The following is a 132,309-nucleotide window of genomic DNA, read 5'->3' on the forward strand; positions in this document are numbered from 1 at the left end:
AAATCACTGATAGCACCAACTCTTTCACTTTATGCTTCTTCTATATCATGTTGACTTAAGTAAGATGTGTCTGAAACTAGGGTCTTAGTATGTAGCTCTGGCTGGCCTGGAACTTGGTTTGTAGACTAGGCTGGACTTAAACTCACAGAGACCTGACTGCCTCTGCCTCCTGAGTGCTTTGATTAAAGGTGTGGGCCACCATATTCAGCTATATTTTTGTTTTGGTTTTTGTTTTTTTTTGGGGACAGGGTTTCTCTGTGTAGCCTTGTCTGTCCTGGACCAACTTTGTAGAGCAGGCTGGCCTTGAACTTACAGAGACCCGCCTGCCTCAACCTCCCAAGCGCTGGGATCACATGTGTGCGCCACTGTACCAGGCTCACATCCAGCTATATCTAAGTTTTAATTGTTGCACATGTAATGGATGAGCGTGAGTCAGCAGAATGTCACATGGGCCATTCCATCTGGCTGACAGTTGCTCTTCATATCCTTGTTCTTGCTAGTCCTTGAGAAGGATTCAGTCCAAGATAGATTAAACTGACAGAGAGGGACATCTATGCAGACCTGTTGGAAACAAACTAATAGATGAAATGATAAAGTTAATTTGGGGGTCCTTTTCTAATCACCCATTCTAACTCCCAAATAAATGGCACAGAGACCTCTAGATTTATTTGACAAGATTTAAGGCACTAGAGCTGGGTAGATACGATCTATCTATTCTAATCCTCTATGCTCTTCTGGCTGCTTCCCAGCCACATGCCCTACGGGTCCTGCTTGAGTTGCATCTGCTCTGTCAGGGAAGTCCTCATTGACACATCCTTTCTCTAGCTTTTTTTTTTGTTATTCTCTTTCTTCTCTCTCTTTCACCTCATGGTTCCTTCCTGAGAGCCCAAGACTGAGAATGGAAATCCCACCTCCTGTCCTCTCTTGCCCAGCTATAGGATCTCAGGAAGTTTATTAACCAAGCAGAGCAGCAATGTTTACACAACACTCATCAGTGAGCATGACAATGCTCATTTTTCCATGAGAAAAAAAAAAAAAAAACCATTCACAATGTCCGGTCCATTTGTTTTGGCAACTTGAGGGAAAGCACTCTACTATCTATCCTATTTTGGTTCTGTACTTAAATCATTTTCTATCTTCTTCAAGCATTTTTTTTTTCAAGACAGGGTTTCTCTGTGTGGCCGTGGATGTCTTGGAACTCACTCTATAGCCCTGGCTGGCCTTGAACTCACAGAGATTCCTGTGCCTCTGCCTCCCTGAGTGCTGGCATTACAGGCATGCACCACTGTGTCTGGCTTAAAACGTTTTCTTAAATCCTAAACATCTTAAGCTTGATTATGAGACTATAACTACGTAGTATTCAACCCCATCAGAGATTTGAGAAGGAATAACTATTACCTGAGTTTGCAGGAAGTGCAGAGCAAGCAGCTTCCAGAATATAGAAGTGACAGAGACAGCAGGCTGCCTGGATGGTCACCTCAGTTTTATCTGCAACAACTGGGGCATCATCTTTAGCCTTTTGGCCAAGTATATGACAGACTTTTTGTGAAGCAGGAATTATGAAGGACTGCCTACCTTGTCTTGGCAAAGTTGAGCAGTTGACTTCCCTGGGTAGTCTGTCCAAGTTTGGACAGCATGCTGTCTGCAATTGAAGCAAGGGCAGTTTCCTGCCCAATGGCTAACTCGTCACTTTTGAAGCAACTCCTTATGGAGGTTCTTTGATGCCCGTCATCTTCTTTGAGGTAGGCTGGGGATGCTGCCAGGAGCTGACGTGTCTCACCATCAAAAGATCCTTTTATTAATAAAACAGTCTTAATGCCATAGTCTGTGGATCTCTGAGGTTTTTAAGACCATCTGTTTATCTATAGTATATCTGAAAAGGCAAATATTGCTCATTTCCAGTTATTTGCTAGCTGATTAAACTATGAAACCTATTTCTGAAATTAACTAAGCTAGTTTCTAATATGACCATAAGTTTGATTGACTACCTACTAGCTTGCATCTCTTAATTATCCTTAACAGTTTGCAATAGCAGCTTTCAAAAGGACTAGAACTTCACGTTGCATTTTTTAATGAGTTTCATAGGCAGAATGCTTCATATAGAAGTTATATGTCTTTCAAAAATAACTTTATATTAGCCGGACATGGTGGCACACATCTTTAATCCCAGCAGGGGCAGGTGGATCTCTGTGAGTTCAAGGCCAGCCTGGTGTACAAAGTCAGTCCAGAACAACCAAGGCTACACAGAGAAACCCTGTCTCAAAAAAACAATAAAAAGCAAGAAAGCAAACAAAATCCACAAAAACCTTTAACTCGTATCAATATACAATGATCTATAACAATGTAAAAATATTTGAGGTTAGTAATCGCTCTTTAAGAGTAGATTCAGTAATCTACCCTTTTATCATATTATTCCTATTCTATTCCTGTATCTCCCTTGTTTCTTTTCCTCCCTTCTCCTCACTATTCCCTTTAACATTAGATAAAAGATAAAGAAGGATACAGGAAAGAAAATGAAAGAAAGAAATCCCAGAGTCTAAGCTCCCATACCTTGTTTTCTCCCTGAGCCAAACCATTTAACAACTCACAGCCAGCCCCTTTTTATGATGACAAGCATCCATCACTCATAGAACTACCAAAACCCACACACCCCACCTCATAAGGGCATTGTGTTCTTTAAAATTGCTTTCTGCTCTTTTTGGGGCAACATTCTCACTATTTTTTTGGGCAGGGGGAGAAAATTGGAATAATAGCCAAGTCCTAGGAGAGACAGCTGTGGCATGTGTTGTCCAGGCTCTGTGTGCTGGGAAAGTGCAGGAATTAACTGAAGTGCTGCCCAGGACAGTCTGTAGTCTGTAGTGCTCTGGATGCAAAAGGAGGAAGGTAGGAGGGGAGAGAATATGAGAGAGAGAGAGAGAGAAAGCGAGCCATAAAGAAGCTGTACTTCATTGCCTAGGGCATCAAAGGAAAAGAGAAATAAAAAAAAAAGGATGATCATGCTTGAGACTTTTTAATTTTGTGAACTGATTTCAGTAGCATCCCCAATACACTCCTCAAGGCTTAAAATATATAGTTTTTATATTTAGCATTACAAGGTGGGGGTGAAGCCACATTAAAAATCCTGAAAGACCTAAGTTTTTATTTTAAAAAGACAATTTCTACATATGGATCACCTACACATGTATACCTAATGATAGCTCCTAACTTTTCATTGTAAAAGTAACTTTTATTCACCTGATTTAATTGTTGTCTCAGAGGCCTACTGTCTCATCTGCTAACCTAGGCCTAGTCCTGGAAGCTTCTAACCGCCTTATAATCTAATCCAGGCCTAGACTGCTTTCAGCCTCTGAGCCTTACTGATGAATAAGCTCACCTTTCTTATTCTCTCTGAACTCTGGCTGGCTGGTTCAACTCAGCTGTTCTGGCTCAAACTCCTCTCCAAGCTGAATGATGCAAGGTGGCTTCTCAGCTTCTGACCTTTTGCTCTGCTTGGCCTACTAACTTTGGCAATATGTTCTAATCTTCTGTCTCATTCTCATTTTCTCATTAATTCTGTCTTCAGCTGTGTCTAGCTTGTTCTCTCTGCCACCTGTCTTTGTCTCCTCTCTCCCTCTCCCTGGTGAGAGTTGGGCATATCCTATCCTGACTCACTCTATCAAATCTGTCTCTGATTCATCATTGTCTGCCTCTCTATTAGACATCACTTTCAAACGTGGGGCTTTCTTCTACAAACTAACTTTTATCTTCATTGTTTGGGGTTAAAGGTGTGTACTAAGGGTATGTCTGTATTGCAGAGTAGCCAAGTGGCTGGATTAAAATTCCTCTGTATCTTCCCCCTTTCTGTTTAAACTAAAATTTGTACACAGTTTAACTTTTACAACAGAAACGAGTATCAATCCCATAAATTTAATAGTCCAAATGTTCTTATGAAAATCCATTGAAGTGATGATCCTTCGTAATTGCCGTCCTGGTCATCTGTCTTCAACAGCAGTTCATTTCAGCATCAAGGCTTTCCAATCTGCCAATCTAATGAATGATCTGTCCTGCTTTAGCTGGCTTGTTGAGTCGTCCTCAAGCCTGGAGGATCTGCTTTCTGTGTCATTTGCATTGCTGTCTTTCTGCATCTCTTCCTTGAGCCATGATTTTCATATGAAAGCTTCTCTTATTCAGATTGGATCATTATGAAGTTTGATGGAACTCATAGTCTTTCATCACCCGTGGAAATATAGGCAAAACCTCTTCCCCAATGTACCACATTTCCTAACTTCCATTCTGATATTAAAACATCTTTAAAGCATACATTTTGATCTAATAAGTATTATTTGCTACAGTTTAATGTCCTTCTACTAAAAGAAACTGATAAAAATTAGATTTTATCAGGGGAGGTCTCCTGAAGATCATGGCTGCAGAGAGGGAAAAAGAAATCAAGAAGACCAACAAAACAGGTAACATTAGAGATGATCCTTCTCTAAGAGAACAGCTTTGAGACTGGCTAAGACATGAGAAAATGTCTCTGCATAGCCAACAAAATGGCTACAGAGTCCTCAGGACTCGTGCCATCCTTTCATATGGGATAGATAAAAATTTGTATTACAGGTTGGTTATATAGTCCAGATTGGCTTATAAAGAAAGACAGATGTCTTCATCAGCTCAAGCAAAAAGCAGAAAATAATTTTCAACTAAATTGTGCACACTTCACATTCCATACATGTGCTAATGCAAAAGTCTACATTACCTGTGAAAGTTTATATGTTTACAGAACAAAAGGACCAGATATCAATGAAGTTAAAGTGGCCCTGACAAGATTCACCATTAAAGATGCCGAAGACATTGTTGAAAAGGACGCTGAGACACTGAGGCATGTTTATTCCAGCATCCTGCTTGATCCAATTAGATTCCCTCAGTAGCTGTTTCCTCCAAAATCCTATCCTTCCTTCCTTCCTCTGTCTTTCTTTTTCCTTCCTTCCTTCCTTCCTTCCTTCCTTCCTTCCTTCCTTCCTTCCTTCTTCTTTCTTTCTTTCTTTCTTTTTTCCTTTTTTTGTTTTCTCTCTTTCTTTTTTTTCTTTCTTGTCCCGGAACTCACTATGCCAGTGAACTCACAGACATTCACCTGCCTCCGCCTCCTAAGTGCTGGAATTAAAAACTTGCACCACCACACAACATTCTTTTTCCTTACGGTAGGACACTGTGTGGGCACTATGCCACAGTGAACTTTTCTGCTTTCTGGAGAACATTATAGATTGTTGCCACTTCCCTGAGGCAAGGTTGCTAGCCCTTTGTGGTTTGATTTAATGTGTTGAGAAGCCACAGGATAACAAAAATGGTAGATAATACTAAAAAAAGTTCTTCTCTCTTTGCATGTACTAAAGGGCCAAACTTTTAAAACATATCCTGTTGTCATAGGGGTGATACATGGGCAACAGGCTTTCTCAAGTGAACTTCTGTATCCTCTGGAGAGTTCAAATCCTAAGTATTTACCATATGTTTGACATATTCATGCTTTTTCTTGCAGAGATTATGTCCCCTATCATCCAAAAAATTTAAGGTCTGAATCTTATTTCACTTGAAGCCTCTTGGCTTTTACTATCAACTCCTACATATTATCAGAGCCTTTCAGTTAACAGTTGCTGAGGTATCTGGCTAGAGTCTCCCAAAGGTTGTAGTTGGATGCTTAAACTCTTATGAATGTATAGCCCAATACAACTGTTTGGCTTGAGGTTGGGGGGGCCTGTTACTCAAAAGCAGTAATTCCCCTGTCCAGGAGATGGGGGAAAAGGCACCCTTTAAGTCAAGAAAATGTGCCAACATAAGTCTTCTGAAATGGTGATTATAAGAATGTAAGTCATAGAGAGAATAGGCATGAATCCCACGCTATTTGACCCATGGTCCTGACCCAAACCATTTTTATAATCTAGCGTTTGCACTAGAAATATGAGGATGTTATATGAAAATGGATTGATCTTATGACTTTTTTTTTTTAAATTAAGAGACCACTGGGAGAGATTACATTCCTTTAAAGGCATTGTGAGTTTAGATATTTCATGGCCTTTCCTTAGGATTACCCAAGCAGTCATGTTACATCATTTGTGTACATCTTGGCTTTCATCTGCTTTATGGCCTCTCTTACCTGTCTCAAGTTTTCTCATAATTCTTTGAAGACTCAAGAGTTTTTTGTTTTGTTTTGTTTTGTTTTTTGTTTCTTATAGCAGGAGCATCTACAGGGGACACAGTCAAATCAAATTCAGGTCAAACTCCTGTTCCTAGTCAGTGTGGTGAAAAATTACCTAATATTGTTTTGTGAGCAAGTCATGAGAGGAACTGGGCATTCAGGCTGTAGAGAAGGTTGTTGTGCTTGAAGCTCTTATCATCAAGGTGGTGTTGAACATATTTGTGAACTCTGATATTTTTGTTCTTCACTGGAAAAACTTGCTTCTATCTGAGGTGCGGCTCAGCCCTAGCACACACCTTTAATCAGGAGGCAGGGCAAGTAACCAGTTGTCAGGGAGGAAAACAAAACAAAACAAAAGAAAAACAAAAACAATCCCTCCCAGAGAGTTAGAGAAAGCCAGGAGGATGGATAGAGAGACGCACAGGCTTTTTTGGGACTTGAGCTGAGGAAAAAGGTGAGATGGGGACTTTTTCTGCCTCTGTGAGCTAGCAGGTTTTCATCCCAGTATCTGGATCCCAAGTTTTTATTGGTAAAATTGAATGACTGAGATTTTATCTGAAGACAACATGTTAGAGTTAAAAATCTTTCCTTTTTATTTAGACAAAAAGGGGGAAATGTGGCATCTCAAACACTACAGGAAGGCTAGGCCTGGTTTATTTTATTTTTTTTAAGATTTATTTATTTCATCTATATGAGTGTTCTATTTGCATTTACACCTGCCAGAAGAGGGAATCAGTTCACATTATAGATGGTTGTGAGCCACCATGTGGTTGCTGGGAATTGAACTCATGATCTTTGGAAGAGTAGACAGTGCTCTTAACCACTGAGCCATCTCTCCAGCCCCTTCCCTGGTTTATTATTACTAACATGCATGAGTGCATATATGTGCATGTCACAGCACACATGTGGAGGTCAGAGGACAAACTTTCAGAAGTCTGTCACTTCTATTACACTTCCTGGGGACTGATCTTAGGTTGTCAGGCTTCCATGCTTTCCCCCCACTGAAACATCTCTTACTTCTTTAAAATTAGGAGATGGATGTTCACGACAGAATGTTCACATATTCATGAGAAAAGTAATTTGTTCCTTACTGTCATTTGTACCATAAGCTCCCATGGGGGATATGGGAAATCATTAAAAAAATAAAAATAAAAAAATGTATATATATACTTTTAAAAAAATTCACAGGCTGGAGAGATGGCTCAGAAGTTAAGAGCACTGGCTGCTCTTACAAAGATCGCAAGTTCAATTCCCAGCAACCCACATGGTGGCTTATAACCATCTATAGTGAGATCTGGTGTTCTCTTCTGGGGCACAGGCTGAATGATGTATAAGTAACAAGTAAATCTTTTAAAAAAATTTTCACTATATAGCCCTAACTGGTCTGAAACTCTAGAGAGTCTGCCTCTGCCTTCTGAGTGCTAGAATTAAAAATGTGTGCACTACCACCCATAATTATTTCATGTGTGTGTGTGTGTGTGTGTGTGTGCACATGCTTATGTAAGAGGGTGGTAAGTAACTTGGGGCTGGAGTGGTGGGTGACTTTGAGTTGTTTGACACTGGTGCTAGGAACCACGTCCCAGTCCTCTTGCAAAAGCAACACTCTTAACAAGTCAGTCATCCTTCCAGCCCCAAGAGAGACCCTATGAGATCTAAGGGAATGGTTGGGTTTCTTCCTCTTCACCAGAATTTCCTCCTTCTAATTCTGTGATTTGAATAGTTTAACCTTGTTTTAACCTCGTTTTTCCAATTCTTTTAGCTTCTTCAGCTTGACTTTTTCTTTTTGTGTTGGTTTAGTGTGTGTTGTGTACACATGGGTGTGTTGGCCCAAGTGAATCATGAGAGTGCAGAGCACGCAACAGATTTATCAGCCAGTTTGACACTGGGCCTCTTACTGAAAGGAATGCTTTTGGCTAGGCTGGCTAACCAGTGAGCTCTTAGGATGTGCCCATCTGTCCCCAAGCGCTAGAATTACAAACATGTACAGCAGTATGAGGCTTTATTATTATTTTTTATGTTGGGTGCTGGGGATCTGAACTTATGGCCTCATGTCTGCAGAGCAAGTGCTCTTACCCATTGAGCTGTCTCTCTTGCCTTTGGCAATCTTTGAGCATCCTTTTCCCTTACAGACTTGCACTGATTACCTCTTAGAGGAGCCTGATCACTGCTTCCGTCCTCTGGATTCTTAAAATCCTGTTTCCACTCTAGGTTTCTATGACTGAGCCTGCAAGCTGGGCCTGTCATTTAATTTTCCATTGCTCTTTCAAATCCTGTGCTTGATCTGTCATTGTAAACTTTAAAAGTCATTTCTATTAGGATACGTGATCAGACTGTAAAACCCAAGATTGTGAACTGTAAAACTTGTTTCTAATTGTGTGGCTCAGCCCTAGCACACACCTTTAATCCAAAACCTTTCTGTAAACAGGAATAAAGTTGACCATAGGTCAAGAGGTGGAGCAAGCAACCAGTTGACAGGGATTAAACAGATAGGAGGGACACTGAGGAGGAAGGTATTTAGGACATCCTGAAAGAGTACAAAGACTTTTCTGTTATGGGATGTCTGCTGAGTAGAAAGGTCAGCCGGGTGATTTCTCAGCCTTTTTGAGCTAGCAAGCTTTCACCCCAGCAGCTAGCTCCTGAGTCTTCATTGGTAAAATCAAATGTTTGGGATTTTTTTTTTTAACTTTAAAAACAATTAGCCAATACAAAAAAAAAAATTACAAGTTTATGTGTATGACTGTTTGCTTGCATTAATGTGTATGATGTATGTCTAGTTCCTTGTAGGTCCGAAAACCCCCTGGACTGGAGTTACAGATGAGTGTGTCCTGCCACAGGGATGAAGAGTAGCGAGAGTTCTTTTACTAAGAGCCATCTCTCTTGCCCTACGAACATTCTTAAAATACCACCCGCCATTTTTAGTTTTCTGTTTATGATCAGGAACTCATTGACTATAAACTTGTTTTATCTTTTTGTGTCAGGGAAGATCTTCAGGATTGGCATCTGACAGTACCAGTAGGGCTGATAGTCCTCCAAAATCTTCAAAGGGTCAAGAGGTTTGTGATTAGCTCCAATAGTTTGTCAAGACTGTATTTTAGTAACTCCCCACCTCCTTCTTATGAATATGTATCTTCCACTTTTCAACCCACAGCCAGTTGTTACATCTCATACAGGATGTACCCTACGGACAGAGCCCTTTGACTCTAATCTAGTCACTGTATACACTAGATGGAGCCCTTGGGCTTCAGCTGTTAGCATAGTTCAGGAGTACAAGCGAATGCTAGGTAGCTGAAATGCAGGCAAACACACTTTTTTCTCTTTCATGTGTAGCCTTAGCTGTCCCGGACTCCCTTTGTAGACCAGGCTGGCCTTGAATTCACAGGGATCTGCCTGCCTCTGCTTCCTGAATGCTAGGATTAAAGGCGTGTGCGGGCAGGATAATTTTATCTCGACAAGGCTATTTCGACTAAATTGAGCAGAAGCAGAAAAGAGAGGCAAAGGAGGAGGGAGGGAGGGAGGGAGAGAGTAAGTAGAAAAGAGAGGGAAAGGAAGAGGGAGGGAGGGAAGGATGAAGAGAGAATAAGTAGAAAAGAGAGAAAGAGAGGGAGGGAGGAGAGAGAGAATGAACATATCCAAACAACTCTGGGGTTCTTCCGTTTGGGCATTGGTGGCACCTTGCCACCCTGACATTCTTGGCAAACAGTTTTTCTGTCATGTTCTCCCTGCAGTCCAGCTTCTGGTGAGGGAGCCACTAGTGGACTTTGGGCACTTGCGGTTATTTCCCAGTTTGTACCGAGCAGGGCAACTTTAGGCTTTTTGCTTCTAGGAGCACAACTTTTGCGCAGCAGGCTATTTTGGCAAAATAGCACATGGCTTCTTGGAAGTCTTCTTTCCACTTGCCTCGTCTCTTCCAAAGATGGGCTTCTCTTTCTCCTTGCTTTGATTCTTGCAGAATTACTCGTGATTTTTTTTTTTTAAACTTTGTCTGTGTGTGTACAACACATGCAGCTACAACATATATGTGGAAGTCAGAGGACAATAGGCAGGAGGCAGCTCTCTCCTCGTGCCCTGTGTGTTCAGCTCAGGTTGTCAGAATTGGCAACAAGTGCCTTTATCCTCCGTGCTGTCTCGCCAGCCCCTCTTATAATTATTTTTAAACTGAATGATAATTTAAGGTCTCGTTTACGGGACAGTTTTCTCCTGAACTTAAAGTCATATCGAGGCCGAGAGACATTAAAAAAAAAAAAAAAGACTTTCTTCTTATTATTGTTCTAGTCTTTAAACAGTTCAGCTCCATTGGATATGACTGGACCAAGTTGTAGTTTTTCAAGGCACAGTACAGACGAAACAAACAATATTATAAACCTATTTTTGCAGAAAACCAAAGGGCGGAGTCCAACAATTCCTCATACGCCTCGGAAGCGCGTGTCTTATCAAACACAGATGGGAAGAGAGCTGGGCATGGTGGCACACGCTTTAACCTCGGCACTTGAGAGGCCGAGGCAGGAGACTTTCCCAGGGAGAAACTCTCTCCAGATAAACCAAAGTAACAACGAAATAAAAACAACTCCTCCCTTCCCCCCGCCAAAAAAAATAAAAAAAAAATCTGCGGCCGCCTATATGGAGGCGACTCACCCCACTAGGGAAAAGGAAAGTGCATGGAAGGTTCAAGTGCCTTGCGCCAAGGGTGGACACCGCCGTGAGGAGGACGTCCACCGGACGTCCCCAAGGCGAACAAGGCTTTGGCATCTACCCCTCCCGGCCCAACCCGGTTTCAGGGTCGGCCCACACCTAGATCAAACTTCCACAGGGAACGCCAGGTAGCCCCTCCCACCGGCCGCCGGCAAGAACAAAATTATTCCCAGGATCTTGGGCGGTTTCCATTGACGTTACTTCCGGAAAAGGTAACCTTTCTTCGGCGGTTGCAGGGCCGCTGAGCTCTCGCGACATTTGCTCCCGCGAGATCTGCTTGCTCACTCCAGCGATGACATCCTCCTCCTCCCCGTCGCCTTTCGGCAATCTTCGCCAGTCCCAGCCCCGACCAATCTGCACTCAGATAGTATAGATGAGGGTCTCCCCCAGAACCCCGGTCCGCGCGGGGCGTCAGGCGGCAGCGGCGGGGTACAAGCTGCACGAGGCCGACCGTAGCGGCACTGTGGGTGGACACGGGCTGGCGACTAGCAGTGAACGTGGGCGGGGCGGGGGTAAGCCAGCCGAGTAGCTGCTCGATTGTTTTGGCCTGGCTATGGCGCCTCTCCTCCCCCCCGCCATGGCTCCCCGTGTCCCTGCTCCGCTCCTCTCAGTGAGTGAAAGTGGCCGCCGCCGCCGCCGGCCCAGCGCCCGCAGCCGCCTCAGCGCCGCCGCCATCTTGGGGTCCCAGGAGCCGCCGAGGGAGCGAGCTAGGAGCGTTCCCGTCCAACGCAGTCACCGTCCCTCGGCCTCGGAGAGCGAACCGCGGCTCCACCGTCGGCGGGGCGACCCCCCCCCTCCGGACCCCGCCCGCACCCCGCCCCCCCTCCGCCGCCGCCGCGGCGGCGGGGCCCCTCGGCCCGAGGTGAGGTTGAGTAGACGTGGGCGGGTGAACGGAGGGGGTATCGTGGAGGCCCCTGGGTGCCCCTCTCTGCGGGCTACGGCTGGGCCGCTTCTTAAAGGGGCCGTCGCCCCCGGCCCTGGGGTTTGTTGGGGTTAGGAGAGAGGATGGGTGTGGACGCTCCCCGTAGGGTCGGGACCTCGGAGCCCTGGGCCCCGGCTTCTCTCTCGTACCTCGGGAGCCCGGGGGGCTTGAGTGACCTCAGTTACCCGAGGCAGCCCGTGGAGCACCCACACGTGGGGAGTGTTAGACCAGGTGCACGTGGGACCCGGTGGGGCGGTGTCGGTCTAACACGTGTGTGTGGGTTTGGAGACGGGGAGGGGCAGGGCGGAGGCTTGTGGGGCTGGGCTGGGCTGGGAACTGGGTGAGGGTTCTACCTGTCAATTTAAACGAGTGAGATCGGCGGACTTGATAGCATGAGTATCAGTTCGTGGGGAGCGAGCCGCGATCCGGGGAATGTTGCAAGTTGGTGGTTGCTGTTGGCTGGGGACAGGTTAACACGTGCACGGACTTGGAAATGTGTCGGTGACACCCCTTCTGGGCTTTGGAGGGCTTTGGCAGTGCATCTGAGCAAGTGTCATCTTCTTCTGACAATTCCTTCCTGAGCTTGCTGATGAAAAGTACTACTTCCGTAATCACGGAGGATGGAAGCCCCCTACAGTTTAGAAGTTGGATACAGCCGAGGAAGGCGTTGAACTATTCTAGCTAAGAACCGACTCTGCTCCGGATTCTTTGATTTACGTTCTTGTGCTTGTTTAGGAATCGGGGAAGGAATTTGGAGGTTGAACTCTTGAAAGCACCGCTGGTGATCAGCTTAGTTAGTTAGTTAGTGCTTCATGATTTACGTTCCCAATTTTCATTGTGGCTCACTGTTGCTGGTACCCCGCCTTCCCTTCCTTCCGCTCTTGCCTTTCTTTTTTTCTTCTTCTTCTTCTTTTTTTTTTTTTTTTTTTGGCCAGGATGGTGGGAACTTGAGATCCTCCTGCCTCAGCCTCCACCGTACTGAGCTTTTTAAGTGTGCACTTCCCATGCCCGCTTCCCGCTCCCAGGAGTAACACCTTTTTCAGCTATGGTTGCAGCTCTGGTGAATTAGGCAGAATTGAGAATTTTTTTTAGTATATGCAGAGTTGTACCACTACTGTGTAATCAGTCACTTCAATAGAAGGTCTAGGAGCCTCTTAAGTATCGCTCTTTTTCTTCATTCCACAGTACTTAGTACTTAGTAGCAATCTGTTTTCCGTTTTCTTAGTTGTCCTGCAGCTCAACAGAGCTGCTCCTGCCCAAGCCTCCTGAGCGCTGGGATTAAAGGTGTGCACCACTGTGCCCAGCAGATGTGCCTAGCAGATGTGCCTAGCAGATGTGCCTAGCAGATGTGCCTGTGCTTAAATTTCTGTTTTCTATACAGGGAAGCTAACATATGTAGCCACTGCTTCCGTGGAACATTTTCCAGGTTCCAGTACGGGAGAGCACTTTTAAAGTTATTTATTGTATGTGTGTGTATGTATGTATGTGTGTGTATGTGTATGTTGCACCCACGTGTGCAGGAGCCCACGGAGGCCGGTTAGAAGGAAGCATCAGGTTCTTTGGAACTGGAGTTATGAGCCGTCACGGGGGTGCTGAGAACCAAACCTTGGCCCTGTGAAAGAGCAATAAGCATTTTTTTTTAAATGTACATTTGGTGTTTGGCCTATATGTATGGCAGTGTGAGGGTGTCACATCCTCTGGAACTGGAGTTACAGAGAGATGTGATCTGCCACGTGGGTGCTGGGAATTGAACCAGGTCCTCTGGAAGAGCAGCCAGTGCGCTTTTACCCGCTGAACCATCCCTCCAGCCCAGCAGTAAGCACTCTTAACTGCTGAAATATCTTAGCTCCCTGTTCTGTTTTATTTGTAAGTCAGGGTCTCACTTTATAGCCAAGGGTAAACTTGAACTCTCAGTCCTCTTGCCTCTGTCTCCTGATAAAAGTGTGGGCTATCTGGTCTTCTTTTATCCTGGAAATTCACAAACTCCCTCTTCCTATAAAACAACAATTTGAAATTGTTAAGTTGGTTTTTCTTGGCATTGGCTTTTGCATCTTTTTATTTAACCAACTGTGGCCTCAAACCTTCAAAAATTTTTCGAAAAGCAGAACTTGAATATGCTTTGGACCCAGCATGTGGATGAACGAAGCTAATGAGGTGGTGTGTAGGCTTACTTTGCCTCACTCTTTCACAGATCCTGTCCTCCCTCGCACTCTTCTGAGCACTGTTCACTTTGGATCTGTCTCCTCTGTGCTGTGTTGTTAGCAGAAACAGAGCTTTTTCTGTGTTACTATTCCCTAAGCCACTATTCACATCACGGTTATCTGGCGTTCTCTACGTGCGTATGTGTGTTACCTAATGGTGGCTTCAAGTACATGAAGATGTGTGTGGTTTATGTCCAGCGGTACTTCGTTTTGGGCATCATTGAGTTTTGGGGTGAGAGCAGCACTGGAAACAGCCCCCAGGAGACTGCATAAGCATTGCGCAGTCATGCTTGCCATTTTGGAATTACATATGGGACCATGCCTTTGCCACACAGCCTAGGAGTTTAGTAGTTTATACCTTAAGTTTTCATGTCTGTCTACCGTATGATGTTTACATGACAACAGAAATAGCTCAAGGTCACATTTCCCAGAATGTTATCTTTGTCATTAAATGATGCATGTGTGTGCCTAGTGTATTCTGCTTAGTGGTTGGTTGTTTTTTTTTTTTGGGGGGGTGGCTCAGTGAAACAAGCTCTCATACTATTATTATTGTAGCCCGAGGTGGCCCAGACCTTAACTGTGTGAACCGTGGCACCCTCAGATTTTCAGCAGTCCTAGGTGTGAACCACTCTGACTAGTTTCTGTCTAAATTCTAAAAGGAAGTTTGTTTTTGAGGGATTAAAGTTCATTGTTTTAGTTTACTGTGTTCTTTTCTCTGTATCTGGTGGTTCGAAACCTTCCTGATGTGGCCCTTTAATACAGTTCCTTATGTTGTGGTAACCTCCAACCATAAATTTATTTTCGTTGCTATTTCATAACTGTAATTTTACCACTGTTATAAATAGTAATGTAAATATTTGTGTTTTCTAATGGTTTTAGGCAACCCCTGTGAAAGGGTCCTTTGACCCAAAAGGGTCACTACCCACAGATTGAGGACCACTGCTCTACATCTTGAGAATTAAAAAATATATATATATCTGTTTACTTTTATTTAGTGTGTGTTTGTGTGCACATGCCACATCACACATATTGAAGTCAAAGGACAGTTTGCACAACTTCTGGGAGTCATCCTTTTCCACCATGTGCGTTTCAGAGGTCAAGCTCTGGTCATCCAGTTTGGAGGCAACCAGTTAACCATTTTGCCAGTTCTCAAACCAGTTTTGAACATGTTTTTTGTTTTTGTTTTGTTTTTGTTTTTGTTTTAATAGGGAATGTGATTAGAAAAAGTTCTCTGACTGGGCTGGGGTAGACCTCTGTGGTAGATTTGCATGCTTGGGCCTTGGATTTGATCCTAAGCACCAGCCCTTGCCAAAATAATAAAAATAAGAATAGTAATAATAATAATAATAATGCCCCGAAACACTGGTGGTGCATATTTACAATTCTAATGTGTAGGAGCCTGAAGCCAAGAGATTAAAAGTTCTTTGAGACAGGATTTCTCTGCTTAGCCCTGACCGTCTTGGAACGCCCTCTGTTGACCAGGCTGGCCTCAAACTCAGAAATCTTCCTACTGAGATTAAAGGCATGTGCCACCACTACCCGGGATTTTAAATTTTTATTAATTTATTTTTGATTTTTCACGACAGAGTTTTCTCTGTGCAGACCTGGCCATCCTGGAACTTTTTATGTAGACCAGACTGGCCTCAGACTCTGCCTTTGCCTCTCAGGTGTTGATCTGCTGGCTTTGGCATTTTTTTTTTTTAAATTGGTATTCTTACGCTTTTATCTTACGTGTATTAATGTTTTGCCTCATATATGAGGGTGTCAGATCTGCTGGAGCTGGAGTTAGAGTTGTTTGGTGCCATGTGGGTGCTGGGACTTGAACTCAGTGTGCTCTGGAAGTGCTCCTAACCTCTGAGCCATCTCTCTAGTCCCAGAATCAAGTTCTAAGCTGGAAGTCTGCTTGTGCTACACAGTGAGTTCAGTAAGCACTTCTACCCAACTGAGCCATTGGTATCACGAAGATAACATTTATTTATTTAGTTCTTTTGGGACAAGGTTTCACTGTGTAGCCCTGACTGTCCTGGAACTCACTTTGTGTAGATTAGGCGAATTTACAGAGGTTTCGTGCCTCTGCCTCCTGAGTGCAGGGATTAAAGGCGTGTGCCACTAAGGCTGAAGACAATTTTTAAAAATACATTTTTTTATTTATCTATTTATTTACTTATTTTACATGTATGTCTGCTGTATCTGTAGGTCACTTGCATGCCAGAAGAGGGCATCAGATTCAAGTATAGATGATTATGAGCCACCATGTGGTTGCTAGGAAATGAACTCAGAACCTCTGGAAGAGCAGACAGTGCTCTTAACCACTGAGCCATCTCTCCAGCCCTGAAAGACAATTTTTACAGTTGACGATTAGCCCTTAGAATTTTGGTATGCTGGGTGCTAGCATTGAGAGGATGAGAAGAGATGAAAGGCTGCTTTTAAAAACCTGGTAAGAGCCAGTTAGTACTGGGTAGTTTGGAAGGATACTTGCCAGTCATGCACAAAGCCTGGAGTTTGGTCCCCAGTAACACATATACTAGACATTGTACCATTTCCGGTGAGGATCCAAAGTTCAAAGAAAGCCAGCTTGGATTACTTTAGACTATGTTTCTAAGTAAGTTAGGTAAATGAGCTAGGTGGTCATGGTGTATGCCTGTAACACTACATTCAGATCTCTGAGTTCAAGGCCACCCTGTTCTACAGAGTTCTAGGATAGCCACAGCTACACAGAGAAACCCTGTCTTAAAAAAAAAAAAAGTCATATTTTATGTTCAGTTGTATATTTGTCCGTCATGTACAAGGAGCTGAATTTGATCTCTAGTACTTAGAAGTAACATACATTATCCTGAGAAGTAGCTAACACAACAGGCCTTATTAGGTTGTAAAGGGTGTCAGGGCACATTAAACACATAAATGTAAGAACCATGCTCTAGAACCCATCCCCAGATTCCCAGTCTTGTTAGTTCTGATGTGTATAAAAGCATGCTACACAGTTCATTCTTTTTTTCTCTAGTCCATTAAAATTACGATCACATTCAGTGTTTTTCATATCAGACTTCTCAACTTGTTTTTTATTACTTCTGCAGCTGACCTCATACACAAGGCAATCCTTTTATGTAGCAACCTAAAGACCCAGGCATCAAGGTTCTTTGTGACTGTTTTTTTTTTTTTTTTTTTGTCCTAAGAAAATCTGAATCATGATGAGCAGCTGACTTGAGTTTATGCAGCAGAATTTTTAACCTGATGGGCAGTGCGTACAGCATCACATTGAATGGCTCCTCCTTAACATGTTGATTAGCATACCTGCAGGAAGTGCTGGACACTAGTATTCAGGTCCCCAACAGGGTGTTAGGGTTTATACCAATAACTTAACTTGGAGGTAGGAGGAGGATCACTGCAGTTTTGAAGCCAGCTTAATCTAACAAGTTCTATGTCAGTCAGCGGTTAGACTGTCTTCAGAAGCAGCCACTGCGATCAAAGCAAACAAAAAAGCTATAAGAATCTTACTGAAAACTTGAGGTTTCTTCATGAAATACGTTTCTATAAGCTGCCTGTGCTGGCACATAGCTGTGATCACAGATCTTGGCAGGTGGAGGCAGGAGAACAGGAATTCCAGGGTCATCCTCTACTGAGAGGTAGTAATAGTTTGGAGAGAGGCTGGTGGTGGAGTATCTGTAGGATCTGGTGATGTAGCTCACTTGGGTAGAGTGCTTATCTAGCATACATAAAGTCTTGGATTTGAGCCATAGGAACATAAAAAGTGTGGTGACACACCTATAATCCCAGCACTTGGGAGATAGCAGCAGGTGGGCCTACAGTTCAAGGGCAGGGTGAGATCAAGGCCAGCTTGCCCAAAATAAATCCATAAATCATTGAATGAATGAAAGTTTTTGCACTTAAAAGTTTGATAGCTGGGTGTGGCAGTAAAGGAATGTAATTCCAGCTTCTCGGAAGTTGAGGCAGGGGCTTTGTTTGGAGTTGGAGGCCAGCTTAGACTAGAAAATGAGTTCAAGGCCAGCCAGGGATGTATAGTGAAACCATGTTTTAAGAACCATGATATGGAGCTGGAGAGATGGGTCAGTGGTTAAGAGCACTAGCTGCTCTCCCAAAGGTCCTGGGTTCAATTCTCAGTAGACACATGGTGGCTCACAACCATCTATAATGAGATCTGTTGCCCTCTCCTGGCCTATAGGCAGAACTCTCTCTCTAATCTGAAAGCAACAACAACAAAAAAGCATGGTGCGGTGCTGCTGAGTAGTTGCTGTGCTTGTAGAGGGCCCATGTTCAGGCCCCTGCATCTAACTCTCAACTGTCTGTAACTACCTAGTTCCAGGGGATCTGGTGACCTCTTCTGGCCTCCACAGGCACTAGCGACTCACATACACAAGAGATAAAAATAGAGTGCCCACAATACTAATCCCAGTACTCTGGAGGTGGAGTTTAAGATCATCATTTTTGCTGTTAGCCACATGTGTTCATCTCGATGGCTTGCTTGAATTCAGACTGTGGAAACCTTTTAAATGAAGGTATTAAGAGTCAGCTTTGCTACATTCACACTGCAAGTTCTACACAAGGGTTATCCTGAACATATCCTAGACATGCACCTTACTGTTCAAAAGGCAGCTGGATGGGAGCTCCATGATGGAAGGTTACATATGGGATTTATATTTTACCATCATAAAACTAAGACAGGAGCTGGAGAGATGGCTCAGGGGCTTAAGAGCACACTACCTGCCCTTCCAGAATCACCATGTTCAATTTCCAGCACCCACATGGACGCTCACAACTGTAACTCAATTCCAGGGGATCCCATTCCCTCACACAGACAAATGCAGGCCAAACACCAGTGCACATAAAATAAAAATAAATAAATTACAAAAAAACTAAATTTCTACTCTACCCAAAAGAAAAAAATAGCAAAATAAAACTCCAAACTCAAAAAACCTGTTGAATGATGGACATGGTGGTCCATGCCAGTAATCCTAGCACTTCATGGGGCAGAGGCAGGAGGATCTCTGAGTTCAAGGCCAGCCTGGTCTACAAAGTGAGTCCAGGACAGCCAGGCTACACAGAGAGAAACCCTGCCTCAAAACAAAGCAACACAAAACCCACCAAAACAAAACCAAAAAACCAACCCAAACAAAATGAAATAGAAAAGACTTCCGTTTGAATCCATTTACTAGGCAAGTTACTGAACTATTTGTGTGTGTGTGTGTGTGTGTGTGTGTGTCAGAGAAAGAGAGAGTGTTTGAGACCAAGCCTCACTTTGTTGCCTGAGCTGACTTGGAGTTTGAGCTTCCCATGTCTGCCTCGTAAGTGCTGCTTGGGATTATAAACTATGATTATAAGTGTGTGTCACCAAGTCCAGCCATCATTAAAATCTGAGTTTAGATCTAATCTGTGAAATTATGATTTCTCCTACTGAAACTAAATCATGTGTTAAGTACTGAGCATGTCAGTGCTCATGCCTGCATGTAGGCATGGGTGTCTTTCTATAGGAAATAAGTACTATAAGTTACAATGGCTGTCACGCTCAGTTTTGCTGTAGATGAGAGGGAGCTATTGTTTATGTAATAAGAGGGAACAGTGATACAGTATGGGGCTTTCTAAGCTACTCAGGTCTAGAATGTATCTAGAGTTAATGCTGCGAAAGTCAGGTGTGGTGGTACACACTTTTTATCCCAGCACCCTATGATGGGGCAGCCTTATCTCAGGACAGGTGAAGCAGAAGCAGGTAGAGCTCTCTGAGTTCCAGGGTCAGCCTGGTCTACATCATGAGACCCTGTCTCAAAGAAAAAACAAACAAAAACAGAAATTCAGCTACAAATATTCTTTTATCCTATAAAAGAAGAATGATGAGGATCTGGGTTCAATTCCCCGCTCCCACGTGGCAGCTCACAACTGTCTAATTCCTGATGTAGGGGATCCTACACACTCATACAGACATATGTGCAGTCAAGACACAACCATGTACATAAAATTCTAAAAACAACAAAAACCCCAGTTACTCCCAGTTTTGCATTTGATGCCTTTTCTGCTCCAGAGTTAGTTGCTGAGTAGAATAAAATGTGGAAACAGAAAAACAGATAATAAACATCTGTAGGATTAAAAAACTTATAGGCACAGTGATCAGTTTATCCCTAAGAATGTTGTTCAGGCATATGGCCTGAAAGGCCAATAAAAATAATTCCCACGGATATAAAAAGTGTGGTTTAGCCCTGTGAGATGGTCCAGCAGGTTGAAGTGCTTGCTGGGAGTCTTATCAGCTTGACTTCTATCCCTGAATCTGCAGTGGAAGCAGAGAATGGAGAGAGTACTACCACGCCCTGCTAAGCTGTGTGTCTTTGACCAGGCACCTTTCCCCTCTGGGCATCTCAAATAAAAGCCGGAAAGCTGGGTCAAAACTAGTCACACAACCTCCCGCCTCCAGTCATTTTTTTAGACAAGGACCTTTGTGCTTTCACCCCTACATGCAGGCATGTGCATACACAGTAAATCTAAGAAAAAAAATATTGTGAAATGAATTGTTTAGGTCTGGAAATGCAGCTCAGTTGGTCTTGGTTCAGTCTTTAGCACTTCTGACATATGCACACACATACACCCCCCCAAACGAAAACCATTTTCTACATTCAGGAACAGCATTGTTTGTATTCTCAGGCTGTGTATTTTTTTTTAATTTTTTTTTAAGATTTAGTTATGTATATAGTGTTCTGTCTGTATGTACATCTGCTTGCCAGAAGAGGGCACTAGATCTCATTATACATGGTTGTGAGCCACCAAGTGGTTGCTGGGAATTGAACTCAGGATCTTGGGAAGAGCAGCCAGTGCTCTTAACTTCAGAACCCCATCTCTCTAGTCCCCCCACCCTTTTTCTCTTCTGTTTTTGAAACAGAGTTTCTCACTGTAGCCCTACCTGGAACTTGCTCTGTAGATCAGGCTGGCCTTGAACGTGGAGATCTGTCTGCCCCTGCCTCCTGAGTGCTGGAATTACAGCAGTGTACCACCATGTCCTGCCAAACACCTTTCCTCTCTGAGCATCTCACATATAAACCAGAAAGCTAGGTCAAAACTAGTCTCACCACCTCCTTCCTCCAGTCATCTTTTTTTAGACAAGGACCTTTGTAGTTTAGGCTGGCCTTGAACTTTTTATGTAGCAGAGGACAACCTTGAATTTTTTATCCTCCTACCTTTCCAGTGCATGGATTACAGGTAGGACCACCATTCCTGGTTTTACTCTTGGGCTTTTACATGATTTCCAATGATTGGTTATACTTATTTCAGAAATGAACAGATTAAGAAAATGGTGAAGGCAGTGGTGGGAATCTCATATAAAGATAATTTGGCTGAGTAATAGAACATTCTACGACTTTGTTTGAGGCTTTGGGTTCTGTCTTCAGGCCAAAATGGTAAATTTGGTAAAAAACAAAACAAGACAAAACAGTAAAACCTTGGAAAATTAAAACTGCTTGAAAAATGAATAATGCTTGACGAGCTTCAGTAATAGCCTATGGCTAGACAGTTGGCTTAGTGGGTGAAGTCTGTTGAATCCAAGAGAATGATTTGAGTTTAGGACCCACATGGTAGAAGGGAACCAAGACTGAAAGTTGTCCCCTGGCTTTCCTCCCCTTGCCATGAGCATATGAACATGTTTACACACACACACTCTAAAGGAACGCATGGCATATAAAATAAAGCGCAGATCTTGAAATTCAATAGAGTAGAAAGTAGGTTAGGCTTAAGAATAGGCCTGATAGAATTTAAGGATTATAAAGTCAAAAGATGTGTGATCGACCCTTGTTCAGAATTTGCGGATAAACGATGACATTTTATATCTAATGGTTTACAGACACGTATTCCATTTACCCAGTAATTACTGTCTGCTTGTGAGTAACTTTTTCTCTTCCCAGCCACAGTTTGTTGAATACTGCCATACTCAAGGGACACTAATCGTCTGTGTCTAATGCAACTGAGTTAGTTTAGTTGTATATCTATGCCTCCAGAGTACTGGGTGACAATCATGAGCCACTGTGAATGTGTGCAAATTAAAGTAAAAAACCATTTTATGAAGCCTAAGACTCCAGGAGGGAATGTAGACTGATGAGACTCTAATTATATTATAAATGTATGAAATTATCTTACTAAAAGAGGAAGAGAGAGATGGGAAAGATGACTCAGTGGTCAACTGCTTGCCATGTAGTTCTGAGGACCCAAGTGTGGACCTCCAGGAATAAAAAAAAAAAAAAAAGGGTCCAGAGGTGTGCACTTCCAGTCTCAGTGCTGGAGGTGGAGGCAGGACGGTTCCAGAGTCTTGCTGGCCCACCTGGCTACTGAATGGGCAAGTTCTAGGTTCAGTGAGAACCCTGTCTCATAAAATAAGATGGAGGGGACATTGCGATGGCTCAGTGGATAGAAGAAACACTTGCCAAGCGAACTGTAAGTCCAGCTTTAATCCCTAAACCTATGAAACACTGATGCCCACATGCCGCACACATGCCCACATTCACATACACAAACTTAGATGTCCAAAAGGAAGAAGTCATTGGAAGATAGATAAAGGAAGGCATTCGCCTCTGGCCTCTGCATCAGTGCACGTGTACGCAAATCTTAAAAGGAAGGGAGAAACATTGTCTAAATAACTTGAAAAGGAATGAAATCTGAGACAAGTAAGTGGACATAAACCCGGTACATAAACAGTTGTGGTTTTTGTGTTTGTGCACATATGTATGAAACAGTGTGGATGTTTGGGGGCAGTAGAGGACAACTTCAGGAGTTAGTTCTCTTCTCCACTATCTAGGTCCTTGGGATTGACTAAGGCTGTCAGGTTCGACAGCAAATGCCTTTCCCCACTGAGCCACCTTGCTGGCATCCGGGGCACCGGGGCACTCATAATTGATAAGGTTGTATTCCATAAGGCTGCAGGTTACCTGCATACTACAGGTGGACAGATCTCTAAGTGGGGGAATGGACACAGTCTTTTCACTTTGAAATGGGAATTGTTTTTGCCCCAAGACAGGGTTTCTCTGTGTAGCCCTGGCTGTCCTGGAACTTAGTCTTTAGGTTAGGCTGGCCTTGAACCACTTACCCCTGCTTCCCAGTTCCTGAGATAAAGGTGTGTGCCATCTCACCCAGCCTTGAAGTGGGAGTATAGAGTCAAGCAAGAAAAAGATTTCAGTGTGAACTCATTGCTGTACTTAAAAACACTGAGATACATGCCCTGGCTTGATAAAGACACACATAACGCAGTCATGCTGTTAAGCAAGTTCTATAACAACACCATGTGGCGCACCTAGTGCCTAGGTTTTTGGTTTTCTAAGATAGGGTCTCTCTGTGTAGCCCTGGCGGTCCTAGAACTCTGTAGACCAGGCTGGTCTCGAATTCAAGAGGTCTGCCTGCCTCAGCCTCAGTGCTGAAATTAAAGTTGTGCGCTATTACTGCCCAGCTCGTGCCTCAATCTTTCATCTTCAATGAAAGGAAAAAGGGCTGTGCCGTAGTTTGAATGAGAAGGACCCTCGTAGTCTCATGGATTTGGATGTTTGGTTCCCAGTTGGTGAGCTGTGTAGGGAGGACTAGAAGGTGTGACCTTGTTCTTGGAAGATGTGTGTCACTGAGTTGGGGTTTGAGGTCTCAGGCTCATGTTAGGCCCAGTGTTGGTCTCTTTCTGCTTCTGCCTGGGCATCAGGATATAGGCTTTCAGCTACTGCCCCAGCATTATGCTTGCCTGCTTGCCTCTGTGTTCCATGACATGATCATGGGCTAACCTTCTGCAACGTAAGCAAACCCCCAATTAAACACTTTAAAATAAGCTGCCTTGGTCATCATGTTTCTTTGTAGCAACAGAACAGTAACTAAGGCTACTTGGAGAAGTGACCAATTATAGAATTGATTTGGGACTTGTATGTGATAAAGATAAGAGATCTGTAGATAAGGAGGGGTGACAAAACAGGGTTAACAGAAACAAGTTGTTCCAGCTTTGTCTATTGGGAAAATTTCCCATTGGCTGCTGTGCTCCTTAGATGTACCCTGTCCATTTGGGCTTGTTTCTACCCTTTCTTGTTTGTTTGTTTGTTTTGGTTTTTCTAGACAGAGTTTCCCTGACTGTCCTGGAGCTCACTCTGTAGACCATGCTGGCCTTGAAGTCTCAGAGGTCTGCCTGCCTCTGCCTTCCAAAAATTAACATTTATTTGCGTCTGTGTGCAAGTTCACGATTGAACGCATGCACGCACTCACTCCCTCACTCCTGCGTGCATGCACTTGCACTGCGCTCAGCTCCAGAGTGCAGCTGTAGAAGACAGGTAACAGCTTGTGGGGATCAGTTCTCCTCTTCCACCATGTGGATCCTGGGGACTGAATTCAGGACGTCAATCTTGGGGACAAGGGCTTTTACTTGCTGAGCTCTCTGGCTGCTGAGCCCTGGTTTTTGGTTGGTTTTTGTTTTTGAGATAGGTTCCTATATACCCTAGGCTGGCCTTGAACTCACTGAGTAGCTGAGTTAACCCTGCCCTTTTGATCCTCCTTCCTCTACTTTTCTGGTTCTGGGATTACAGGTGTATGGATGGCATCATGCTGGGAATTGGACAGCATTTGTGCACACAAGGCAAGCACTGTTCCAGCCGAGCTACATCTCCAGCTAAGATGCTGCTGTTTTTAGTGTTTTTCCTTTTAGATATGCCTGATGCTCAAGGTTTGTTTTGAAGGTTCATCCAAATTCAAAAATATTTGAAAAAGTCAGACCGTGTGGAGACTTTTTTTTTTGTCTTAAAGAATAAAATGTTTTTTTCTTAAACAATACAGTACAGATATCTGCATAGTGTTTGCAGTGTATCAGATAAGTAACTGAGAGGTTTGTAGTAAATAAGATGCCTGAAGGTCATAAACAGATTATATGCCATTTTAATGTGAGATCATCCATGGCTATGGGTTTTGCAGGGATTCTAAAATCAATATCCTGTGTACACTTAGGAATAATTTTCAGAAATAGCATACAGGTTTCATTAAGGAAGAAAAAATAAGAAAATACATAATCACAATATACTTGTGGGTGGCAGTATTTTTTTTTTTTTTTCCCTTTGCCACTTTAGGAATTTGTGGCGGGAACGAAGTTTTTTAGCCAGGAGTTCTTCACTTTCAAAGTGCAGGTATTTTTATTTCAAGAATACTGTGTGTTGAGTACACTGAGGGTTGTTAAATTGCTAAACTGTTTCCATTTATAGCAATCCCTTATGGCAGGGTTCTCAGTTCTTAGGGGTGCTTAGAAAGACCCTTTCCCAGGGCTTGCCTAAGACTATCAGAAAACACATTATTACATTATAATTCATAACAGTAGTAGTTTACAGCTATAAAAAAAGAAAGAAAAAAGTGGCAGTGTGGGTCAATATAAACTTTGAAGAGCTCTTCACTTTAAGATTGGAGAGGGTCTAACAGTATTTTAGAAGAAGGTATTTCTCCTCGGAGTCTTTCCAGGGCTGGGAAGTTTATACTTTCCTTTAGTCTGCTTAAAAAGAAGAGGGGGAAAAAAAAGTCTGGGCATGGTGGCACACATTTATAATTCCAGCACTCAGGAGATAGAAACGGTCCCTCTGAGTTCAAGGAGCGATTTTGTAGACAGCTCTGATAATATATACTTCTGGCAGATAGATACCTCATACATATGAATGAATGTAAATACAAAATGAAGGTGATGTTGAGAACAAGGTGCACACAGTCAGCGCCTCACTTGCGTAGTTGTAATTCATTCTTACAATTATTAATGGGGGGGGGGAAACAGTGAGTATAAGAGCTAAGGATTGTTTGAGAAAGTGTTTCTTAAATTGTTGCAGTTGATGATAGTGTTTCTATGCTTTGCCCTGCACTAGAATGTGGTGTCTAATGCACTTTCTGTAGTCTGTTATTGTCTCTGTCTTGTGTTCTAGAGAGTCTGATTCCTGTTTATACTGAATGCAAGCAGGCAAGAGAAGGGGAAGAGGAATATATTTCATTTTTTTCTTTTCTTTGCTTTTAAACTTATCTCCTTTCCGCAGCTGTGCAGTCGGAGGTCCTCGTGCATGAAGACAGATTTGTTCTATGGCCTCGGAGTTGGGTGCCGGGGACGATGGCAGCTGCACTGAGCTGGCAAAGCCCCTCTATCTTCAGTACCTGGAGAGGGCCTTGCGGTTGGACCATTTTCTGCGACAAACATCAGCCATCTTCAACAGGAATATTTCTAGGTGTGTTTTTTATCTCTAACAATGCTTTATTACGTTAATGATTGCTGCCTCTAGGTTAAACTATTTTTTGTTTTGTTTTGTTTTTCAAGATAGGGTTTCTCTGTGTAGTCTTGGCTGTCCTGGATTCACTTTGTAGACCAGGCTGGCCTCAAACTCAAGAGATCCACCTGCCTCTGCCTCGTGAGTGCTGGGATTAACGGCGTGTGCCACTACCACCTATTGTAGGTTAAAGTATTATACGGTTTTTATTTTTAGTATTTTCTTTTTCTTTTAGATGAAACAGCTTTTTTGTTTTCGAGGTAGGGTTTTTCTATATAGCCTTTGCTGTCCCAGACTCACTTTGTAGACCAGGCTGGCCTCAAACTCAGAGAGATTCACCTGCCTCTGTCTCCTGAGTGCTGGGGTTACAGGTGTGTGTCACTGTGCTTGGCTAACAGTCAACTTTTTCAAAGACTCTATTTTTTAATTGTTCATTTATAGTAACTTTAAATCAGCAACTTTTAATCAGTCACTTTTTTCTTTCCTTTCTTTGTTCCTTTTTTTTTTTTTTTTAATTTAATGAGACTCGTTAGTAGCCCAGGCTGGCCTAGAACTCATAGATATTCTGCCATGGGGCACTAGCTTTAAAGGTATGTGTACCATCTTGCCTGACCTCTTAGATTATATACACATATATATGTATAGATACTTGAGAAAGGGTCTCCTGTAGCCCATACTGGCCTCAAATGACCCTGAACTCCTGACGCTCCTGATCCTGTCTCCGCTAGGTGCCACCTACTTGGCTCAAAATATGTTTTCTTGGAAAACCTTTAATTATGGACCTACTATTCTTCAATTTATAGTGATGACAGTGAAGATGGACTGGATGACAATAATCCCTTACTGCCTGAGTCTGGGGATCCCTTAATACAAGTAAAAGAAGAACCTCCAAATTCATTGCTTGGTGAAACTTCTGGAGCAAGCAGTTCTGGATTGTTGAACCCGTATTCACTGAACGGCGTTCTGCAGTCAGGTCAGTGTGGAGTGGGCGCCCGCTGGACTCACAGTTCTCTTGGGGGCAGTCATCCTTTCATTTCTTTTTTTTTTTTTTTTTTTTATTCTTTATGTTTCTTTATCCAGAATCAAAATCTGACAAGGGGAATTTATATAACTTCTCTAAGTTGAAGAAAAGCAGAAAGTGGCTAAAGGTAAGAGATAAGAGAGAACATTTCAAGTCTAAATAACCTACTAAGATTACAATTAGAAGGAAAGTTATCGGACCATTCTGGTATATTGACAGATTTTTGCAGAGACAGTTTTTTTTATACTGGAGTTTGTTTTGTGAAGAGACTTCAGCAAAGTAAGTTTTAGTTGACTTTTTATTAAATGTGATACACTCAGGAAAGAGGAGAAATTGATCAGATAAGATGCTCCCCTCATTGATTGTCTCAGCTTGTAATCAGGAATGTTAATTTCCTTTTCATGATTGTTCAATAATTGTTGAGAGTGCATCCATGTGTCAAGTCCTATTATAGGTAGACAAGTCTGCTGTGTTACTTACATTCTAAATGAGGTAGTGAATAAGAGTGTAAGTAAATAAAGCAACTTGAAGATAGCAATTCTACAGCTTTCTCAATGATCACAGTGAACCATGTGAATGTCCAAGGTAAGAGCCTTTGACCACATGAAACACAAAGGAGAATCTTAAATAAGAAGCAGCTGGTATGTTTGGGAGGAGAGGCTGCGTGGATGAGTGAGTTTAGAACCTGATGATGGGTAAGCCTGTATTCCATTGCATTCCATTGTAGGGATGGCCTTGCTCAGGTCACAGTCATAAGCAGAGTGGAGTAGTATTTACACTGCTACTGTGAATGCCAGACTGAATAGAGCGGGATTAAAAAGATTTCTTAGCATGTGTAAACATTTAATTAAAAAAAAAAACTAATTGATTTACTATTTCTTACTTTTGCTATGAGCTCAAAATGATGTAAATCCTTTAATGTCACCAATATGTCCTTTAAAACTCATGTGTTTTAAAGTCTGACTTGCTTTGTTTCAGCAAGATTTTAGCAAGTTAGAAATACAGAAACCTTTATGCTTAGCTGTCACATTTTTTAAAAAAAATTAATATGTGGCTCTGGAGAGGTGGTTCCTAACAGTTGTTGCTTCTGCTGAGGACCTGGGCTCTGTGTCCAGTACGTGTATGTGGTGTCCCGCAACCATCCACAATTAAAGTCACCTCTGCAGGCTCCATACATGCACAAAATTCATATAACTGCATGCAGGCAAAACATAGACACATAACCTAAATTAATCTAAAAATAAAAACTGACATATGGCTGGGCGGTGGTGGCGCGCACAGCACAATCACTGAGTTCGAGGCCAGCCTGGTCTACAGGACAGCCAGGGCTACACAGAGGAACCTCGTCTCAAAAAATAAAACAAAATAAGTCAGTAACCATACACTCTAAGCTTTTTAAAGTGTGTGACTATGTTCACAAACTTCTTGGCAATTACTATTATCTAATTTCAGACCATTTCATAAAGAAGCCCTGTGCTCATTAGCAGCCACTCCCATCCTGAGAGTCATTTGGTCCCTGCTGCTTACTAGTGGATTTTCTCTCACTGTTGATTTGCCCATTCTGGACAATTCATGTAAACGAAATCATAGTATGCTGGCTTTTCTCACTTGCTGTAACGCTTTGAAGGCTTGTTACGTTGTGGAGTAATTAGTACTTCATTTCTTACTATGGCTGTATCATCTGAATGTACCACATTTTGTTTATCTCTTCATAAACTACTGGATATTTGAGTTTGTTTCTCCCCTTCTAGCTTTCACACCTTGTTTTGTCCTTGTTATGCTATATTCATTTTCCTTATTTCTATACCCTAAGTTTTTTGGTTTGCCTTGGTATATTTAACACCTAGGTTTTTTTTAGTTAGATTGATGAAAAAATAGTGTAAGAATCTGAAATGACTATACTCTGGCTTTTTGGGCCATTATTCGAGCATCTGGGGAAAAAAAATGATTGGATTGTAAAAGGAATTGCTTCACAGCAAAAGTTATATTCAATTTTCACCCCTTTTCTAGAGCATTCTTTTAAGTGATGAGTCCAGTGAGGCAGATTCTCAGAGTGAAGACAATGATGATGAAGAAGAAGAACTCAATCTCAGCAGAGAAGAACTTCACAACATGCTTCGATTACATAAATATAAGAAACTTCACCAAAATAAATATAGTAAAGATAAGGAGGTGAGAGTTTCAGGAGAATGCTCACAGCCACTCTACTTTGACTTATGTGAAATAAAAATTGTTAATTGCATTATTGTGGTAAAATTCACATAACAAAACTCAAGCTTTTGAAGTAGGTGATTGAATGTCTTTTCTGTGTATGTACAATGATGTGCTTCCATCATCACCGTCTCAGTTCTAGAACACGTTCATCACTCTACCCTTTAGCTTCTGCCTCTCACTCTGTTCTTCTCAGGGGCAGGCACTCTCCAGTCTGCCCTCCTTTTTGACACTTATTTTTATTTTATGTATTATTTGAGACTTAGTGTCCTGTAGAGGGGGGACCTTGAACTTTGTTTTCCCATCTCTACTTTCCAGGTGCTGGCAGGGGCCACCGCATGCAGCTGTGCTTGTTGCTTTGTTTTTGGTGGTGGTAGAGGTTGAATCTAGGGCCTCATGCATGTTTTTCTAACGGTTTCCATTCTAGACATTTCATACAGATGGGATCCGATTATGTGGAACTTTTTATCTAGCTTCTCATATGTTTACAGGTTTTGTTCATGTTGTCCCATGTTTTTCTACCTCATTGTTCTTTTTTTTTTTTTCCTCATTGTTCTTTTTGTTGCCAAATAGTTTTATTTATAGAAATTGTTTCTGTTTTTCAGTTGATGAGCTGATTTCTCCCACTCTGGGCACTGCTGTATACCACTGTGGAGATTAGTATAGGTTTCTGTGCAGGTGTATGTTTTCATTTCTCCTGACTATGTACTTAGCAGAGAGGTTGCTGGGTCACGTGGTAACTGTGCTTAACTCTGTGAGACTGCCAGTATATCCTTACCAGTACAATTGCTTGTTGAAGTTTTCAGTTTGGGAAAAACTTTTCTTCATAGACCAGTGTTCCAGTGATGATAGTTTTCATGACAACTGTTTGACCACTGTTACCAGCACATTCTGATTTTTGCCAGAAATGTAGCCCTAGTGTACATAATGAGAGGTAGTATATTTGAAGACCTCACAAATTTCCAACAATATTAGGGTCGAAAGTTAGTTCATAGAACCTTGAATAATGCACATAAACTTACAAACTGCAACCCTATGACAGTGACAATCAGTGGAATAGCTAACAATTTTGATTCTCATAGTGTTCTTAAAACCTGATGCCAAGGCACTAGGCACTCCATATATTCATTCCTTTCTCTTTTTCTTAGTCTGAGACAGGTCTCAGTCTGTAGCTCAGGTAGGCCTTGAATTCATGGCAGTCAGTCTGCCTCAGCCTCATGTGTTGGGATTACAGGCATGATTGACTTTTATTTTTTTTTTAATTGAAATAAAACATATTCATGGGACTGCAGGTATACAGCTTAATGTGTGTTCATTTAATTTTGATGCTCAACAGAGGGCTTATTTTAGTCTTCAATGGTTCTCCATCATTTATAATCTGAGAACATGATCCAACAGATTTTAATTTATATGGAAAATAAGATTACTGTGGCTTTGAGCGTCAGCTGAAATGAAATATTTTAAAGGATGTACTATGCATGGATGAAAATATGTGATTATTCATGTTAATTATAAAACAATATGTACTATTGTTAATAAACTCTTGGTGGATAGGGGTGGACTTGAAAGGTGAAAATGCTGAGGTGACAGTTTGTAACTATTTGAAGGACCTAGACATGATGACATATGTCTGTAATCCCGGCATTAGGGACAGAGACGAGAGTCATCTGCAAGAGTGAAGCCATTAAGTCTACATACCTGCTAGGGCTCCATAGTGAGACTTTGTCACCGGAAACTAAAACAATTCAAAACAAAACAAGAAAAACACTTGAAGCAAATATAAGAAAAAGCCAGAACAGCTAATGTTCGGAATCTAGTAAGCCTGACGACCTATTGGTAATAGAAATATGGCTTATATACTTCTTTAGAGTGTGGCCGTGGCTATGCCATAACACATGTGTGGATGTCATGGATGTCAGGGGACAGTATTCAGGCATCTTGCTCCCTGTGGATTCCAGGGATTGAACTTGAACTTGGGCTTTAAGGATTTCTGGCAGATGTTTTTACTGGCTCATATTTCCATTCTTTGATGAATTTCTAAGAGAGATGACTTTTTTTTGTTGTTGTTGTTACTGTGTTTTTGCTTTGTTTTCTGTTTTGTTTAAGACAGAGTTTTATGTGGCCTAGGCTGGCTTGGAATTCCTGATCTCCTTACCTCTACTTTCTGAGTGTTGGCATTACCAGCTTAAAGGGAAATTCTTTTGTAAGAAATTAATTTCATCCTAAATGTGTATCTGCTGTAATCTGGAATGTGGAGGCAGAAATATGAGGAGTTCAGAGTCAGCCTGGGCTACATCACCCCCTGTTGAAGAAAGTAGGAAAGAAAAGAAAATGTGATAAAAATTCAGATTCCCGAAGGTTTTCCTTTCCAAGTTCTTTCCAGCAGTCTGTCTTGTGTATAGCAGTTGGAACCTCTTTTGCCTCTAAGATAAATTCTCTTTGGTGTGTTTATTTCTGACTGTTCTCTGGGAAACACTATTTAGGAGCTATGATTTCCTCTGGCTTAGCTTTAGTTAAGATGACTTCAAGGCTGTGGAACGCAGGCAGGCCCATCACAGTGTTTGCTTCAGTTGCAGCAGTACCAGTACTACAGTGCAGGCCTGCTCTCTACCTGCGACCCTTTCTATGAGCAACAGCGCCACTTACTTGGACCCAAAAAAAAGAAATTCAAGGAGGACAAGAAGCTTAAAGGTAAGTATATTTATCCCCTCTTTATTATTCTTTCTTGATTTCAGAATTGTGTGTGGTGCATTTGAACATTTAGAAAACTACTTCATCAGGAAAACCGTAGGCTCTTATAATTACAGTCTGCTATAATTATTGATCTTATTTCACATTTTTCTGTGGCCTTTTATAGCAATAGAAAGACTTAAGAACTATAGATTACAAACCTGTGGCCTGTATTTCCAGCACTTGGTAGGTAGTAGCAGGAGAGTCTGGAGCGCAGAGTCCTTGCTCTCTACATAGAGGTTGAGTCCAGCTTGTCCGACAGCCTCCTCCAGAAATAAAGAAAACTACAGCTAGAGGTTGCTAGCCAAAGGATTAGGCAAAAACTTCTTCTTCAAAGTCTGCCATTGTTGGGAGTATCCTGGGATGAGGAAAAGGTGGTTATGCATAGGGAAGTGTGAAGAGTATCAGGAAATGGAGTGAGTTACAGCTCCCATCTCAGGTGACTGACGTGAATCGCTCCTGCTGAGCCTCTGTAGTATTTGCATGTTTGCCAGGAAATGTCTTCCTCTTCTACTAATCTCTAAGCAATTGGAAAAGCAGGAAGGACATGGCAACAGAAAGTTTTAAAGTATCTGTGCAAGACAGATTTTGTTTTCCTGAAGATATGGATTCTGCTCAAAAAGCATGTTTTTTTGTTTGTTTTTTTTGTTTTTTGCTTTCCTTTTTCACACCCTCCTTTTCTTATCCTCTGCTCTCCCTCTCAGTGTAAATTAAGTATTTGTGCCATTTATGTTTTTTTCTCAAAAAATTTATTCCTATCAATTGATGCAGTTTTTCCTGTTTCATTATTATTAATGTTGTTTAGTTTTCTTGCATTACCATCAAATAGTAGTGGGTTTTCATCCTGTGACTCGCTTGAGGCCAGCGATTCAGCTATATATAAAACTCTCACAAGTTGCTGAGTTCAAGTCACTTGGTTTTTTTTGAGTTTTAAGTTACTGTTTTTCATGTGAACAGAAGGAATGCCCAGTGTTCTTTCACATTAGTGAGCTCCTCCTCTTGGAATATTTATTGGCCTAATAGAAGGAAAAAACATTGCCTGCCTCTGATAGAATGAGGAGTACTCCTTGAGGTTTTCTAGAATGATGAGGGTGCTCCCTGGTTCTGTCCTGTGGAAGGAGAGAAATTCAGCCTAGTAAACTTCTCTTTCCTTCACAGCCAAGTTAAAAAAAGTTAAGAAAAAAAGACGACGTGATGAAGAGTTTTCCTCAGAAGAATCCCCACGTCATCACCATCACCAGACCAAAGTCTTTGCTAAGTTTTCTCATGATGCCCCGCCCCCTGGCACCAAGAAGAAACACTTATCCATTGAGCAGCTTAATGCTCGCCGTAGGAAAGTATGGCTCAGTATCGTGAAAAAGGAACTACCAAAGGTAAGTAAGTGAAAGGGAGAGATGGGAACAAGGCAGCAGGAATGGGGAGGAAGTCTTGGTTGGTAAAGGACCACTCTCTAGATGTTGAGTGATGTTTGTGAGATCTCTTACAACCCCCAGGAGTAAGCAAATAAGTAGGTGAATGGAGTTGTCAGTGAGAAGAGGAGGAGAGCTAAATGTAACAGGAACAAGTCAAAGCGATGTTTTCCCCGTGTTATGAATACAGTCCATTTCTAGGGGGTGGAGGCTATAGTCTGTGTTGCCACGATTTTATACTCAGGTAGTATGTAGTAAAAGAAAATTGCATTATGTAAAACTAATGACCAGAAGAATTCTACGGGGCTGAAGTGAGGTGAGGGGCCTCAGTGGGTAAAGGCTCTCACCACCAAGCCTGGCATCCTCAGTTTGGGATCTGGAATCTACAGAAAAAGAGGTTCAGTTCCTGCAAGTTGTCCTCTGACTCCCACATGTGCACCTTGACGTGTACACACACACACACACACACACACACACAGAGAGAGAGAGAGAGAGAGAGAGAGAGAGAGAGAGAGGAGTAAATCTTAGATGTAAAGTTTAAAATAACTACATAGAGAGTGTGGTTGCCACTGTAAATGTGGATAGTGAGCAGATGAGCAGTTTTGAAGTCACATGAGTATATTACAATCATGTCACGGAAAATGTATCACAGATGAGAGCTGCTTTCTCACTGTCAGGGAGTAAACCCTGAGCTGAAATCTCTGGAATCTGACTGAACTCATGGAGACACACAGGTAGCTACAGAAGTGTGAGTGACTGAGTTTGCATGTAAAAGCTGGCAGAACGCACCCTTCCTAAGCACTCAAGCAAATATCACTCAGACTTTGTTGTGTTTTGGTATTGGGATTAAAACTCGGGGTCTTACACTAAGTGTAACTCCGCCGTCACTGAACTATGTGCCAAAGCTCCTTTCTGTTTCTTTGTTTTAAGATGGGGTTTTGTGTAGCCCAGGCTGCCACCACACTCATCATGTAGCTTTCACACTTGTTTGGTTAATACTATGCTAGAGGCCCAGAGTATTACTGGAACTCAGTAATACATCATGTCCTTAGCATGCGTGAACCCAAAGTTTAATCCTTTAACAGGATAAGGAAAAAGGAGAACAGTAGTAAGATTTTTTTTCAGTGTTAATTTTCTCTTCCTTATAGTTGTTCTCTGTGTGAAAATAAAGTGGAAAGAGATGTTAAAAAGAAAAAAAAAAAAAACTTTCACTGCTATTTGAAATTAAAAAAAAAATTGCTTAGCATTGAAAAATTTTTCCTTAAGTGATAAATAAGTGTATGTGTGTCTGAGTTTGCACATGTGCATACTAGTCCCTTGGGAGGCCAGAATAGGGCACTGGGCCCCCTGGATGTGTAGTGACAAGCAGGCTCTAGGCTGACTGATGGGGTGGCTGGGCACTGAGCTTTGTGCAAGAATAGCAAGTGCTCTTCACTGCTGAGCTGTCTCTCTCTAGCCTCGCAAGCTTTCTTTAAGTGTTGAATTAGTTCAGAATTTTAAACTATTTAAGTGCATATGAGAAGAATAACTTAAGGATCTATTATGCTGTATTCATACTTAGCAACTGTTTGATCTTTAGCCTTTGTTATATGCATGTCTACATTTTGATTGTTTGTTTCTTTTTTTTGATTGTTTTTCTTTTTTCTAAAACAGGGTTTTCTCTGTGTAGCCTTGGCTGTCCTGGAACTCACTCTGAAGACCTGCCTGACCTCAAATTCATAGAGATCCTCCTGCCTCAGCCTCCCAGAGTGCTGGCATTACAGGCGTCCGCCACCATGCCCATCTGTTACATGGTTATTTTTGAAAAGCATAAGTCTGTGTTTCTCTATGGGTAGATTTGGGTTATGCATTTGCGCGTGGTTATTGCAGCTGTCCAACATTTCAGGTGACATGCATTTCTGTCCAGTGCTGATGTTAGCTTTGAGTTTGTTTTATAAATTTATTTTAATTTTTTAATGAATATTTTGTATGTATGTATGTGTGTAAGTTAAGTGAAACGTGTGAATGCAGTGCCTTTGGAGGCCAGAAGAGGGCTTTGAGTCCCCAGAAGTGCAGTTATGAGCCTCCATATGGCTACTTGGACTAAAGCCCTGTCCTTTGCAGAGTAACAGATGCTCTTAACTTCTGGCTGATTTCTGTGGTCCCTAGTTTTGATACTCTTTGTTTGTTTATTTATTTATTTATTTTAATTTTTTTTTTTTTTTTTTTTGAGACGGGGTTTCTCTGTGTAATTGCCCTGGTTGTTCTGGAACTCACTTTGTAGACCAGACAGGCCTCACACTTACAGAGACTGGCCTGTGCCTCTTGAGAGCTGGGATTACAGGTGTGCACCACCACTGCCTGGCTGACGCTCTGTTTTGATAGTGCTTCACCACTGTAAAGTTGACACTTTTTTCATGTAGTAATTCCTAAGCATTTTATGAAGGATGCTTTGTTTATGTGTGAGCTGTTTGGTGGGATAGTTAAGGGGAAAAATATGCCTTCGTGTCTGATGATAAATGATTTTTTTGATAAATGATTTTTTCAGTAAGCATAATTGAGATTGTTGGCTTTGAAGAGAAAAATACAACATGAATTAGTAAGAGGAAGTTACTGACAAAAGGCTGAAAGTCCCCTGAGGTGGGATCAACTTTAGTATTGGCTTTCAAGGCATTCTTTGTAACTTCTAACACCTTATTCAACTGGAGGTGAGATTCAATAGGCAGAGAGCTGGCTCTTCTGTCTTTTCCTGAATTACATGGACATGATTGGCAGTCAGGTGACTATTTATTTTGAAATGTGGTTTTACTGTACAGTCTTGCTGTCCTGGAACTTGCTATGTAGACCAGGGTGGCCTTGAAGTCACAGATCATTTGCCTCTGCCTCCTGAGTGATGAAATCAAAGGTGGGTGTCACCACGCCCAGTGCAAGTCAAGGTTCTTTATTGAAGGCTTGTTTTTAACTGGAAGAGGAAGACTCCGACCTGGAGTTGTGGGCTCTGGGTCACCTTATTTTAGGTTTACCTTAGAATTTTTTATTGACTATGAGGCTCAGGTAGTGGCTAAAATCTGAGTAATAGTGGCAGTAGTTTGCTTTTGTTGGAGGCAGAGCTAGTATACTAAACTGGAAGCAATTTTATGCTTTTTATGACGATTCTTACATCTGGATGTCCTGTTGCCATAGCTTTGCACATTGGCCCAGGAAAGCATCACGTATGAATCAGCGTAGAGTTCAGGTGTGCACTTACTACTGTCCCAGTCCATTGCAACCTTATAAATTTCTTTTTAAAAGCATACAGATTACATAAATTAAACGGTTGGTTTACTGCTTGCTGCAGTTAGCCTAAGGACCTGAGATCTAGTCCCTGGTACCCATGTGAAAAGCCAGGCATTTTGGCATGTGCCTATACTACTAGCACATGGGAGACTGAGACAGCAAGATATTAGCAGCTTGTTGGCTACTCCGTGTAGCTGGATCTGTGAGTTCCAGGTTTACTGAGAAACCCTGTCTCAAAACCTAAGTACCAAAGTACCCAACATTTACTGCTAGCCTCTACACACGTGTGCAGACATGTGCTCATACATTTAAACACATACACATGGCTATATCATACATACACAAAGGCTTGCTGCTTCTTCCTACCTTTTTAGTTTCATGGTATGTCAGATAGTATCTGTGAATGACTTTTAGAAGTAATTTGCCTTGTATGTACTTGACATTTTGTTTTTCATTCCTTCAGGAATTAAATAAAGGATACATAGTCTTACTTAGAAATGAATCTTAAAATATTACTTTCAAATGTTTTAGGCCAACAAGCAGAAGTCGTCAGCTCGAAACTTATTTCTCACCAATAGCCGAAAGGTAACATTTTCCATTCCTATTTTGTGTAGGATGTGTTCTCCTCCAGGCCTTTTTTTTTTTTTTCTCCTCTCGTGTGTTGTGATCTATTGTTCATGACTTGGAGCATATGAAGAGGAGCTTCTGGGTAGTCTGTTATTTCTCATATTTCTGATATTTTGAACTTCTTGTGTCAAACGAAAGTAATTTCTGGTTACTGGGCAGATCATAGGATCTTTAAGGTCTGTGCTCAGTTTTTCCATTTAAGAAATGACAGGGGTCAGAGAGAGAGCTTGGTGGGTAAAGGTACTTGGCTGCCAAGCCTGACAGCCTGAGTTCAGTTCCTGGAAGGAAAGAACTGACGCATGTACACCTGTACACATAGTACGGTAATGGTGACTTTAAAAACATACCTGAGAGAAAGGTAAATAGCTGCTTCCTGTAAGGATCAGATGAGATAACATTTTTAGCCTGATTGGCTTATAGCAGCGTCACAGCTGTTTCTCTACCTATTGACTGGAGATGTTGGTGACACTGCTTCCATAGAGTTTTTGTGAATAAAGGATGCATTAAAACATGTTAAAAGAGGCCTCCTCACATGTAAAAATGAGCCGTGATGGCTCTTTTTATATTAATGTGGTAATAATGCTTTGTAACTTCTCAGTAAATTTCGGGTCTCTGCCATTGTTGTTTGCCATTTGTTTCAGGTCTTTGCACATTTCCTGAGGAAATGTGAAGAAATATGTTCATCCCAGTTAGGTCACTGAGGACTGGTGAACCATTCAGTTTAATGGGAGTTACTTATACGTGCACGGGCAAATTATAGACAGAATACCACCAGAGAAAAGCCACCGTACTACCTATCCTGCCTCCATTTGTTAACTATGTTCTTGCAGAGCCGTGGGGCCTGCTGCACACTGCCCAGGTAGCCATCTCTTCCTTCCTGCGTGTGCTGCCCTGTGATTTTTCCCTATATTGCACAAGGGAACAATTTACAAGGGTCCAGTCTTGTGAGGGTGTCAAGCCAGTACATACAGCAAAGGCCATTTCATGCCTAATGTAGAGTCCCACAGTAGTCAGCAAGTGTAATTTGTTTCATTTAAGTGATAGATGTGGATAGGTTTCTTAATTAGAGTATTTAACCTCAGAGGTATGGGTATTATTCAGGGGCATTAATCAAATCAGAGAGAGAGAGAGAGGAGAGAGAGATCTCTTTACCCAGATTATAGAAATTGAGAAGATTGGGGAACACTGGTTTAAAGTCTAGGCAGAATGGTTCCTGGAATCGGGTCCTTCCCTGTTATGATAATGATCCTGTTTGCAGCTCGCCCACCAGTGCATGAAGGAGGTTCGCCGAGCAGCCTTGCAAGCACAGAAGAACTGTAAGGAGACCCTGCCTCGTGCCCGCCGCCTGACCAAGGAGATGCTTCTGTACTGGAAGAAGTATGAGAAGGTGGAGAAGGAGCACCGCAAGCGGGCAGAGAAGGAAGCTTTGGAGCAGCGGAAGTTGGATGAGGAAATGCGGGAGGTGGGGCAAAAGCATACAAATTCTTTGTTATTGTTGTTTGGTTGAGGGTTGGTTTTGTTTTTTGAAACAGGGTTTCTCTGTGTAGTCCTGGCTATCCTACAGCTCACTTTGTAGACTAGTGTGGCCTTGAGCTCAAAGAGATCCGCCTGCCTCTGCCTCCCCAAGTTCTGGAATTAAAGGCATGTACCACTACCCCCTGTCAATATTCGCCTTCATACAACTAAAAATGTTTTAAAAGAATTATCTGCAGGCTTTTATAAAGATTTGCTAAATTCTTTTGACTCCATATATAATTTATGACTTGATTGTTTTTAAGTTCAACTTTCCTCTGACTTTAGGCCAAGAGGCAGCAGCGGAAACTCAACTTCTTAATCACCCAGACAGAGTTGTATGCTCATTTCATGAGTCGAAAACGTGATATGGCTCATGATGGAATCCAGGAAGAGATCTTAAGGAAACTGGAAGATAGTACTACCCAGAGACAAATTGACATTGGTGGAGGAGTAGTGGTTAACATCACCCAGGAAGACTATGGTGAGTTCTGACACAGGAGGTAGAGGAAGCAGGTAGCTTCTAGTTTTCTTTTTCATTTTTTAAAAAAGTGTTCTATCTGCATGATAGAAGAGGGCACCAGTTCTCATCACAGATGGTTGTGAGCCACCGTGTGGTTGCTGGGGATTGAACTCAGGACCTCTGAAAGAACAGGCAGTGTTCTTATCCGATGAGCCATCTCTCAGGCCTTCCATTTTTCATATGGTTGAATGTGTTAAAATTCTTACAGGTTTTATCCTGATTCATAGATAATACTGATCAGAAAAGGGAGATTTATTTTCTTGGAGCAGGAAGTATGTGGGCTCTGCAAAGGAAGTCTCTAAAATAGCTTAAGAACTTTTCAGGGAGGTGGGTTGTGTGCCTAGCTGCATGAAGCCCCATTTTGATGCGCCACATTCACCAGGCGGTAGTGCACTCATGTGATCTCACACTTCAGAGGCTCAGAGTTTGGGGGTCATCCTCAGTTATGTGGTATGAGGATTTTCAGTGTAGTAAACCAGATCCTGTTGACCTAGAAGTAAGTAGTTCAGAGTGTCCTGAACGTAACACGTGTAGATTTCATGTGCTTAAATTGTTTCTCCTCATAAATAGGATTTTGAATTCGCATGATTTTGCTTGTCCTTACAGTTGGTCTCAATTTATAAAGAAACGCTAGGCCTGAGAGATGGTAGATCCTAAGTCCCAAGTAGGTTTTGTGTGCTGGGCTCTGGTGAAAACCAGAGACATCCACAGCTACTTTATACTCTAGGTTCTTTTGTTTGTTTTTGTTGTAGTTTTTTCAAGTCAGGGTCTTACTGTCTAGCTCTGGCTGTCCTGGAATTCACTTTGTAGACTAGGCTGGCCTGGAACCCACAGAGATCCAACTGCCTCTTCCTCTTCCACAGAGATCCAATCCAAGTGTTGGGATTGAAGTTGTGCATCACCACCCTTTTGTTGCTTCTAGGTTCTTGTTCCCTCCCCATCCTCTGTGATTTTGGGATTACTGCAGTGGGAAGCTGGGAATCTACTTATCTGAGGGATAGAATAAGTGTGGTAATCTACTTGTTTTCTCTTTCCAGATAGTAACCATTTTAAAGCCCAGGCTCTGAAGAATGCTGAAAATGCTTACCATATTCACCAAGCTCGAGTAAGTCTTTAAGTGAGAAGGCAGACTGGGCATGGTAGCCACACCTTTGTTCCCAGCACTCAGAAAAGCAGAAACTATGAGTTTGAGGCTAGCTTGGTGTATAAGATCTGTTCCACACCAGCCAAGGATAGGTAGTGAGACTCTTGTCTCAAAAGGAAAAAACAGAGAAAGAAAAGAAATATTGTAATTGTTTCAGGAATGTTCCACAATTTATTTGCATGTTCTTCCTTGATTTTATTCTTTGTTCACTGTTTTCAGCTAAACACACTGGTTAGCATCGGTGTGTGGGCCTGGTGTGTATGTTTATTTATGTGTGAGACTGACCATATGTAGGGTGAAGGCTGTGTGTGTGTGTCAGACTCTGACCATATGTAGGGTGAAGCCTTTCACATATGAACCATATATGAGTGTGTGTGTGTGTGTGTGAGACTCAGGCTCTAGGGTGAAAGCTTTGTGTGTGTGTGTGTGTGTGTGTGCGTGCGTGCGTGCGTGCGTGCGTGCGTGTGCGTGCGTGCGTGTGCGTGCGTGCGTGCGTGCGTGCGCGCGCACAAGCGAGAGAGAGAGAGAGAGAGAGAGAAAGAGAGAGACTTTGACCATATGTAAGGTGAAGGCATTCTTTGCATCAATCACAGATGGTTATAGCCGTGTGGGTACTGGCAATTGAACTGAGCCCCCTAGAAGAACACCCAGTGCTTTTATCCCCTGAGCTATCCCTCAGCCCCTGTCTCTGCTTCAGAGTAGTAGTAATACTTGGGATGGCTAAGTAACAAATATTCACTTTTATAGAATTATTATTATTATCTTCACTAAAGTTGAAAGGTTTGCAGTTGAGTTACACACTTTTTTGTTGTTTTGTAACCTCTTGAATAATCATGGGTTGTTTAATGAAAAAGATTGTCAAGAGTTTTATGCCTTGAGAAAATTAAGTAACTGGTTTCTTTCACTCAAGTACTGATTTGTTTTCCGTTATTTCTGAGCTACTTGTTTTTAAAAAAGATTTATTTTTATTCTGTGTATATGAGTATTTTGCTGACATGTATTCATGTGCACTGTGTGCATGCTTGGTGTCCATAGAGGCCAGAAGAAAGTGCCAGATCTCTTTGAACTAGAATAAAAATAGTTGTGAGCTGCCCTGAGGTGCTGGGAACTTAATCCAGGCCCTCTGCCAAATAGCTAGTGCTCTTCCGAGTCCTCTCCCTAGCCCTTGAGGAGCCATAATCTTTCATTAGTTAGAAACTGTAGTTGGGTTGAGATACGGAGAGAAAATGCAGTTTAGTGTGCTGCAGAGGAGCCTTTTGTTACTTTTTCAGGGTTAAGTGTAGATACCAGTGCTGGGTGTGGTGGTACTCACCTTTAATCCCAGCCCTCAGGAGGCAGAGACGGGAGGATCTCTGTGAGTTTGAGGCCAGCCTGGTCTATGTAAGTTAGTTGCAATGTAGCCAAGACTATGTAGAGAGACCCTGTCTCAAAAGACCAACCAAACAAAAAATAAGTGACAACAAATTCCACCTTCACACAGTTCCTTCAGTTAAGTATTGTATTAAAGCCTGGTTTGCCTTTTAATAATTGGTTAGATATGGTCATTGTACAGAGTGATGGTTTTCATTCCAGTGTGTCGTGTTCTTCAGTCATGGTCCAAATACGCTCCTATGTACTCAAACCGCTGTATTTAAACTTATAACAGTATTCTTAAATCAGCGGGTAACATGATATATATAGCTTAGGATGTTAATAAAAACATTTTAACATAATTGTTACATTAACCTAATAAGATAGTAGAGCCTCTTTTATTTTTCAGCATAATGTAAAATAAGTTAATGAATTTTATGTTTAAATATTTTTTATTCTTATTTGTTCTTGACTTTTATTTTCCAGACAAGGTCATTTGATGAAGATGCAAAAGAAAGTCGGGCAGCTGCCCTTAGGGCAGCAGACAAGTCTGGTTCTGGGTTTGGGGAGAGTTATAGCTTAGCAAATCCATCTATCCGGGCTGGTGAGGATATTCCACAACCCACTATTTTCAATGGCAAATTGAAAGGTTACCAGCTAAAAGGCATGAACTGGTTAGCCAATCTCTATGAACAGGTAAAATTTAGAATTATTTCAAACCTATTCTTTTTGCCTTATTACCTATTTTTCTTTTGATTAATGTAATTGTGAAGTGAGTTTGCCTTTAGCTTTTTTTTTAATTTAGTTTTTATTTTATGTATATGAATGGTTGCCTGTATTATTATATTAGTACATCACAGGCATGCAGTGCCCATGAAGGTCAGAAGAGAGCATCATATCCCTAGAACTAGAGTTAGAGTTGGGTATGAGCCATGTGGTTGATAGAAACGGAGCTACAGTCCTCTGCAAGAGCAACAAGTGCTCTTAACCACAGAGCCATTTCTCCATTCCCAACATTTCAGCTTTATGCAAGAGTTAGAAAGGTGTCTGTTTCTAACCTGGACATCCTGTGTGTGTGTCCTTTATACCGTACACCTCAGGTGGTCTTGATAGGCTGCATTGTGTGCTCGATGTGGGCTAGATTAGGTAAAGAACTGGCCTTAGTCTTGGTGTAATACATCATGAACCACACATTATATAGCTGTAGTGTTGCCAAAAGAAACTATTGCAGTGGTGATTAATAATCCTGGTGCTAAGTATCTCCAGTCAGTGTTGATCTGGTTCACAATCTTTTGTTAGTTCATCATCTTTGTTAGATCTTTTGCCACTAAGTGAAATGAATCCTATGTGTTGTAGTCAGATGTTGACCCTATGTCTCTCACTCTCCCTGTCCCAGGGTATTAATGGAATTCTTGCTGATGAAATGGGTCTTGGTAAAACTGTACAGAGCATTGCCCTCCTGGCTCATCTGGCCGAGGTGAGTGGATGGAATTATCGGTCAAGTCTTCCTCTCTCCTGAATTTTGGCTCATTTCCTCCCTCCTTCCTTCTTTTCTTCCTTCCTTCCCTTTTTTTTTTTTTTTTTTTTTGAGAAAGGGTTTCTCTGTAGTCCTGGCTGTCTAGGAACTCACTATGTAATGTAGACCAGGATGGCCTCAAACCAGGAGATCTGCGTGCTTCTGCATCCCAAGTGCTGGAATTAAAGGTGCACACCACCTGCCAGCTTGGCTCATTTTCTGTCAACAGTGGGCCACTTAAAAGAGGTGTTATGCTTGATATCATATCAAAATAGTAGAACTTGTTGCTGTATCTGATTGTTTATTTGCATTGTTATTTTGGCTGCATGTATGTCTGTGTGAGGGTGTCAGATCCCCTGGAACTGGAATTACAGACAGTTGTGAGCTGCCATGTGGGTGCTAAAAATTGAAGAATTGAATTCTGGTCCTCTTAACCTCTGAGCCATATCTTCAGCCCTGCAATCTTTCTTTCTTTCTTTCTTTCTTTCTTTCTTTCTTTCTTTCTTTCTTTCTTTCTTTCTTTCTTTCTTTCTTTCTCTCTCTCTCTCTCCCTTCCTTCTTCCTTTCCTTCCTTTCTTAGAATTATTGTCTGTCACTTCCCTTTTAAGAACTACTAATGTAGTGTCAAGGACTTTATAGCTAGATTGCAAGAACTAGGGCTGGATTTCCACCTCAACACTGCTCTATCTAGCCATGTCAACTAGACAACCCACTTAACTTTTGAAAAGTGATTTCACTTTAAGTCTCCAGTGCTTACTTTTCTACCTTTTCCAAATCAAAGGTAATATATACCATACAGGAGTTTGTTTATTTATTCATTTTTTTCCCCTCTTTTGGTTTTTTGAGACAGGATTTCTCTGTATATCTATGCCTGTCTTGGAACTCGCTCTGTAGACCAGGCTGGCTTGGAACTCAAAGATTTTCTTGCCTCTGCCTTCCGAGTGCTGGGATTAAAGGAATACACCACCACCTGGCATATTTTATAAAAATTAAATGAGAAAATGTGTGATAATATAGTTTGAAAAAATAATTTTCTAATTTCATAACAGTGAAATTATGATGACATAGTAGAAATAATAAAAGCGAATCAGTATGTCATAGGTGTTTTATGGAAGAAATTAAGACCTAGAAGTCATGACAGAATGTTTGCTCAATACTTTACCTCCGTGGAGTGTCTTTATACTAACGTTGCTTCTCACTGAACGCATGTGTGTGGAACCTGGGAGATTGGCACAGTTCCTCTTGTGTTCTAGGTTTAAACTTCTATTGTTGTTACTTGATTATTTAGGATTAAATATCTTCAGTTTTCCTGCAGCTGGCTGACCCCATTTTCTGTTGCAGAGAGAAAACATTTGGGGACCTTTCTTAATAATTTCACCTGCTTCTACACTTAATAATTGGCACCAAGAGTTTACAAGATTTGTTCCTAAATTTAAGGTAAAAATGCTCTTATTCTCTAAGATAAGCTTTCTGACCCTTCCGCTGCTGCCTTACTGATTGTTCCTGTTGCTGTAATGAATCCTGTGACTGAAAGCACCGTGGGAAGGAAAGGTTCATTTCAGCTCCCAGTTTGTATTTTGTCATCCAAGGAGTTGTAGGCAGGAATTAAAGCAGAGGCTCTGGAAGAGTCCTGCTTACTGGCTTGCTCCTCATGACTTGCTCAGCCTGCTTGCTTAAGCACTCAGGACCACCTCGGCAAGCCCCTGCAGGTGTGCCCCCCCCCCACCCCCCGTGGCCTGAACTTCTACATGAAGGCAGTACCTTACAGACTTGCTCACAGGCCAGTCTTTTAGTGTTTTGAGACAGTCTAGGCTGTCTTGGAACTTTATATGTAGACCAGGCTAGCCTCGAACTCACAGAGATCTGCCTGCCTGTGCCTGTCTGAGCGCTGGGATTAACTGTGTGCACTACCATGCCTGGCTGCAACAAGTGCCCTTAACCTAGGTGCCATCTCTCCAGCTTCCCTCCATCTCTTTAAAAAGCTTCATATTCTCTCAGCTGGAAGCTTTGGGATTTGTGAGGGCTGCATATAGAGTACCACATGCTAGGCTTTTGCCTTTCCTTCTGGTTCTTGGCTCCATAATTTTCCATTGCCTAGGGATCTCTGATACTCTGAAGAAGATATATTATGTATTGTTTCTATTTGGTCAGTAGGAGAAAGACCAAACAGTGCCACCTCTTTTTGTTTTGTTTTGTCTTGTTTGAGACAGGGTTTCTCTGTGTAACAGCTCTGAGTGCCCTGGAGCTCGCTTTGTAGACTAGGCCTCCCTAGTGCTGGGATTACAGGTGTGTGCTGCCACCACCTGGCCTAGACAAGGCCCCTCTTAGTGTCTTGTCTTGTTTTTTCAGATAGGGTTTCTCTGTGTAGCCCTGGCTGTCCTGGAACTCATTCTGTAGACCAGGCTGGCCTGGAACTCAGAGATCCACCTTCCTCTGCCTCTTGTGTATTGGGATTAGAGGTATGGGTCCCCACTACCTGACCTCTTATTAGTTTTTTATTAAATCATTCAGAATAACATTATTGTTAATTCTAAAAGTATGTATATATTTATAATATAAATAAATATATTTTGATCCATTTTCTAGGTGCTACCATATTGGGGAAATCCTCATGATAGAAAAGTCATTCGGAGATTCTGGAGTCAGGTAACTTCAGTTTCATACTCTCTCTTTCAGTTCTCTTTGATTTGAATAAGTTCTCATGCATGTAAAATCTACAGTACATTCTGGATATGGGGCAAATATATTTTTCCTGTGCAGGCAGTGATTTGCACTTCTTATAGGAAGAGGGACTTTTTTTAAGATTTAGTTTTTAAAAAGTTAATGTGTATGTGTGTGAGTTTGCATGAGTATATGTGCAACACATATATGCAGGACCCTGAAGAGGTCAGAGGAGAGGACATCAGATCCACTAGAACTGGAGTTTCAGGTGGCTGTGAGTCACCATGCAAGATCCAAGTGGTTTAACTATTGAGCCGTCTCTTCAGTCCCTTCCTTTTTCTTTCATTAACTGGAACTTAGTTTCAGTTTGGTTATAAAAGGAAATTTTTAAAAAACATTGGATATCTGTAGTTACCTCCCTGCACATCTTTCAGTCACACAGATGAAAGAACATCTGTCCTTCGTCTCCTTTTAAATGGCGTTCGTACTTCTCACTCAAACCCTGAGATCCTTCTGTGTCTCCTCTGAAGTGCTGGGATTGTTGCACCAACCAGCAGGCCAGACTTCCTTTGTTACCGACTGGAAAGATGGCTCAGTGGGTGCTGAGATAGCTTGGTAATATGCGCTTACTCCCTCGAACCAACAGTAGAAAGAAAGAAAGAACCAACTCTGGAAAATTGCTCCTTGACCTCCATGTATATGCTTACTCATGCTTGCACATACAAACCAAAAAAAAATTGTTTTGAAAATTTTGACATCTTTTTCCATATTTCCCTTCTTACGTTTGTAGAAGACCTTGTACACTCAGGATGCCCCCTTCCATGTGGTCATCACTAGCTACCAGCTGGTGGTACAGGATGTCAAGTATTTCCAGCGGGTCAAGTGGCAATACATGGTACTGGATGAAGCTCAGGCACTGAAGAGCAGCTCCAGGTAACATGCAGAATGTAAACTGGCCTTCATGAGTGGGAGTCATGAAGAGTAGGCAAGGACCAGCGGTTTCATTATGTAACACAGCATGGTCTATGTTCAGCCTGACCAGAATGCAGAAATTCTTCTTCACGTTTCTTCTTAGAGACTCAGATGTCATGCTTAGAATGTATAGAATTTTCTCAATATTAATCTCCTCAGATAATAGTATAACTTTTGTTATTAAGGAAACTTCTATAGGAAAGGGCATCTTGGCCTTTTTCTTGAAAGATTATATTTTATATAAGAATTGTGAGCAGGAGGAAGAGTATTACTCCATGGAGATTAGAGACTCTGTTTTTGGTCAGTTTCCTTCAGCGCTTGGGTGGTTATTAGTCCCCCAAGAGTCTTGCTTGTAACTTATCTGTGTGACATTCCCATACCGAGAGAGCAGTGCTTGGCTCTATAATTTGACTTGGTGCTGTTTAGCATTGGATTTGCTGTTTCTCTTGGTGAACCTGCAGGACTTCCTTTTAGAGGCCCATGTAAGGGCAAATGGAATGTGCCATCCTGCGGAGGGCATCAAATCCTGTTGTGCTCTTTGAAGGAGGGCCTGCCTGTGGCTAAGAGGGATAAAGACTTCATTTTACAGTCCGTCCTTTTTCCACTGCTTTTCCCATCTGCGAACTGGAAAGGCATAGATTAATACTTTTGATACTCTGTGTTTCACACAAGTGCTTTCTAAGTAGATGAATCATGTGTTTTTGTTTTGTTTTGTTTCAATATAGGGCTTCTCTATGTAGCCCTAGCTGTCCTGGAACTCACTCTGTAGACCAGGCTGGCCTTGAGTTCACAGGGATCTGCCTGTCTCTGCTTCCCAAGGGCTGGGATTAAAGGGGTGCACCACCACTTCCCGGCTACCTTTGCATTTCCTTCCTTCCTTCTTCCTTCCTTCCTTCCTTCCTTCCTTCCTTCCTTCCTTCCTTCCTTCCTTCCTTTTTTTTCTTTCCTATTTTTCCTTTCCTTTTTCCTTTTTGTCCTTTCCTCTCCTTTTTCCTTTCCTGTCCTTTCTTTTCCTTTCCGTTTTTCCTTTCCTTTTCCCCCTCCTTTTTCCTTTCCTTTTCCTTTTCTTTTTTTTCTTTTTAAAGGCAAGAACAGCAGGAGACTATAAAGCCAGAAGAGTCCCCACTTTACCTATTTGTGGCATTTTTTTTCCTAAGCTTTCATACCATTGGTGGTGATGAGTCTCAGTTCTTCTGAGACTTTTATCTCCATCTTTGTTAAAATATTTTTTAAATTGTGTGTGTGAAACATAAGTGTTACTTGGAAAGCGTTTTAAGAAATGTTACGTCTTGAGTAATTACAAAAAAACTGAGTGCCAACTTGGAATTTGTAACTTGTTTTTTTGAACAGTGTTCGGTGGAAGATTCTCTTACAATTCCAGTGTCGGAATCGGCTTTTGTTAACTGGAACCCCCATTCAGAATACCATGGCAGAGGTAGGCACTAGTCAAGGTCTTATTTATCCCATCATAAGATAATGTGTTCTCATGCTGGACCCCTACCATTCCTTACAAATTTATTCACCACCAAAGAAAAATTTGATTGTGGCTTCCTAAATGTCTTGTAGGCACCATTTTATTTTCTTACTATTTATTATAGTGTTTCTTTTTGTTTCCTAATAAATATTGAGCACATTAGGAAATGTTGCCATTTAATACTGATAAGTTTTAACTCTAGAATTGGAAAGGAATGTTCTCTAATACTAAGGGGTTCAATTCTTTCTTTAGAACTTCATGATAGGGGTCAGAAAATTTTCTGTAAAGGAGGATTTAGTATTTTACATTTTGTAGACAAGGCATTCATGTTAACAACTGCTTGTTTCTGCTTATGCTTATGTGGAAGCAGACATAAGTAGGGTGTAGATTAATGACTATGGTTATGTTTCCATAAAACTTTATTCATGAAAATATATAGCCAACAGATAGCCTCATAGGCTGTAATTGTCTGACCCTTGCTCTAGGGTTATAAGCAGCTAGTTTATACTCCTGTAAAACTGTTCAGTTGTGGAATTATCTGTGTGTCATCTTTAAACTATACTACTACAAAATCTGAGCAGTGTTCGTACTTTTAAACTTTTAGTTTGCAATTAATTGAGAAACTACTTTTATACCTACAGTATTAGGATTCGCTGAGCAAGCCTGTGTTTGGATCCGTATTTTCTTTATATATACACATTCGTGTACTATTCCTTAATACAGTCACATAGTATCATTTTATGGCATCATATTTTTTTTTTTTTCAATGCAGTTTATTCAGGAACATTGAACAATCCTCGGACCCCGGGGAAAGCCAGCCCACAGCTTAAATAGCCTCTGGGTAGCCAACCCAGGCGTGCCACGGGGGCAATGCAGATAGGTCCACATACATAGAAGCAAGCCAGATCCTCGGCCTTAGCCAAATGTGGAGTTGTTCGTGACAGAGAGCACTCACCATCGGGAAGGTGGAAGGCAGAAACCAGCTCCATCTTTAAGGCATAGCATTCCGCAGCTCTCTACAGTTCCCCCTTTTTGTTTTAGACGCATCAGGCAAGAGTAGAGGTCTGATCTCTGATATTAGAAATAAATTGGGACTTTGTACAGATGTTCATTTAGATGGCATCATATTTTATGGCATTCATATTTCCCCTTTGTTTCCAGCTCTGGGCTCTGCTACATTTCATTATGCCAACATTATTTGATTCACATGAAGAATTTAATGAATGGTTTTCCAAAGACATAGAGAGTCATGCTGAAAACAAGTCTGCTATTGATGAGAGTAAGTACATAAGACTCCGTAACCCAGGCCTCACATTGGAGCCCAGATTGGCATTGAATTTGCCATGTAGTCTGGCCTCAAACAGACATTTCCCATTTCTTGACTGCATTAAATTAAGCACTTTGTGTGTACAGGGTGCTCAGATATGCATGCAGTCAAAACACCTACACAAAGTAAAATAAATACATTTTTTAAGTATAATTTTGGGAAATTGTCCTAGTTAGCTTTCTGTTGCTGTGAAAAACTTCATGACCAAAAGCAGTTTGGGAAGGAAAGGGTTTATGTTGGTTCCATGTCTAGTCACCGACCATCAAAGAAGTTAGGACAGGAGCAGAAGCAGGAAGCTTGAAGAAGAAACTGAGCAGAGACCATGGAGAAACACTGCTTTCTGTCTTGCTTCCATGGTTGTATTACTCAGGACCACCTACCCAGGGGTGGCATCGCCCATAATGGCTGGGCCCTCCTGAAACAGTTAATAATCCAGAAAATGGGGCCAGGTGTACTAGCATATGCCTTTAATCGCAGCACTCAGGAGCCAGAAGTGGGCAGATTTCTGTGAGTTTGAGGCTAGGCTGATCTCCAGAGTGAATTCCAGGATAGCCAGAGCAATATAATCTTGAAAAATCAAAAAGAAAAGAAAATGCCCCTACATTCAGTCCAGACTGATGGTAAAGAATTTTGCAGTTGAAGTTCTCCTCTGGGGAAAACTACCTAGTGCACACTGGGGTGTGGGAGAGAGGAACATGTTGTTTGACCGTTTTGGTATATAGAGTATTATTTGTGGACTTCCTGTTTTAGATCAACTCTCTCGTTTACACATGATCTTGAAACCATTTATGCTGAGAAGAATCAAAAAAGATGTAGAAAATGAATTGTCTGACAAGGTAAGAAAATTTTAATGACTTCGAACCTTAGCACATATCAGCTTAGGATTCGTGGCAAGATATTTTCTTGATATATATTTAACTGAAAGATAATTAGTTTGAGAAGATCTTTGAACTTGAACAGTCATAGGGGACCTAAGCAAGGCAAGTAGCATTCTTTTCCTTTTGTTAACAGTCTCCCTCCTCTGGTTGGTTTGGTTCTGTTGTATTTTATACAAGGTCTTACACTGTAGGTAGGCTGCCTTGGAACTCATGTAATATAAGGTGACCTTAAACTCTGAACAGTTTTCCTACCTGTTGAGAATGTAGGTATGAGTGTGTGACCATCCATTTATTGATGGAGAGTTTGAAACATTAGAAATAGCATAATGTAACAACTCTGCTTGTGCCCATGGTATAGCATCAGCTGTGATCAACTCACGGCCACCCCCAACTTTACATGTATTCTGATTTGTTCTTTCCTTTGAGACAAGATCTCACTGTGTGGACCTGGCTGAGGCTGGCCCCAGAGCACAGCATTTTCTTGCTTTTGCAAAACTCCTGAAGATTTGCTCTTTTTTAAAAATTAAGTATCATCTTCGGACAGTTGAATGAATGATAACGCTGTTAACCACTTCAGTAAGTTGTAGAAAAGGTCTCCTTTTCCTTGATGTTCTACCAAGTGCTTGTTGTTGACTGAGCAGTCCTCTCACAGTTGCTCCCGGAAATACGGATGTGGGGATATTTGGAAATACGTTTCTGTAAATTACTGTGAGTGGTGATAGTTGGTGCTTTTAGAACTGAAAGATAGGCCTAATGTGTTTGCACATGCCTTTCGTCCCAGCACTCGGGAGGCAGAGGCAGGCAGATCTCTCTGAGTTGCAGGCCAGCTTAGCCTACATAGTGAGTTCCAAGACAGTCAGGGCTACACAGAAAAAAACCTTGTCTCAGAGAGAAAAAAAAGAAGTGGAAGAGATTATTCAAAGTATATGTGACAAGAAAAATGGATAAAGGAAACGTTATTTTCTAGGTGATTGTCCACATCACAAGTTTATAGATATAATTAATTCAGCTAACTATTGCTTCTTTAGCCTTCCTAATTCTGGTTTGTATATATTTCCTAATTTAAGTTTATATTGATTTTTTACAAATATATGAATGTTTTTGTCGTTGTTGATTTTTATTTATTTATTTTTAGATTGAGATTCTAATGTACTGCCAATTGACCAGCCGACAAAAGCTCTTATATCAGGCACTAAAGAATAAAATTTCCATTGAGGACTTACTGCAGTCTTCAATGGGCTCTACCCAGCAAGCACAGAACACCACCAGCAGCCTCATGAATTTAGTCATGCAGTTCAGGAAGGTAAGGCTTAGGTCATTTGCTTTGATGTTGTTTTTATTAATCTACTTCATGGAGAGGGTTCTAGGCTTGATGCCAAGTAGACCACTATCAGCGTAGACAGGAAAGTAAAATATTCATGAAGTTTAACATTCAGCAATGATGTCTGCAAATGACAACTTTGTCCTACCGTTTCCCTTCATCCTAGGTGTGTAATCACCCAGAGTTATTTGAACGGCAAGAAACTTGGTCTCCATTTCATATTTCCCTAAAGCCATATGAGATTTCAAAGTTCATCTATCGTCATGGACAGCTCAGGGTCTTCAACCATTCACGAGATAGGTGAGCAAATGCTAGTGTCTGTTGGTAATGAGTGTATTTGTAATCTGGGTCAGTGGGCACATTGTTTATGCGAGGGGTTGGACCCACGGTCTCATTTTTAAGCAAATGATGTACTACAAAGTTTTATCCAGATAAGTTTAATGATGCATATGTGAGTTTCCAATAAAGAGATATTTAAACAATGGTGAACAATTCTTGAGGTCTTTTACACGGGGAGTTGGAGCACTATGAAGGCTTCCAGTAGATGGCCTTAAACACCATAGCCATTTCTATTACCATAGCCATTTCTATTACCTTCCCGAATCAGGAATGTGTACCTGTGTGCAGAAGTGTATTTGCACCAAAAGTCAACAAGAAAAATACTAAAATTCCCTGGTATACTTAAGTTACCATAAGGTGATTTAGAGTCACACTTACTGCAGAACTGAATCTTTTGCTTTTTAATTAAATTTAATCTCTTGATATAGTCTGAAGTAATACATTTGGTAAAGTTGAAGTAGTCATTAAGCTAATATGCTAGAGACCACTTCATTCAGAAAATTGGTGTGTAGGTTTCTTTTATATCTCTGGAAGTGAATAACTGTATGCCAGCTTTTGAGAGCTGTGGACTTTGAAAATTCTAAGCTTTGTTATAAAAAGTATTCATCAGTTTTAGCTAATGAATCTAAAATTGAAGTTCATTTAAGAGATTTGAGCAAGAGAACAAATAAACCGGAATTGTTAGGCCAGAATTGAGATTCTGTGGAGTAAGGAGCAATTTATATTATTGTAACGATTTTGTATTTTATGATATTTGATTTTCATGATAATGTGGCAAGCTTTCTTAATTTGGAGACTCCAGTTTAGTTAACTTTGTAGTGCTTTTATTTCCCTTTAGAGTTACTGTCGTTACTTCCTTCACAGGTGGTTGAAGGTCCTTCTCTCTCCATTTGCACCAGACTATATCCAGCAGTCTCTCTTCCACAGAAAAGGTGGGTGTTTCCATCTTTGGAAGGAAGGTATCTTGGATATTTACCAGGATGTTTTTGTTTTGCCTGTGACTGATTTTGAACTAGTAGTGGTTTTGTTTTTTTATTTTCTAATGTATTGATAATATTGGTAAGTTAGTGGCTGGAGAGGTGCCTTAGATAATGGAACATTAGTATTTGCCACACTAGTGTGAAAACTAGAGTTCAGATCCCAAGAACCCAGGTAAGCTTATTGTGTGTGGTAGCCCTCCAGTAATCCTAGCACATGGTGGCAGAAACAAGATCTCTAAGGCTCAGCATTGTTCTTTAATTTTCTAGGTATTAATGAAGGAAGCTGCTTTTCTTTCCTTCGGTTTATCGATGTATCGCCAGCAGAAATGGCAAACCTCATGCTTCAGGGACTTTTGGCCAGGTAAGAAGTTTGCTTTACTGTTTGATAGAAGAGCAGTTGGGAATAGACAGGGACAGAATGGAATACTCTGAAGTTAACTATTTAATATTATACCATTTGAGCCTTTTTTCCCTATTAGTAATTTTTTATGAGCTAGAAATGATGGAAGTACATGCCTATAATCCCAGCACTTAGGAGGCTGAGGCAGAGGGAATGGGCGTTGGATGCAGCCAACATGAAATCTTGTCTCACCCCCTAATAAAAAAGAATTACTATAATTCGTCTATTCGTGTGTGGGGGTTGTAGGTGTAGGTGTATATAGATATGCTTGCTATTGCCTCAAGCATTCTGGGAAATTTTAGCTTTGCATTTTTATTATTTGCAAAATAGTTTCACTGATTTTTATTGTTTTAAAATTTATAGTTTCATTGCTCATTGATGTTTTGCCTGCATGTATGTCTGTGTGAGGGTGTCAGAAGTCCTGGAACTGGAGTTACACAGGTGTGAGCTGCCATGAAGGTGCTAAAAGATAACAATAGAACGTTTAAAGTAGAGATAAATGTTTCTGAATATTTTTCATATTTATTTGCTTTTTGTTGTAGCTTTATAGTGGATTGTACTTTAAAAACAAATCCTGTCAAATATATAGAACAAAAACATAACATAGCTTTATCTGAATGTAAGAAAGAGTTGTTTCCAAAATGCTCAAGATTTACAAAGAATGTATGATGGGATAGGTCCTTGTTGTGAACTACTGAAATTCTTAGGAGCACTGCGTATGCTCAAGCAAACAAAACTGTGGTTTGTTTCAGGTGGTTAGCTCTTTTCCTGTCTCTGAAAGCCTCCTACAGGCTCCATCAGCTGCGCTCCTGGGGAGAGCTTGATGGGGAGAGCCATCGGAGATACCTGAAAAACAAGGATTTTCTTCTTGGAGTTGATTTTCCACTTTCCTTCCCCAACCTTTGCAGCTGCCCTTTGTTAAAGGTAAGCCATTACTGTGCACAGATTGTCCACCTAGTGTCCTTACTTCTCTCTTCTGTGCATTAGTAAGAGTAATGCTCATTGATGTCCTCAGGAACCTCCGTGTTTGAGTTATTATATGTCATGTGTATATTTTCCTCTGTATATAACTGTTACAGTGAAGAACTGCCTAGCGTTCTTTCTTTTAATTTTCCTTTATAGTTTATTTATGTGTATGGGATTTTGCCTGCATGTGTGTGGAGCGTGGGGGCAGAGCAAGATGATTACTAGTTCAGAGTCAGCTTGGCCAACTTAGTAAGACCCAATCTTCAAATAAAGAAATAAAAACAGGCCTGTAGCTGTTTTAGTGGCATGCCATTTGCCCATTTTTGTGTTCATTTAGGAATTACTTCATTGAGTGTCCAGGTGTAAATTCATAAAAATGTTTGTAGCATATTGTATCTGAGGGTTTTAAAATTAGTCATGACTTCCGGCAAAAATGTGCTAGATTTTCATGTTGGCACATGTCAATAATCCCAGTACTTTACAGGTGGAAACCGGAGTTCATTCTTTTGCTTCATAGTGGATGAGGCCCATCTATGCTGCCCTGTCTCAACAAAGAAAATAAAAGTTATATAAGTGTCTGATAAATGTGTACATGTATAGGAAAAAATTGATGTACACACTTGTAGAAGAAAATATTCACTATACGCTTCTAAATAGTTTGCCTTTATTTCTTTTTTGTCCTCTTCCCCCACACTCTCCTTTTTATTTCTCCTCCCAGTACATATATGTGTAAGGCAGATCCAAATTTAGTGGGAGACGTTGTCTGTAATGTAGGGCTGACAAGTGTGCTCAGTGGAAATCATGCTTGCTACTAAGCCCGAGAACCTGACTTTAATCCCCTGGACCCACATGATGGAAGGAAAAAACTAAGTCCAACAAGTTGTCCAACATTCACACACAAAATTAAGTGATATTTAGTTGCAAAAAAAGCAAGATGGAGAAACAGTTGAGTGTCAGCCTCTGGTGTACACCCACCCTCCCACACATATACCAGGCAGGCAGGCAGATTGATTGATTTAGTGTAGGGTAAAACAATTTTTATTGTTAGATTTGGTGGGGAGAGGCAGAGGAAGGAATTTTTCACTCCATATTTATTCATGCCCGATATTTTATTGATTCCCTATGATGTGTTTTGACATCCTTTCATACAACTTTTTAAAATTCTATTTTATATGTGTATTTTTGCTTGCATGCACACTTGAGTTCCACATTCATGTGGTACTGATGGAGTCCAGAAGAGGGACTGGAGTCTGTCTGTCTCCAGTTGAACCAATGGGAAGAGCAGGATAGCTGGAACTCTTAACCATATTGAGCTACCTCTTCAGCTCTTTATATCCCTTTTTAAACAATAGCTACATTTGTTGGAAGGAAGAAGTTGGAGAAAATGTTTATTCCATATATAGTTTTATAGTCTATAACTGTAATAAAAGGTTCTTGCTAAATTTTGCTATGGAGAATACTAAAAATGAGAATGGCGTAAGAATAGTGGTAGTGTTCAGCTAGTGTTGTTAAGAAGCCAGTAAATACTCAGATGTCATTAGGTTAGCTTCAGCTACCCATCCAGAGATGGTCTGAATGCCAGTGAGTGTCCCAGCTACCAGTCCTAAACTACTCTTGAGATAAGCAGAATTTGGTAGGCCTCTGTCTGGTCTCTTCTAATCCCAGGAGGATAGGAGGACTTAACTAGTAATGTCTGAAGAACACTTCTGAGAAATTAAGAAAACAGCGCAGAGCTTCATTTTGAACCCTCATCTGAGCATTAGTAATAAACTTCAGGAGTAGTGTACCTAGCCATGCTCAACAGTCATTAGTACAAGGTGCCGTCTGAATATCAATCTTCATATTAATCACTGAGCTGATAATAAACAAAAATATAAAGAGACACATGAACTTTATTGCAGAGACCCCCTAGCGAAAGGACACAGATGGTATTAGAAGATTAAATATATTTGTGGGTGTTGCAAAGCCCTTAGCATCTATAGAAAAGGTAAAACATGTCAAAGCTGCACGGGCCTATGCTTGTCAAAGCTCTGTGTCCCTACCATTGTAATGTGACTAGAAACCACGAAGGTACAGGTAAATATGGGGCTCTACCTGCAAACCAGCTCTTGGGAGGTTCAATTAAGAGGACCACAGATTGAGGCCACCCTAGAACATGAATGAGACTGTATACACACAGGCCAACCACTGCAGGCCGTCCATCTCTGCTCAAAAGTAGCTGAGTGGTTCATGGAAGCAGATAATGGTATGTGTTTCCTGTTGGACAGCTTGAGACGACAACTCACAATCCTAATAGCTCAGTTTCTTTAGGAGCTTTAGTGTGTATGAAAGAGGCCCGGCCCCCGTGAGTAAATGAGACTCATGTTAGTGAGCAAAGAAGTTCTGATGTGTTGGTCACTGCTGTGATCTGCTCTTTCTTTTTATGACCTGAAGTAGCACAAATTGTCTTGTACCCTCTTCATCCAGGTGGTTATTTAGATTACCAACCTATGCCGAAGAATTAGTAAACCAAGTAAATGATATAATCAAGAATGAGAGTCCAATGATAAAATGAGTGGTTGTCTACCATTGTAACGCTGAATGAACCACGGTCTGCTGTGGAGGCTGCGGAGGAATGGGGGCCTGCAGCTTAGGGCATCCCACATTACAGTATCTGTGGGCTGGAGTGGGAACTTACAGCTTAGCTGGATTGGAAAGCTTGTTGGGTTATATTTTTTTAATCTCACCTCCCAAATACCTTCCCTTCCCTATCGTCAAATTTGAGAATAGTTGTGTAGTTGATGCCTGTTGATTCTGATTTTTGCGTGTGCTGTCACACTTGGCTTTCAGATATTTTTTTTAATCCTGGAATACCTTTGCTTTTACAAAAACCCTTAACTGGTAGAAGTTGGCAGAAGGGTTCATGTGAAACCTATGAGAAATCTGTGACAGTTGGGCAGGAAAGGCTACAAGCCAAGGAATGCAGACAGCCTCATAAAATACAATTTTTTATATATAATAGTAGAAATACAGTTAGTTTTCTTTGGTGCTAGAATGGAACCCAGAACCACCTTTGTGATAGGCAAGTACTCTGAACTATGTCCTCAGTCCCTAATACTAATAGTATGAATGAAGAATTTACATTATTTTAAAATATGTCTTCATGTAGCTCAGGTTAGCCTAGAATCACTATGTAGTCAAGAATGACCTTGAATATCCAATCTTCCTCCTTCGTACCCAGTCTTTATTTGTGCCACAGTTTGAATGTAAGACTTCGTGCATGCTCGGTAAGCATCATAGCAACTGTGCAGTATCTCCAACACCATAATTAGTATTTTTAATTTTTATTATTTTTTTTAGAAAGCATTTTTTTCAGATTAGTTTATTTCTGTGTGTATGGTTATTTTGCCTGCATATATGTTTGTGCACTAAGTGTGTACATGGGACCCAAGGAGACCAGAGAGGTTATTGGTTTTCTGGAATTGGAGTTACAGGTAGCTTTGAGCCATGGTGTGAGTGCTGGGAACCTAACCTACTCCATTGTCTGGCAGACCAACAAGTGTTCTTAACCTCTGAGCTATTTCTTCAGCCTTGGTTAACTTTTTTTCTTTTTTTGGTTTTTGGTTTTTCAAGACAGGGTTTCTTTATGTAGCCTTGGCTTTCCTGCAATTCACTCTGTTGTCCAGGTTGGCCTTGAACTCAGAGATCTGCTTGTCTCTGCCTTCTGAATGCTGGGATTAAAGGTATGCACCACCACTGCTTGGGTTCAGTTAGCATTTTAAAATGGTTGTCTGCTGGAGGCTAAAGAGAGGTTGTTTCCTGTTTGTGAGCACTTGTGTTCCTGTCTCTGTGTGAATAAGGGAAACAATCTGCATGGTGATGTATGTCTGTAATCTTTAGCATTTGGGAGACAGTGACAGGAGTTGGCCAGCCTGATCTACCTAGTGAGTTATGTCTAGGCCAAATATGGTTGCATAATACATTTCTATCTCAAAAGAATCACTGTTGGCAGGATGTGGTGGCACACACCTTTAATCTCAGCACTCAGGAAGCAGATGGGGGTGGATCTCTGTGATTTGAAGGCCAGCCTGGTCTACATAAAGAATTCTAGTCATCAATGGCTATGTGGTATGGCACTCTCTAAAAGAGCCACCTTTGCAAGAACAACATGACAGTTAGCACCTGATTCTATATTGTCTTAAGGAGAAAATTTAGAATAGTCTTAGTCATTATGGTTTGAGTTATAACAAACCAGCTATTTACCTAATACACATGGTATTTTGTCTTAAATATCTCTTCTGGAAATAGGATTAGAAATGATACTTGATTCTGTATACTGATAAAACCACATTTTGAAATTAATATAGGCCTCAGCTATACATTGCATGTTTCGTTCTGATTATTGGTTGTTTCAAATTAATAGTATTGGGCGAGAAAAATGTTCTTCAAGGTAAATGTATAGTATGTGACACATTTTCTGTTTTGCTTCATTACTGTCTTTACACTAATTCGCTGCCTTTTTTTTTTTTTTTTAAGTCTCTTGTTTTCAGCAGCCACTGTAAAGCAGTGAGTGGCTACTCAGACCAGGTCGTCCATCAGCGGAGATCAGCTACCTCCTCACTTCGTTGCTGCCTCCTCACTGAGCTGCCATCTTTTTTGTGTGTGGCCAGTCCACGAGTAAGTACCACAGGAGGGAAGAAACGAGACAGATAATACTGTAAAACATGAACTGGTGCTCAAGGGATAGTTTCTAAGCTGTTTGTGTCTTGAAAATCTTAGTGTATAAAAAGAAAGTTGCTGGGCATGGTTATTCACTTGTAATCCCAGGACGTGGGGGGCTTGTGAGTTCAAGGTGACGCAGAACTACATAGTAAAACCCTATGTCAGAAGATTAGGTATCTTCCGATACTCTGTTTATCAAAACAATACTCCCAAGGTTGCTGACAAACAGCCCCGAAAGGTTGCTTTTGGTTCACTGGATTGGGTACTGAACCTGTATCCTCCACTCCTTTTCCTGTCCTCATTGATCATAACCAGACAATTCTCCCATCTTCCATGAAGAAGATGGTGAAGGAAGAAATGCAGAATAGTGATGTCACCAAACTACATGATTAGAGAAAGGAACACATTTCTATTTTCCCAGCTTGCTGTTTCCTTTCACTCCAGGAACAACAGAGTTAGCCAAGAAGCTCTTTCCCTGTTGTGTTTTTACTTTGTTCCTTTACTCATCCCAAGTCTATTTTCACAGTTCTATCCAAAAACGAAAGTTTCCTTAGAAACAAAGGGCCTAAAGAAAAATGAAGAATAAAAATGAAGTACTAAGACCCATGGACTTTTGCCTGCTTAGATTTCTGTCTACTTAACCTGTGTTTTGTGAACTTAATTCCCATGCCACTCGGAACCCTGTTTACTGCATATTTACGGAGAACGTATTTGGAATCTGTATGTATTCTGTTCCTCCAGAGCAATCTTAGAACCAAAGTTGATGAGAGAATGTGTTTTTTTGTTTGTTTGTTTGTTTGTTTGTTTGTTTTTGTTTTTTTAAGAAGTGTCTAAAGCCAAGTACTTGTGTAAAAAGCAGCCTTCAGGCTTCACTGTTACATGGTTGGTTTCATTCTCTTTTAACCTGATCTCTACTAAGAGCCTAAGAGAGGAAGTTTAGGTTTCCGGTAGGAAGGCCAAAACTTTTATTCCTAGTATGTCGTAGAGCCACTAAAAGCCACCATGTCATTATGTATGTAAAAATTATATTTATGCACGTGAGAAATATTTATTACCTCTTAAGAATTCCTAAAATCTCTATGAACAACTGTGCTAAAAAACAGTCTTCCTTGAGGCTAGAGAGATGGCTCAGAGGTTAGGAGCACTGACTGCTCTTCCAAATGACTTGAGTTCAATTCCCAGCAACCACTTGGTGGCTCACAACCATCTGTATTGAGATCTGGTGCCCTCTTCTGGCATGCAGGCAGAACACTGTATAAATAATAAATAAATCTAAAAAACAAAACAAACCAAAAAGCAGTCTTCCCCAAATTATAAATTTAAATCAACTAAACTAGTAAAATACAGTGCTAGGCTGAAGCATGGTGGCTTACATCCCTAAATACTAACGTCTAAATGGTTAACACAAAAAGGCAATGAGTTCAAGTCAAGCCTTGTCTCACAGGGAATGGAAAAGAGAAAAGCAAAGATAACGGTGTTTTTACAGGGCTAGACAGAAGTCTGAACTGCCATGCCTGGTACCCTTCTCTCAAAGAATAGTTAATGTAGCTGGGTGGCAATGGTGCACACCTTTTGAGGTCAGCCTGATTTTTCCGAGCTAGTTCCAGGACAGCCAGGGCTACATATTGAGACCCTAAGCCCTCATCTCCCCCCAAATTTTTAAATGCAGCTTGAAGGAAGTTGTAATCATTTGTGACTTGTGGTCAAGAGGGAACAGGAGGAAAGTCACCACCCTCTTCCTACACAGTCTCTTTTCCTTGTGTTCCTGGAGTTTTATTATGTAGCATGTGCTGAACCTGACAGTGGGAATAATTACACCATAATTTTGAAGACCTGAAGATTCTAACTGTCTGAGTATTTTATACACATATAACTAGGCTTCATCTTTCTTATCAGTCCTGAGGCCAAATGAGGACATTTCATAAGATGCCTTTCACTCTCCTGACCTTAAGCTTTTGAAGAAGAGAGAGAGAGAGAGAGAGAGAGAGAGAGAGAGAGAGAGAGAGATTTGATTTCCTTGGCGCCTTGACTGGCCTACCACTGCTACAAGTCATTTCCCTGGTACTTGTTTTGGAATAACTGCCACTAAGAAAGGGGCTGTGTATTAATAGCTGAGAAATGAGTTCTACAGGCTAGTAGAGTAAGGAAGATCCTGGGTATTCATCTTAACAAAACCCAGAAATGTTTGTAGCAGTCATGCTTGCATAGCTAGAGCAGGAGCACACATGTCAGGAAGGACGCCCTGAATGCTTGATGAAGCAGCTCCTCAAACTACAGTAACTGAGGAGGTTAATGAAGCAAGGCATGGAGTTAGGATGGGAGAGTTGCAAGGGCTACAGTCTTTTGACATTGTGATGGGATGCTGTCATGTACTAAAGAGTTGAGTTTTACTTGTAGATACCCGTGATTGCGCCTTGCCTGCCGGCACAGGTTGGACGCGCCTGGGCTAGACACAATATGCACTTCCATTTGTGTGGATGGAAGGGTGTTATGCCATGCCTCATTGCCCCTATTTCTACACCATCAGGGTTTGCCAGATGAGCACAAGCTGTCTAGGATGGAGTTGACTTTGACGTAGAATTTATTCTAAGTAGAAATGGAAGTTTTTGCTCTTTTGGATCTCCAAAGTATACTACTCAAGTACTCAGACCATGATATTCTATAATTCCACATATATCTCGAACCAGGATACATCACGAAAGCTTATCAAAAACTTCTAAAAAGTCATTAAGAATGTGTTTTAGCTGGGCATGGTGGCGCAGGCCTTTAATACCAGCCCTTGGAAGGCAGAGGCAGGCAGATCTCTGTGAGTTCGAGGCCAGCCTAGTCTACAAAGCAAGTCTAGGACAGCCAAGGCTACACAGAAACCCTGTCTCAAAAAAAAGGGGGGGGGGGGAGAGGGAAAACGACAACAATATTCTGGAAGGAACAAAAGTAATAAGTACTTGTCTGCATAAACTGGTTTAACCTGGGGCAAGTTTTGGAGCTCCTGGCCGTTTGCTGCGGCCTTAGGTAATTTTACAACTGAACCTGTAGATGGCACTGCTCCCTAACAAACTCCGTTCCTCTCCATCTGCCAACTGTGCTGTTTATTCTCTGGCTATTAATAAACGAAACTGTTTATCTGCTCGTGGTACCCTGTGGCTCTTAGAAGCACCTGCAGACCCACATTCAGCCTGTAGTATTGTCTAGGCTTGGCTTCATAGACTGGGCTCTGGGCTGTTTGTTATTGGTTCCCCTTCCTCTAGAGTCACATCTGTTATCTGTTCCCATCAAGGCTCCTCAACATATCCAAACTTGAGGGTCACTGCTCTAGAGGTTGACTCATGTGAAAATAGAGCCATTAATAACAAAGCACATTTCCTAACTATCTTCCAGGAAATAATAGAACTGCCTAACTTGGTACAGCAAATGCTCTATGTTCTGATCTCTCCCACACCTTGGCTCTTGCTCTTTATAGTCTTCTTGTTCCCCATCTCTTTGTCTACTTTTAAACTTTGTCTAAGTAATTTACTGCTTATAGTGAATGAGCTTTTAGATTTTTCATCATCTTGAACTTGGTGGATCACCAGAGCCTTTACTATTTAACAAGAGGTTATGTTGAATGGCTTCTTATCAGATGACTTCACAGACAGCTGAAGAAGGATGAAACCTGTATTTCTAAATTGGCAAAGAGCCCTTTCTTCATTGGAAAGGCCACATTTTAGTTTTATTGGGTTGTACTATATGATGACATGAGAGTTTTGTGCAGTCTCTTTCCTAGCCGGGAAGTAAATCTGTTTCTTGCTGGTGATTGCTTCTCTTTATCCCCTGTATCCCATACTCCTTCTCCAGCATAGCTGGAAACAAGGTTTCCCTTCTCCATTAGATCTACCCATGAGAAGTATTGATTTAAAAAACGAAGTTTTGCCACAAAAGCATTAAAGATAGCTTCAGATGTGTCAGACAAATACTATAGTCCTTTAAAGGTGCCTGCCTGTCTTCAGGTTCCTTTCTGGCATCACCATTGTGTGTGGCCAGTAGAACTTTGTCAAGAACAACATCTAGTAATGAGTGTGGGTAGCGAGTGTATATCGAGAGTAGAATATTGTCAGATTAGCATCCTAATCTATCCACATGCTCCAGTTTCTTTGTAGATTTACATTATTAGAGATTATCTTTTTACCTAGAGAAGCCCTCAGTGTCAGTCTTTGGCATCATACTTTGTTAGATGAAGAAATTTAAGGGCAGCAGGTTGAGATTGTCCACATTGCTCTGATTTCAAAGTTCTAAGCATAGGGATAAAGGTCAGCATTTACAAGCTTGAAATTTGCCTATAACCCCACAATGGGTAGGTGGAAGTAGTAGGACCAGTTGTTCAAGGTGTCATCCCTGGCTTCTTGAGAATTTGGAGGCCAGTCTGGGCTACATGCGATCCTGTCTCATAAGCAAAAAGCAATGTTGATTTACCTCAAAGCCTTGATGTGAGTAAAACGCAGAGCAGCCATTTTATTGTCTGAATTTTGCCCTGCAGGTCACCGCAGTGCCATTGGATTCCTACTGCAATGACAGAAGTGCAGAGTATGAGAGAGGAGTTCTGAAGGAAGGAGGGAGTCTTGCCGCCAAGCAGTGTGTGTTGAATGGGGCGCCTGAGCTGGCTACAGATTGGCTGAACCGCAGGTCCCAGTTCTTCCCAGAGCCAGCTGGAGGGCTGTGGAGCATCAGGCCCCACAACGGCTGGTCCTTCATCAGAATTCCAGGTGAGTTCTCTGCTCCTTTGGAACATGGTCCCAGCATTGGCAAGAGGAGAATGGGGGAGAAAGCCCATTTGATATTGTGTGATATCAAGAGTTAATGAGGTTTCTGTCTCTCCTCCCACCTGTAATTTATACGTAAAAGTAATTTGTGTCTTAAGTGGAAAGATGGTAAGGGAAGTGCTTCTAAATTTGTTCTTGAGGACTCTCCTTTGATAAGAGAGCAATGCCATTTTTTTATAAAAAAAAAAAAAAAAGGAGGAGATTGTGGTGCTCCTAAGTAGAGTGCTTATCTAACATGCACAAGGCCTGAGGTCCATCCCCACCAGAGACTCCCACCCCCTGAAAAAAAAAAAAACAACTCAGAGTTTAGGAAAGACTTCAGGTGAATGAGTATAGTTGTCTTATGCCATTGTCAGTGGAATGAATGAGAATGTCGTCACTCCCAGAGAGCCTAGTTGAAGTAGCATAAACAGTGTCCTGCACAAGGTTTAGAGATCTAAATGATAGCAAGAGGAAAAACAGTGTGTTTTGTGCCAGAACACTAGCAGATTCCCAGACCCCCTGGGGTCAAGGTCCAGGGTTGAAAGGAAACTAGGTTTTCATCTGTGCTTTAGTGGAGTGTACTTAAGGAAGCTGAACACAGAGCTTGCAGACTGATGGAGTTTACACCTGTTGGTAGGGCGCAGCTGAGAGTTACCGGGTTAGTTTGCTTGTCCAAATTCTCTGGTACCTTGATTGTATTATTAATGAGTTTTAATGGAAGCATACTAGGACTGTGCTCTCAAAAGGGAGCACCTGCTGTAAGCGACAGCTGGATTCCAGTGCAGAGGGCCTGTTTGTCTTTGTTCCTTCTCTGAAGGCTTTGTTGTCCTGTTGGTAATCTTTGAGTGCTTTGACTAGAAGGTGGCTGTTTGGGTATATGAAAGCTATATTGCACATGGTTTCAGCTGTGACTGTAGAATACATGAAAGCTGTGTAAAAGTGTTGGAATGTTAAGAGGAAAGCCCAAGCGTAAAGCAGGACAGAATGGACACTGTGGACTGCAGGCGGGAGGGAAGCAGAGCTACCAAAAGAAGCAAGACACCCTGTACTTCTTCTTCCTCCATTCTGGCTCTTCAGTTCCCATATAGGAGTAGAAGGCTTATTGCTGGCGCTGTGGGAATCTCTTGTGGCTTTTCCTGTTCTTTGAAAGAAAAATGGACCTTGTTTAAATAGCAGGAAGTGTCTGAGTTCTTTTCACATCGATAAAAAGCACCAGCCTTACTGGCTGTTTACTGTGAGAACCAACAAGCTCCTCACTGACCCCATTGTGCTTTGTGGGCTAGCTGGGGTGGGGGCAGGGAGGGTATCATTTGAACCTGGCTTTTATCTCTTCTATACTTTTACATTTTTTGTTTCCCTGAGAAAGATGCAGTCTTCTGCATTCCTTGAAAGACTGAACAAAATTTCACGAGTTTCATACTTTGATTGTTTCTGCAGGTTTCATCTTTTCAGAGGGCTGTTGAAAAGAGAGGTTTAATCCTTTTGTCTTGTCCTAAGCGGTGGACAGTGAGAACCTATATGTAAATGTAAATACCATAGAATTACAGGAAAGATTTTTGAGACAATAGACAGATCTGGTTGTTTCAATATGATCTGAGGTCCTATTATAAAGAAAGGGCTGGGAGCTGGGCAAGGTGGCATATGCCTGTAATCCCTGCATTTGGGGAGGCAGAGAAGTGTGGATCTCTGTAAGTTCAAGATCAGCCTACTCTACAAAGCAAGTCCAGGACAGCCAAGGCTATATAGAGAAATGCTGTCTCAAAGAAAAAAGGAGGAAAGGAAGGAAGGAAAGAAGAACTGAAGGAAGGAAGGAAGGAAGGAAGGAAGGAAGGAAGGAAGGAAGGAAGGAAGGAAGGAAAGAAGGGCGGGCTAAGTTTAACTGGACAAAATCTACTTGGGAATTATGCTTCTCCTGGCTCTTCACCCTGCTTAATGACAGGTAATGCTTTTGTACAGCATACCTTGGTAGCTCTTAAAAATTGAGTAATGTATGCTAGGCCCCAAAGAGACAGTATGGACAGTAAAAGAAACCTGTTTTCCTGTATGTCTCACTGAGGACAAATGTTAGACACTGATTTCTTCTGTATAGCACACTCACTGGAGTTATTTTTGGTTAAGTGTTTTACCTCTTGGTTCAAGTCTTTGCTTGGGGCCTTTTCTTTAAAAATAGTCCTAAAAGGTCCAGGTTTGTCTAAGGATGTAGTTCATTAGTATAGCTCTTACTTTGCATGTATGAGCCATGTGCTTGACCCCAAGCACCACAAAAAGCTAAACCAACTCAGATGTAGCCCATCTGCCCACCTCCCTCAACTATACAGTGACAAGCTGGAAATAGTTGCTGCTTCAGTATGTTTGAGTTTATCTTCATGTGCGTGCATGTGTGTGCTTTACCTGTGCCTCTCTCTAATACTAGCATTAGTTCATTCTAGTTGCCAAACCAAACAAACCCCAGGAAGCAGGGAAGGATGAAAACTATTTAATTATGGTTTTGAGCCAATTAATAAGGGACTGGAGAGGTGACTTGCAAGAGAATTTGCTGAGCCTACTGGACCCAGGTTTAGTTCCCAGTAGCTATGTGGTGGATTACAAAAGTTCAAATCACCACTTCCAAGATTTCTGATACTCTCCATGGGTACCAGGTACATACATATATACAGGCAAATACTCATACTCTCTTAGGATTACTATTGCTGTGATGAAACACCATGACCAGATCAACTTGGGAAAAAAGGGTTCATTGGTTTAAATTTCCACATTGCTGTTCAGTGGAAGAAGTCAGAACAGGAACCTGGAGGCAGGAATTGACGCAGAGGCCACAGAGGAAGGAGTCCTGCCTGCTGGCTTGCTCATCATGGCTTTGCTCAGCCTGCTTTCTTATAGAGCCCAGGACCACCAGCCCAGGATTGTCACCACCCACAATAGCCCCCCCATCAGTCATTAATTAAGAAAGTGCCCTACAGCTAGATCTTACAAAGGCATTTTCTCAACTGAGGTTCCCTGATGTCTGATAACTCTAGCTTGTGCCAAATTGACATACAATTAACCAGCACACATAGACATAAATAAATCTTCATTACAAAGTCAGTTGATGGCTCTCAGACTCTAGACACCATACAGATTGTGGTTGCTTTATTCTGAAGGAGTATGCCTGAGTGGAGAGAGGAGGACATATGCAGGCTATAAAAATAGGAATAGCTTAGCTTATCCGTACCCATTTAGTGACTGGAAAATGTATGGTTTTTTTAAAAGGGAAAACAAAAAGATGACTAGCTCTGAGGGAAATAGTAAAGCTATCAAAATCAAGAGACTCCTGACATTTCAGTAGAGAAGGAATTTTGAGGAGAAGGGAACTTCTTGAGTTGTTCAGAAATCATTGCTGCCTGATCAGACTTGGAGTTTCCCTTGGCCTCCTTGTCTGGTGCCAGGGAGAAAGCTCAGCACTCACAGTTGTCCTGCTGCAATCATTTGATTGTGCTTGTAAGGAGATAGCAAAGAGAAGAGCATTTTAGTAATCTAAACAGGAGCAAACAAAGAGGCTGAACAGAGGTGTGGGCCGCAGCGGTGGGAGGGGAGGGCCATGTGTCCTGGCAGCATTCCGAAGGTGGGAAAAGGCGGTTGCAGTCAGAGGAGTAAACATCCAGGACCCGTAGCTCTGTGGCAAAAACAGAGCAGCTGGTGATTTGTTATGGTGCTGTCAGCGCATCCGTTCTTGTTCTGTGCAGACAATAATTGTGTGCTTGGCAAATAGTGGCAAGAATGACAGTTGAGAATTCTTGGACTACTGTCAGTAGTTGGTCTTTGCAGTTCTGAAGAGAGCATGGTTTAGCCTGGGAAACTAAGGATGGACAGTCTTAGTAGTTTTCTCTTTTACTTTTGGTAGGGAGTTGCCAGTGTAAAATTCTGTTTCTCTTTGTGTATGTGTTCCCCAGCTACTTCCATATATACTCTCATGCGACCCCTCAAGCCTCCTTTCTTAATGTAGCAATTGTTCAGGGCATGTTTACGAACGGTCTGCAAACAGGAAACTCTCCTTCCGGGACTATCACGTGAGTGAATGGTACTGAATGGATAAGGTGAAAACTTCTGAGTTAAGTGTCTTAAAAGATCTCTGGGTGAAGTGTGTTTCGTATAGTAGAGGAAGGAGAAAACGCACATTAGTGAGTGAAAACAGTTTCATTTCACAAATACTCCAAGTTTGTTCTTTCTGAAACGCTGAGAGTAAGGCTCACTGAAAGAGGACATACAGCAGGGTGCAGTGGTGCATGCCTGAAATCCCAGCACTGGGGGAGGCAGAGGCAGGCGGATCTCTGTGAGTTCAAGGCCAGCCTGGTATACAACAAGAGTCCAGGACAGCCAAGACTACACAGAAACCCTGTCTCGAGAAGAAGGAAGGAAGGAGGAAGAGCGAGCACATACTAGGCACATGGCCTGGGGATTGATAGCCAGGTATTGAAGAATGTCAAGATTACATTATCTCTAGACAGCTGCCCTTATCTCTGTCCATTCTTACACTTTTAGGACATAACCACTGTCTTAGCTACTGTTCTAATGCTGTGAAGAGACACCATGATGAATGCACCTTACAAGAGAAAGTGTTTAGTTGGGGTTTACCGTTTTAAAAACTGAGTCCATGCTCAGCTTGAAAGGTGAAAATGGCAGTAGACAGGCAAACCTGGTGCTGGAGCAATAGGGGAGAGTAAACAGATTGGGCCTTATCTGGCCTTTGGAAACCTCAGCCCCTAGTGACAATTCCTCTAAAAAGGCCATGCCTGCTAATCTTCCCAAACAGTTTCACTGGGGATCGGGCATTCATGTGAGTCTCATTCAAACCAACATAAGCACAGAAATAGAAGAAACACATTTCTAATGATAAAGAAACAAAGGAGTAGAGTTTCAAGATTACTTACAATATATTTGTCACTGGCAGATAACTTTTGTCACTGGCAGATCCCTTCCTAAGACTGGACCAGACATCTAATGGGCATTGTCAGCTGTGAGGCTGTCCCCGCCTCTTTCAGGGTGTACCTTCGAAAGCTGTCCTGGAGTCAGCATTTAACAGGGCTTTCCATCCTGTTCTCGTGAAGACAGGCATCCTGATTATAGAAATTTTGGCTACATACAACTTTGCAGTGGATGATTTATTGCTTCACTTAAATAATTTTCCTCTCCCCACCCCTTTTTTCTCTCCCCAGGCAAGGAGAGCCTTATCACTGATAGTGGAAAGCTGTATGCACTTGATGTCCTGTTGACTCGGCTCAAATCTCAAGGACATAGGGTCCTTATCTACTCTCAGATGACCAGGATGATAGACCTGCTGGAGGTAGGAGAAGGAGCCTTGGGGACCATGGAGACTTTGACATTTAATTTGGATAGGAATCTGATATCCCTCCTAGTATCACCATAGTTACTGGGAACCCCCAAACTCTTCTTTGTGCTTTTACATCCTATAAAAGGAGCAGGGTGATCTCCCACCCCCAATAATGCAGAGGACTTTGTTTTCTTCTCTGGCCAGTGAATTGGAATACTTTCCATTTGCTAGAGAGTAAATTTCACAATTTTAAAGCAGATCCCAGTCTTTGAAGTCCCTGAATTCTATATAGAAGTCAAGATTGGGGTTCAGATTTTTACATAAGAACCTGGGAAAAAACTATCCAAACAGTTAAATTTAATGGTTCTTATCCTTAATATATTGCAGACATTGGAATGAGGTCTGAGAATTGGGATATTTAAAAATCTCTGGAGGTAATGTTAATACACAGCCACAGTTTACTACTGGGTTAGCCATCAAAGGCAACTGTGGGATGCGTATTTTTGGTTCTCTCATTTTCTTTTTTGAATGCTGAAAGAGGAGCTCGTAGGCAGAAACAATAACAAGAATAATCACAAGCCACCAGAGTAAAGACTCTTACAGGAGAGTTGCAAGAGGCTAAGGCATCTAATCAGAGCTACGTAAAGAACTCATTTGAGGGGTTAATACTTGAAAGGCTCCATGTTATACAGTCTGATACTTAAAGGAGTAGTTAAGTAGAAATTAACATGATCATTCCTATCTAAGAATAAGGGGATAAGGACCATGTAGATACAGAAAGAAGGAAAAGAGCAAAATGGAAGGTTGTGTCAGTGAGATGACTCGGCGGGTAAGGGCACTTTCTGCCAAGCCTGATGAGCTGCATTCAGTCCTCAGCACCCACATGGTTGAGAGATTCAATTCCCACACATTGTCCTGACTTCCACATGTACATCTATGCATGTACACCTCTACACGCCCACCAACACAAATAAAACGTTGTTTTTAAAAAGAATGGGGAGGCTTTGGGTTCTTTGGAAGCCAGAGTTGGTTTGGTGGATCTTGCAGGGCGTTTATCCACTTTGGGGGCAGGCTCCAAAAGATACCAATAATTTGGTATCTTTTAGCAAGAGATGTAATAAGCGATATCTGAGGTCAGTTTTATCTCTGTGTCTTAGATTTCATACAGTAGATTTCATGTGTAGATTTTTGGGTACTTTTTTAACATGACAAACTTTCTGAGTTGTTTCATGACATCACCTATTTATAATGGTGGGAAAGTCCTAACAAGTTCTATCATAGTAGAGGTGATTAAGTCACTGTTGTCAAGAAAATGTTTTTGATTAGTTGGTGTTCACCCCAGTCTCCCATTTCTCCACATACAGCTTAAAAAGTGGAACCTAGGGTTTTCGGTATGCTAGGTAAGCAGATATCCTCAGCCATGTTTGGAGGTATGAGTCTTAAGTACACTCAGGCTCTAATAGCAGCAGCTCGACTAAAAGAGCTATTGTACCTCCCATGCTCTGCCCAGACCAAATGATGCCAATAGGCAAAACAATTTTAAGTACCAATCCTACAGCGAGACTTTCTTCTTGTGTACTTGCGTCATCCTGAAGAGTTTGAGAAAGTACTGGTGAAGTAGTGATTGCTGTCTGCTGTTAAAAATAATTATAAAGAGAGGTGCCAGAGAGATGGCTCCGCTGTTAGGACCACTGACCGCTGTGCTAGACAACCAGGTTCAGTTCCCAGCACCAACATGGCAGCTCACAACTCTCTCTGACTCCAGCCCCAGAGAATCTCTAACACTCTTTTCTGACCTATACCAGCACCCCACAAATGTAGTTCACAGACATATGTGTACATGAGAATTTTTTTAATTACAGAAAGAGCAATACACAGTGGGCTTAGTAAAGGCAGCAAGAGTCTTTTCTAGGGCGGTGTGTGTACATGAGTCACGTACACGCCTGGGGAAGTCGGAAAGGGCTTTGGATCTCCCTGGATCTGGAGTTAAGGATTGCTTGTGAACCACCATGTGGGCGTTGGGAATAAAACCCAGTCTCTGTTAGCGTATCTTTTTAGCATATTGTCTTATTTGGGTTCTTATATCTACCACCCCAATCTCTTCCAACACCCCAGCACTAGGTGGAAGAGACAGAAGATTAGTGGGGAAAGACAGTATAGGTCTTTTTAGACTACTTCCTCCTGATTAGGGTTGTTAGGTTCTGTGGGGCAAGTCCAGTCCTAGTTATCAGGGTACTTCCACCTTCTCCTCAAACTGCAACCAGGAACAGCTGGGGAGAGCAGCAGCCTGTTTCTTTGGTATGCTTTTGTTCTTCTCTGGGCTCTGGCATTCATACTCTCTCAAGAGTCCCCAGAATTTCAAACATGAAATTGCTGTCTGCAGCTGGCAAAACCATGCTTCTGCAGTGCATGAGGCAAATCATAGCAGCTCTGGACAATCTGAAGCAGCCCCATATCCCACACCTGGGATTAAAACAAAAACAGGTTGGAGAAATGGCTCAGAGGTCCTGAGTCCAATTCCCAGCAACCTCATGGTGCCTCCTAACCATCTATAATGAGATCTGATGCCCTCTTGCCTTCAGACACAAATACAGGCAGAACATTGTATAAATGAATAATAAATAAATCTTTTGTTAAAAAAAAAGGAGTCTGGAAAAAATAAAGAAAGAAAGCATTAAAAATCTTTTGTTAAAAAAAAAAGGAGTCTGGAAAAAATAAAATAAAGAAAGAAAACATTCATGTAACTGGGTTTTTAAAGAAACCAAAATTCTTACTATAGTCTTCTCTGAGAACAATAAATGTTTTTAATTGCTGAACCATCTCTCCACCCCCCAAAAGCTCCTCCTTTTTAAAAGATGTATTTATTTATTATGTATACAGTGTTTTGCCTGCGTGCGTACCTGCACCCCAGAAGAGGTCACCAGATCTTATGGTTATGAGCCACCATGTGGTTGCTGGCAATTGAACTCAGGACCTCTGAGCCATCTCTCCATCCCCCTAAGAGCCTTCTATACCTTTCAAGATAACAATAGGAGTCCTAGCCCTTGAATTCATTTATCACATGAATTGGTTTTCAAGTATCAAACTATGCCAGTATCTCTAAACCCATCTTGATCATGGTGAATGATTTTTTAATGTGTTCTTGAATTGAATTTTCTAATATTTGGTTGAGGATTTTTCAGTCTAAATTCAAGTAAATTGGTCTGTAATTTTTTGTTGTTGTATCACTATCTGTTTTTGGTTTCAGTATAATATTACCTTCATAAAAAAGTTTGGTAATATCCCTCTCCTACTTTATGGAATAGTTTGAGAAGCATTGATTTTAGTTTTTGGGGGATGTGGTAAAATTTGACAGTAAATCCATTTGGACCAGAAATATTTAATTACTGCTTCAATCTCATTTTTTATTATAAAACTTTTATTTGTTCATCTCATCTTGGTTTAAATTTGGTAGGTCATGTACATTTTCAGGTTTTCCAATTTAATAGAGTATATATTTAGAAGAGAAGGCATAATGATCTTCTGAATTTCATTGGTATGTGTTATAATATCCCTTTTTCATCTCCAGTTTTACTAATTTGAGTCTTTGGTTAATTTAGCTAAGGGTTTGTCAGTTGTGTCTTTTCAAAGAACCAACTTTGTTACATTGATTATTTGTAAAATTTTTCCGTTTCATTAGTTTCTTCCCTGGTCTTAATGATTTATTTCTGTCAACTGATTTGGGGGTTTGCTTTTCTTTTTCTAGGACCCTAAGATGCATCCTTAAGTTACCTTTCACTCTGATTCATTCATTCATTCATTGTGTGTATAGTGTTCTGCCTGCATGTGTGCCTGCAGGCCAGAAGAGGGCACCAGATTTCATTTGCGGATAGATATGAGTGTGTGGTTGCTGGGAATTGAACAGCCAGTGTGCTCTTACCTTCTGAGCCATCTCTCCAGCCCTCTCTGATTTCTTAATGTCTGTAAGCTATAACCTTTCCTCTTAGGACTATTTGCATTAAATTTGTTTTTTTGCTATAGCCTTCATTTCCATTTGATTCTAAGAAATTTTGATTTTTTTTTTTTTTTTTTTTTTTTGTAAAAGGAAATAACTGACTTTTCATTTTCAAATTGGTTTTTAAATATTTTTGTTTGTGGTGTATATGGGGAGAGGTGGCTGTGCATGTGAATAAAGTTGCCCAAAGCCCAGAACAGAGTGTCAGATCCCTTAGGACAGGAATTAGAGGCCATCGCTGTGAGCCTCTCTGTGCTGGGAACTAAACTCAGGTATTCTGTAGGAGCAGATTGTTCTCGTAACCATTGAGCATCGCTGCCGCCCTTCAGAGACCTCATGACTAGGTTTAGTTTTCTTAAGCGGTATATTCACTAGGATTTTATTTGCTGTTGACTTGTTACTCCATTGTGATCACATACTATACAGAAAGTTATTTCAGTTTTCCTGTATTTGTTGAGGCTTACTTTTTGTCGAAATGATCTATTTTGGAGAAAGTTACACCATGGGAAAGGTCATTACTGTCACAGGAAACTAATATAAATATTTCCAAAATGTTGAGTTTACTGGCCTTTTGATTTTGGTTAGTTGGTTTTTGTAGTACCAAAGATTGAAATAGTTACTTAATTATAGCCCTAGTTCTCGTTAAATATTTTATTTTAAAATATAGTTTCATTGAGCAGCCCAGACTGATATTCAGCTTACTCAGTAGCCCAGGCAGCCTGGAACTTACCACCCGCTGTAACTGTCTGAGTAGCTGGAATTATAGAGCTGTTACACAAGGCCTGGCTGATTAGTCTTTTTCAGTGGAGAAAAGTTACATTAGAATTTATATACAGTTTACCAAAGCTGTGGTTTTTAATATATTCAAAGACTTCCCAGAACCTAAGACATATATACTATTTTTTTTCTGTCCATACCTAAGATAGTTTTATCAAGTAAGAGACTACTGGTAACTAATAATAAATAAAATATAATATATTATGCCAAAGTTATTTAAAAATTATTAATTGCCCCAAGTGTGGTGCAAGCCTTTAATCCTAGCACTCAGAGGCAGAGGCAGGCAGATCTTTTAAAGTTCAGAGGCAAGCTGCTCTAGAGAGTTCCAGGGCTACATAGTAAAGCCTGATCTCAAAAACAAAACCTTTACTAATTGTTTCCCGTTTCATATTTTGAAACAGCAGCTGTACTGTAGGTAGACAGAAGCATGGAAAGTGAGAGAGACGGATAGTCACAAAGACAGAGAGAGACTGAGACTGAGTCTGCCTGCCTGCCTTCTAGCTCCCAGGCTGGTCTTGAATTTGTGCTGTGTAGCTGAGGTGGTTTTTATAACTCCTGATCCTTCTGCTGCCGCCTCCCAAGGGCTAGGAATGCAAGCCTACGCCACGCACATGGCCACATGTCTGTCTGTTTATTAGGGTGCCCTGTTGAACTTCGGACATGAGCTTTTCTGAAGTGGACCTTTTGTGGTATAATCTTGATTAACAAAAGAGCAAGTCAGCATGAATTTGATCTTCCTCTCTAAGGAACCACAACTTTTGGTACAGGGGAAACATTCTTCCAGTTGGATATCTTAAAATCTTTCCTCCATTCTTAAAATTGTGATTTTTTTTCTCACAGGTTATCTGAAGAACATGCTCAACTTGGGAAAAATACTTTGTCATCTGTTTTACCCCAATGCAGAGACTGTAAATTCAGGAACTTTAATCAGCAGAGACTTGCCAAGGGTGGGACTGAGAGATACTGGTGTAAATGTCAGTTACTGAAAGGAAACTGGTTGTGTTTATGGCTGTGAAGAATTACTCTTAGTGGCTGAAAAGCCATTTTTTATTTGCAGATTTTGTTTTTATTTGGGGAAGATTGTTTTTAGAAAGCCTACGGAAATCTGTTTTGGATTAGTTTCCAAGTTGAGGTTGAGATTACATGTTGATCTTGAATTTCATACAAGAACGATAAACTCACTTATCACACTTTTGCACTCATCCTCCCTGTTCTGTCTGCAGTAACTTGAGCCTGGTATGGATGCGGTGGGCAGAAGCTTGAGAATGAGAATGCAGTGCTTGACATCAGACTTACTGTGTCCTTTTATCCTGGCTGGCAGGAATATATGGTTTACAGGAAGCACACCTACATGAGGCTAGACGGCTCATCCAAGATCTCAGAGAGACGGGACATGGTTGCCGACTTTCAGACCAGGTAACATTAATGGCAATTACAAAAATTCTTCTTCTAACTTTTTCTCTGGTGCTTTAAATTATGAGTTGTTTTGTTTTGTTAAGCCACTGCATCTTAGGTTATTAAGCAGTCAGGATAGCATACCTACCTTTTGCATGTATGTATTGATATATTTGTTCCTATGTGCTTGTGGAGGTCAGAGGTTGACAGTACAGTTTTTCCTCTCCAAGTTGCTCTCCCCTGACTCTCACTAAACCTGAAGGTCACTGATTGGACAAGAGAGGTGTCTTACAGTTTTATTGCTATGAAGAGACACCATGACCAGGGCAACTCTAAAAAGGAAAACATTTTATAATTGGGGCTGGCTTATAGACTCAGAGGTTTAGTCCATTATCGTCGTGGCGGGAAGCATGGTGAAAGTTTTACATCTTGATCTACAGCCAGCAGGGAGAGATTGTGTGTCATACTGGGCATAGCTTGAGCATATGTGAGACGTCAGAGCCCACCCCCACAATGACACACTTCCTCCAACAGGGCCACACCTACTCCAGCAAGGGAGTCTGTGGTGGCCATTTCTGTTCAAACCACCAGAAGTAGCTAGATAGCAAACTCTAGGTATCCTTCTGTCTTGGCCTTTCCAGCCCTGGGGTTGCAAGTGTGCCCCACCACATTCAGCTAGTGCCTACTATTCTAAGAATTTGTAAATCTGCGTGTAGTGATTCAGACAAAAGAGAGAATATGAAACAATATGGCTGTATAGCTCTGGCTGTCCTAGAACTAGCTCTGTAGGCCAGGCTGGCCTTGAGTTTTCAGTAACCCTTGGTTTCTTCCAGAATGCTAGGATTATAGGGATGAGTTACCATACAATTTTTTTTTTCCTCACTCCACCAGTGCCTACTATTTAGGAAAGTAAAAATGTTTTCTTTTCCTTAAGGGTGAGAGTAGAGATGGAATCACAAATAGTTTATGCTGACCCTATGCTCTTGATATCCCTTGCCTCCACTTCTGGAGTGCTGGAATTACAGGCCTTGCTACTACAGCAATAAAAAGATTTCTGAGTGTGAAAGAGGATCCCCAAGGAGGAGAATATCAATGTTTATGAAGAAAAATGTTCACAAAACTGCATTAGGCTAAAGATGTAGCTCAGAGGTAGAGTGCTCACTTATCATGAGCAGGACAAGTACCAGCAGTAACTGTTTCTAAGAGTTTGCTTTGGGTTGATTTTTTATTTGTTTTTGCATTTCGTTTCCTCTGAGCTTTCTATTTTTCGTCTAATATTGTAGATACAGAACAGTGTAGCACATTGCAGTGGTGTTCTGTCTGTTCTGTTCGTAGCTCTCAGTCACTGTCCCTCTCCCAGCTGCTGGGAGCCATTACTGCCCTGTGTGCTGCTGCTCCTTGTGCTAATCAGAGTGTGGGGGCTGCTCTCTCAAAAAGAAAGCCAAATTCTTTTGCTGATAGGTCTGTTAAAACCCCATTCTAACGTTCTTCCTTGCATTTGAGGGATTGAGAAATGTGGTAGCCTGGCTGGAGAGACCCTAGAGTGGGTAAGAGCGCTTGCTGTTCTTCCAGAGGGCCTGGGTTCAGTTCCCAGCACCTATAACTTCAGTCCCAGTCAAGAATCTGACAGTCTTTTCTGGCTCTTAGGGCACTGCATACACTTGGTGTGCAAACTTACGTATATGCTAACCAGGTCTTGTTTCATTTCGCTTTTGTTTTTGTTTTGTTTTTCAAGACCAGGCTTCTGAGTATAACAGTCTTGGCTGTCCTGGAAATCACTTTGTAGCTAAGGCTGGCCTTGAACTCAGAGAAATCTCCCATGTGTTCTGCCTCCTGAGTACTGAGATTAAGGATGTGTGCCATCATGCCCACCCTAAGGCTAACTACATATTTTTAAGTTGAGAAAACACAAATATAAGGGAAATACTTTACATCTTACAGAAGAATGGTTCTGGCCAGATGTGGTGGCGCATTCGTGTAGTCCCACCACTTGAGAGGCAGAGGCAGGTGGATCACTATGAGTTCAAGGCCAGCCAGGTCTACAAAGCAAGTCCAGGACAGCCAAGGCTACAGAGAGAAACCCTGTCTTGGGGGGTGGGGTGGGGGGACTGGTTCCCACTTTCTGGACTGGTTAGTATTTATCTTTTTAGTTCTCGAGAAGAAAGCTAAGCACCCAGCTATTTATTACTTTTATTTCTATTTTATTAATCATTTTACTTGTTTGTTTGCTTTCTTGAGACAAGATCTCATGTAACATGAACTACCTTTGATTGGCTGATCCTCTTGTTTTGTTTGAAGCAGGGTCTCACTGTAGCCTGAATTGGCCTCAGATCTCTAACGTGTTGACATCTTGTGACCGAGTTTACAGCTGTTCTAGCTGATCCAATACCATTAAGAAGGGCGAGTGGGTAGAGAAAGTCAAAGAGGGTGTGTGTTTGTGTGTATGCATGTACTCGAAGACCGTAGGCCAGTGTCAGATGTCTTCCTCTGTGTCACTCTTCACTTTAATTCTGAGACAGGATTTCTCAGTGAACTAGGAGCTCACTCTTAGGTTAGCTGACCAACAAGCCCTGGGCTCTGCCTGTCTTCGTCCACCAGGACTGGTACAGGGATTACAGAGGTGTCACTGTATGGATGGTAGGGAATTTGAACTCAGGTCATCATCCTCATGCTCGCTCAGCCACCTCTTCAACCATTTCTTCAAAGTTAGGATTTTTATTATTATTATTATTATTTTGGTTGGTTTTAAGGTCTTGATATGCAGCCCAAGTTGGCCTAGAACTCACGGTTGTTTTCCTGCATCAGGCTCCAGAGTGCCAGAATTATAGGCATGAACCATCATACTCAGTTACTCTCCTAATTAACTTAATAAGAAAAGTACTTTGAGCAGGCCTGGTAGTGCCAGTAGCTTTGAAAACATTCCTGTAGGGGCCGTTGCTGTTCTTGCCAAGGATCTCAGTTTGAGTTCGAGCACTCACATGGTACCTCACAACTGTCCTTAAGTACAGTTCCACAGGTCCCAGTACCTTCTGTTAGCCTCTAAGGGCACTGTCAGCTAAGACAGTCTCAGCTTATAAATCTGAGTAGCATCTTAAAATAGAGAAAAAGACAGGTGTTTTTCAAAACAAAAGGCATGCCTTGCTAACTATTTTCATTATTATTAGTGAAAAGACATCAAAAGAAACAAATTGTAGTTTCAACTCAAAAGCCCTGTGGCTCAAAGGTCAGCCAGAGTAAACAAGAGCTCCTATAAAAAGGCATTTACATTCCCTTCATGCAAGACTTATTTCTGAGGGATCCTTCCAGGAAAAAGTCTGACTGAGACTAAAGATTATTTGGCCAGGATGTCCTGGCAGTGTTGAGAACACGTGAGCAGTCTGTGATCCTAGGAGCCATTCACCAAGTCTTTGCTCTGTGATGAGTTGTCCTTTGCCTCCCTTCCTCCTGCCCTTGACCTTTACCAGACGGATCCGCACTCGTCTCCCTCCATCCCAGTTATCTGAGCAGTTTGGGTGACCCTTTGCAGCAAAGGGTTTTCTTGTTGTCTGTTTTCTACATGGTGATAGTATGCCTTTTCAGTCACTCAGGAAGCCTCTGCTCCTGTCTGTTCATGCCTTCCACTGTGTGGTATTTTGGTGCAAAGGGAACTTAAGTAGTGGCCATTTAAAAAGTGCGAGCGAGGCCGAGGTGAGTCTGTGCAATGTGGGGTTTCATAGACAACTGTATAGACAGTCCACCCCACCCCACCCAGCCGAGAGCTTGCCTGTCAGCATGCCCTGTGTGTGGCTTCTCTCCATTCTCTCCAGCCCCTAGAGGGCAATCAAGTTACACTGTTGCCGTCTAGGATTCTGTCCTGTCTAATCAGAACTCTTTAAAACATTGACTTAAATTATCATCCCTAGATGATGATAGAACTTCTTAGCAGTTGTAGATATTTTGTTTATAAATAATCTGACAACATAGTCCAGAATGGAAACTAATTTCTTTGATAATTACAGCTCAAGATTTGGCTGATCCTTATTTTTTGTGTTTAAATTACATTGATTGTAGGCAGAGTTGGGCTATATAAAATGCACCTTATCGGAAGCTATCTTTTCAGTATATAATTGAGATCCAAAAGAAGCATTTTCACCCTGGAGCTGGTGGTGATAGCTTATAATTCCAGCATTCTGGAGATAGAGGCTTCCATGGCAAGTTTGAGGCCAGCCACAGCTCCATAGCAGCACATGTTCCGTTGCCTCCTGCCTGCTTTCCTGTCACATACTCAGTTACTTTCCCTGTCGCCCACGTGGGGTTGAGATGCTAGGCTTCTTGGGGAATTGCCCTCTAAAAGCCCCAGGCATTTGGTGGATATCACACAGGTGTTACAGTAGAAAAGGAAGTTATGGAGCCAGAGCAGTCTCGGGCTCATGTGAAGTATTAGGGCATTCTTCAGACAGTAGTTGGGCCCTAAAAACTTGAGTCAATTTGTTTTTCGAGACAGGATTTCTCTGTGTAGCCCTGGTTGTCCTGGACTTGCTCTGTAAACCAGGCTGTTTATGAACTCACAGATTTGCCTACCTCTGCCTCCTCAGTGCTAGTATTAAGGTTTGCACCACCCTCAGCTTCTTAGTCAAATTTTATTTGAAACCTATTGTCATTCTTTTGAGGACGTGTAAAGTTCCAGGTTTTCATTCACATTAGCCAGTATCCATGGGAAATATGCTTGCAAACTGGCAGGTGCCTCAGAGTTTTTGTTGTTACTGTTAATTGCTTTGTATTTGAATCATAAAAATGATGTTATAAATTAAGTAAAACTCTGAAATATTGAAATGGATGATGAATTCAAAGTTAAAAAGTAAAATAGAAAGCCTGGCATAGTGGTCACACCTGTAATCCCAACGTTGATTCAGGAGGCTGAGGCAACAGTATTACTATGAGTCTAAAGCCAGCTTGGGCTACAAAGTAAGAACCTACATCAAATACGGAGAATGAAATGAGCCATTAAGCTTCCAGTGTTCCTTCCAGCTCCAAACCACATCTCTTGGATGACAAGTGTCTTACTGGCCTTGAACTTACTATTTACACCAGGCTGCCCTCCAACTCCCAGAAACCAACCTTCCTCTGCCTCCCCAGTGCTAGGATTAAAGGTGTCTATATGCACCACAGCTGCCAAGTGTGTGTGTGTGTGGGGGGGGGGGGGGTTGGGTTTTTTGTTTTCCCGGACAGGGTTTTGTAGCGCTGGCTGTCCTGGAACTCACTCTGTAGGCCAGGCTGGCCTCGAACTCAAGGTCCACCTGCCTCTGCCTGCTGGGATTAAAGACATAAAGGTGTGTGCATACCACTACCCAGCATATATAGATATATATATGATTTATTTATTATGTATACATTGTTCTGACTGCATGTGAGCCTGCAGGCCAGAAGAGAGCACCAGATCTCCTTACAGCTGATTATGAAACACCATGTTGTTGCTGGGATCTTTGAAAGAGCAGCCAGTGTGTTTACCACTGAGCCATCGCTCCAGTCCCAAGTATAGTCTTTCAATAAACATACCAAGACACTGTTACACCAAAAATATATATATATATATATATATATATATTTTTTTTTTTTTTTTTTTTTTTTTTTTTGAGGAAAAAAGGAAAAGATAATAAAGTAAAATTCAAGGATAAGCTGATAAAACTTTTCTGGGAGTACAGAGCTTTTAATTGATTGTTGGCAAACTAGGGTCCCCAAGATACAGTTTGATGTCCGTGGTATACCTTTAGGTTTTCTGAATACAGATAACGGGCCTGTCTAGCTTTTAAATCCTGTCTAAGGTTTAACCCAGTACTTATTTCAAAATAGTTTCTTCACTGACAGTCATGTCTATGAATATGTTACAGTTACTCACTGTGGCTATGTTTGTAGTAAGAATAGCCGCCTATAGGGTTTAGAGCTCTTTAATGTCCCTGACTGTTTTTGTTTGCTTGCTTACTTTGTTTGTTTTCTTTTTTCGTGGAGGGGTTGGGGGGGTGGAGACTGCTTCACTGTTGTAACCCTAGCTGGCATTGAACTCACAGAGATGCTTCTGTTTCAGGTATGTGCCACCACACCCTTTTACTGAAACCCATGGATTAAAACTTATTTTAAAGCCAAGTGTGGTAGAAGTCCAGGACAGCCAAGGCTACACAGAGAAACATTGTCTTGAAAAAACAAAACTCATTTTATATTATGATTTAGTGCTTTTGTGTCTAAAATGTCACAGTTATATTTACCCTCATGTTAGTGTCCTGGAGTAACTTTGTTCGTGCTCTTTTTCTTTAACCTTTTTATTTGTTTGTGTTGTTTCTCAAGACAGGATTTCTCTGTGTAGCCTTGGCTGACCTGCTTTGTAGACCAGGCTGGCCTCGAACTCAGTGATCTAACTGCCTCTGCCTCCCTGAGCGCTGGGATTACAGGCGCCCAGCTAACTTATTTTTATTTATTTATTTTTAATGCATCCAACATGTGTCAAACTGACTTCATCACCAAAGATGGGTATTGGAGCTGGAAAGGTGGCTCAGTTGTTAAGACCACTGGTACTTTTCCAGAGGTCCAGGGTTCAATACCAGCACCCACTTGATGGCTCAAAATCGTCTATAACTGTAGTCCCGTGGTATCAGATGCCCTCTTCTTATGTGCAGATATATGCAGACAAAACACCCATATACCTAAAATAAAAATTAAATCTTAACTGGGCCTGGTGGCACACCCCTGTAGTCCCAGCACTTGGGGAGGCAGGGGCAGGCAGATATCTGTGAGTTTGAGGCCAGCCTGGTCTCCAAACTGAGTCCAAGATAGTCAGGGCGTCTCAGAGAAAGCCTGTCTCAAAAAGGGGGTGAGGGGAGGGTTAAGTCTTTAAAAAGGATGAGTATAGATTGCAGGTTGAAGAAAGCCATGTGCGCTGAGTGTCTAATTATGGTTCCCATTGCATACAGGAAGAAAGTAACAGCTTGATTTATAGGGCCTTCACGTTTTTACTGGTATCTTTTTTATAGATTGTTAGAATTGTTCTGAGGTGGAAACATGAAAAGGAAAGATTATCATGGTCTATGCTTAGGTTATCTGCAGGCACCAGGCTACAGTTGAACAACTGTTTGTTTGTAAAATAAACATTACAGTGAGACGCCCTTATGATCTGGCTTCTGCCTTTTTTATTTGGTAAATTATTTCTTGCCTAATAAGTGATGTAGCATCTGCTGCTTTGTAATTCTTTCGTTAAAAGGACTTAGAGTATGAAAGGAGTCAAAATTATATCTAACTGTTTCTACGTTATGAGTTGGTCTTATCTAAAGTATGTCCATATTCTAAATATCTTCAATGGATATTTAATCAGTTTAGTGCACTGAAGTCATGACAGGCGGAATTCCTGAGGTATGCTTAATTTTCCGAGTTGTGTCATCTTAAAGTGAGTACTTTAAGGGCCAGTGGATGGCTCAGTGGATAACAGCTTTTGTTTTGCCAAGCTTTCAGAATTCCCTGAAAACTGACCTCAGACCTCTAGTCATTCAGTGTGGTACACGTGAGTCTGTGTGCTTGTGTGTGCGTACTCTCCAGCCCTAACATGTTCTGATTTATTTGCCTCTGCATAATCTAGTAATACTTTGACTAGTTAAAAATTGGGATCTGGTGAGGTGGCTCAGTGGTTAAAAGCTCCTGCTAAGAAGGCTAGGTCACCTGAGCTCATTTTCTGGAACCTAGGGTGGAATGAGAGAATTGACTTCTGGAAGTCATTGTCTGACCTGCACACACATGCATGTGGCACAAGCACGCACACTCACTTCTCTTTCTCTCTCTCTCTCATAATAATAAATACTTTTTAAATAGGGCTACCTTGGTGGCGCATGTCTTTAATCTCAGCACTGGGGAGACAGAGGAGACAGAGTTTGAGGCCAGCCTTGTCTACAGAGTGAGTTCCAGGACAGCCAGGGCTACACAGAGAGACTTTGTCTCAAAAATTAAAAAAAAAAAAAAAAAGAAGGCTATTGGGAGGCTAGGAGTTTGTTCATTCAGTGACATGAGAACCTGAGTTCAGATCCCAGTATGAAAGCACTTTGCCTATAATCCCAGTGGTGGGAAAGCAGGGACAGGAGGATTCCTGCTGCTTGCTAGCCAGCTGGCCTAGACAGTCCATGCACTTCAGGTTTGCTGAGAATGCCTGTTTCACAATATGGACAAAAGAGAGAGAAGACTCCTACTGTGGAATCTGGCCTCCACATGCAGGCACATACACACACACAAACCAAAAGCAGTCTGGGCATGGTGACACATACTTCCCTCAATCCTAGCACTCAAGCAGAGGCAGGGGACTCTCTGTGAGTTCAAAGTAGCCTGGTACATAATACATAACAAGTAGTACGTAACAAGTTCCAGGCTACATATTTAAAACCTTGTCTCAAGAGAAAAAAGATATGCTAATGGACGTACGAGGTTTAGCAATGTGTCCCTATAATCCGAGCATTTGGATGAGAGAGGCCAGAAGACCAAAAATCCAGGGTCATCCTCAGCTGCGTAGAAAGTTCTAAGCTAGCCAGGGATACAAGGTGTCTCAGGAGAGAGGAGAAACGCATAGCTCAGGGCTAGAGTGCTTGCCAAGCACGCACAGGTTCCTCCTGCGCTCAGGAGCACCACACGAGAGAAGCACATGTTGCAGAGTGTGAGGTCCTTCTGTGAAAGAACGGCTTTGCACTGGACTATCTCAAGAAGGCATCAGTCAGATGCTGTGGTCACCTTTTTAGAGACTCCTCTCTGTGCAATCTCACGTTGCATTTTTTCTTCCTTTTCCTCTTAACATGTCTTCTCCCTTTTCCTTAGGAATGACATCTTCGTGTTTCTGTTAAGCACACGAGCTGGAGGACTGGGTATCAACCTCACAGCTGCAGATACGGTAAGTGATGAAAACGTGATACGTTGAATGTCCAGATCTCTACTGTAAACATGTAATTCATCGAGCATTTTACCTTTCCTTTTGGTTTTTCCTATCCATTCTCTCTGAATGATTTCTTTACACATTAGTGCAACAGAAAATGAGTGAATTGCTTACTGTGTGTCAGGTACTTTCCTGATAGTTGAGATAGAGCAGTGAAAATAAACAAATGGGAAGAGGGAGTCAACCAGGCAATCCAATTAGATTTGTTTGAGGAACTGTAGTAACTAAACAAATGGAAAGGATTGTTTCATTACTGAAATACCTGATTTCCTTACTGGAAAAGATAATGTTTTTGTGTTCTAAACTCAAGAGCTGTTTGAGTAGCTGCAATGAGAATTTTGGTTTCTTTGAAGAAAAAAAAAAAAAAAAAAAAGTAGAAATATTCTAAGAACATGTTTTTGTGGGCTAGAGAGATGGCTGAGTGGTGAAGAGCACTGGCATTCTTCCTGAGGACCCGGGTTCAATTCCCAGCACCCACATGGCAGCTCACAGCTGTCTAACTCCAAGATCTGACACCCTTACACAGACATACATGCAAGCAAACTACCACTCCATATAAAATAAGAATACATTATTTTTTAAAAAGTGCATGTTTTTCCTTTAACCCTAGTTGTGAGGATATGGGACTGCTTTGCAGTGGCTGGCTATGCTCTGCTTGGTGCTCTAGCAAAGGCATGGTTTTGCCAGCTGCATATAGTTTTTGTGATTGTGTGATATTTGGAATTCTGGAAATTTTTCAGAGAGCATATAAATGCCAGAGCCCCAATAGGTGCTGTCATGATTGTTGGTCATTCAAGGGGGTTGGTTGCAATTTGTTAGTGATGCTCAAAGAAGAAAGAAATTATATTTAAGGATCTCTCCCCCCTTTCTCCCCTCTCTCTCTTCTCTCCTCTCCCTCTTTCTCTCCCATCTAGTGATAGGGGGTGAAACCAGGGGAAGAAAGGGTGAAAAAAAGAAGCCACAAAGTAGCAAAGGCCAGCTATAGTAGAAATGACATTGATAATTAAATTAAATAAAATAAATTGTATTCTTTCATCCTTTCATGCCCCTTCTCTTGGTAAGAATACTTCAACCTCTGAAAGGAAAAAGAACTTTTTTTTTAATAAATCTTAGCATTATTCCATGGATTCAGTTGTATTTAGTAGCAGCCATAGTAACATTTAGATTGGGGTGCGTAAGTGGGAAATGTTTTGTAAAAAGTCATGACTCTAAAAATGGCACTCAGTGTGGCTATTGTGGTTCCTCTGAAATCTGAGCATCTAAGTTCCCACAAGCATGAGGAAGGTGAAGTTCATGAAAGCACAGAAAAATGCGGAACAGGATCAAGAGAGCTAAAGAAATTTATAGTATCAGATCTGAAATTAGATCCCATGTTTCAGTCTCCATTTCTAAATTAGGCCCACTTTTTAAAATCCATTTTACAGCCTGATCGCAACCCCTCTTCCTTCTTCCAGTCCCACATTTGCGCGCGCGCACACACACACGCACACACACACACACACACACATTCCATGTCCCCATCCCTTTATCCTCAGAGAGGGGAGGACCCATTGGTACCAACCCACCCTGGTATATCAAGTCACGGGAGGAGTAGGCGCATCCTGTTCCACTGAGGCCAGACAAGGCAGCCCAGCTATATGGGAAGGGGACCCAAAGGTGGGCAGCAGAGTCAGGGACAGCCCCTCCTCTAATTGTTAGGGGATCCGCATGAAGAAAACACTTTTTCTCTAATTACCTTGGTGTTCTCAAACTGTATGCCTCAGAGAATGAAAATCAACTTCTACTGGAGTGCTATTTATCATAAGATTCAACCTTACCTTGCTTCTTGCCAAGTGGGACAGGGCATGAGGGCCTAAGGACTGTTGGCATAACCTGGGTAGAGGACACTAACCTGCAATCTTGTGGAAGGCTGGCTCTGGTACCATGTATTGTTCATGTGGTTACTCACATCTGTCCTATTACATGACAGAAAATTGCTCTTGTCCTTTTTGTTTTGGTTTGGTTTTTATGTTGTATAGAACCAACAGTTACACATTCATCAGTTTATCCTACCTGGTCGGTCTTTCAAGCTTATCACAGTCCCTAGCCATATACCTCTTGATCCAGATCCATTCTTGGCTCTGCCAACATTCTAATACAGCTCGTCTTTACTGAATGTGCTACTTAAAACTCCTATCCATTGCTCATAAGCCTCTTACACTTATAGCCTGATGGCCAGATCCCTTTCCCTCTCAGAAGTATATAATACACACACACACACACTTTTGTTTGTGTTTCCCTGTGTAGCCTTGGCTGTCCTGGACTCACTTTGTAGGCCATGCTGGCCTCCAACTCACAGCAATCCACGCCTCAGCCTCCCAGAGTGCTGGGATTACAGGCATGCACCACTGCTCCCAGCTCGACTTACAATTTTATCGTATACCATTACTATATTACACTACTGTGTTTCTTACCTGAGACTATATCCCCATGACCTGAGCTACCTTTTCTACCTAGTAAGCTTCTGTTTGTATTTAAAAATCCTAGTCCAATGTCATATTTCTTCCTACTTCCCTCCCTTTACCCACGTCAATCATGTCACATTATAAGTAATATTTATACAGGCTACGCTTTGTCCTACCTCATCAGTAGAAAGGAAGCCCTTTTTTGAATACCTGGGCCAGTTCCTGCATTTGTCCATTCCCTCATTTAACAAATGGTTAATGTGTATTAGGCAAGGGCCTGGCACTGTTTTAGGTACTAAAAATACAGCATTCAATAAAATAAAGTTCTACTTTTTTTCTAGTGATTAATTGCTAATTGATATAGTATAAACAGTTACAAGAACTAATTTAAATGTTATGATGAAAAATACAACAAACAGTAAAAGTGGTAGAAGGACTCATGTTTCTGTTTCATATGGGATGTGAAGGTCTCTCTGAAGAGAGTGAGAAAGCAAGCCAAGGGTTAGTCTGGCAGAAAAACACTTCAGGCAGAGGAGAGAGATGTAGGACCCTGGATTAAGAACCTGGTTGGCACCAGGCAGTGGTGGCACATGCCTTTAAACCTGGCACTCAGGAGGCAGAGGCAAGGGGATCTCTGTGAGTTGGAGGCCAGCTAGGGCTACATGAAGAAACCCTGTCATGAGGGTCAGGGGGTTGAAGCCTGCTTAGCTGGCATAATGGCGTAGAGGGTGAGTAGAACCGAATTAACACACAGGCAGTGAAGGCGTGCAGAATGTCACACAAGCAGACCGTGAAGGGCTCGGTAAGTCATAGTAAGACAGATCAAGGAGTATGAGAATTTCAACAGCGGATTATCATGGGCTAGCTTTGGCGTTTTATTTTATTGTTTTGGAGGAATCTCATTATTTTGTTCAGACTAGCATCACACTAAGAGGCTGAAGTGATTCCTCTCTGCCTCAGCCTGCCAAGTCCTGGGTCTACAGTCAGGTGCCAGGCTCAAGTGCCTGCTTCCTGGGGTGGGGCTGTGGGGAATGTGCAGAACACCACAGTGGGAAAGATACTGGTGGGGTAAACAGGAGCCTCAGAGTTCAGGTGACAGTGCACAGAGAAAGGCAGTGTGGTTGGAGACATATTTAAGATTGTGAGGCTAGATGAGGTCCCTGCAGTTCAGCATACTTTTACAAATGTGTTCTTGGACTGCAGAGTTGGCTCAGCGGTTAAGGGCACTGGTTGCTCTTCAGAGGACCTGGGTTTGATTCCCAGCACCCAGCAGCTCACATACGTCTGTAAATCAGTTCATAGGATCTGATGCCCTCTTCTGGCCTCTGCAGGCACCAGGCACACACATGGCAGATGTACATGTATGCAGAACATTCATACACAGAAAGCAAATCTAAAGTTGTCGTTATTCTAAGGAAAAACATTTATTTCTTTCTTAGTTTTTCTATGCTTTCTTTGGTTTGGGCTGACAGGATTACTCAACCTTTGGCTTTTTTAGGCCACATTGGACAGTGAATTGTCTTTAACAATACATTAAATATGCAAACAAAACAAAGTGTGTCAGTCATGTTCATGTTAGCAGCTACCACAGAGCAGCAGAAAGTCTACACAAGACTCTTAACTTCACAGTGTCCCATTTGAAAAAGCTTTTTTAAATTAAGTTTGTGCCAAGTTGGTGGTCATTATAGATAAAGAATGTACCTATATAATAAACTTCCTTAATTTTTTTAATAAAGTAAAAGTAAAGAGAGCAGCATAAAACAAGTGACACATAGAACACTTATTTGAGAAACCAGTGCATCTCTGTTTGGTTTGATGGAGGAAGTTGAGTGAGTTCCTGAGGTGCTAGTCAGGTATTTTGTTTCTAATTATCTACACTTGGTGTGCTTCATTCAGGAAAGACTTGATGTCTTAGTGATCAGGGAAGTGTTTGTAAGCATGTATTTGTAAACACTGGGAACTATCCAGTCTACTTGGTTAGTAAAAACATGATTTCCCCAAGCACTGTGGGAGGCAGAAGCAGGTGGATCTCTGTGAGTTCAAGGCCAGCCTGGTCCACAAAGTAAGTCTACTATAGCCAAGGCTACACAGAGAAACCCTGTCTGGAAAAAACGGGTGGGTGGGGAGGCAGAAAAGGCCATGGTCTTGCAGTGGTGATTTTACCATGTTCTTTGTATGTCTTCATGAAATAAGGGTGTCGTTGCCTCTGTTTAGGGAGGAGTCGTTACCGTAAACTGCCCAGATTTATTCTTCCTTCCGTCTGACTTGTTTCAGATGCTTCCCTGTAGACAGTAGAAGCTTTTGTCTCTTAAGTAACATGGTGTGTTCTGTGCCCTATGGAGCTAGCTTTTAGCCCTCCCAGGGACTAGACTAACATGGTGTTTGGTTTTGGTTTTTTGAGACAGAGTTTCTCTGTGTAGCACTGGCTGTCCTGGACTTGCTTTGTAGACTAGGCTGGCATCAAACTCACAGAGATCCGCCTGCCTCTGCCTTTTGATTACGGGCATATACCACCATCCGCCCAGCTAACATGTATCCTTTTGGAGTGAAAAGCTTCACTGTCACCTCCAGTTATTCGTCAGACTTCTGTAGTTGTTCTTGTTGCTTCCCTTGTTTTCTGTTTCACTCCCTCATCCTTTGGTCTTTGTCATCCAATCCATGAACATCAGGCCAGCTCTCGCCAGCCTCCCCACATGCTTGCCTGGCTTGGTGTTCACAGCTTCACGAAGGCACTGTTCATAGATTTCATCTTAGTCATCACTAAGCCACGTATTCTGCGTGACATGTTTTCACCATCCCTCGCTAGATCTGGTTCTGTGCTTTTGTTTGTCTCTCTAGAATGTCTCATTGAGCACCAAAAACCTTAAATATGGGTATCATCTGTGTCTCAGCTGAACACCAGCATACCCCCTTCCCCTGCAACCGCCCTACCCCAGCCTCCCCAATACACCTACTGCTGTACTGGTATCATGGTGGTACCAGTGTTCCTCTATCTCTATCTTGTTTTTTGTTTCATTTTTTTCAGTCTTATTCTTGCTTTAATCTATATATATATATATATATTACTATTTTTCCTATGATTTTCTTTTTTCTAAGCTATATCCTATTTTATTCTGTTCTTTTCCCAAATATGCCTTTTAAGTTGTCTTCTTAAGCTTTAGTCTTCTGTTTATGAGCCCAGAGGAGCCAAAGTTGGATCAGGGCTTCATTTCCTGAGATGTCTGTGAAGTCATGCTGAACCACTGCTCTGGGCGTCAGCATTTCAAGGAACTCTTTTCAGCTGTGATTTTTCAGACATGTGTGTAATTTTTTCATGTTAGATAATGTTAATGTTGAAATATTTTATGTTGTGTATGGGTGTTTTGCCTGCATGTGTATCTGTGCATCGCTTGATGCCTGGTGTCAGAAGAGGCTGGAAGAGGCTGTCAAATCTCCTGGAACTAGAGTACAGAAGGTTGCTCTGGGCTCTGGGAACTGACCCAGGTCCCCTGGAAGAGCGTGAATGTCTGCAGCTGAGCCACCGAGACTCCTACAAGGCTCCTTTTTCTTACAGTCTATGTTTCTTGTTTGTTTGTTTGTTTTGTTTTCCAGATAGGGTTTCTTCGTGTAGCCTTGACTGTCCTGGACTCACTTTGTAGACCAGACTGGCCTCGAACTCACAGTGATCCGCCTGCCTCCGCCTCCCAGAGTGCTGGGATTACAGGCATGCGCCACTGCTCCCGGCTAAGTCTATATTTCTTTACTTTGCTCTTCCTGAAAAACTTAAATGGATTTTCTAAAGTAGGCAGGGTGTTGTACACATCGGAGGCAGAGATAATGGATCATTTTAAGTTCAAAGCCGGCTTTGTCTACATAGTGAATTCCAGGCCTATCAGGCTGTATAGGAGGACCCTGGCTCAAAATAGAGAGACTGGGGATGTCACTCAGTGGTAGAGTATTTGCCTAGCTGACAGCATGTAACAGAGTTTGATCCTCCATACAGTGATGGATGCATAGATACATACATGTATTGATTTTCTAAAGCCCTTCGATTCAGTTTAAAGTTTCAGTATGTCTTCTGCTGAAGTTTATTGTATTCCTCTACAAGTGGCAGACAGTGTATATTTCTGCATCAGGTCTGTAGACATCGATTGCTTTGCACTTTGTGTTTTACCTCCCAAGCGTTTAACCTGTGCCACAATTGAACAGTCACACCTCATGTAAAAGCAAGACCAGACAGGTGTGGTGACATACATCTTGAATCCCAGGACTTGGATGACAGAGACAGGAGGATGACAACACTGTACAGCGAACTCAAGGCTGGCCTGGACTACATAGACCTTGTTTGAAAAAAATGAAATGGAAAAGCAAGACAAAAAAGACATCATACAAAAGGGCCAGTGGGGTGCTTAAATAATAGACCCAGTGCTTTGAAAATGCTGATGCCATAGCCAGGCATAGTATTGCACACGTGTAGTCCTAGCAGTCATGAGGCAGAGGATCACTGTAAGCTCAAAGGGTAGCCTGATTTACATAGTGATACCCTGTATCAAAAAAATAAGAAAGGAAACGGGGTCCTGGAGAGATGGCTCGATGGTTAAGAGCATGTACTTCCAGAGGGCCCCGGGTTGATTCCTAGCACCTACATGGCAGTTTATCGCCATCTGTAACTGTGGTCCCAGGAGAGCCAACACTCCTCTCTGACCTGCACCAGCCTCCATAGGCACCAGGCACACATGTAGTACACAGACATACATGTAGACATTTATTTTAAATGTTGATGCTTTTGGTGCATCTTTACCCAAGGTTCAAATTATGCCAGAATAGCAGAATTGCTCCAAATTTAAATAAGTTACAAATAAATTGCCTATGAATAATATTTAATGCTTAGGAAGTAGAGGCTGAAGGAGCAGTATTCAAGGTCATCCTTAGCTACATTGAAAGCTCAAGGCTGGCTTGGGCTATATGAAACCCCATTTCAAACCAAAGAAACAGTATAATGCAACAGGAAAGGCAGCACAGAGAAGGTTCGAGAAGAGATGATTTCCTCCTTAAAGTAGTGCACAGGAGGCCTTATGGATGCTGCTGCCTGGTGGCAGAGCCCTCAGCCATGCTCAGGCCCACCATGTTCTTCAGCATCTCTATCAAGTGATGAGCCTTAAACTGCAGTTCCTTTGAATCAGAGCTAGAAATAGCTTTCGGGGAACCCTTTAAACATTTCATCTTAGGATGCGTAAAACAGAAAGTGATGCTGATGAGAAGTGGGCAGTGCTAAGAGTGTTTCTTTTCAGGGAATCCTAGTACTTTCTGTTTTCCCATCCTCCCGTTTCCAGTCCAATTAGACTGTAATCTTAGTGTCTTAGGGTTTTCTTTGCTATGATGAAACACCATGACCAAAAAGCAAGTTGAGGAGGAAAGGGTTTATTCCACCTACTCCACTTTGCTTTTCATCATTAAAGGAAGTCGGGATAGGAACTCAAGGAGGGCAGGAACCTGGAGGCGTGAGCTGATACAAAAGCCGCAAAGGGTGCTGCTTACTGGCGTGCTTTTACATGGCTTTCTTTGCCTGCTATTTACAGAACACAGGACACCAGCCCAGGGATGGCACCACCCACAGTGGGATGGGCCCTCCCCCATTGATCACTAATTGAGAAAATGCCTTACATCTGGATCTCATGGAGACATTTCCTCACCTGGGACAACTTTCTCTCTGCGGACTCTAGCAGGTGTCAAGTTGACACATAAAACCAGCCAGTTCACTTAGATACGTTCTTTTACTCTTCTGCACTTTAATCTCATCTATAAAGTAGGAGTTTGTTGGGGGGAGGGGGTGTTTTTGTTTTTGTTTTGTTTTTCAGTTCAGAGAATCAAACCAATAGCTTTGTTCATGCTAAGCGCGTGCTGTGTATGCTTTACCGTTAAGCTATACCCAGTGCTAGAATGAAGGTCTTTGTAGTGTACAGGCCATAGAGATGATGGGGGTTAAGTGAGTTACTGCACACAGAATTGTGGTTGCACTTAGAATCTACTGTTCGTGATATTAGCATACTAAGTATTAGGTGTAGATATTAACTATTACTATTTATTTTTGTTTGTGTTTTCGAGACAGTTTCTCTGTGTAGCCTTGGCTGTCCTACACTTGCTTTGTAGACCAGGCTGGCCTGGAACTCACAGAACTCACCTGCCTCTGCCTCCCTGAGTGCGGGGATTACAGGTGTGCACCACCACCTGGTTTATTGTTTGTGTTTTTATTTAAGAGACTTGCTGTTTTGTCCAACCTGGTCTTGATAGTGATCCTTCCACTGGAGCTTTCCATGTGTTTTCTTTTTAATCCTGTGTGTGTGCGTGCATGAGTGCACCCATGAAGCTGTCTGATCCCCTAGAACTGGAGTCACAGGGGGTTATCAGCCTCCTGTCATGGGTACTGAGACTAAACCCAGGTTCTGATCCTCTTAACCACTGAGCCATCTCTCCAGTCCTTCGTTTCCTCTTTCTAATGAAAACTGTGGGTAGATGAGGGTGTGCCTATTTTTCTCAGCTTGGGCCTCTGAGGACTTTCTCATTACATAGAAAGCTCTCACATGGCTAACAGCAGTTTTTGCAGATGAGTGGCTATACTGCTCTCAGAACTTCTGTCCTGTACTCCGAGTACATCCGTCTATGTGGTGTTCTCTTCTCGCCTGTGCAGGTGATTTTCTATGACAGTGACTGGAACCCCACTGTGGACCAGCAAGCCATGGACAGGGCCCACCGCTTGGGGCAGACAAAGCAGGTCACTGTGTACCGGCTTATCTGTAAAGGTACAATTGAGGAGCGCATTCTGCAAAGAGCCAAGGAAAAGAGTGAGGTAAGCACAGGGGACGGAAGGGATGATCGTGCCTGAGGGGATAGAAATCAGTCACAGTAAATAAACTGAAACTACTTAAGACTCTGGTCTTGACTAGTCCTGAAAATACTAGTGTTCTTGGTAAGCATCAGAGCCTCACATGAGCAGTCTCACAAGCTGCTCGTGTGCACACTGACAGCAGGGAGGGAGGGGCCTGTGTTAGGCATGGTTCGTTTTAGAGGAGGAAGGGTGACATTTCAGAGTCCTCCTCAGTTGAGCCATTTTGAGTCATTTTTAACTGTTAATAGTCCCAAACAAAAAATTCTCAAATTGTTTCTTTTGGGGGACAAATAATGTGGAGGAGCCAGCCAAGTAAACAAGAAATAGTAAGCCAAAGCCTCCCTTTGGAGCTGGCTGGGGGATGGTACTGGTGTGTGGGAATGGACCCGGAGATGACATTTTAATCCGCTCTGTGTAGATTCAGCGCATGGTGATTTCTGGTGGGAACTTCAAACCAGATACCTTGAAACCCAAAGAAGTGGTTAGCCTTCTTCTAGACGATGAAGAGCTGGAGAAGAAGCGTATGTACTCGGGCAGCTGACCTCTGAGATGAGGAGCTGTGCGTGCGTGCATGTGTGTGTGTGTGTGTGTGCGTGTGTGTGTGTGTGTGTGCGTGCGTGCGTGCGTGCGTCTGTGTACATGCCGTGCACTGTGGTAGAAGACTGCTGCAGGAGGCTGTGATCACCTTCCACTGTAGGAGTTGCAGGCTTGGCAGCAGGTGCCTTCACCTATTGAGCCGTCTCATCGGCTCAGAGAAGTATTTCTACAGAATTTCAATAAAGACCATTGACCTAAAGTTTCTAGATTCAAGAATACTGAGTTTCAGATCTACCCCAGTTTCTGTGACAGCTCCACATCCAAAAATAAGCTCTTTTCTAGTACAGAACACAACAAAAGCCACAATAATTAAGTGGAATCATAGCTTGTATAAAAGCTTTCGAAAAAACAGTAACTATTGTTTCTTATGTAGGAAAACACCAATTTTTTGTTTTGTTGCTGTTGTTTTTCAGAACAGAGTTTCTTTGTGTAGCCTTTCTTGGCTGTCTGTAGACCAGGTCAAGCTGGCTTTGAACTTACAGAGATCTGCTTCCCTTTGCCTCTTGAGAGCTGGGATTTAAGGCATACACCAAGACCAGTATTTTCTGAAAAATGACGCCTTAGGAACCACCAGAAGATATGGCCCTAAATTTCAAAGGATAAAAGTTTCAATTCCTACACTTCCGGTATTTTTATATTTTCTTGATAGTGAGACTCCGGCAGGAAGAGAAACGGCAGCAGGAGGAAACCAACCGAGTGAAAGAACGCAAACGCAAGCGGGAGAAATATGCAGAGAAGGTATCTCTAGACTGGGGTTGATGGGAACTGGCAGGGCCTGGAATAAGTTACAGAAGCACAAAATAGGCTTTGAATGATGTACATGTGTGTTTGTACAAACACATGTATGCATATTTGTACATACATAATAAAATACAGCTAACATGTGGAGATCAGATGACAAGTCATCAAAATTGGTTTCCTCCCTTCATTATGCGGGTTCTAGGGATTGAACTCAAGCCCTGTCTCAAAAATCCAGAAAAGGGCCAGTGGGATGGCTCAGAGGATAAAGGCATTGATGCCAAGCCTCATGGCCTGCATTTGGTCCCAGGAAACTCGTGTGGTGGAGTATATGAACCAGTCCTCACAAGTTGCATGAAAGCAGTAAATGCATATGCACCCATAAAATAGGTAGGTGGGTGGGTGGATAGATAGATAGATGTGGATGGATGGATGAAGAGAGAAAGAGAAAAGCAAGCCCAGTACATGCACACTCAATAAGCCAGCGTAGAGAGGGGTCATGGAGAGACAGGTGTACCTTTGTGAGGTTTTACTTCCTTTATACGGTGATTCAGGACTTGTGATGTGGCTCGCTGATGGAATACTTGCCTCAAATGTGAGAGGCCCTTGGTTTAATCCTCCGTACATATATAACCTGTACATACAAAAAAGTAGTTGAACCAGCGTAGTGATGCTATCAAGAGGGTGGAGGCGGGAATATGGAGAAAATTTGAGGCCAGCCTAAGCTGTAGAGCAGGACCCTGTCTCAAGCCACTTGTGGTGGGATGTACTCGTAGCCCCAGCACTTGGGAGGCTGACACAGGCTGATGAGGCCAGACCAGAAAACATAACAAGTACCAGGCTAACCAGAGCCATATTGCAAGACTGGCAAAAATCCTTTTATTTCCTAAGCTCACTTTTCTCTGTGGGGCAAATGCTCATTTTTTATGTATTTTCTGACCTTTGTATTCCCAGAAGAAAAGGGAAGATGAATTAGATGGCAAAAGGAGAAAAGAAGGTGTGAACCTTGTGATCCCATTTGTTCCTTCTGCTGATAACTCCAACCTCTCTGCTGATGGAGACGATTCCTTCATAAGTGTAGATTCGGCCATGCCCAGCCCTTTCAGTGAGGTGAGGCCCCTGTGGGTTTCTTCATCACAGCATGGGACTGCTTGCTGACCTTGGGGCGGGGACATAATGCTCGGCAGAGTTCATTGCCTTGTGGGAATGGGTTGCATAAGGACTGGCTGACTCTGCAAACCCAAGGTGGGATCAACACTGAAAGCAGTCCGGAGAGAGAAACAGACGCATGTCCCCTAAAGTCTGTTCTCTCGAGCATGAGGGTTTTATAAGCAGTGAGGTTATTAGTAATCTCAACCGTCTGCTTCCAGATCTCAATCAGCAGTGAGCTGCACACTGGCTCCATTCCCCCTGACGAGAGCAGCAGTGACATGTTGGTCATCGTGGATGACCCAGCCTCCTCAGCTCCTCAGTCTAGAGCCACCAATTCTCCCGCTTCTGTAACAGGCTCAGTCTCAGACACTGTGAATGGTAAGTGATGCTTCTGTCCTGACAGCCTCAGCCTGCTACTTCATGGGAAACATTCCTTTGGTCGTGAGTGAGTCCATAAGGGACTTTATTATTACTACTTTTTTGTTCTGTTTTGGTTTTGGAGACAGGGTCTCTCACTTAGTGCCGGCACTCATTATGTAGACCAGGTTGGCCTTGATAAGAGACCCATCTGCCCCTGGCTTCCAAGTCCTGGAATTAAAGGCCTGCACCACCACATCCGGCACATTTCTTATTTAATGTGTGTGCTCGCACATGTGGAGGTCAAAAGACAGGTTATAAGAATTGGTTCTTTCCTTCCACTGGGGACTCAGGGATTTAGTCAGGCTATCACAATCTTTACCTGCCTAGCCACCTCACAAACCCAGATACAGGAATTTTCTTCTTTCTTCCAAGAGTAGAATGGAGCAAAAGATTTCAATTTTTCCAATAGTCTTTCTAAGCATAAGGAGTAGATAATGTGTAGGAAAAGTTAAATAAGAACTTATAAAGTTTTTCACTTGTTTTCTAGTTGTTCTGTCTTTAGTAGTTCACCTTTATTTTTGCTGGGTTTTTTTGTTTTGTTTTGTTCTGTTTTTACTCTGCACATATTGAGTGTGTGATTGTGTGTACTAAGGTGTGTGATTGTGTGTAGGCGTGCACATGGGCATGTGGAGGCCAAAGGTTGGTAATGGCTGTCTTTCTTGATTATGTATGCATGCCCTTTTGGGGGCATGTGGTGTGTGTCTGTGCGTGTGGAGGCCAGAGCTTGACATCAGGTGTCTTCCTCTATCACTCTCCAGTTTGTTTTGGTTTAAGATAGTCTCTTGCTGAGCCTGGAACTCACTGTTTCAGCTAGACCGGCTGGCCAGCAAGCTCCAGTGATCCCCTGCCAGTGTCCACCCTCCCCATCCCTGGTACGCGTGCTGCCACACTTCCACAGGCGCTGGGATCCAGACTCGGCTCTCCATGTTGGCATGGCGAGCACTTTTACCAAGGGGGCCATCTCTGCAGCCCCTGTTTTTGCTAGTTGTTAATTAAAGTTAGTTTTGGGGACAGCTCTTTTTTGTTGTTCTATGAGGCCCAATGTTACTACTATTTCCTGAGGAACCTTAATTTTAAAGCCTGGAAATAGGTTTAAGCGTAGTGCTGTGAAGGGGGTAAGTAGAAAGATCTTGAAGTCAAGGCCAACCTTGCCTCCATAATGAAACCCTGTCTCAAATTTTAAATTTAAAAAAAAAAAAAAAAACACAACTTAGACACAAAGTTGGACGTGTGGTTTGGTGGAGTGCTTGTCTAGCATGCCCGAGGCCTGGATTCAACACCCAGAATCTTTTAGTTTCAGAACTGAGAGGTTGGTTTTCTAAGGCAGAAACACTCCAAGTCATTGGAGTTCATTTAGTGAGAGGCTAGAATAAAAAATAATAACCATGGTAGGACCACTCCTTGGAAGGAAAGACAGTTTGAAGAGCATAGCTGTGCTAAAGACAGCCCCAGATGTCCTCAGACCCTCAGGGAGCCAGGTACCCTATCCTGTGCCTGTGATTCCAGAACTCAGGAGACTGGGATTGGAGGATTACTTGAGATCAGGAGTTTAAGGAGCAGCATTGAACAACCTTGTCTGAAACAAAAGAGAACAGCTTGAGAGCCAGCATTCCCTGTCAGGGAGATACTTGCTAACATATTAAGAGATTTTTTCCCCCTCTTGGTTATTTGTTCCCACAGGAATTTCCATTCAGGAAGTGCCAGCTGCAGGACGTGGTCATTCAGCTCGAAGTCGGGGCCGCCCCAAGGGCTCAGGAAGCACAGCCAAAGGAGCAGGGAAAGGCCGAAGCCGCAAGCCCACTGCAGGCAGTGCTGCCGCGATGGCCGGGGCCAAGGCGGGGGCTGCGGCAGCTTCTGCAGCTGCCTATGCCGCATACGGGTACAACGTGTCTAAAGGTGCGGGGCAGGGGCTGCTGCAGGTTGTCCCAGAGCCTGTCTAACATCCTGTAAGCCAGAGCGTGCGGGGATTCTCCAAGATAAAACCAGAGACAGCTAAGGACGCAGCAGTTCTGACTCACTTGCCCTCTTGCTGCCTTTGAAGTAGAGGGAGCCACGGCCAGAGTGAACCGAATTGGGGGCTGCACTTGAAACACTGTTTTCCTGCCCCCTCCCTTTCTTTTTAAATTCTAGGTGGTTGTTACTGTTTTGTTTTTGTTCTTGTTTCCTGAGGCATTTTTTTAGTAATCCAACTGAGGCTAGTTAACATTGATCCTTAGGCAGTTGTACATGGAGTAGAGCAGTAGAGCTGGTGCATCCTGCCCTTGAACATGACAAGCTGGAAGAGAAGCATTTCATGGAGTGGCTCTTGAGTGGTACAAGGCAGTATACAGATAAGTAAAAAGAGGCAAGGTTTCTTGTGGCTACTGGTCAAAGTGGGGAGGGCCGTGGCCTGCTGTAAGGATTGTGGCGTGTCATTCAGAACGGAGGACATTGTGATTGTGAGTGAAAAGGGGCTCAGACGAACAAGAACCACAACGGCATGTTGAGGTTCACTGCGCAGATCAACCTTGTTATGCTGAGGAGTGGCGAGGAGAGTCAGTGTAGAGTTGAGTGTATCTGAGGCTGGCCTTGGTCTTACAGTGGTGACCTTGAACTTCTGGTGGCTCCTAGGATTGTCACCGCGGGGAAAGGCATACTCGTATGGAAAGTGCTTGGCCTAGTGTGAGAGCGCAGTAAAAGTTGGTTCACCTCTCTTTTCTCCCGTTGACAGTCTCAGCTTTCATTTATTGGTTCATTAAGGAAATAGGTGCAGTAGCTTGACCTGATATTTCTTAACTCTTTGCTAGCTTATTTGTTCCTTGAAAAACAGTAGTCACTACAGTTACCAAAGCTGCTCTGACAGGGCTCATCTGTGGATGGGCCAATGTGATAACACGTCAGAGGAACAAGCAGGAGGGATAGAGGAAGCAAGGAGGTCGACTCGCCTAAGAAAAAGCAACAGAAACTGATAGGGAGGAATGAAAACTGGAAAGGACTGCTTCACAAGTGACCTGTAATCCCACTGTACGTGAGCAGGGGTGTTTGCCCACCAAGTAACACAGAAGAAACCAGCCATGATAGTTAGTACATATCTGTAGTTCCAGACCTTGGGAAGTACAGGCAGGAGAATCCTCTGCTACATAGTAAGTTTGGCGAGACCAGCCTGGGCTCCTGAAAAAAAGAAAAGCAACTGACAGACAAACATCCTGGACAGTGCTTTATGAGAAGTAGGTGCACTGTCTCATACCAGGGAAAGGAACGTTCACTGTTGTCCAGGGTGCTGTCACCAGAGACGAGAGGTTTACCCAAGTCATCGATGTGATGGTGCTTGGAAAACAAAGCTATTCTTGGCCAGTGCTGTGGGATTGACAGGGTACCGACACAAGGTTGACTGGGCCACCTTGTAGCCGTTGGCCAGACTTCTTGAAGAGTAGAGGCCTTTACAATTAAGAAAGAAGCCGCAGCTGGGCAGTGGCGGCTCGCCCTTTAATCCCAGCACTCTGGAGGCAGAGGCAGGCTGATCCTTGTGAGTTCAGGGCCACCTGTTCTACAGAGTGAGTTCCAGGACAGACAGACAGACTGTAGAAACACTACTTCAAAACCCAAGCAGACAAAAAGCAGCTAAACTCAGGTTCTTTCCAGAAGACAAGAAAGCATGAGAGCCTAGTTGGTAAGGCTCTCCTCCTGTAACCCAGGACTCCTACACTGGGCATGTGTCCTCTCCAGACTCTGAAAGGGTGTCTTCCACTCTGGTAATGCAGGTGGAGCTGAGCGTATGTCAGTCTCTTAAGAATACAGCAATTAAGAGTAAAAACAAACAAATACACCTCAGCGATGTCTCTCTGCTGCAGACTCCCAGGGTGGCTGACAGACCTCAGGCGCTGAGGGCCATTGTGTTCTCTTCATCCCTGCAGGAATCTCCGCAAGCAGTCCTCTGCAGACATCCATTGTCCGACCTGCTGGCCTTGCAGACTATGGACCTTCAAGCGCCTCTTCTCCCTTAAGTTCCCCTCTGAACAAAGGAAATAATATTCCTGGGACTCCTAAGAGCCTCCATATGACCAGCAGCCTAGCCTCAGACTCCTTGATCCGGAAACAGGGCAAAGGCGCCAACCCCTCTGGAGGACGGTAACCATCTCTGCCCTCTAGCTTCCTTCAACCAAGCCAGGGGCTACAGTCCTGGGACGTAGGTGGTCTTGGGATGGCTTGCCCGATGTGGTATCTTGCATCCTATTTGGAGAGTGGAAAGGACCAGTTGCAGCCGGAGAGGACAGGCAGGTGGTTGGTGTGAGCACTTTCATCACCTGTTTCCAAAGGAGTGTCGGCCCCACAGCATCCTAGATGTACTCTGCAGCCGAGTCTTAACCTCTCTGGGGGGAAGGGCCTAGCATACTGTCTCCATCCCCATGCCACTCTTCAGCTCTGACCATGTCCCTCATGAAGGCTCCATGGGTGCTGTGAAGAGCCTTCCATAATGGAGACTTCTCTAAAGGATAGGATTTCCTACAGGGCTAGGAAGGGAGGAAATGGTTCTCTGGTATCCACAGTCTGGAGTGCTCCCGGGTCTAAACCCTGTTTGCCTCAGTGTCCTCACTGAAGAGCACGGTGATTGCCAGAGACGGTGGCTGTAAGAACAACAGGCTGGAGGAGTCAGACTCTCCGGCAGTTTCCAGCATTTCCTCCACTGTCCAGCACGGTTCACACCAGGGAAGCTGTAGGTCCCACCAGCAACAGTAGCAGCAGCTCCCACTCAAGGGACTTCCCAGAAGCCAGGAAAGAGACCAGGAGCCACCTCAGCAGGACACCTCACCACTCTCTGGCAGATGCCTCTTTGCCCATCCTGAATGCACAGTGTCCCTGGCTTTGCCCTTCGGCCCCCTGCTTGGCTGTATGCACTGTCTGTATTGCACTGAGAAAGAAGGGACAACAGGAGTGAGGTGGGGAGGGAGCAAGCTCAGCACCACCCTCCCAGCCCCACTCCTGAGCTTGCTGCCCTCTGAGAGGGGAAAAGGGGCGGCTGGGAGGGCTTTCCACCTGATGTCCCTGGTGGAACAGGTGCTTCTGGGAGGGCCAGCCTCTAATTTGCACACCTGAAAATCGCGGAATTGAGTTTAGATAGATTGATTTTTTAAACGCTTTTTTTTTTTTTTTTTTTTTTTTGGAGTAGGTGTACGGGAATCATTTAACTTAAATCATAAAGATTCCCTTACCCAAACCCTGACTCCTGTGTACAGATGCTCTTTAGAGGGAATCAGAAAAATGCCAAGCCTTTTCCTCTTTGAATGTGCTGTCTATTTTTATAACTGAACTTGTACATATGTAAAGAGACACATCTTTCTTTTACTAACGGGATAAAAATCTTAAATAAAATGGAGTGAGATACTTTTATGTAAATCAGTGTGTCTGTGGTCCTTGCCGCTGCCTTTCTAGTGATAAAAGGTCGTGTTCTTGGAGGTTTGACAGGGTCGGAAGAATGCAGAGCCCTAACCTTGCTCCTGTGGCCCAGAAGGACAGAGAAGTGGGGCAAGGAGCACCCTGTGCGTGTCTGCTCGGGAGCAGGGTTAGATGGGTAACGTGAGCACGAGCCGTGCCCCAACGGTTAGTGCTGTAAGAATCATGAAAGAAAACGGTCAAAGCAGCTGCCGAGGATTCCGGGCCTTCGCGTTTTTGACAGCTGCCTGGTCAGTTGAGCAAAGGGCACGAGCTGCCGGCCTAGACTGGCAGTTACTGCAGTGACTGGGCTTACAACACTGATGTGTTGCATCGCCTTTGGTCAGGGTCAGGGCTGTTCCCAACGACTTGAGCTTGGCCTCCCTCCTTGGTTCACCCTTCACACTTCTGCTGGCCAGCTGCTGTCGCAGTCCTAAGGACAGACCTTTGTTTTCTTTTGTTTTGTTTTTGAGATGGGGTTTCACTGTGTAGCCTTGGCTGGCCTGGAATTCGATCTGTAGATCAGGCTGGCCTGGAACTCACAGAGATCCACCTGCCTCTGCCTCCAAAGTGCTGGGATTAAAGGTGTGTGCCATCACTACCCAGCTCATACATTCATTTTCACATAGTACCGTTGGTAACCTGGGTCCTGGTTTTCTTGCTGGTAAACATGTCCAGGGCCTTATACAGAGCACACTGTCATGACTTTCCCAATTAACTATACCCAGCTCTGTCCCTGCTGTGGCTTTTGTGGCCTAGTGAGTCAGCTGACCCAGGCTAAGGCCTCTCCAGTTTTCATCTCAGTAAAACCACCACTGCATTCCTTCTGCCAAGATCCACACTGGCCGCCTCTCTGGGGACCTGACGGCTGAAATCTGTGAAATCAGCTACATGTAGGTGTGAGTTTTGGATCAGTCTGGGAACTGCAAAGTACAGTATTCTGTTCCCTAGTGCAGTCCCTGAAGTCAGACCTATCTCAGCTTTAATTCTCACACACCTGTCTCTCCTTTTCCATGTTCGAGCACTGGGATCTTCAAATAAAAAGCTTTGAACACAAGTGTCTCCTACCCCATCTGCCCACTTTCAAAACATGTCTCTTTTCCATGTAAAAGAACATCCTAGCTCTCTAGGGACAGCTTTTTTCCCTAAAAAAAAAAAAGGCTGGACAGTGGTGATTGTACATGCCTTTAATCCCAGCACTCTGGAGGCAGAGGCAGGTAGGTCTGAGTTCGAGGCCAGCCTGGTCTACAGAGTTCCACGAGGCCAGGTTTGTTAGAGAAACCCTGTCTTGAACAACCAAAATAAAGGGGTCCTGGAGAGATGATGGCTCAGTAGTTGAGAGTATTATTGTCTGCTCTTCCAAAGGACCCGGGTTCAATTCCCAGCACCCACATGGCAGCTCACAACTGTTCCATGGATTCTGACACCTTCATACCAATGCACAGAGAGTAAAATTAAATAAATTATAAAGAAAAGAAAAACCAAAATAAATACACAAGACATGGCTGGAGAGAATTCCAGGTAAGCTAAAAGGTGCATTCCTCAGCAAGACTAGGAGCCCAATCCGAGGTGAAGGCATGAGCTGGATCTGTAAGACCGTCCTGTTGGTTGCTGTCACCTCACTAAAGGAGCCAGCCCATGGGATTAAAGGTCACGGGTCTGAATATTGAGCCTTTGAGAGCAGGCCTGTGCTGCGCTTGTCTTGACAGGCTCAGACAAAAAGCTTCCTGGACTGGCTTGTGTGCTGGAGGTTGGGCTGGACACTGGGTCAGCTCACGAGCTGGCTGTGTCGCACAGCTGTGGGGTTGGCAGGTTTGTGTCCATCCACAGGGCCTCACAGGTGGCTTTTACACGCATACCTTTACCCAGACCATCTCGCCCTTAGAAGCGGATCTTGTTGGTTCCTTAAATGTGTAGATTCTTAGGACCTGGGGGGTTTTACAGATGTTCAGATGAGTCTGTCCTACTCGGACTGCTACATCCATTCTGTTCTTAGTGCCAAGGAAGGATTTGACTGAGGAGGTCAGAAGAAAAAAGCAAATGAAACCTGAGTCATCCCTTCAGGAGATCTTTAGTACACTATGAATCATCTGGGGATCTCTTCCTCCTCTTGTTTGTTTGTTTCATTTTTGGTTTTTGTTTTTTGTTTTTTGTTTTTTTTTTCTGAAACAAGGCTTCAGGTAGATCAAGCCCGCCTCAAACTCACTATATAGAGGAGGCTGGCCTTGAACTCCTGACCTTCCTGCCTCCAGCTCCAAGTGCACCACCATTCCAGGCTACCCTGGAATCTTCAAAAGTAGATTCTGCTTCAGGAAAGCGGTCTAAATCTCAATTTCCAACAGGTCCCCAAATGTTGGTTGTGTGTGACCACACCTGGCTTTGTTTTCCATTTTAAACTGTTTCCTCCTTTACAGCTCTCTGTGTATCCTACCTACACCATGCACTGTTGAGTATCTGTGGCTTTGCCCAGATGCAGCCCGTCTGATGACTGTCACTTAGGGGTCACCCCTGTATTCCTGCCGTGGTGAAGCTTGTTACTGTGACCACCAAATTCGTTGCGGTCAGCGCTCTCAGCCGATGCTTGATTCTTCCTCATGGGCATGAGGAAATCTGGCTTTTCACCCGTGCTTCTCCGGGACAGCTCAAGGGTGATGCAACCCTGCAGTGCCAGTTGCAGTGTGGCCCATTGCTGGCTTCCCAGTTCAGCCAACTTCATGAGCACATTCACTCCATTTACGGGGGGGGGGGGGGGAAGCTGGGCCTCTGGTTGTGCCCAGGTCCCTGCTGTGAGGAAGCCATGGATGCTAAGGAAGCTGTCTGCGTGGAAAGGATCTTAAGAGATGGAGTGGTAGGGATTTGGACTGTTTCATTTATCCCTTATGGGAATAAATGGCCTAGCCGTTGCCACAAAGACTGTATCAGACAGCAGCCCAAGCGGCTGTACCCAGAACTGTCAGCAGAGAGGAATGGAGAAAGGAGATGTGGTAGAGGCCTGTCTCGTTCCTGTGTCTCCTTCCTTCCTTGCTTTAGCTGGCTTCTGTTCTTCAACCTGGCACCACCCACTTACTTCCCTTTCCCCTCCCCAGTGGCCAGTTTGGTATATTCCAAATATAGCAGCTTCTGGCTGCTAGATTTGGGAGGTTGTGAATGGTAATAGTTGAGTTTGGTTTGTTTTCTGTTTTGAGATAAGATCTTCCAACGTAGCCCAGGCTACCTCCAAACTCATGGTCCTCAAGTACGCAGGGACTCTGAGCCTGTGCTATATAACACTGCTAAGGAGTTTCTTGTCAAACTGAAAACAGGGCAGGTTAACAAAAGAAAGAAGCAGTCTGATGCCGCGTTCAGAGAGCAGGGCAAACCGGAAGGTTTTGAGTAGGTGGTAAGGCCTCGAGGGATGTAATAATTATAGGTTCAAGTTCCTTAAGGCTGGAAGGAGGCAGTGAAGGGAGTACACGAAAGTGATGGAGTCCTGTAGTTTAAACAGTGTACGGGTGTGGTAGAGTCAGGGAGAAGATACACCACACCCGAAGATTAACCATGGTCGACAATCATAAATGGACTGAGCAGGTCACATTTATATATTTCTTTGTATGACAATAACAAAAAAGGTCATGATACGCAGAGGAGCAAGGAAGAGTACTTGGGGGAATTGGAGGAAGAGGGCTTGTATTTGGTTCCCAGCACTCACACAGCAGCTCGCAACACCTGTACTTAGAGTTCCAGGCTTCTTACTCCCTCTTCTGACTTCCAAAGCCACCAAGCATGCGTGTTCTGCACAGGCAAAACGTGTATACATGAAAATGGTTTGAATAACAGATCAAAAAGAAAGAACGTTACCAGCTATTATAGTGTTACCCTGGGTTCAGTGAGAGTAATGGCTGTAGGAGCCCTCTTCGGCTCCCAGGCCTCCTCAGTTGTCAGTAGTTGTCAGGGCCAGCAAGTTCACCAAGCCTCAGTCCGGAGATTGGGACCTGGCAAGAACAAGCGTTCACAAGGGGGAACTGGCATCTCCATGTCACCACATAGGAGGCAGGGTTGAGGGGGTGGCTGTGAGATGGGGGGGCTCTTACCCTGCGTCCCATTTCATCCATATTTAAAGCAGGCCCTTCATGGGCTAGACTTGAGGGTGGAGGACATCACTCCTCTCTCTACTCGAGTTATCTGCATGTTTGCCACCAGTATTAGATATTTAGCCCAATCTCATGGAGACTCAAGGCTTAAGGTTGTTAAAGACTTAAGCCCTGTTATTAAAGACTTAAACCTGTTTTTGGTTGGTTGGTTGGTTGGTTCGTTGATTGGCTGGTCGGTTTTGGAGACAGGATTTCTCTGTGTAACTCTGGCCATCCTGGACTCACTTGTAGACCAGGCTGGCCTCAAACTCACAGAGATCTGTCTGCCTCTGCCTCCAGGAGCACTGGTATTACGTGTGTGCTCCCACACTCGGCTCTCAGGGCTGGTTTTCTAACACTGATACCTGCACTCTTCCCCGCCAAGGATTAGTAGTCTGCTTAATCATGGTTTCAGATTCTCATCAGCTCCCTGTGTAATCTCTCTTATGTTATCATAACTGACCACAGAGGACAGCTTTTCCCATCTAGCCAGGGGACATGCAGTCATAACCTGTTGTTGGAGATCCTCTGGATTGAGTTGGTAATTCCAGTTGTGGTCATGCAGAGAACTTCCACGGCGTGGACTCGCCGATGATCCCCGTTCTGAGCGTGAAGAGTGTTGGCACAGATGTCCTATCCCCAAGAGAAAAATTTGGAGGTCAAAGTGACATAAATGAATGTCATGTGAGGTCAGGTCAAAGGACTAAGATACTGAAATTCTACTCATGGGAGTTGGGGTTAAATACAAAGGATTCCAAAACTCGAGGGCATGTGGGCAGCAGGCGTGGGCAGTCAGGGCCAGCAGCCTCTTGGAGAGGAAGGATGGAGTGGGACTGAGAGGAGCAGCTGAAGGACTGGTGGGCATGTGAAGGGAGAAACGGGAAAGGCTCAGCTCTGGCAGAAAGGTGGCTGAGAGGTTGGGGCCGGCTTGCTGGAGGCGTGGGGAGGACAGCAGCAAATGGAAGAGGGCTGATGGGAGGAGGTGGTAACTAAGGAGGGGTCTCATCTGAAGAAAAGGGCAGATGGGAGCTTACAGGCTTGCGACAGGTGGAAGGCTAATTTTCCATTTTTGGCCCACGATTGACCATTGCTAGGGTTAGCCGAGGAAATAAGGTGCCTGGTTGGTAGGAGGATCAGGTGACTTGAACCTGGGTTCAAGTCACTGGGTTCAAGGAGGGTAAGAACCTAGGATCCAAACTACTTCAGTTTCAGGAACAGTCAAGATGGAGGAGCTTCATGGCGATGGCACACGCTTTAATCCCGACACTCAGGAGTCAGAGACAAGTTCTCTGAGCCCAAGGCCAGCCTGGTCTACAGAGCAAGCACCCAGGACAGCCAGGGCTACACAGAGAAACCCTGTCTCAAAAAACCAAAAACAAAAACCGACCAAACAAAACCCATCCATACACATAAAATAAATCTTAAAAAATAAAAGAACTGGGGAGATGGTTGCAGAGGACCCAGGTTCACTTTCTAGCGCGTGCGTGGTGCCTCACAGAGGTTGTGACACCCTCTTCCGGCCTCCATAGGCGCTGCATGATGGGTGTACGGACAAACCTGCGCAGCACGCCATACACACAAGATAAAAATGCTAAAATAAAAATACTTTAAAAACACAAAATGACATCTCAAAATTAATAAATCCTCTCCATAAACAAACGTGCGGCAAGGGGAGGTGAACCGCTCTGCTCTCCCACCAGCTGAAGAGCTAGAGTTCCTGCCCTTTAATCTTCTGACTCTGTCCAAGATGAAACTATCCACATGGACTCAGCCTGCCCCTGCTGTTTAGATGGGACCTGAACTGGCTATTCGCTCCTTGGGGACAACAGGGTTCTGGGGTCAGGACAAGGCCCCGGGCCCCACCCAGAAGGATAAACAGTGTGGTCCCTGGTCCGTGTGGCCTTTAGAAGCTGACTGTGTGGTCCAAGAAGATATATTTAGCCGCATCAGATGCTGCTGGCTCTGTCGTGACCCACGACTGTGCTGTTGATAAACAAACCAGAAGCCTTTGGCCGAAGGCACCCTTCGCATGGGCTTGAGAGTGAGGAGTGGAGGGAGGCCAGGGCCTGGGAAGCCCGGAGCGCCTCCGGTCCTGTTCCCTGCCACCTCCCTCTCCGCCCTTCTCCCACCACACGGGTCAAAGCTTCTTGCCCTGCCAAGTGACCTGGTTCGTTCATTCACGTAGCCATTTGTCCCGTTCAGCTCTTAGCCGTTTGTTCAGCCTGGCCTTGGCGAGCCTGAGATAAGCCAGGCTCTGAGCCACCGTGGGTGCAGCAACAAATAAGGAAACAGCTCCAGCCCTCGTAGGGTGTCGTTCTAGTGAGGTGAGCCACGGGGCTCGCTGGCATCAAGGTCAGCAGCATCCGTCTGTCTGCACAGCCGTTTGAAGGGTATGGGGTACCTTCTCCTGAGGGGACCCACTCAGCCCGGGAACCTCGAGCAGCTGTGATTAACAATCTTTGGCTGCTGAGGACATGGCAGCCCAGAATAACCTAGCCAAAGACTCAGAGCTGGTTTGGGTTTTTGTTTCTTTGTTGTTTTGTTTTGTTTTGTTTTTTCATTTTGTTTGCCTTTTTGAGACATTGTTTCATTAGAGGCCTGGCTGTTCTAGAACTTACTATGTAGCCCGGACTGGCCTTGAATGTGTGGCAATATTCCTGCCTCTGCCTCCTGACTGCTGGAATAGCAGGTGTGTGCTGCACACAGCCGCTAAATGAAGCTCTGGCTGTTTTCTCATGGGTGCTTATTGGTTGGTTGGTTTTGGAAAATAGTTTCACTTTGTAGCCCAGGCTAGCCTCAAACTCATTCTCCTCCATCCTTAGTCTCTCAAGTGCAGGGGTCACATGTAAGAGGTACCCCTCTTCCTCCTTCTCCCCCCTTTCCTCATTCTTCTGAGACAGGGGTCTAAGTTGCTCAGGCTGCCTCACACTCCTACCTCAGCCTCCTTAGGAGGGGGAACCAAAAGTACAGTTCACTGAACCCACTAGCTCTTGTCTACCCTGGGGGAGGGGAGGGGGGCCACTGAGACTTTAAAGGAACTAGTTTTGGTCCAGCTTTTCAGTTTACATTTAAGACACCCAGAGAAGAAAGGTGCCTGGTCAAAGACACAGTTTAGCTAGGGAGTGTTGGCACTCACCTCTAATCCCATCACTAAAGGAGGAAGAGGCAGGTGGATTTCTGAGTTCGAGGCCAGCCTGGTCTACACAGAGACAGCCAAGGCTACACAGAGAAACCCTGCCTTGAAAAAACAAAAACAAACCAACCAACCACCAAGCTCAATTTGTGTTGCCTGTCTTCTCTGGCCCACACAAAGAAACCGGGTCTCAACAAAACAACCACAACAAAACCCAGACAGCTTAAAGCAGGAACCTCTAGACTCTAGGCCATGTGAGCAGTGAGGCCCAGGCACGCTCAGGGTGGGAATGCGCCTATGTAAACCTGCCTCTTCCCCTCCTCCTCGAAACTGCCCAGCCTACCTCTGCTACGTACCTGAGTGGCAGCCTAGGAGGCCCCTTCCGCCCCACCCTACCCTAAATACTGACTGACTCTTGCTGGGGAGGTGGCCTTTCATTCGCCAGTGTGGTAAGACATGAGCCCCTACTGTGTGCAGGCTCTAGGACATATCAAGACAGAGGTGCCTCCCTCATCCAGGGGTCACAGTTGGCTGAGGAGTCAACAAGAACAGGGGGGAGTCAGGGGCTCAGGCGTAGCTCAGTGGTTGACGATTTTCCTGACAGGCTCAAGGTCCTGAATTCCTTTCACGGTACCAAATGCATCGGAACCAAAAAGACAGGGCGTGAGCAATGCACAAAGAGAGTGGACACGTGTCAGTCTCGTCAGAGCCGAGGCTAGACTCCGATGGTAGGGGGCAGTTGAGATGCAAGGACGACATCCCGGGGCAGGTGATGTCTAAATGACAAATCACGGCCCCGCACAGGAAAAGACATTCAGGGTGAGAAGACAGCGGTGCCAGACCTAGAGTGGAAGGGAAGCCCGCTCCGCTGGTGTTCACGCCCCCTACACTCAGAGTGACCTGGTCTCTGTTCCTCACTCCACCCAGTGTCCATCCCAGCCAGTGCCTGTCCTCTCAGGCCTGGGGGCATGGCTGGTGCTGCCCGTAGGCCCCGAAAGTGACAAAAACCATAGGCCGGACACAGTACCGACCTGAGTCCTGTAGGCTGTACTGGACAGGAAAAGAGAAACATGGGCTGCCGGGAGGGGCAGCATGGTCCCGCAGTCAAAGTAATCATTACTACAAGGACAAAAGACCCGTCTGGGCATGTTAGGAGACGTACTCACGCAGCCTGCTCAGCACCCCAGCTCTTGGGACTGGTGAGTGCATGTGAGGGGGCGCACTAAAGGAACCGCCGAGGTGGCCGCTCCACGATTTGGGAGAAGGTTTTTATTGTGGATAAGAGAGAGAGAGAAAACATCCAGCGGCATCTGGCAGAGTCCAGAGGAAAGAGAAAAAGAAGCAGACTGGCTATGACCAGGGCTTAGGGAAACAGGGGGAGGGTGGGCTGGCAGAGGACGGCAGGCCAGGGAGGAAACTGCCCTTACAAAGGGATGGGCTTGTCTAGGACAGCTGAGGACCAGCATGATGGAGAGGGGGAGGGGCGAGAAGGGCCAGGAGGCTAGGTGGCCTCTTGGAGATGGTAACCGGTCCCTGCAAGTAGGAACTGAGGGGGCCTGAAGACTAGTAAGGACTTGGGTATGCGAACACGGGTATGTATCAGTGGAGAGCCACGTGTCCCTTCTGCCAGGAGAAAGGGGGGGAAGTCCCTGTCTCACATGTTCCTGAGGAATGCTGGCTCTTATCTAACCGCCAGAAATCCTCTTATAGTCTAGCTTGAGCTGAACCAATTTTGGACCTAGTCAATGAGCCCGGGGTGTTACCCTTTGGACGTGATGGTAAGGTGTGGTCCTCTTTACCTAGGTCATGACCTCACACAGACTGAAGGAGAGGTGTAAGGTATTGCCCTGCCTGGCTGCTCTGCCCTTGCCCCTGTAGCTCCCAGCCCACATTCCTTGGCTTGGCATGACATTCAGACTGAATATCACCCCGGAAAGATGGCTGAGAGCCCTTGCCTCTGGGTGGGCTTTTTGTGGGCTCTTTCCCTTCAGGGTGAGAAACGACTTTGCGTGTCCTCTGTGTGATTCAGTACTCTGCCTGGAATGAGGGTGCACAGCTCCTCCTCAGGAGTGTTCCGCTTAGCATGGCCACAACTAAGCAGCTCATGTTAACACAGCAGCTGGGCCCGAGGCAGAAGTACACACAGGTGACGGAAGCGTCACAGAGGCGGGCACCAGCCTGCCTGGCACAGCAGCAGCAGGACACCAGGCTGGGTGCTGAAGGGTGCAGAGGTGGGTGAAGGTGTTGGTCAGAAGGACACCTGGGTTGGGAAGAGCCGGAGGGTCAGAGATAGCGAGGCGTGTAGAACCCTGCTGCTAAGCTCTAAGTCTGGCGTTTCCGGATAGCCTCTGAGCTTGCTCTACGATGACGGACTCCCTTTCTCAGCAGGTTTCCCTCCTCAACTGATCCGGGGAGCCCCAGTCCCCCTAAGGATCATCACACAGCCCTCAGGGAATATTACAGGCCGGTCCCTTCCCTGATAAGAAACCTACTCAGCAAGCACCTGGGGATTCCTGGAGATGCCCACCCTACGCTAATAAAATGTCTTGGTGTGTTGGCTTCCCACCAGTGACCTTTACCTATACCTGGAGATTCTCCCCGACTCATAGGATCAGCAAGTACACTTCCCCCTCTCCTGATAGGGCTGTTTTGTTCCATGTAAATCAACTATCCCTGGCACTCCTAGCCCCATCAAATGAAACACATTCAAACTCAAAACTCCTCCCACTGCCCAAGGGTTACAAGTTCCTGATTCACAAAATAAAGTCTCTCTCACTCCACTCCCTCACCATGCCTTCCTGGGGAAGGATCGCTGCTGAGCTTGGCTACCAATCAGGCAGCTGCCTGCCTGGCAGTCTTGAGCTTCCACCGCTGGACTGCCAGTCAGTCAGCCACGTGCTGCTGGTGCCATGGGCTTTTGCCTGAACCCCTGACCAACATTGGCCTAACCAAAGGGCTGGAACACTGCAGAATCATCATGAGCATTTGGAGCCCTGGAGTTTCCACTGACCTCTGGTACCAGCAATCTCCTTTTTAAAAGAACTAACTGTCACGCCCAATGGAAAACTCATCTCCATCTCCCCCAGGGAGACCGGGAGCCTCGCCTAGCACACAGGCCTTGCTGTGATTGAGCTGTAGCTGCTCCTGAGAGAAGCAGAACCTTTGATCCTGGGGCTTCCCCTGTTCCCATCTGGAAGCAAACAGTGCCAGAACTGGCCTGGCCTGCAGGAGAGACACAAACGTCCATTTCCAGCCTGGCAGCCCCGGGGTAGAAATGCTGTATGACAGCCAGGCTAACTCAGGATGCGGAATGACAGGGAGGTGGCACCAGGAAGCTTGGATTGTGGGGTGAGGGGAATGCAGGGGCCAAAAGAAGATGAGGCCACAAGGGGAGCAGCTCCCAGGGACTTGTCCTGAGAGCCAGGAGAAGCTCTTGAAGGCTGATGGTGTGAGTGGTAGACTACAGGGAGAATAATGCAGAATATAAGTGCACTGAACTTAGACTGCCGGATACAAAAGAAACTCGGGACAAATGCCTATCTGGGGTGCTTATTGGCCTACCAAAGCATGCTGGCCTCCAGGCTCACTTAGTTCCTTCTCACCCTCCCCCCTACTCTACAGTTCTCCAGCTTATGGGCTTCCCCTCCCCCAACTTCTCATTCCCACATAGATAACTCTGCCACTTTGGCCATGCACTTTCTTGGCTCTTTTACTGGCCATGCTTAGTCTACTGCCTTCTCCCTCCACTCTGGATTCTTCCTATCTCTCTCCCTCACATCTACAATGAAAACCCTCTGCTCAACAATATCTGGAGCAGTCACATCCTCAGCTTATACAAGAGCTGTGAAGTTCAAAGTTCTCGGCGGCAGTCTGGGTTAAAGGGGGAGGAACGTGTGGATAGCAAGGGTAGGGCAGATACAGAGATCACGGAAGATATGCTGTGTTTTTTACTGTGTAGGACTGGAGATCTGTACCATAATTCACGCTGGAGGCAAGTGAGCAGTGAGGTCTGGGGCAGCGGAGCAGGAGTCTCCCTTAGGCTAAAAGCTCACTGGGCCAGAGAAGAGCCCTAGGTGAGCTGCAGCCAGAGCAAAGCCAAGAATGAAGATTAAAGCACCAGGCAGAGCAGCAGGGACAGGGAAAGTGAGAGTCAGCAGTGTGCAGTGCAGACCAGAGAAGATGTCTGAAGAGGGAGGCTCAGGTAAAGATGGTGTCACTAGGAAGGGCTGGTTGTTACAGGGAGCCCATCAGAGATGAACCCTCAGACACAGCTGATAGCATTCTAGCTAGCTAACCAAAAGTAGTATACCTCAGGTGTTGAGCAAAAACTAAGTTATGATATGTCACTCAGCAGCTGGAGGTTTTCACACAAGCAAGCAGTTTAACAGAAGCCAAGATAAGCAGTTAGCTGGAGGAGGTGCCTTCAGCACAAGCAGGTTTCCCTGAAGCTAAATTAGCTGGAACATCTTGAGCTCAGGTTCCTAGACTAGAGTTTTGGTAATTTTTTGTGGGATTCTCCATCAAGATTAAATTCTAGTTAAACCTGATATGACCTCAACAAGAATACAAGATGGAGGAACCTCTGCACTGTTTAAAACTGCAGGGTGTGTTGCCCTCCTTATAACCCTGAAGCAGGGTTATAAGGGGTGAGGGCAAATTCTGTATGGTCTACAAGAGGAAGGAAAAAGGAGAATAGCCTTCCCAGGCCCCGCTCCAGACTCGGGGTCATGAGGTGGGCCTCTGCCCCTCAGCTGAGGGGTGAAGGTCCTATGACTATGGCAAAGAGGGCAAAGGATAACCTTGGCATGCTGGCTTTGGCCAATCTCCTTTGATAATGTCTGAATCTGCTAATAAAGCTACCCTGTTTGGGTCCAGTTGTCTCTGGCCACCATGTTATTAACTGTTGATTCTTTTGAGGACAAAGTAATACTTACTGCAGGATAACAGAGTGCCCTGCTCTGGTCATGCCTGGGGTGTTGGGGGAAGTGCAGGGTGATACGCATCAGCTTGGAGCTCATGAATGCCGTGGCCTCAGACACCCTGACTCTGAGCAACAAGATATCCAAGATGAAGAATGGTTCATTTTGTGACCAACTCTCCTAGAAGGACTTCCACCGCCCATGCTGCTGCCAGAGGCCGTGTTGGTGTCCGTGGTCCATGCTGTTGCTGTTTCTGTCTTGGCCATGTTGATGTCCATCGTGTCTGTGCTGCAATTGGAAGCCAGTCTGAGCCCCCGCCAGAGACCACGCTGATGTTTGTGAGCTGTGCAGCCCCAGGCTGTGTTGACAATGTCTGTCGTCCATGTGGCTGCTGGAGGCCATATTGATGTCCATGATCTGTGCTTCCTTGGGGACCAGGTTGAGGCCCATGTTCCTAGCTGCCCCTGCCTGTTATGGGCAAGGAAGCTTCTTTTGCTGTGTGTTGATCGCTGCAGACTCATAAAACTGAGAATGAAAGGCACTGAATGTTTCTGTAACAACCTCCCCTGCCCCCCCCCCACAATAAACAGTCCAGACAGGAAGCTATTGAAGAGAGCCCTTAAAAACTGTGATAAAGATGCTGAGGTGTAGCTCTTCACAGCTGATGGTCTCTGGCAGGGGCTGGGGTCTCAGTTTTCTTTAAGGGGTTGATCACTAGGAGTTTGGCTATGTGCATAGGCAACAGAAGTTGGACTTGGTGGTTTGGTTGGTTGGTTGGTTTTGGTTTTACAAGACAGGGTTTCTCTGTGTATCCCTGCTTGTCCTAGAACTAATTCTGTAGACTAGGCTGGCCTTGAACTCAGAGACCCCCTGTGTTGTTGTTATTGTTTTAATGATCTATTTATTCTTATTTTATTTGCATTGATATTTTGCTTGCATGTGTGTCTCTGTGAGGGCATCAGATTTTGGAGTTACAGGCAGTTGTGAGCTGTCATGTGGGTGCTCATGGCACATGCCTTTAATCCCAGCACTCAGGGAGGCAGAGGCAGGAAGATTGCTGTGAGTTAGAGGCCAGCCTGGTCTATAAAGTGAGTCCAAGACTCTACCACCAAGGCTAAACAGAGAAACCCTATCTCAAAAAACAAACAAAAGTAACAAAACAAAATAAAAAGGAATGTAAATTCCAATCACTTGATTTTACCAATAAGGACTCAGGCACCAGATGCTGGGTTGAAAGCCTGCTAGCTCAGAGAGGAGGGAAAGCACCTAGCTGACCTTCCTACTCAGCTGACATCCCAGAAAGAAAAAGCTGATTCTACTCTGCTCATATCCCAGAGGGAAAAAGCTCTTTCTATTCAGCCTACACCCCGACAGGAAAAAGCCCCTTCTCCAGCCTGTCTTAAATACCCTCAACTCAACGCCCTTCCTTTCTGTTTACTCCCTGTCAGCTGGTTACTTGCTCTGCCTTTTGACGTAGGGTTAACTTTATTAAATCCTGGGGTGGAGAGACGGCTCAGAGGTGAGAGATGGTTCAAAGGTTAACACTGACTGTTCTTCCAAAGGTCCTGAGTTCAATTCCCAGCAACCACGTGGTGGCTCAAGACCACCTGTGGTGAGATCTGGTGCCCTCTTCTGGTGCTGGGGCACAAACGCAGGCAGAATGCTGTATAAATAATAAATAAATAAAATTAAAAACATTTTTAAACCCTGTGCACAGAAAGCTCTTGGGTTAAAGGTGTGTGTTAGGGCTGAACCACACCGCAATGGGATAAATATCCTCCAACACCCTGCCTCGGCCTCCTAAATGCTGAGATTAAAGGTGTGTGCCACCCCTGCCCAGCTTGTTGGTTATTTTTGTTGTTGCCTGTTTGTCTTCTGGGGAGAAGGCCCAGGGTGGGAGGGCTGTGTTGGCAGGAATGGGAAGAGAGTGTGGTGGGGTGCACTGTACAAAATTCCTAAATAATTAATACAAATGTTATATTGGAGGGGGGTGGGGGAAGGTATGCACCACTACAAAAAATAAAAATAAATACATTTTTTAAAAAGGAAGAGTTTCAGGATTCCCTTTGTCTATCATGAGCTCCAGGCACTAAAGTCGGATCACCAGGCTCAGGGATCCGCAGCAGCATCAGCTAATACACCATCTCTTCAGGTTTTTCATTCTTGACTTTAACTTGACTAGTTTTAAACTTCTCCATTTCTATTTCCTTTTTAAATTTTTTTGTAGTTGTGATAAGGGTGTGTGTGTGTGTGTGTGTGTACATCTGTGGAGGTCAGAAGGCGGCTTTGTCCAGTTAGTTCTCTTCCACATTTGTGTGGGTTCTGGGGACTGAACTCGGTCCTCAGGCTTATGTGGCAAGTGCTTTTACCCACTGAGCCATATTGCTGGTCTTAAATTTCTATTGCTACTGTCTATATCCACTTTTTTGTTGTTTTTAAAGACAGGGTTTCTCTGTGGAGCCATGGCTGACCTGGAACTCACTCTGTAGAGCAGGCTGGCCTTGAACTCATAGTGATCCTCCTGCCTCTGCCTGGGATTAAAAGCTCTGGGATTAAAGGCATGTGCTACCACTGCCCAGATCTATATCATCCACTCTTGTGGTGCTCAATAAAGTTTTGTTTATAAAGGATCTGGAGACTCAGATGCTTTCTACATCCTCAGTTACTGTCTGCTTCTCTCTCCCTGCGATTTCCTGAGGCATCTACTTGGCCCCTGAGTCCAGGGCCCTACCCTGTGCTCCTCACCACTGTTCCTTCCCCATTCCTGAGGCCCCTCAGCGTGGAGGGCAGTTTCTGGGAGGAGATGGACTCTTCATTTGAGATTTCTCTTCTTTGTCTTCAGTTCTTTTTCTCTGCTTCCTCCAATCTAGCCCCGAATCCTGTTGGCCCAAGCCCTGAACTGCTCTCACAGCCACTCTTGTCCATGTCGCTGCCTTGGCTCATGCCACATTTACCTCCGGCCAGCAATCCGACCAGGCAGCCAGTGTTCTTATGCACATCCCTTTCCTGCTCGCAGTCTGCCAGGGCGCTCCGCTGACTCGGGAGGAATGCGCAGCCACAGCCTGGCACACCTCACCTCACCGCTCAGCCTCCGGCTGCCTCTGTGTGCAAGCCCATCTGACCTTGTTTCCCCCTCAGGCACACAGTGTTCCCTGAAGCAAAAGGCCCAGAGGTTTTGGAGCTCCCTCGCCTCTCAGTCAGCTGTCCCCTGACTCGAGTTCAGGGGACCTGTTTAGGCGGTCACATTTCATGCAAAATTGTCAGCATTTTTAGACTCCAAATTTCTTGAGGGGGGGTTCGTTTATACCCCCAACATACCTAAAACTATGTATGATGCATGGCTTGAAGAATGGTAGTTTAAGCGTTGCCTTGTGGGGTAGACCTGCAATTCCCATCACTCTGGAGGACTGAGACTAGGGGATTTCAAGTTCAAGGCCTGCCTGCGCTATAGAGCGAGTTCAAGACCAGCGTGGGCAACTTGCTAGGATCTTCAAAGCAAAAGGTAAAGGGGGCCTGAGAATGTGGTCCAGTGGTAGAGCACTTGTCTAGTATGCATAACGGCCATAAGGGTCTAGGTTCAAGCCCCACTACTGCCACCAAAACAGCCAAAAGAATGGTGGTTCATGTGTGCTGCCAAGGGGCCTTCTCTACCTCAGCTCACTGCCTTCTAACCCAAGAGGGCCCAGGACGTGTCTGCCAAGAGCTCCCTGACACCAATTGCCTCCTGTTGTGTTGCCCTGACCAAGTTCCCAGAAGAACCTGGCCATAGTCCACACTTTGCCCATCAGTGGCCAAGACACGAGGCCGTCAAAACACAGGCACACAACTCAGCATGGCACTCTTCCCAGGTCACTGCCTGGCCAGCTGGTCAGAGCTGACCCTGCTGAGGACACCCAGAGCCATCAGGGCACCAGCTGCAGAATCAGCAGCAGCATGCACCCCCCAGCTTGTCCCAGCCACCGTCCATAGATAGCGCCCCCTAAAGACAGCTAGAGGGTGAGGCTGAAATGCGGGAGCTGGGACCTGTCCCCAGGAACCAGAGTATGAGAAGAAACATCTAGGGACATGCAGGGGTTAAACAAAAGGAGAGGGAAAAGGACCATGGAGGGTGACCTGACAGGACAGGTCAGAACACACATCCCAGTCAGACTCTGGGAATAAGAGGAATATCAGTTCCAGAACACAGGGCCTTTCTATTGGCGTTGCCTGAGAAGTCATCACCATCAGAGAGACAGTGGCCAGCCCTAAGGATGGAGGAAAGTCTAACCGGAGTCCAAGCAAACCAACCTTGGGACAGCTGGGGAGTGTGACACACAGGCCCCCGGGCCGAGGCAAGCTTGCAGCTCATAGGCTTTTAGGTACAGCACTGGGCATTATTTGTATACACCAGGGCCCTGGAATGTGCCCCTGGAAGCAGCCAGGTCCTACCTTCACTGCCTGAGTTCTAGGAGAAGACAGAGGAGAGGACAGAGCCTTTTCCCTTCTTGGGATCCTTCCAAGATTTCTCTCTCGCTTGCCCAAGCCTCGCACAAAGACAAACCATATTTTGGCAAAGGTAATTAAAGATCGTTTATAGATCACAGTGTGGAACAGACTGAGAAGGGACCTGTAGTGATGTTTCTGGGGAATAGACCAACAGGTCTACAGGAGTGATCCAGACAGACAAGCAGACAGACAGACAGGGAAATGAAACAAAAGGGGAAAGGAGCCCAGTCTTAGCAGCTGTGTCTCTCTGCGTAGGATCCAGCTCTGCCCTGGGGCCCGGCAGATGAAGACGGATGCTGGACGTTGGTCCTTTTGAAGAGCTGTCTCTCCTTCTCTGTCCCTTGTCCAGCAGGCCGAGAACACGGGCAGGTGACGTTTCCAGGGCTGGGGTTGGTTAGTCTGGGTAGACAGAGGATCAAGGCTCTTGCAGGCTCCCTAGGGATGTGGGGGCCTGGGCGGTGTGGAAATTAGCAGCAGCAATGGGGGGTGGGGGGAGTTCTGGTTAGGTACCAGAGGACTAGGGCAGAGCCACCGCACAGCAGGGCCCACATCCAGGGCAGGTCCCCCGCCTGCCCTGCCCACCACACCAACATGGTGCAATAAATAAAGTTTCAAGTAGTTAAGTCAGGGTCCGCCAAGAAAGGGTCGGAGACCAGCAGACAGGCAGCGGCCTAAGACACAAAGTTCCCAGCCACCCACCATGCCTTCCCAAGTCTCCCAAGCTCCATCAAGTCTGTCTCAAGAACTCCGCATTGACGTTCATCCGTGTCCACGGGGACGCTCCCTGCAGGGCCTTGGCTCCTCAGATGAGTGCCAGAGCCTGCTCGGTGAGGTAAGGGCAGGGCAGCATGGTTCCTACGGCGTCCACAATGGCTTCCAAGTGCTCGTCCTGTGCCTGAGGCCCACAGAGTTGCATGAAGTCTGCCAAACGCAGCAAGTACTCCAGGTTGTGGCCAGAGAAGCCTCGGCAGGCAAGGATCTGGGTGGCAATGACATCTTCTGGAGCAGGGCCCAGGTAACCGGGGTTCTGTGGGGTGGCCACGTAGGCCAGTGCTGTGAGGGGTTGGTCAGGGCTGTCTTGAGGATAAAAGGTGACTTCCTTAGTGTCGTAGCCGCCAAGCACGGCTTCCCTCACGTTCAGGTACTTCAGGGCCTCGCTCACCTGCTCCCCTCGAACCTGATATGCCACACCCCAAGTGCAGCCCTAGGAGAAAACAGACATCTCCAGTCAGTCACAGCGTTCCTGCCGGCCCCCACCCCGCCCCACCCCCGTCATCTTAGAAGGTCACCCTAAACACACCCCACAACTGTGCTCTGTAAAGGAGGTGGGGGCAGGGGGGAGATGGCTCCAAGGGGCAGAGGTACTTGCTACCACACCCGATGACCTGACAAACTAAATTCAATCCCGGGGACAGACATAAACATAGCGGTCCAGCGCACGCGCACATGTATGGGCATTTTGTCTGCACGTATGTTTGTAGGCCACGCGTGTGCCTGTCACGACCTGTTGACCCTGGAGGCCAGAAGAACTGGACCCCCGGAACTATAGTTACAGATTATGAGCCACTGTGTGGGTGCTGGGAACCAAACCCAGGCCCTTTGGCAAAGCGGAAAGTGGTTCTAACTGCTGAGCCATTCCTCCATCAATTTTCTGTTTGTTTGATTGATTTTTTTGTTTTCTCTGCATAATAGCCCTGGCTGTCCTGGACTCACTCTGTAGATCAGGCTGGTCTGGAACTCAGAGATCCACCTGCCTCTGCCTCCCTCCCGAGCGCTGGGATTAAAGGCCTGCGCCACCACACCTGGCTCAGGCCGGCAGGTGATTCTCCAAGCCTGAGCTAGGCTACGCTTCCCAGTCCACCCACGAGCTCTGGCCCTCTGCACCCTGACATCCGGGATCCCAGGATTCCCTTCTTGACTGCACACTTACCTCACCATCTTCAAGGAGGGTCACCACTCGGCCAGGCTAGAGAGGGAAGCAAGATTTTGGGAAAAAAAAAAAATTAGATATTAGCACTTCTGAAAAGGCTGTGAATGTACCCTGTCTTGCCTTTTACGCACAGGCCTCAGGTCCAATCTCCAGCAAAACACCCGCGCGCACACACCCACACAGGACCGAGCTTGAATCCTGTCAGCGCTCACAAGAAGGATATTTGGCCGTAAGTTTGAGGCCACCTAGCAAGCAGCCGGAGGAGGAAGAGGAGGAGAAGAAAACAATCATCTCTGCCAACAGCCAAGAGTGCCACCCAAGCCCCAGGGTGGGCCGTTCATCCAAGGGATCCAGTCATCTGGACGGGGGGAGCCATGGGCAGATGATGAAGAAACAAACAGCGACGGCCCAGGCTGGAAATCAAGACAAGAACCTACAGGTGCAAACGCCGAGCCGCCCCCCGGGCACACGCATTTAACCCACGCACCAGGCTCCCTAGCTCTCTCAGTCAGCCCCGAGTCCTTCCGTGCCATTCCAGGACGCGGACGCCCCTTCTCCTGCCAACCCCCACCTCACTCCCCCGGGCACAGCGGGATGCTCACCATCTTGTCACTGCCCCTGTGGAAGGTGTCTCCCTGCCAGAAGCGGCGGCTATAGCCGCGGACGAAGCCCACGCGGCTGTCGCTGTAGGCGAAGTCCGGCTTCCACACGAGAGAGCCGTAGCCGAAAATCCACAGGGCCTGGGGGTCGTCACCCCCCCAGGAGGGCTGCGCGGAGGGTGCAGGGGACAGGGAGGGAGGCGGGGTGCTCGGGGCTGCGGACTCCTGCTTCATGGTGCCGGGCGCAGGGACGGGCCCGGGTGGCCTCCGGGGTTGGTCTCCGGCACTGGCGCGGAAGGACCGACGGGCGCGTACACCTGGCCTGGCACCGATCGGTCGCTCCAGCTGAGCGGTTCCCCGGGACGCGCTCTTTAAACCCTCCGGCCGGGAGGGCCCTCCAGCGGCCACCAGGGGTCCCGGTGATTGGGGCGGGGAAAGTCTCGCTTGAGCCAATCACGCTTGGATTTCGTTTCTCGGTTAACCGCGCCGCCCTCCAAGTGGGTACCGGAGCCGCCCACCCCCGGCCCAACGCGCGCGCTGATTGGTCCGTCTCCTCCTCCGTGGCGGACCTGGCTGGAGTGATGCAACGGCGGGGAAGGTTTCCCCAGCACCGGCATGCAGCAAGGGCGCCACGGATTGCGTCAGGCTGCGGGCACTGGGAGCGGGCCTGGAACCCTCACGGGCACCCGCCGACTCCCCGGAAGGCCCTCTCAATGGCCTGGGCGGTGTCTCTCTCACAGTCCGGCCGGGGCACGTGACAGAATCATTGTCACCCAAAGCGGTGGCCAGTGCGGGCAGGGGGTGTGGGGCACGGCCAGAAAGAATGCTCCAGGCAGCACAAACTCTTGCCTCGCCTGCGAGCACGCACCGCGGGGAAGCTGTCCGGGGGCCCCTCCGCATTCCACTCTGGTGCCTCATGCTGTTGCCCACGTGAGAAACTGGAGAAACTGAGTCACGGGGCGGTCAGGGTTTTCGCAAAGGCTGTGGTTTGAGTCAGGCTGCGTGGCGTGCAAGCTTGCAGGCCTGCCTCACGTGATTACACCCGGGGCCGGAGGTGGGACCCCCCTGAGTTGAGGCCGGTTGGAAGAAAAGCCAAAACTGAACAGCCTTGGGCAGAGCAGTCACTTTGAGAGATGCCCTCGCAGCGCCCCTGCGTGCAAGGTCATAAAGAGAAGAATGCCAGATCGGTTTTATCCCAAGGTTTCACTGTTCCGGGCTTGAGGCCTTGCAGCAGTGGTTAATCTAGGTAGGCGCCGAGGTCTCTGGGGGATGTTGATTAAAGACAGCGCCGAGGGCTGAGGGCAGCTGCAGCCTTTTCCCGTCGCCTCTTGCCGGGCAGTGGGTCTAGGACTCTGGCACTCAGGAGGGCAGCCGTGGCACGAGCCGTCTCCTTGGTCAGTTCCTCCCACCTCGTGGAGCCACTGTCTACTCCAAGCTGCAGGCTGGAGCAGAGGTAGAGTCTGACTCCCTACCCTTGCTGTAGCTCCCACTGGAAAAGGGAAACTAAGAGCGCCTGGAGGAACTGGAGTGAACTCGCTGGCAGTGGAAACTGTCAGTGAATCTAATTATTTGAACCCCCCCAAAATGATATGAACAGGCTAGATTCATCCCCAAAGTCTCTCTCTCCAATTCCTCCCCCCTCCTCTAGCTGGCATGACCTGGGATTCACTATATTCATGCCTGTAACTCAAAGAGAAACTATGAATCCCAGCCGGGGAGAGGCTGAGGACCTGGAGAGTCAGGCCAGCACGGGCCACAAAGCAAGACCCCGTCTCTAAGGAATAAATGAACAGAGTGCAAACAATCTTCAAAGTTGGAGGAAACGGCTTTTGCTTTTGCAGTGCTAGGAATAGAACACAGGTCCTCACAGGTACTCTGTACCTTTGGCATCTGCCTGCCCCACGTGTGCGTTTCCCGGGAGGATCATACCTTGCTTTTCTGACTGGGAAGCTGTTTAGTAAAATGGTGGCGTCTGGTCATTTTCCTCTTTGCCACCACTGTCCGCCTTTATTCTCCCCTTTCTTTCCTGTCCTCTCTGTTCGTCCTTCTTAGTCATCCCCTTGCTGCCATTTCTTGCAGAAAATAGCCTTTAAGAATCGTCCCTCATCTTGGCGGCAGATGAGAAACTGACACACTGCTGAAAATATCTGAGTCAGTAGGAAAGAACCCTGTAAGCTCTTTCCACTCCAGGAAATTCTTCAACATATAGGGAAGAAAAGGCCACGTGCCTGAAAAGTTAATGTGTTACTTGTGACAGCCAAAGCAAGGGAAGAAATCCTTAAATGCCTAAAAATAGCTAAACACCCAAGTAAGCATCAATCCACATGACAGAGAAGTGTGAAAAGACAAGTACCCAGCCAGGTACGGTAACAAAGTTGACACCCCGACTAAATCTGTGATGATGCTCTCAGACACAATTCTGTATGGCCGAACTTACTGCATTGAAGCACTATGATGTATGAAAAACAGGTTGCAAAACAGCCTAATATAACTTTTTCAGCTTGAAAAAGTCTGAGGCGAAGCTGAGCGGTTGAGTGTTTGCCTCGAATGCCTGAAGCTCTGGGTTCCATTCTCAGCCCCGTGGAAAGAAGCCATCTTTGTAGGCTCATTTGCTTGGAGGAATCTGGAAAAGCTCATTAAAGTGCTCGGAATGACCACCTCTGGGCCCTTATACCGCCTGGAGACAGCGTGGCAGAAAATCTGGACCTTTTTAAAAATATTTATTCTGGTTGGGGTTTTGCAAAGGAAAGATAAAGGTTTTTCCAAAGAAGGCTTTTTTTTTGCCAAGGATGATTGGCTGCAGCTGTCAGCCCAGTACACGGAAAGCAGAGGCAGGAGGATCCTTAGTTCAAGGTCAGCCTGGGCTGTATAGTGAGACCCTGTCTCAAAACAACCAGGCTATTTTTACTCCATTTAAAATCAGTATCTATCATGAAGATATTCTAGTAAAAGGGCCGATGGCTGCACAGTAAACAAAAAACAACACAGGGTATGGGCAGTCACATGAGCAATAGTAAAACTATTAAAAACAACAATAGCAGGGTGTGGTGGCCGTGACTGGACCCCAGCACTGTGGAAGCTGGAGCGGGAGGCTTGCTACAAATTTGAGGCTAGACTTGGTTTCAAGGTGAGTAGCAAGCCTGGGCTACAGAGTGAGACCCTTTTGCAACAAAGACTGCCTGAATAGGGATGGAAAAACATGAAATACTGATGTCGAGGTCTGTGTGTTGCATTGGGAAATGGTAGCATTCGATGAAATGTTATTTCGTATCACACGTGAGCAGGTATACGGATACAAGCGTGTGTGAAGGCCACAGGGCAACCTCTGGGGGTCCCAGAGATCCAGGTCAGGCCATGGGGCGTTGGGGCAAGCCCTTTAGGCACCTACCCATCTCACCTGTCCTGAAAGGTCATTTTTGTTTGTGTTTGTCTGTTGAGCTATGTCACTGAAGATGGCCTTGAACTCCTCCTCATCCTGTTTCTAGGTCTTGATGCTAAATTGCAGGCATGCATCAGCAACTCCGATTTGTGCAATTGTGAGCTGAAACCCAGGGTTTTGTGCATGCTGAGCAAGCATGCTAGCAGCTGGGCTACACCTGCAACCCCCAAAGTTTTGTTTTGTTATTTGTTTTGTTTTTGTTGAGGCAGAGTCTCACTATACTGTGGCTCTGGCTGGCCTGGAACTCCCTATGTAGACCAGACTGACATCAAACTTGACAAGATCTGCTTGCCTCTGCCTCCCAAGTACTGGGATGCCACCCTGAAATGTAACTTAAATAAGAAAAAAGGGGAGGGTCATAGGGGAGAAGAAGGAGGGAAGAAGCGGGGACACAAAGTGAATAAATTGTAACAAATAATAAATAAATAAACAATTTTTTAAAAAAATAGAAAGATAAATAAATAGTAAGAAAAGTTACTTTCACATCTTAATGCTTTTCTGATGAGTGAAGACAAGTAAACACCAAAAGAAGAAATGCCCAACTATCCAAAGATAGCTAAATGTTCAAGTAAATCTTGGCCAATATACATGACAGAAATGAACGGACACACACACAGGCACAAATGCTCAGAGAATGCTCAGAGGGTGACATGAAGTTGATGCAGCCCTTTAAATCTGTGAGTCCATTGGGGACAATTCTGTGTGCCTGTCCTCAGTGTGGAGGAAACTCAGCTCGGACGTAGAGAACATACGTGTCTGAATCGCCTTGGGGACACACCTTCATACAGACCTGTCCAACCAGAGATCCAGAACCCACTCTTTTTTGTTTGGTTGGTTATGCTTTGTTTTGTTTTGTTTTGTTTTCCGAGACAGGGTTTCTCTGTGTGGCTGACCAGGCTGGCCTTGAATTCACAGATTCTCCCGCCTCTTCCTCCCCGAGGGCTGGGATTACAGGCGTGCCCCGCTATGCCCGGCTTCCGGAACTTGGTCTTGTCCAGACAGTTAGACACATACTCTCTGTTCCTACAACCCTGTAGGTCACATCTGTTTATCCTCTGAACCTCATGTTTACATGCCAGAAACAATAATTTATCCGATATGTTCCCGTGTGCCGGACAGTTTGCATCCATTCTAATTATAAACTTCTCTTGGGAGGCAGATGCAGGCGAGTCTCTGGAATTTCGAGGCCAGCCTCATCTATATAGTGAATTCGGGGCCAGCCAGGGCTACACAGCAAGACCTTGTCTCAAAATAAATTAGAAATAATTATACACCTCTCCACTCTGTTGGAAGGCAGATAGAATTTGACGGATGAGCAAACTGGAAAATCAGGCACACGAGGCACGGTGGCACGGTTGTACTTACAGCGCCAGTGTCTGAACACAAGTGGCCCAGCTCCAAGCCTTCTTACTGACGATCACTTCTTCCACCTTCCACCAAAGTGATGAGTTCATCTTTGAAGTCCCAGGGAGGTCCTGCATAAGGGCGTGCAGAGATGCTCCCCCAAAGCAGTGAGAACCGTGGAGGAAGGGAGGGAGGGAGGGAGGGAGGGAGGGAGGGAGGGAGGGAGGACGGGAGGGAAGACAGCTCTTACCTTGAAAAGGCCAGGCTACCGCCTCATACCGCCTGACACGAGTTCAGCACTCTTAGCCACAGGAGTTAGCTAAGGTGATCTTAAATGCCTTCCCAGTGCCACCTTTGGCCATTCCCAGTCCTTCCTTCTCTTTGCCAACATTTCTCTCTCGGGGCAATCAGCTACTCGCTTAGCAAACACATGTCAGCTTTCCTTCTAGGGTACCTCCAAGAGAGGCTGCTGACGTCATGCTGGCCGAGGGAGGCCCCGGTCCCAGCGAGGTGATGGCCCAAGCCTTCCTTCCACTCTGCAGAATCACACGTGATGCGTGATGCATGTGATGTGCACCTGGTAGCTTCCTCTTTTGGATCTTTCCCAAATTAACCTTTCCTTATTGTTCCCCTGAAAGTAGTCACTTCCCGTTTCCTCGTGAGCTGTTTTCTTCTTACTTCTCATTCCAGGCGCTTGGATCCACCACGGTTAGCAAGCGTGGTTATCTGAGACAGAGGAAGCATGTTTGGGGAGATGGAGAATTGCATAAATTAATCATGCTTGAGGATGAAGTTCCCTTTTAAAGCTGCTGATTCCAGGAGGGTGCCCAGCCTAGCAGACGTGGGCTCTGAGTTCAGATTTGAGGTCCACCCCAGCGCTTACAATGGGGCCAGCCTAAAACCATGTTGTCTCCGGCCCTCCGTCTCCTTAACTGTGAAGTAATAGGAATGGCATTCACCTTGTGGGTTTAACAAGGGCTGAAGCTCTTTAGCCAGTGTCTGATGGCGTGGTTGACTAATTATTTTCGTGTAAGACTTACCACTTTCCTTTGTATCCTGGGCCGAGTCACGGGGCTAGCTCTCTGTTGACTCAGTTCTGAAGAATTGAGTGTACTGTGATCAGGCTAAATACTTAAGAGTCAATGAGGCAAATTCTAGCCTTCTGATTCTCTTTTCTTGCCAGATTGGTCCGGAAGGGCTTCCGTATGCTAGGCAAACACTCTACCACTAAACTCAATTCCCAGCACTTTTCTTGGCTTTGTAGAGATTGATTTACAGAGGCAGGAGGATCACTGTGAGTTCAGAGCCAACCTGGTCTACAGAGGAAGGTCCAGGCCTGTCTCAAAAACAAAACAAAGTTATTTACTTTCATTTTATGAATATGAGTGTTTTGGCCTGCTTGTATCTACTTGTACCGTGTGTGTTCCTGGTGCCCAAGCATGCCAGAAAAGGGTATTGGAACCCCTGGAACTAGAGTTACATATGGTTGTGAGCAACCATGCAGGTTTTGGGTTCTATATGAACCTGAATTCAAGTCCTCTCCAAGAGCAGCTGGTGCTCTTAACTTCTGAGCCACAGCTCCAGCTCCTGTTTTTATTTATTTGCGTATGTGTGTGTGTGTGTGTGTGTTGGTTTGGTTTGGTTTTGGTGGGTCTTACTGGTGGGATGGGGGTTGTTTGTTTTGAGACAAGGATTCTCTGTGTAGCCCTGGCTGTCCTGGAACTCAGTCTGTAAACCAGACTGGATTCGAACTCAGAGATCCATCTGCCTCTGCCTCCTCAGTGCTGGGATTAAAGGCGTGCCACCACCACGAGGTTCCAGCACTAGTTTTGTTTGCTTGCTTTCTTGCCTGTTTTTCTCCTGCAACCATGATGAAAGCCTCAGAAAGTCCCTGACTCTATTTTATTTACTCATCTCCTCAGTTGTAACTGGGAAGGTGTGATATTAGTTTTTAAATGTCAACTTGCAAGGCTTAGAATCCCCTGAGAACTGAGAAGAGTAGCTCATTTGAGCAATTGTCTTTTTGTTTTGTTTGCTTTTTGAGACAGAGTTTCTCTGTGTAGCCTTGGCTGTCCTGGACTTGCTTTGAAGACCAGGCTGGCCTCGAACTCACAGAACTCACAGAGATCCACCTGCCTCTGCCTCTGCCTCCGAGTGCTGGGATTACAGCCCTGTACCACCTGGCCAGGTTGTTTGTGAGAATGTCTAGATGGTGTTTTTGTTGTTGTTGTTTTATTTTTTGAGACAGGGTCTTATTCTTGCCTATCATAGAACTTAGGTAGACCAGGCTGGCCTTGAAATCACAGAAATCTGCCTACCTCTGCCTCCCAAGCGCTGGGATTAAAGGCATCTGGCTAGGGAATTGTATCGATGGTTAATTGATATAGGCAAACCTAGACCAGTGTTGATAGTACCATTCCCTAGGCAGAGGGTCCTGATGGTAGAAAGCTAGACAGATCTAGCTGGAAAGCAGGCAGCGTAGGTGCATTCACTTTTCTCTGCTCCTGACTGTCGCTGTAATATGACTAGCTGTTCCTGCCTTGACCTCCCCGAAACAGTGGGCTGTAACCCGGAATTGTAGGTAAAACAAACTCTGCCTCTCCTAGGTTGCTTTGTGTCAGGTTGTTTCATCACAGCAAGAGAAAGGAAACTGGGACAGGTTTCCTCTTCCTAATAGTGCCTGAAACTCCTATGTCCCTCTTGGGACAAACGACCGTGCATCACCCGGAGACCTCTGTCTCTACAGCCCCAGGATGAAGACTCATCCTTTTTTCAATAGAGACTGAAATCGATCTGCATGTATGGGCCTTTCAGGGACTAACTGGAAGGGAAGACAACTTCCCCTACTAAAAATCCATTTAAAATTCCTATTTTCCCCAACAACAATACACGGGAGGATAAGGCTGGAGAGATGGCTTGGGGGTTAACAGTGTTTACTATTCTTGCAGTTTGGTTCCCAGAAACCACACCGAGAGGCTCACAACTGCCTGTAAACCCAGCTCCAGGGCGATTCTACTAGTTTTCCTACTGCTGTGGTCTAAACATCATGACCAAGGCAACTTATGAAAGAAGGCGTTTAATTGACCTTATGATTTCAGAGGTTTTGAGTCCACGATGGTGGAGCAAGGGCATGGTGACAGGAAAAGCTGAGAGCTCCCATCTTGGTGCACAGGTAGGAAGCAGCCAGACTGTTTTGAAACCGCAGAGCCAACCCTAGCAAGCCACACCTCCTAATCCTTCCAAAACAGTTCCACCAACAGGGACCAAGTATTCAAACATGGAGGCCGTTCCCAGCCATATAACATCTCTGGTCTCTGTGGGTATTTGAACTCATGTTTCTCACCTCTACACAGACATACATGAACACATCATTTTAACAAAAATGAAGGCCAGATGTGGTGACTTTTAATCCCAGCACTTGGGAGGCAGAGGCAGGTGATCTCTGTGAGTTCAGGACCATCCTGGTCTACACGTTAGAGTCCAGAGGAAGCTACACAAACCACCCAGACACCAGTCTCAGTTAGATGCGGATGGTTTATTGAACGCATCACCCCAGTAACTGACGCTGGTCAGGGACACAGTGGATTCAGCAGCCAAACTGTGACAGTGTGTGTTTTTTCAAAGTTAGCTTATAAAGGTAGAAACTGCAATTACCTCACATAGGGGTCGGGGTGGGGGGGGATGGGACAGTGGAAAAGGGTAGTCACCTCTACTATGTTATTTTTGCTAACTAGACAAAACATTTCTAGCTGACCTTTGATTTGCTTGGTCCCCAGTAGAGTTTATAGTTAGGGCAAGCTGTGCTTATCACTGGGGAGTTTCTAGGAGCAGCAAGATCGCAGAGTCTGCTGAACACAGAGTTTTTGGTCAACCTGACCTCACACAGAGAGCTTTTCCCCACATCGGCAACTAGCCGAGATGGTGTAGCTGTTAGGCCTGAAACAAAAATGACTACTATCCTTACGCTACCCAAAGGGAGCAGGCCTCAACACTTAACAAGTTCCACATAGCAAGTTTCAGGCCAGTTAGAGCTACGTAGTAAAATCCTGCCTCAATAATAATAATAATAATAATAATAATAATGTTAAAGAAAGAAAATCTGAGGCATGACATGTCTTGTAAATATCGGACCCAATCTAAAACAGCAGAGCTTGTGGTCCCCTGTGAAAGCTCCTATAGCACACCTGTCTGAGAAAGCAGACACGTCTAGGACCTCATTTTACAAATGAAGCTGAAACCATATAATCTCCTGGTCCACATCCCTAAGAACTCTGAATGATTTACTGTCAGAGGCTTAATGGGTACCTTTTCTACATCCCTCTATAATCCAATCCCCAATACCTGTTTGCCTTTGGTGACCCAAACTCCCAGGTTATCCAACTTACCTGGACACCCCCGCCCCCAGGGATTCAGAGACAATCCTTGCGTTGGTTGGAATGATAAATGTCCACCGTCCTCTCACACACCTGAAGACTTGGTCCCCAGCGGTGGTGTTCCTGGGGAGGGTTAGGGGTTGTGGCTTTGCTACAGGAAGTATGTCACTGGGGAAAGCTTTGAGAGTGTAAAGCATTGCACTGTTTCTCTCTGTGTTTAACGCTTACGGTTGAAGTTGTGAGTGGGCTCTGGGCTGGCTACTCTGTCTACCGAGCCTGCTGCTTTTCTCTAGGAATCTGCTGGGCTAAACACCTCACAGGCGTTCAACCTGACATCAAACTCTCTTATGCAGATGATTCTTTCCCAAGGCAGACCTTCAGATTTTGGCCCACAGGGTCTCTGGAATACTTCTGTATTATTCAGACAGGGATATCTTTCAGCAAAACATTCATTTAAAATCAGGTAGGGCCCTGCCACTGGTGTTAGCTTAAAAGGGACAGGCTCTTTTCACTTGTGTGGCTCCTGTCTTTACCTAATGCTTGTCCATTTTCTGGTGGGGTGGATAGAGCAGAGTGTCTTCCCTGACACACAGGCCTTTAAGGTTCTACCTTCCCTCCATTGGAAATCTTTTCTAACTTGGGATTCTTCCTAAAACAAGTAGTCTCCTATGAGATGATATTCTAAATGGGATCAAGCCACTACTTTCCCAAGCTCTTCTTGGAAAGGGTCCATCCAGACAGTTGAGGCTATCTGTAAGAGTTTCTTTATGGTTACTTGTTTTACTCTACTTAAGTTCCAATTGAGTATTCATACTGTTTTCCAAAGTCCTACAGTCTTCTTGGGCCTCCAGTCCACCGAAACTCAACAACAGAGCTTTAACTTGTTGGTTGATGTAGTCCTTCCAAATTGGAGGGCTGGGGGGCTGGAGAGATGTTCAGTGGTTAAGAGCACTGTCTGTTCTCCAAAGGACGCAGGTTCTATTCCTAGCACAGCTGTCTGTAACTCCAGTTCCAAGGGGTCTGACACCCTCACACTAATGCACATAAAACAAAATTAAATAAATCATATATACATAAAAACAAATTTGGAGGGCTGGACAAGAGAGATGGCTCCGTGGTTAAGAGCACTGGTTTATAGCCTGATCTACATTGTGAGTCCAGGACAGCCAAGACTACACAGAGAAACCCTGTCTCAAAAAAACAACAGATAATAAAATAAAATAAAATAGTAAAATAAAATAGCACTGGCTTAACTTAAAGTGTGGTGGAGCACGCCTTTTAATCCCAGCACTCAGAAGAGGCAGAGGCAGGTGGATCTCTGTGAGTTTGAGGCCAGCCTGGTCTACAAATCAGGTCCAGGACAGCCAAGGCTACACAGAGAAGCCCTGTCTTGAAAAGCAAAACAAACAAAGAGCACTGGCTTCTTTTTCAAAGGACAGGCCTTTGATTCCCAGCACCCACATGACTATTCACAACTATTTATAACTTCTGTCCCTGGGGATGACACCATCTTCCGGCCTCTGCAAGCACCAGGTCCATTCACAGTCCACAGGCATACATGGAGGTAAAACACCCTTATACACACACAACTCAAACAAACAAACAAAAGCCTGAGACTTTCTCAGTGCTCAGATGGGTGAC

General features: G+C 44.1%; 2 protein-coding genes across 3 annotated transcripts; one reads left to right on the forward strand and one right to left on the reverse strand.

The window, feature by feature from the left end:
- Positions 1-11,184: 11,184 nt before the first annotated feature.
- Ino80 (INO80 complex ATPase subunit) lies at positions 11,185-102,301 on the forward strand. Of its 2 annotated transcripts, none has more exons than XM_060371758.1 (36): positions 11,185-11,720; positions 25,987-26,172; positions 27,015-27,184; positions 27,292-27,359; positions 29,243-29,404; positions 32,014-32,134; positions 33,332-33,546; positions 37,369-37,422; positions 38,723-38,926; positions 39,265-39,460; positions 40,537-40,604; positions 42,480-42,689; positions 43,390-43,470; positions 44,851-44,946; positions 46,096-46,155; positions 46,961-47,103; positions 48,493-48,577; positions 49,778-49,895; positions 50,694-50,779; positions 51,957-52,124; positions 52,309-52,442; positions 53,346-53,413; positions 53,729-53,822; positions 54,614-54,785; positions 59,343-59,483; positions 64,042-64,267; positions 69,499-69,626; positions 75,707-75,801; positions 84,598-84,670; positions 93,824-93,982; positions 94,440-94,542; positions 95,268-95,356; positions 96,314-96,466; positions 96,727-96,886; positions 98,609-98,824; positions 100,822-102,301. In XM_060371758.1, the coding sequence occupies exons 2-36, from the start codon at positions 26,030-26,032 to the stop codon at positions 101,037-101,039; spliced, it is 4,677 nt and encodes a 1,558-aa protein (XP_060227741.1). In that variant the 5' UTR covers positions 11,185-11,720; positions 25,987-26,029; the 3' UTR covers positions 101,040-102,301. The 2 variants fall into 2 exon arrangements, with proteins under 2 accessions (XP_060227741.1, XP_021496246.1); XM_021640571.2 differs by having other exon boundaries at positions 11,187-11,720; positions 96,311-96,466.
- A 16,748-nt stretch (positions 102,302-119,049) lies between these two features.
- Positions 119,050-122,444, reverse strand: Chac1 (ChaC glutathione specific gamma-glutamylcyclotransferase 1). Its single transcript, XM_021640562.2, has 3 exons — positions 121,516-122,444; positions 120,914-120,949; positions 119,050-120,187 (listed from the first exon to the last, which is right to left on the reverse strand). Exons 1-3 carry the CDS (start codon positions 121,744-121,746, stop codon positions 119,786-119,788), a joined length of 669 nt encoding a protein of 222 aa, XP_021496237.1. The 5' UTR covers positions 121,747-122,444; the 3' UTR covers positions 119,050-119,785.
- Between the last annotated feature and the right edge of the window lie 9,865 nt (positions 122,445-132,309).

Source organism: Meriones unguiculatus, chromosome 18, assembly GCF_030254825.1.
Source record: "Meriones unguiculatus strain TT.TT164.6M chromosome 18, Bangor_MerUng_6.1, whole genome shotgun sequence".
Taxonomy (NCBI): domain Eukaryota; kingdom Metazoa; phylum Chordata; class Mammalia; order Rodentia; family Muridae; genus Meriones; species Meriones unguiculatus.

What these genes read in the sequence shown, in the direction of transcription:
- Ino80 (XM_021640571.2), top strand. Translation starts at nt 26,030, where the DNA reads ATGGCCTCGGAGTTGGGTGCCGGGGACGATGGCAGCTGCACTGAGCTG. An exon ending in GAACGGCGTTCTGCAGTCAG is followed by an intron (nt 27,185 to 27,291) that starts GTCAGTGTGGAG and finishes TTCTTTATCCAG; the next exon opens with AATCAAAATCTGACAAGGGG. An exon ending in GGATGATAGACCTGCTGGAG is followed by an intron (nt 69,627 to 75,706) that starts GTAGGAGAAGGA and finishes CCTGGCTGGCAG; the next exon opens with GAATATATGGTTTACAGGAA.
- Chac1 (XM_021640562.2), bottom strand. Translation starts at nt 121,746, where the DNA reads ATGAAGCAGGAGTCCGCAGCCCCGAGCACCCCGCCTCCCTCCCTGTCC. An exon ending in ACAGGGGCAGTGACAAGATG is followed by an intron (nt 120,950 to 121,515) that starts GTGAGCATCCCG and finishes TTCCCTCTCTAG; the next exon opens with CCTGGCCGAGTGGTGACCCT. An exon ending in CCCTCCTTGAAGATGGTGAG is followed by an intron (nt 120,188 to 120,913) that starts GTAAGTGTGCAG and finishes GTTTTCTCCTAG; the next exon opens with GGCTGCACTTGGGGTGTGGC.